This window comes from Scomber japonicus, chromosome 20 (assembly GCF_027409825.1).
Source record: "Scomber japonicus isolate fScoJap1 chromosome 20, fScoJap1.pri, whole genome shotgun sequence".
Taxonomy (NCBI): domain Eukaryota; kingdom Metazoa; phylum Chordata; class Actinopteri; order Scombriformes; family Scombridae; genus Scomber; species Scomber japonicus.
Genome location: NC_070597.1, coordinates 6,642,752 through 6,786,930, shown reverse-complemented (window position 1 = coordinate 6,786,930; position 144,179 = coordinate 6,642,752). Strand labels below are relative to the sequence as shown.

General features: G+C 39.1%; 4 protein-coding genes across 6 annotated transcripts; 2 read left to right on the top strand and 2 right to left on the bottom strand.

Moving 5' to 3' along the window:
• Nucleotides 1-59,374: 59,374 nt before the first annotated feature.
• Nucleotides 59,375-95,425, bottom strand: map2k6 (mitogen-activated protein kinase kinase 6). Of its 2 annotated transcripts, XM_053341258.1 has the most exons (12): nucleotides 95,123-95,425; nucleotides 80,554-80,617; nucleotides 78,479-78,527; nucleotides 76,467-76,580; nucleotides 76,171-76,290; nucleotides 73,947-74,063; nucleotides 73,726-73,777; nucleotides 71,809-71,936; nucleotides 69,977-70,054; nucleotides 67,495-67,634; nucleotides 65,212-65,257; nucleotides 59,375-64,021 (listed from the first exon to the last, which is right to left on the bottom strand). In XM_053341258.1, exons 1-12 carry the CDS (start codon nucleotides 95,280-95,282, stop codon nucleotides 63,944-63,946), a joined length of 1,146 nt encoding a protein of 381 aa, XP_053197233.1. In that variant the 5' UTR covers nucleotides 95,283-95,425; the 3' UTR covers nucleotides 59,375-63,943. The 2 variants fall into 2 exon arrangements, with proteins under 2 accessions (XP_053197233.1, XP_053197234.1); XM_053341259.1 differs by lacking the exons at nucleotides 78,479-78,527; nucleotides 80,554-80,617; nucleotides 95,123-95,425 and adding an exon at nucleotides 78,080-78,472.
• Nucleotides 95,426-102,258: 6,833 nt separating this feature from the next.
• btbd17a (BTB (POZ) domain containing 17a) lies at nucleotides 102,259-108,439 on the bottom strand. The gene is made up of 3 exons (XM_053341900.1): nucleotides 108,352-108,439; nucleotides 105,991-106,285; nucleotides 102,259-103,333 (listed from the first exon to the last, which is right to left on the bottom strand). Exons 1-3 carry the CDS (start codon nucleotides 108,437-108,439, stop codon nucleotides 102,259-102,261), a joined length of 1,458 nt encoding a protein of 485 aa, XP_053197875.1.
• Nucleotides 108,440-122,745: 14,306 nt separating this feature from the next.
• On the top strand, nucleotides 122,746-125,376 carry gpr142 (G protein-coupled receptor 142). The gene is made up of 2 exons (XM_053341606.1): nucleotides 122,746-122,902; nucleotides 124,418-125,376. Exons 1-2 carry the CDS (start codon nucleotides 122,764-122,766, stop codon nucleotides 125,374-125,376), a joined length of 1,098 nt encoding a protein of 365 aa, XP_053197581.1. The 5' UTR covers nucleotides 122,746-122,763.
• A 6,608-nt stretch (nucleotides 125,377-131,984) lies between these two features.
• Nucleotides 131,985-143,863, top strand: gprc5c (G protein-coupled receptor, class C, group 5, member C). 2 transcript variants are annotated; one of them, XM_053340823.1, is made up of 5 exons: nucleotides 131,985-132,224; nucleotides 135,054-136,114; nucleotides 139,837-139,937; nucleotides 141,580-141,714; nucleotides 143,336-143,863. In XM_053340823.1, exons 2-5 carry the CDS (start codon nucleotides 135,130-135,132, stop codon nucleotides 143,366-143,368), a joined length of 1,254 nt encoding a protein of 417 aa, XP_053196798.1. In that variant the 5' UTR covers nucleotides 131,985-132,224; nucleotides 135,054-135,129; the 3' UTR covers nucleotides 143,369-143,863. The 2 variants fall into 2 exon arrangements, with proteins under 2 accessions (XP_053196798.1, XP_053196799.1); XM_053340824.1 differs by having other exon boundaries at nucleotides 141,580-141,718.
• Nucleotides 143,864-144,179: the final 316 nt, after the last annotated feature.

Genomic DNA, 144,179 nt, shown 5'->3' with positions numbered 1-144,179 from the left:
ATCTGAATGTAATTTGATTAAAGATTCTTAAAATGTGATATGATGTAAATATGAAAAATTGATAGTGAAAGTAATAGTGACAGTAGAGAAGTTCACAGTTTGGTTTTGTTGTCAGGTTTAAACCTTATTAGAGTTTACATGTCAGTGACGGAATAGAAAGAATGAAGGAAATTAAGGACAATAAGAAAAAAAGAAAAAATCTTGTACTGTAGATATTCTCAAACTTTATTTAAACAATATCTTTCCTTAAAAAAACTAAAGCTCTTTTGCCAGCAAATCACCTCTGGAAAGTGTATTCTTCAGCTTGCATGTTGTAAACCTATAAGATATGACAATATGCCAAGTGTAATATCAGTATCTGTAACTCCAGCCATCAAATCAATGGAGTTAAACATGTAATGTAGCAGAGAACAGGTTCAACATGTTTCAAAAGTACCACTGACTCAACTCAAAGCTGTACAAGTATTTGAGTAATGTCTCCAGTTACTTTCCACCTCTGAGTACTGGCCAAAGATGAGTAGGCGGATGTGGCTGAAAGTGTGTTGAAAGTGAACATGTAGAGTTGTGTCAGAGGCCTGAATCTACCCTGCAGCAGCAACAGCAGCAGCAGCAGCTGTGACGCTAACCAGCTGCCTCGTCCGGCGTCCTTCTCTGGCGCAGGAGGGATTAACACCTTCTCTGTTCTGTCGTATTCTTGACACACATTAGGCTCATCCGTCCTTCATCCTGTCTTCCATCCTCTTGCTGTATTTGTTTCTCTGTTCGTCTTAATGTCAACGACACTCCTCTGTTATTCTCTCAGGTTTGAATCCAGTCTCAGCTGTGAAACTGAGTCACGTGTTCATGAGGGGGGGATTCGTATCGGACTGAGTCACTAATACCACATTTACACCTAGAGTGCACAGTGATGGCACAATGGACAAAACAAGAACATATTGTATTACTTGTTGTAAATGAAAGGACCCATGGATCAGATGTCATGTATCCAGTTGAAGATCACATGTTAATATCAGGTGTAAATGGGTATGGGTATAGTACATTTTGAGTCTATGTGCAGCCTCACAGAGCTGCTGGCAGGACTGTAGATTCTCCCTCTTGTTGTTTTACAGCACATTTACTGCTTTGGTTCAGTCTCAGTGCTCTCATCAAACTGTCAGGTAGCATCTGCAAGAAAACACTGATGAACCCACTTTACATCACCCATCATCTTTTTTCTCTTTCTTTTATAGTTTTACCCTGAACATTTAAATAAAATGAGTAAAATTATTATTTGGTTTGTTAAGTGACAAATTTAATAGTAGACTTTTCTTCTTTTTAAAGGGCCAACTGCTGAAATGCAGCTACATTTGTCCCTTTATTACATTATTTGGCATTAAATATGCATAAAATTCAACCAAGGTGCATTTTGAGATTAATAAATGTACTCAAAATGAATCATTATAGGATAGGATAGGATAGGATAGGATAGTAGGATTCAGCTGTAACTTGTACTTAGTGATTGGTCTTAGAGAGCGATTAGAGAGCGAGAGTGATTGATCTTAGAGAGCAGAGAGAGAGGAAACTCTTCCACAGCTCAACTGGAGAGACAAAAAATAAAATAAACAACCAAAAAAACCCAAAACTGGACGCCAACCCAACTCCATGGAAAATTCCTTGGTTTACCATTAAGGAAGACTGACACTAAAGTCAACTCCTTCAGAACAGCAGAGTTCAAGAGCTTTGAATGTGTGTGTGTGTGTGTCTGTCTGTGTGTGTGTGTGTGTGTGATCCATTCATCTGACATAAAGCAGTTACAGTATCTGATTCATTTGCATCATTGTGAAAGGGGAAGAGAAAGAAAATGAGTCAGATTAAGTCTCAGAGGAAATATGAATCAAATATCCTGATTATAATAACCATCTGAAAAAACTCTAAGATCACATTTTGTTTTGGACTACAGCGGACGAAGCAGCACAGGGTGAAATGTAAAATGTATGAGTAAAGTATCTAAAAAAAAAAAAATACAATAAGACATAGAGAAAAAAAAATCACCTTATTTATTTACTTTTTTGTAAACAACCCCATTTTTTTCTGACGGTGGCACCAGTTTGTCCCTGCAGAGCGACACTGGTGGGAAAGTAAGGAGCGACTTTCCGGTCACACCATTTAATATTGCATTTATTTATTGAATTATTAATTTAAAGTTGCAACCAGGAAAGGCACATTGAGGTTACTTCCTGTTGAAAAGGAAGAATAGTGCCACATTGTTAAGAGCTGTGCCGGGTAACTCTTACTGCTGTAGGTGAACGTCCATGTTTCTATTGTGCAGTTCTGCTCACTCCCTGTTTATGAAAACAATAACAGTGTATATCAGTGGAGTAAACACCCAGAGGTAATGTTAGGCCGACTTCCATTATTCCTGTGTAAACCCCTGAGATATCAAGTATCCAAACAGTTTACTTTTTATCGCTATTTATTTGTATTTTATACATCGTGCTCTGCAGCTGATTGAGCCTTGTTCAGTTGTTTCACAGTTGCAACTGTAATCTCAAAACAACAGTGTTGGACTAAAAAGCTTGGACCTGCAACACAAACACAATCTGTGCTTCTGAACTATCACCGGAACCGCTGGCTTTTATCAGAGTTTCTGGGAACCTGACGTTCAAACAGACTCAGCTCTCGTCCAGACCTGTGATCCTCGTCGTGTTTTGTCTTAAGCTGAAGCGAAGTCTTCCTGCTTCACACGGACCCCTGCTTGGCCAGACAAAACCACTGACACAGAGAGAGTGGACAGCTCGAAGCTGCTCAGATGCTTCTGTGCAAGAATGATTATACCATCAAACTAATTGACAGTTTACTACGAGTTACAACACATCTGGAGCCAGTGGAAATTCTGACTTCCCATTGCAGTACCGTCAATTACAACTTTCCTCCTGCAATACTTTACACAACAATAACAATGGAGACGTCACTTCCTTGAATTCCTCAATAACTGGAACACAGATGTAATCAAATGTAATCTGGGAACAGAGAACACTAAGGTTTACCAATCTGTGCTTGACCTGGGTCAATAATCTCTTCTATGGTAAAAGCATGTTGAATTTCTGATCCCTTATTAACTAATCAGTACCACATCCTTCAAGATAATAGTTTTTTGCCTTTGATTGAAAGTGGAAAGTGCAGAGACAGGAAACAGGGATAGAAAAAGAGGTATGACACAGCAAAGGTCCATGACTGGAATCGACCCATTAAGCTTGCAGTTGTGTGGTATATGTCTTAACAAGCCCCAGTACCACCACACAGGCGGCTGCTGTGTGAGGTGTACAGTACCAGTCAAGGGTACTGTACACCGTTAACCTGAATCTGTGCTTACTTTTTCTTCTATCACTTGGTTTGGTAGCATTTGTGTCAGGGATAAAAACCAAATGGGCCACATTGTGAAGGTCGCTGGTAAGCTTATTGGAACCCCGCAGAAGCAGGTCCTTAATAAAGCTAGGTCTATACTAGACTGTGCAAGCCACCCCCTCCACTGCAACTTTGAGACCCTCTCCTCTGGCCGGAGATTTAGAGTTCCATTTTATAAATGTAACAGGACAGAAACTCCTTTGTCCCCATAGTGACAACCCTGCTAAATTTGTACAATACTGATTCACAGTCTTAAATTCTTAGTGGCTTCAATTCAGTCCGACTTGATTGTTGCTTGTGATTTGTCTGTCTTGTTTTTACATGTGATTATGTTTTTGATTATGCTTTTTAACCTGTCTGCATGTCAAGTTTCCCTTAGGGGATAATAAAAGCAAACTGAACTGAACTGAACCCCTTGTGGCAAGTCTACAGTAAGCCCAACTTTAGATTCCTGCTTGCTCTTCCAAAATCAAGACAAATGGTAGCAGTCAAATCAACTCCAACTATACTCCCAAGAAAAACAAGTCTGACACTAAAGATGACCTATAAATACGTTTGATTGGCAGACGCCATCTAGTGGCCATAGTGATTGTGACGCGGAGAAGTGATACAGTTCAGATGACATCAAAATATAAGGTGACATCCTGGTGTGGAGGAGGCATGTTGGGTGGATGCCAGATAGTTAGTTAGATGGAAAAAAGTGACAAAAAGTGGATTTAGCTGCAAGAGACCGCTGTTGGCTTTCCATTTCTGGAAACTGCAAGTTGGAACATTAAAAAAAAACATGGTGTTTAGCGTTGCCATGCTGAAGGCTGCCTAACTTTTAAACCACTTTTCACGTGAAGCTTTTAACGCAAACCATGATCTTTCTATAAAGCTAAGTGGTTTTCATACTAACCATAACTTAACCACATAAAAAAATTATTATTTATTAACAGTAATTTGTTTTGGAAAGCAGCATATTACACTGCAATGGGTCGTTATGGAGTGCAGGTACAAACAACCTTTGTTGTTTTTGTTTTCACAGTCCAATCCAAGTACTGCTGCAAATATGTAATTTATTACAAAGAAGAAACCAATGGGGTTATAGTATTTTCAGGCCTGTTTGCTTGTTAGCAGAGTATCCCTAATAAACATTTCAATCATGTTTGGTGCAAAGTTTGTGCCAAGAAAGAGATTTGTCGAAATCAGCTAAATATTCAGTCATGACAGAGTTGGAAAGAGGAGTGACAGGATGAGTTGTTGTGTGGAGCACAGGAAGTGTAGCTTAGTTTTATCTAAAAGATTTTAGAAAATCATGGCTGAACTCTCGCAATATTTCAGAATAAGACTTCTCCTTGACCGAGACTTTGCTAGACACAATAATAAATACACTGAATCAAGTGAAAGGTAAAGAAAAAAATGTAATTGTCTCTGTATGGTCCTTTCTATGATGTTGTCAGGGGGGTCAACCCGATGTTCCCACAGCACTATGTTCCCTCATTCCTAAGAAATTTCCCTCCCTTAAAAATTAGGCCCTATGTTCCCTCAAGGATTTTCCACCAAATTAGGCCCTATGTTTCCCACAGCACATTTATGGCCATTCCCTGATGCACGTAACGTTTGTAATCATACTGTAAAGGCAGGAATCTCTGTACTGTATGTTTGTGTATCCTCATATCCTGGGGACAGTTTGTTCTATGAAATCTATGAAAATGCTTGAAAGACAGGTGAAATTCTTTATTTTATTATTAAACTGGAACATTAGGGACATAGGGCTATGGGAACATAGGGCTGTGGGAACATGGGAGCATTTCTATGTTCCCATGTCAGACACTTCTGAGCCTGTCAGTGGAAAACAAGCACCTTTAGTGGACATACACTGACAGGGTGTTACTGCCCCAAAGGGTTACATTACAGCCCATCTAGTGGAAGTTGTTTTTTGGGACCACGTTCAACTTGAACACGTATGTTACCATTTAAAGTACTGTACTAGAGTTAGCCGATAGCTAATTTTAATCTGCAGTCACGTCAGTAGGTCAGTATTAAACCATATAACGGTACGATAAACAGGACAGAGCAAAAACCACACAGGACACATACAAAGTACAAAGCTACACACAATAGCACGTCACATACAATGTAGAGTTAGTGGTAATAGAGCTGGTTACAGTTGCCAGCTGAAGTGCTCCCACTCAATGCTGGACCTGTTTCAAAAACTATTGTCTCCATTAGTCGCTTACACACAAAATGATGGGAAATGGGGTCCATTTTCTTCCTTTTACTGACCGCTAATAATTTCACATGCATAATTTCAATAGCATTTCTTAACATTGGATTTTTTGACTGCCTTGTAATTATCTGAACTGTTTTAAGTTTAATTATTTCTGTTGCAATATTAAAAATACCACATGATATCTGCTGCAGGATCAAGAGTGATTGCCTGATCCAGGAACACTTTTCATCAATAATAATAATAATAAAAATTATGATAATAATAATGATGCAGTAGTTAACAGTGAATCACAGCCGCGCAGGCCAGCAGAGCGATGGTGGAATTTTCCGAGGCTCTGACGATCCAGTGGACTCGAAAGCCTCGCTGCCTCTCGCTGGAGCCTTACTTTGAAGCTCTGCCAAATGCTGTTGACCCTTCTTTGATGTGATGCCAAACACTGTCACCGTCAGAGACAAAAACCCCTGTCATCAGACGGCACATAATCGTTTTCTCCTGAACCGTAACCTCTTCTGCGTTCACTGAAAAATGTCTTCTCATCGCTGAGATTTTTTAGCAGCAAACCGCTCAGCAGTTCACATCCTGCATCATGAGTCCTGAGTAACTGACATACTGCAGAGGTCTCCCTGCATTGGTGGCATTATTTGGCAAAATCCAGAGCAGTGGGGTTGACAGAGTGGAGCTTTGTTACTTTTCTATTTATGTTGTCAACAAACAGGTCGCAGCCAATGTCAAAGGAAGCTCAAACTGAGTCCTTGTTTCTAATTCCTGACTTTTTCCTCTGATACAAAAATACCAGCTGGCAGATGAAAACAACTTCAGCAGCTTTTTACTTTTAAATAGGTTCAACTGACTTTTTCCGAACCATATGTTGCTATTATATCACATCCTGAATAATTCATCAGCTTTCCTGATACTTTTCTCCCTCACGTTATCCTCTTTGAAGGCACAGTTAGATCTCCAATGCTGCCAGCCAGATGAATCATATCCCCAAAGACATGTGTCCTTTTCCTGCATCTGCTCACTGGCAGCTACAAGCCATTCAACAACATACCAAATATTTCACATTTTGCATTCACAGGGGAAACCAAAACAGGTACAAGCTTAACTCTTGTTGTTCTTCAGTGTTTGTTACATTATATCTGTAGTTTTCCTTTAGAGAGGAGCCATAGAGTGTGTATTGCAGTATCTATTCAATGAAAGTCTCCCTCCACTCAAAAGTTGTTTTTCTCTTATGGTAGTTCATTGTGAAGGTTAACCTTCACTGTGCATAATGATGTATGTGCAGACTTTTAAGCACTCGCAGTCCAACCTCCATTGTGCAGTAGCTTGTGAGAATTAGTTTCAGGTTTAAGCTTTGAACCACAGATCAAACAAGGTGTCTAGTCCTGCTTCCATAATCAAACAAATGCTCAGTCTGACATGGAAATAGTCACTTATCACACCGTTATGTTCTCTAGACGTGACGACTGTGACTCCTTTCCCTGTCAGACAAAACAAGGCATAGTATGAAGATGTCGTCTTTGGCTTTAGGGTAATGTAACTGACATTTTGGTCCATTAAAAATAATAATAATAATTTAAAAAAATACAACAATTTATTGGTTAATTGAAAAATAAAGCACATATAAATTGATACATTGCTGTCCTTTCACAATTAAATGTAATTGGTCCATTTTTTACATTTGTATTTATTTTGTGTTTTACTTTGTCACTAGGGTGAGGTTAATATTTTATTGTTAAAGTTTGAAATTCAGGAAAACTATTCCCAAAAATGCAAGGTGTTCTAGCAGTCAGTAATATACTTAATTTTTTATAATATACTTAAAATTTACTTCAGATTGTTTAAAAGTCCTTCCTTTTTTCAAGAACTCCCTATTAGTGATCATCTATAAAATACACCCCACCGAAATCAGCTGATGAACCAAATACCACTTCATATCAACTATAACTTGAATACATGCCAAGCATAGTTTGGTGATAATTTTGGTTAGAGGCGATCCCCTGGAGGTCACGTCTGTTTTGCAAACCGTGACAGGATTAGACCTACGTTTGACCCGGCACATGCAGTCTAACCTTGACTTCTCCTGTGGTGGTGGTGGTAGTGGTAGTGGTGGCCGAGGTTAATGGGACACTGGGGTTGCGCGGGGGGAGAAGTGGGGTCACATTAGGTGCAGCCACTCGCAGCAACCTGAGCCTGGCAGGAGGGCTTTACTGTTTGACAGATGGGTTGTCCTCATATTTAGCCTCGAGCCTTGATCAGGAGAGATTAGCCTCTTCAAGCACGCTGACAGACGAGGAGAATGTAAGAAACATGTTGGGATACAAAGCTGCCAGTCAAGCGTGATTTGTGATGAGTCCCATAAGACAACAAGCAGGGTGAGAGACGTGACGCATAGTCCAAACCTGATTCTGTCTCTGAAGCGTATAAATGTAGAGGCTGTGGACAGTTCTGATTTAGTGGGTTAAAACTGAGCTAAATTTGGTTAAAAAGGGAACTTATTTTACATGTCTATATTTTGATTCAACAGCATTTCAACTATATTTCAATCTGTTGTTGAGATATTTATTCACAAAAAAATACAACCATTATTACATAACACTGAAACAACAATCATCTGTCACCTAGACAATGAAAAAACAACCTAACCCTAATCCTAAACTTTGACAGCTAGGCATCCTCTGATCTCCAAATTGACAAATCAACGCTCACATGTCTTCATAAATAAAAACAACTTATTAACATACTGTATGTGCACTCCTACTATTACTACTATTAAAATGCTTTTGGCCCTCTTCATATGATCAGACACAGAACCGCCTCATGCCACTGTGAACCATTTCCTAACGAACAGAGTGAAGAAACCTCGCTGCTTCACTTAAAATTCAATATTTTCTTAAGGAGGAACATTTAAGAGAAAAGAGAAGACAGGAAATAAGAAGAGATTCACACAGCTGCCCGCCCAGACTTGAAAAGGTGTATGGTGTTTCTTCATTAATGTGACTACACTGTAAACTTCTCAAAGAACTTAAGTACAAACTTAAGAGGTTGTGATTTATAGGGCTAGAGTAGCACTGTAAACAGAATTGTGTTTGTGTTACACAGAACTACTCTCCAGAGACTGAAAACGTGATCACTGTTATTAGTATTTGGAGTCATTTCTAAACAATCTAACTCTTAATGGACCAAACTCACATTTCACCCACTACAGCAGTGTGACTCATTGCCATATTTTTAAATAGTTTTTGTAACACAATAGAGATCCATGGCACAGATGAGTAAGTTATATCAGGCTTTGGGTACACACACAGTACTTGTAAGTAGGTCGGTTCATTGTTGGTTTGGATCCAAACACGAGATTTGTTAACAGTAAGAAAAATATAGAAATTCTCCAACCTTGTCCTTCAACTTTTATCTATACACTCTTCTACCTTCGACTTTTTTTTTTTTTTTTTTAAATCAAAGAGGCAGATACTTTCTAATGCAGTTGTTCATCTGTTGTACTGATGATTCAACCAGGAGAGTCTCATGTTGATCCAAGCTGTAGAAGGGCTCCAACTGTGAGTTGCGTAACACTGTCTATGGGGAAAATGAATGAGATTTTTACTTCCAAGACCATTACTGCCCCAAAATAGCTCCTTGAACTTTAGAACTCCATAGCCTTTTTTTTGTGCAGAAAAAATACGTTTGCAAAATAAAATGCGTAAATAAAGTGTCAAAAAAAACATCATCATTACCAGTTGTTTCACCTGGGTGAAGAATGCAAGCTTTGTGGACTCTGCATACCCGCAATAAAGGTTTCCGAGTCAAAGCACCACAGTTTGTTCAACAAATTCCAGTTCTGATCCTCCTATTATCCGCCTATCAAACGCCCACTAGAATGTCAGGTTGGCAAAAAAGCAAAAGAATGTGAGAGATGTGAGTGGCAGCGTGATGTAGCTGTGTTACGGCAGAGTCATTCGGTCTTTTGTGGACGACCACAACAGGGTGACAATGCTTCAGAGAGGGGTTTGGGTTAATACGAAATCAGAAAACGAAACAAAGACAGAGACCTGCTGCTGCCTCTTCCCACCGACAACCACACATACACACACACACATACACATATTGCAACAGCCAATTAGGAACGGCCCCATCATCATCACCATCATCATTACGAGGCCGAATTGTTTTGTTAATTCAATCTGGCCTCACTTGATCTTTTTATAGAGCATGACAAGACAGCACAAACAGCAGCGTGCCGAGAAAACGCCCGACAAATCAGATCAGTGGAGAGACTTTCCTTCACAGGTCTGATGTGGAAGAGGAGAGCAGACCACAACAAATCCTGTGCAAGTACCAATGCGGATGCACATGTTATATAGTTACATCAGCATCACATGCATCAAATACTCTGATTTCTTTGTGTTTTGTCTGATTTACAAGCCAGAGCAACAACATCAGCTGGCTGACTGTTGGTAACCAAGGGAAGCATCATGTCTTATATGGTCCTGATCCTGACTAATTCACAGATATAAATAGAGATGTGTGTGTATGTGTGTTTCAGAGAGAGAGAGAGAGAGAGAGAGAGAGAGAGAGAGAGAGAGAGAGAGAGACATTATCTGGGAGAGAAGCACAACTAAAAAGAAAGAGGAGCAGTTTCTGACCACCAAAACACCTGAAACATCATAAAATCTAACTTACTGATATTATTAGTTGTTTGTTTCTATATGAAGAAGAACAGAATTATTGTAAAAATGCAACTTGCAACTACAAACCTTATTAACCCTTAAAGGAGTGGAAAATGAGATGTGGAAAAATAATTTGATGTTATTAGTTATCTCATTTGCACCTAAGTAAAACATTTCCATAAATATATATTTTTAAAAGTTATGTAGATTTCAGATTTTATGAGTTGCATCTCCACCAGGATACGTTGCCCCTATTAAGGTATACAAATAGTTATAATGGTACACAATTAAATGTTTTATTTGATAAAGAGAAATGCTTCCCCTTATCATCAATATCACACATACTAGTTTCTATCAATCTAGTCCTACCAATTCAAGCCACATTCAAATGAACAGCCACTTTAACCAATCATGCTCCTAACAAGGTGTAACCTAACCTGTTGCATGTTGCCTGTTTAACCACTTAACGCACGCTGTTCCGTCTACGGGACGAGACGGATGTTAGGAGGTAGCCACATGTTCTTCTGAATGTTTTAAACACCAACCCTTAAACATATATATTCATGCCGTACATCGTTGGAAAGCTTAGAGTGTCCTGATTCATTCAAGACCACTCACGACTTATATGGTTGCTCACAGCCGTAATAGTATTAGCGATTAGCTCGGCTAGCTCCTGAGCTAAGTAAGAAAAGCTATAATGCCTACATACCTTCAAAGTCTTCCCTTTATCCACAACGATCATCTTATGACTCAGGACTTTCTGTACAGCTCGCCAAGTATCCATTCTTGTGAAATATGAAATCCGTTTCCATAAAACCGGAATACTTTCCTCAATATGTCAACATGTATTTAGTCCAACACGTAACGTAATAACACAAATAACAAAACATATACGGTCCGTTTACGTCATTTCCTGACCTGCACGTCCATCTCAGGCTGTGTCCCAATTTGGTCCAAATTGCGAGGCTGCATCCTCGAAGTGCGCATTTCGAGGCCGATTACGTCACAACGCCGCGCGAAGGCTGTCCCAATTCGAAGAGTCCTTCAAATGCAGCCTTGAAATGCGGCCTTCTTTTCCCTCTTTTTCGAGGATGCATCGCTACTATCCTTCGCGGCCTCCCAAATCCCAAGATCCTTTGCGCGGCGCTGTTCAGTGCCGCGAAAACACAACAATGGCGACACCAACAGGTGAAGACTTTTCATTCAAGTGTATGTATTGGTTTGTTTTATTTAATTATTTGTACTTATTACTACTAATACTTTTATACTTTTACTAATTACTTATATTTTATTACTTGACTTATATCTTTATTTATATATATATATATATATATATATATATATATATATATATATATATATATATATATATATATACATATATATATATATATATAAATGGACTAAGATGAACAAATTTAGATTTTAATAAAGAGCTACGTTTGGGATTATCACTATTATATGTTATACTTCATTATTATCATTATTATGATAATTTTTTGCTATATTAGTCTGTTGACATAGTAAAAAAAAACATGTTTTACATTACATTTTGTTTTATTTTTGTTTTAGGGAGCAAGGAGCAAACCGAGCTCCTGATTAAACAAAGAGGGGAAAATGACCATCTATTCACGGGGGGCAAAAACTCCGCCACGGCGGGATGGAGGCAAGGCTGATGTCCATTTTTGTAGATCTTTGCATCCCTGTGTTGATGTGATCTTGTGTTTACCTTTTCTCTTGCTTCCCTCTGTGTTTAGAGCAATACTGGGAAAGACTGGGCTGGAGGGGAAGGTCCAGCCCTACCAGGCCAAAAAAAAATGGGACAATTTAAAAAAAAATATATAAAGTAGCCTACAGGTTTGGATTAGTTTTACTGTTACTAAATACTTTTGCTGAAAATTGCTGACATGATTGATTTCCACTGCCTTAGGATTGCAAATATCCAGGGACAGGGGAGGGGGCCAGCAGCAAGCCCACTGCTGGCACTTGGCCCTGGTTTGTCCTCATGGATGAGGTACTGGGGCAGAGGCCATCTATTGCCCCCCCTGTCCTCATTGCCTCCATCCGTGAGGACACACCAGGGCCAAGTGCCGCAGTGGGTGAGCAGGAGAGTGAAGAGGAGGAGGAGGAGGAGGAGGAGGAGGACCAGCCAGGGCCCAGGAGGAAGAGGAGGAGGGAGGATGACCTCCTTGACCTCATAAAGGAGGACATGAGAAGGCAAAATGAGGCAGAGGAGAGGAGGGAGCAGGAGGGGAAAGACAGGATGGAGAGGCTCTTCTCTCTCCTGGAAAAGTAATAGAAAAATAAATATACATCTATATAGATGTGTTTAATTTGATTTTATTTATGAACTGTGTTTATTTATGATTTTTCTTTATTTTTTATTTGATTGTGAAGATTTTGATGTTTTATGTTGTTATTAAATAAAAAATATTGTTCATTGTTACACGTCTATTCCATTTAGTATTTACAACTTCAGTACAATTTATAACAGGGTTGCATAAAGTGCTACTGTTCAGGAAGAACAAGGGATTAAATATTTTCTTTTATTATCAAGTGATGAAACATTTCACTATTTACAAAAATTACATCAGAAATAACTATTTAGAGATTATTATTATTTTATTATTCTTTCTCTTGTGTGTTTTCCTTCTTTCTTTCTTTCTTTCTTTCTTTCTTGTGTGTTTTCCTTCTTTCTTCTCCTTTCCTTTATTCTTCTCCTTTCTTCTCTCTTATAATTTTGTCAGCTTTTTCTCCGTCTTTTCGGTCGAGACGTCTTTCTCGTCTTATGGGCGGGAACAGCTGGTGACGCAACCAGGAAATGCCTCGAAGGCTAGACCGTCTCATTTCACAACGGTTGATGCGTCCTTCGGAGGTTCCTCAAGGATGCATCCTTCGAAGGCTGCAAAGGCCGCGTCCTTCGAGGATGCAGCCTCGCAGTTGGGTCCAAATTGAGACACAGCCTCAGAGTACAAGTGACTAGATGTTTACTTTTTTTTTTTTTTTTTTCAATGATCTTTATTTAAACATTGTGCATAACAACTGATGTACACAAAACAGTTGTACAGATAATAACCTCTATGATAATAACACATGAAATATCAGACAGGTGCTCCAATATGTATCAAAAATAAATAAATTACAAAAAAAATAAAGTTATTTAAATATTGTAAGAAAATACAAAATCAAGGAAAGGAAACTATAATATAACACAAGAAGGGGGGGGGGGGGGGGGGGGGGGAGAAAAAAATAAAAAGGGGGGGGGTGTAAGCTTTATTCTTCCTTGAAAAATCTTTCGTAAATATCTATGGATGTGATACTTTGTTTAGTGTCAATTAGTGTGACTAGATGTTTACGACCGTGAGCCTCTCCTGCTTCTGACGACACCACACACAAGCCAATCGGTGTTTAGGATTAGGCATCACATGTCTCCAAAGCCAATGAGGGTTAGGGTTAGGGTTATGGTTTGTTATTTATGTTATTACGTTACGTGTTGGGCTAAATACATGGACATATTGAGGAAAGTATTCCGGTTTTATGGAAACGGATTTCATATTTCACAAGAATGGATACTTGGCGAGCTGTACAGAAAGTCCTGAGTCATAAGATGATCGTTGTGGATAAAGGGAAGACATTGAAGGTATGTAGCATTATAGCTTTTCTCACTTAGCTGAGGGGCTAGCCGAGCTAATCGCTAATACTATTACGGCTGTGAGCAACCATATAAGTCGTGAGTGGTCTTGAATGAATCAGGACAATCTAAGCTTTCCAACGATGTACGGCATGAATATATATGTTTAAGGGTTGGTGTTTAAAACATTCAGAAGAACTTGTGGCTACCTCCTAACATCCGTCCCGTCCCGTAGACGGAACAGCGTGCGTTAAGTGGTTAACAACCCCATCATTGTAACCTCTGCCACTCTTTGTCAGTAAGTCACAGAATCACACAGACACTTTTACAAGAATCCTGAGAGTGTTTCCTTTCCAATGATACCAGACACATCTCTGAGTCTCAAACTATGTGGGATATGTGCTGCTCACAACTTGGGCATGTCGTTTAGGCTAACAGCATAAAAAACAGGGGCGTGTGTTAAGTGGTTAAACGGGCAGGAGAGGAAAATGAGATGTGGAAAAATAATTTGATGTTATTAGTTATCTCATTTGCACCTAAGTAAAACATTTCCATAAATATATATTTTTAAAAATTATGTAGATTTCAGATTTTATGAGTTGCATCTCCACCAGGATACGTTGCCCCTATTAAAGTATACAAATAGTTATAATGGTACACAATTAAATGTTTTATTTGATGAAGAGAAATGCTTCCCCTTATCATCAATATCACACATACTAGTTTCTATCAATCTAGTCCTACCAATTCAAGCCACATTCAAATGAACAGCCACTTTAACCAATCATGCTCCTAACAAGGTGTAACCTAACCTGTAGCATGTTGCCTGTTTAAAGGTTAAATTATGGTTTGATTAAAAATATCTGAAAGTTGGCGTGCAGGTAGTCCAGTGGTTAGAGCGCATGCCACATATGCAGCTGACCCCGGTTCAAATCCCGGCCGGAGGTCCTTTGCTGCATGTCATCCCCCCTCTCTCTCTTGTTTCCTGTCTATCTACAGTTAAAGAAAGAAAGATATCTGAAAGTGTATCCTTAAAAAAAGAGAAAGCAATTATTCTGCAGTGACAACAGGTGACCTTTTTCCAGACCTTTTAAAATGGTTACAATCAACAATCTGCGGCTATTGATGAGCAAGTAAAATTGCCAAAGTTTTCATGGTTCCAGCTTCTCAATTATGGGAATTTTGTTTGTGTTGTGTTTTAGAAGACTCCTGCTCATGGTGGCTACAATGGCATACATATGTGTCACTATGCAGAGGTGTAGAGACATCACATAAATGCAGGTATTTGCAGACAGACTATGTGAGTTTCTCTTCAGAACTTGTGCTTAATTGCATCTCGTTGGATATTGACTCTTAAATATTCCTTGATTAACACGACAGTCTACTCCAAACCCAAGCAAATAAAAATGTAAAACGAGCCATTCATTCAAGCAATTTAAAGGATTTATTAATGACAGACTTCTACATGGACCGTCTCTCACTGGCTGATGTAGTGGGAGGGCTTGCGTGTCGAACAGTGCTCATTGTCTTTGCTCTTTACTCCCCCCTAAATTTGGACACAGAGTCTGTATCCTGTGTGGCAGCTGCCGGGCAGCTAAATCATATTGTGTAATGTTTGATAGCTGGAGATCTGTAGAGGTGAGGAGTTAGGAAAGGCCCTGGCTCAGACACAGCTCATCGTAACTGCTCTGGCTATAGTGGCACCCGCAGGAACGTAGATGTTTATCATATTTTGACTGGTGACATTAAACACAGGGGCAGGCAGCACTGACAGCCACACAACCTGTTTGTTCTTCCATTGAATCTGAACTCCTGATTTTCAGGCTTGTGGGACATGAATGGGACATGAGAGGATGAGTGAGTGAATGAAACATTGAAAAGTTGAAATGCTGCCTATTCTCTCTCTCCCTCTCTCTCTCTCTCCCTCTCTCTCTCTCTCTCTCTCTCTCTCTCTCTCTCTCACTTCCCTATACACATGGCAAATCATGGGTTGTCAGTTTTAGGAAGTTAAATAAATTAGACAAAGATGTGCGGAGAGTGTGAGACACTGTTGGACCATCCAGCAAACATTTGGGTTGAAGCATACGGTTTAGAGTAGACTGATGAGAGTCAAGACAATACTACTGTATCTAATGAAAAGCTGAGTCTGGCAAGCTGAGTCTAAGATGTCCTAAAATGGTCAGTACAGGATAAACCCTTTCATCTCCCACCCTGGCCAAACTCTACTTTTTTTCAAACCCATTAAGGCCACGCTCAGACCAAATCCAGCAATGCATGAAAAAGAAGAATCTTGTTTACAGCCATGACCTTTCCACAGCTGTATATATTAGACTGCAAGTCAGAATTTCTGATTAGTATTTCTACTTGTGCTACGATCAGATACGTCACACCAATGGACCATGTAGTGGATCCACAGAACCCAGCCTGGTAGCACCACATTGTCAGATATGTGGAGATGAGTTATTACATCGAGCTCTCAATAAAGAGTGAATGTGTCCAATGTTTTGAATGCCCTCTAAACTCAGAAAAAAAATTAGCACGAAAAACAGAGAAGAAAGAAATGACTCAGAAAATCTGAAAAAAATCCCCTGAAAAACCAAGCATAACAATGAATTACTCTGGAAAACAAAACAAAGAAATGACTCAGAAAAACAGAAGTAAGTACCTCGAAAAACCAATAAAAAAAAACAAAACTACGCAGAAAAACAGAAATAGCCTAATTACCTCGAAAAACAGACCAAAAAATGAATAACTAACTTTTAAATTCAAGTGAATGCAATACGCTTCCGTATACTACAACCTTCAAGACTTTACAAATAAACTTAATGATTGGTTTGACTAATTTAGAACTAGTTAGTAGTTACTAAAAATGACCAATTAGCTGGTGCAGCCTGGTCTTGGTGTGTAATGAATATCACACTTTCTCAGGGCTTTAATCTTGTTAACAAGTTATATTTTTAAGCATGATCCTGATTGGCACAGCAGATACTTGACAATGTGACAGGTTTGTTGTCCAGCATGTTTGACCAGGAGGGAGAAGCCTCAACGTGTCAGTGTCCATGAGGCTCACTAGTCTTGTCAGGCCGTCACATGCCAACCTGCTGGCCTGTGTACTGGCTGCCATATTGTTTGACCCTATCAACATGTCTCACACTTTTACACCAGCTCCTTCCTCACATTGAGGTGTCAGTGGTTCCGGTTTCAGTAATGAATAGGATTACAGTGATATCCTCACAGACTCCACTGACTGTTTGCTTAAGGTTTTACCAGCTGATATGTGACTTTTCCCCCTCTGGCTGGTCGAGTGCATGGCACCGGATCTGTCTATATTGGAAGGACTATTTGACTTGAACATGTGCCTCTCGGTGTGTAATTAACAGCACGGCATGTGATGAGCCTTGTTGACCCTGGTTTTGCTATGTGATTCACCTGCCTGTTTGCTTTACTGTTGCAGGCGATCATTGGCACAGTTGAGAACACCTGAGGGTGTTTAAGTCTGGGCTGCAGCACAGATCACGCTCTGGCTGATCCTCTGGCACTCAGCTGCTGCTCCAGCTCTCCGCTTATACCCACAGATGCCTTAGTTGCTTTAGTTCTTTGTCTTTGCTTCAATGCACCGTACAAGACTAAGACACACCATCTTCCACTCATGCACATTTCACAACTGATTATACTGACATGCACCCCACCATATTGTTAATATTCAATTGCTGTAATGGCTTGTGTTAGTCCTGTGGTATGGTGTGACTGACTTACTTCAACTATTTGGTGGGTTACAAATACATGTTTCAAGATCTGGGTTATGATGCCTTTGCATAACCCTAACCCTTACCTGTATGTGTTTAACCCTGAATCTTGCATTACACACTGATCACAGTCAGTTCTGCACACTTCGTTGTGTTACTAGAAGATTTTAAGTGATATCACTGGAGGAGAAATGCTGTAAACTCTGGGGTCTCTTCATCCCACAGCTATTTAGAAAGCTTCAGTTGCTATCCACCCCTAAGGCAGAGACACACATTACAGTACGTCTATGAATATGATTTGGGTGTGATAACCGATGGGCGTAAGTTGGATCAGGTGTCTTTCAGTCTGGGTCAGTCAGTGTTGACGGTCAGCAGATAAAATTATAAACTGTGTAATATGTCAAAATACCAATCTAAAGTCTTGCCAGTTGGTCTCATAAAGATTAAATTATGTGTGACATTACTTGTGGGTCATTTGAAGGAGACGTATCAGTAAATAAACAAAAAGAAAAAAGGCTTGTAGTGTGAGAGAAATGGAGGAAACGCTGATTAAGCTGAAAAGAAGAGAGCTGACATCTTCACAACATCAAATCAGAAGCTACACAGTCAACCAGAACCTGAAGTTAGTTTAGTTCTATAAACTTCATTCACCTTTAATTATAGTCTACATTACCCACGTCTCTCCATTCACGATCACAACCAGCTTTTTTTCATTATTTCTATGCTTCGTCCATTCAAACTGCTCTGCATATAAACAGTGGAAGTAGTTTGTTCTTGTCCATGTTTGTTTTGGTGCAGGAACTAATTGGTGTTCCCATTGGATTTGCCGGATCATCTACCGCCTGAACTCCAAATGTTACAGAGCAACAGTTCAGTGTATTGATGAGTGTAAATACGTTTATACTCTTTCCTGCCTGTCAAAGACAAAAAAAAAAAGAGTGACAGGTGGTGGAAATTATATTTGTGTGGTCTCTTCAGTCTTTATAGGTTTCAGTTCATCTTCAGGTTTGTCACCAGCTTTTCTTTCCCAGGATGCCTCTTTGACCTAATTCTGTTTAGCTGCTCTTTCATAAAGGATAATTAAATATACACTTGGCAATTTTTTGTCATCAAATTAGAAAGGGTTTTTTCTGAATATGTATTAAGGCTAAATTTTGTCCAGACGTCTGCAGAACAGACTGTGCCGTCCTTTACCAAATTAATATGCATCAAAGGTTTTAAAGTGACCGTGACATAGCCACTTAGCGGCATTAAGTGGAGGCTTCCTGACTTTCCTTTTTTGGATCAAAGGGATGATAGAAAGATAGAAGTGAGCAGAATAGTGCTCAAGTGATTAGTGGACAGGACAGTTTTGATCATCAATACATAAAGTTATCAGAGAGGCTGAATTGGAGAGAATTTGTGCTTATTTTATACTTATTAAATATGAAAGTTTGCTGCATGTTTATGCTTTATATTCTTGAAAAAATTTTAAATTAAGGTTATGGTCAGACAAGACATCACATCTGACTTATATGACATTTTATAGTCTACAGCACTGACTGAAAAGGTAACAGGTTAACCGGTAATGCATGTCATGGTGTGATATGTGGAAAACATGATAAGCTGTGAGATTAATTAAAAACGAGCTTTACAGTAACAGCACATCGTGACGTGTTTGGAGTACATTCGCCCCTGCAGTGGGCACACAGTCAACAATTAGCATTGAAAACTGTAACTCCAGAGCTCCATGTACAGTGCCATTCATTTTCATTTTGTCAGGAGGGCTCATGGCTTTGTTAGCATGGTGATTTTATCGCACAGGATGCATGATACACAAAGACATTGTCAATGATTAAATGGACACCACAGAAACTCGGGATAAGGCTGCATTGCTGTGTGTGCCAGATATCTACAGACAAACAGAGAGAGGGATTAACTATTCAGAGTGAGGGAGGAGAGAATGGAGAGAAAGAGGGAAAGGGATGGGGGGGGGGGTTGTTCGCTGGTCAGTGTGGTTAATCGAGGACTGAGGGCAGAGAGGAGAGAAAACAACAGCTGTGGAGAGGATGGGATTGTTTGAGAGAATGAGCCTTATGCTGGGGCAGAAGTCTGGCAAGCACTTCACTTCTCTCACCTTCTCTGAGAGCAGCCGCATCCTGGATACATTACTCCAACTTCTGACTGACCTCAAAACATGACAGTTAGGACAAACTGTGGAGGTGGTGAAGTAGTGCTTTTAAGGAGCAGCTCACACATATTAGAAAGTAGATAGTTTTATACTTTACCTGTGCAAAATGCATCTAGTGAATGTAGGTTTAATTTGCAGAGGTTTGCAGATATTAGTCTCTGGGCACCACAAATGAAATTCTATTCACCACCATTGTCTTGGAGTGGTGACGCAATGTTCAAAGTTTGAAAATGAAATGTGCAATTAATGTGTTTTTCCAGGGTTTCAGTAACTCTAGAAAGGACCTAGTTCTAGATCAATGGTAAACCTGAGTGGTGGTTTCTTGTACAATTGAACTCGGTGGTCTGGTCTTGACAGTGCTGACCTTTGAGGGAACGGAGAGCGTACTAGTCAAAAGTGGATAAAGCTATCATGTTAACTCTGTCTCACCATCCAATTTTTTATGATTTTGTTCTGCTGCAGTTTAAACTCCTTAACAAAAGAAATCAGTTGAGACACATCATCAGAATATAAAAATAGTTTATTGGTTTAACTCATTGTCTGGATAGCGACCAAGTTTCTCCCAAACTAGTAGTCACTATGTCACCAATGTTCCAGCAACAAATGGAGCTTTAGTGAAAGTTCAGTGAGGAAGACTCTTCTTCTCTTCTTTTGCATGCATTGGCCCGTAGTTACATTTCTTGTTTCCTCCCCATCACTGCTCAGTCTTCACAGATTCAGTTTCATCACTTCATCAGCCTGGTCAATCTCAGCAGAAGTCATCAGCTGCCAGCACCATCAGTGTCTGGACTCCATGGTGGATTTATCATGCTGCTGCTGCTGCTGCTGCTGCTCCTCAACCGAAGAGTCTATGCACCACAAACTTTCTCCTTTTATAACTTTCTCTGTTAGAAAAATATTATTCTTCCACCATGTCTCTCCTGATTGGACTATTTAGCAGTGATGCATGGCATAGTTTCATGATGACCTTTTTGGTGTGACCAAGCATTAGGCACCAATCCCACTTTTATTCTGACTGAAGTCCAACAACTAAACTCTGAGTATCTGCCAACACCAATCTAGTTCTAGTGCTCTCTTTTTTCCCTACATTTAAAAGCTGTAGTCCTTACTCAGTGGAACTCACTCATGAAAAATAACATCAGTATGGGATTGCTGTGACTGAATGAATGCAACCAATAGCTAAAACGGACATTGATAAAGAAACTATGATTTGATAAAGCCAGTATTGGTGCAGATACTGAACCAGCAAAATTCACCTCCACTGTACTGGGGTGGCAGCAGAAATTTAAGGGGCAGACATGTCAAAATTTGGAACATAAATATATAATAGTAATAAAATATAAAAACTGGTGAGATAACTTTGCAAGATTTAAGACAGAGAAAAAATTCTTTTTTTTAACCAGTAACACTATAACATGAATTAAAAGTCACATTCTTTGTTAAGTTTTTGTAAGAATATCTTGGGATCCCAGCTGCACACCATACACCGTGTCTGTACAGGAGAACATCATGCTTTTTTTTCTTTATCTCTACATACACCAGGGATGTGACTTCCCCCCACTGTGCCCTATTGTTGCTATGGGCACACAGCCCGTGGTGGGAGGACGCTAACAACCAACCACGTCAGCCCTGAGTCCACACACTGAGAGAGCAAGAAGAAGAAGGTACAGGTAGTATACAAGCACACGAGTTAAAAGGGAACATAATAAAAGAATTCATCTGCCAAAAATACCTGTTATGTCTGGGATCTTAGAAACCTGTAATTGGTTCATATAAAGCTGAGTTTGGCTTCCTGTTTTGTTTGAAGGGTGCTTGGTGAACAACAAGTACCTTTATCACACATTAAGAAACCACAAGACACCACAAGGCTGTGTAATTCATACTCACATTGAGTACAGTTATAGAAAGAAACCATGTGGTTTGAACAAATTGGAAGAAAGTACAGGAGAGATGGTGACATGTTAAAGTTAAAGGCCTGTGAAGAAATGGGCTGTGCAACCTTTTATTCCTGCAGGACTTGGTAGAGTCGGCTTTAATGCTGTGCCAGTGCTGGCCAGGTGCCAGACCAGATTATGACATTGCAATTATGCCTGAAGACCAACCTATTTCCACTAATAAAACTAGTAGATCAAAAGACTTCTTCATTATTATTTCCACAAGGCTTAAATTTTATGATCTTGTGGTCTTTATTTGATTTCATTTTCTCCCAAAACAGCAAATATTGCAGTACATATCTGCATACTGTCTGTTATTGAACTTAAAATATCAAACCTTGTAGGTTTGATATTTTTTACCCTCTCTCCCCATTATCATCTTTTCTGTTGTGTCATTGGATCAGCTGGGCATTCCTTTTTTTCCATATCATCCCATGGATGATATGGATTTTGCTTTTTACAGGTATTTGCCCTTATTAAATACATTTTAAATCTGTCATTAAGTACTTACTCCACTCAAAATAACAAGAGGATATAGCTATAGCAGCAGCTCTGTGCTCTGTGAGGCTGTACTTGATGCTAAATTCTAGCACCAACATCCCCTAATGATAATGTCAACATGGTGATGTCATCGATGTATAATGCTCACTGTGTTCTCTATCTTAATTTACCATATTAGCATGCCAACATTTGTTAATAAGCACAGAGTACTGCTGAGGCTGATGGGAACGTCATTAGCTGCAGGTATTTAAATATTTATTAACATATTTCAATTTCTCTCTGGAAGAATTGTAAGAACACAAAATTTATTACAATTCATCCTGAGGGAAACACAAATGTCTGTACCAATTTTTTGGAAATCTTTCCAATAGTTCTACAAATATTTCACACCAGAAATGTTGTTCTCATGGTGGTGCTGAAAAAAAGACAGTGGGTCATCAGTCAGTAGGATTCATCCTCTGGGGAACATGAATGTGAAATATTTAGGTTTGGACCAGAGTGGTCAACCAACATTGCCATCCATAGGATCCATGCAACTGCTATGGCAAGGAAGGCAGTTTTATTTATATAGCACATTTCCCACAATGGCAACTCAATGTGCTTTAGTAGTACTATGGCTGGTTTAGTAGTCATTTTTTCATTCTGGATGAATAACCCTCTTGTAAGTCTTATGACATATTTTCAAAATGAGGTAACCTGGAGGGCTTTCATTAGAGGGTCTTCAACAGTCTTACGAGTGCGCAGGAGTGGAGTTGAGCTCTCAACTTGAGTGGAAGGATCAGAGCATCTCTTTAGTCAGAGGCTTCATTAAGTCCTGATAACACCAAGGCTACCAACAAAGAGACTTGAATTTAATTGCTACAGTGTTGAAGAGAAATCTCCTTAAAAGCCTGTTTCATAGCTGTTTTCTTTCACAGTGACCCAGTTAAAGGCTGAAACTGTGGACACTACTGTGAATAATTAGTTTTGATCCTTTTTTTGTACCAGGAAGCTATGTTCTGTGAGTGGTAATTGCATCACAACACCTTGCACAACTCAATCAGGGTTCGACAGTTCTTCACCATGTCACCTTATGCAATAGAATTACAAAACACATGTGATGCCCCTGTTGGCAGCAGATTAATCGTCTTTCCTTCCAATAACTCTCCAAAACAATCACTGTTATAAGAATGATTTACATTAAACAAAAAAGACTGGGGAATGATTGTGGTTTGGATTACAGTCTCTTATTCGTTAAAATTAGCAGACCTCTGTTGTCAGGGCCAAGGTGGGGTTCAGCTGCAGGAGACAGAGGTGTGGAGATGGCACAAGAGAACAGTGCCAGGTGAGTTGATTGGCACAGCTGGTGCTCGTTGGCTAATTATACTCTGCTTTTAAATGCAGGAGAGCGCTAGACCTCCTATTATTTAATGACAACAGGCTTTTCACCCAAATTTGAATTCTGGCCATTCTGAACAGCCATGAACACTTTGCTTTCAGATGTGAAGACTTGAACATGATATCAAAAAAAAGAGAAGTTTCAAGCATGCCTTGATCTTAAACCTGAATTGCTGTTGCACGTCTATAATCACAAAGTGCATTTTCAAACCTGTCTTGTTTAATCAAACTTTGATACGAATATTTTGTTATATAAAACTGTACCAAGACCCTTTTAGAGATGTTGACTCAGTCTAGTCCCAAATCAGTTCTGGAGCAGTTGTGGTGGGAATGTGATCTGACCTCAGCTGTGCAAGTTTGAACTAGACCGCTATCGTAGCCAGGAGCTAAATCAATAGTTGATAACAGTTAACCAGAGTGTGAATCGAGGTCTGATCTTGACTAGTACAATGGAGTTTGTTGCCGCCTTGATATTTCGACAGGAGCTTCTTCAGAAACGTCTTCTTGTGTGTTTTGGTTCCTGTCCCAAACACATCTTACCAATGAGCGCCATGAACATGATCATGTGGCTTTTGGTGATACATTTTGATTCACTTGGATTACTTTTGTGTTTTTAAAAGAAATTGCATCAGCAGGAAAACTCAGTTTACCAACTCATCCATTGATCTAGACCAGAGGAAACAAACCAAAGGTTTAAAAAAACACACCCTAAAATGGCTTTATGCAATGGCAGTTGTTGAATGATCAAAGTAAAAAGTATCCCACCACCTGCTGTTGAAGAAAACAGCCTTCAACTTGACCACTTTGGCACAGTTACAAGTAGAATTTTTTCTCACCCAATGTGACAATTTCCTGGTGGGAGACAGGACAAATTTCAGATCCTGCTGTCCTCCCGGATCACATGGGCTGTGCACACATGATGATGAGGAAAAACCTGCTGTTAGATGTCCATGTACCCCTCCGCTAAAGAGTTCACAATAACAGGCCAGTGGTGATTAATGTTGACAAGCCCTGGCTTTTTATGGGTGCTAATGGTGCTGTGTGTGTGTGTTAGTGTGTATAAGTGTGTGTTTGCCACTGTCACCTGCCCTGATGCCCCTGTTGTTGCCGCTGCCTTGGTCCTTAGTCACAGACTCATCGTTTTGCAGCTCTTGCCACTCCATAGCAACCAGAGGTGTGTAGAGTCAGGTAAACACATCTGAGACATTCTTCAGTGCAATGTTGAGATAATTTACTGATGGTTAGATTTTAACCACATTATCTCTGCTTTGCTATTCTTTTTCCAGAGTGACTGATGCACTCTTATATCAGATATAAAACTATCAGAATGCACTTTATCTATCAATTGTGTTGCATGTATGTGTTGTTGGGATCAAATTTAATATTACTGAACATCTTAAAGCATTTATCTGCCTCTTTTTGATCTTTTAACTTAATTCATTCAGTAATGTTGTGAACAAAACTGCGGGATTGTTTTGGATATGAATGTTTCACATCAGTAAGGAATCTTGATTAAATGTAAACTCCCAGGACATAGTGTGGTCCCGAAGGTCACATGCAGGTTTAATCCAGTATAAGAAACAAGGGGATTCTTTGAGGGCCTTGGGGCCTTTTTGCGTGGTCCATGTCCCAAAGGTATGACCTATAGCAAACACCTAAGGAACATGTAAGGGGAGTCTAATTAGGTCAACACCCATCACAGCATTACATAATTCTTGTCTTGTGTACTATGTAATGTAAACAAAGAACACCATAACATGATATAAAAGTTTGCTATCATGTTGGTGGATATATGAGGCTCAAATACTCTACCCTCATAATTTGGCTGAACTGCCAATTTGCTTCATTTCATTTATTCGAACTGATGCTGTGCTCATATTATGTCATGTCCAATTTCTTGTTGGGATGGAGATTTGTTGTGTTTTTAGTTTGTTGTCACTGACTAATCGGTAGCAAATAGTGGGTCTGTTCCATCTACTTCATTTTCAGGTTAACTGTAAGAGTGAACATTTTCTTTTTTATATTTTCACCATCTCATTTTCTTTTACTGTTTTACATGAATGCAGCTAGGTAACTACTTTATATTATAGAAAGATAACATACCTTTTCATAATCCTGTGCACTAAGATCTGCCCAGAGCCATCAATGAGACCTTTTTGAATTGCTGAATGATTCAAATGACACAGCTGGACAGATCAAAATAGAGTGGGCTCATCAGGAAGGAGACATGAGCTAAAACAGCCTGTTTCAGACAGAGGCTGAACTGAGGGGCTGCATAAAGGGCCTGTATAAGAGTTTTTGAGCAGTAAATCATGCAAAGATTTCCAGTAGAGCGCCTAAATATAGATGTGCATATGTCCTCCTTAACGTTTTACAGGAAAATAAAAGATGACTGATAACCCAGTGAAACCAAAACCATCCAACATTACCAAAGTGAAAGTCGACATATTGTACATCTTCAGTAAGCTTGCATGACTGAAAATTGCTGCTACAATCTTCTGCCACAGTTTTGTTGAAATGTCACTGACTGAACAACTGAACACTGAACTATTTTAAAATATCTAATTTCAATCAGGAACACTCTTTTCATAGATCAAACCATGTATTGCAACAAATAGAAATACAGTTTAACTTGGCACCGAAGGCTCCAGTCTAAGATGCTCCCTGGACTAGCCAACAGCATGCTGAGCTAAAAACAGGGAGTGCAATGCAACCCCCAAAACAAACATGGAAACCAACGCCAAGCCTAAATAACGCCCATGCTAAGCATCAGTCAGATGATAGATACATTTATATGTAGCAGCAAGCATGCTGCAGACATCAGCTGAATAAACTACTTCTGAGAGGGATTCAAGCATGAGACCCAGGAGAGGTCAGTCTACATACGTTCGCAATGATCCCCAGCCAACCACTCTTAAATGCAGCATTTGTTATCACAAAATGATGACACCGTCCTTAAGTCTTGGCACTCATAGTCTGTTGAGCTGCAATTATTTCATTCATTCCCAGGTGAAGGTAACGTTCCTAGGTGCCTGAAGACCAGCAACCCATGACTTTTACTGTGGAGGTAGTTGCACCAATGGCCACATGTTTGCAGAGGAGATGGGGGCAGGTAGTAAACCAAGACCTTGACCTAGCCTTCCTTTGTCGGTTCGTCCCCTCAAAACGCTTTTAAACTACATGTCTCAGTCATCCATTCACACACATTCATACATTGATGACAGGGGCTACCACGCAGGGTGCCAACCTGCTCATCAGGAGGAAACTAACCGTTGGCACAGCATTGGGAGTAATTTGGGGTTAAATATCTTATCCAAGGAAACATTGACCTGTAGACTGGAGGAGCCGGGTATCAAACCACCAATCTTCTAATTGGTGGACTGCTGTACCTCCTGAGCCATTGCCACCCCAATCATGTAGGCTCACTCACTGTTAAAAAGACGCTATGCAGGGGTAGGGCCTTATTGAGTGATTCATTGATTTAGTTATTTAGTTTAGTACATTGCTGCGGCAGGTCGAGAGGAGGAAGCTCCTGTTGAGGCTGCAGTGGTCACAGCTGGAGCCCGCGGTGGCACTGAAGTTGAAGTTGGAGGAGTCCTCGCTTAGGAAGGACCGAAGTGATGCTGAGAGAGCTGCAGAGAGCGCCGAGTCTAATCTGATGCTCGGCGTGTGGTCAGCGTCTCACCCTTTTAGCCAGGGTGCTAGTGCTAGTAGAGTGGAGGCAGGTGTAGGTGCATTCGCAGCAGTGCGAGGGCAGTTCTTTGCAATTTTTTCGGAATGTGGAAGGAATACCAGGAAGAGCAGACTAGTGCTGGAGGTTTGGGACGAAGATTTAAAAGGCTCTTCGTGGCTGGCCCCCAGAAGAGCAGAAACATTGCGGCGTCAACGATTTAAACCACGGCTGGTTTTCCAAAGGAGGGTTTTTCTTTCCGGTTGGGAGCTACGACGGACGGGCAGTGATGGTAAACAAAGAAACACAGAAGTTTTTAGCTTTCATACCTTGAAACAAGCTTTGCCAGCAGCTTCGTGAGCAAGTGTTGAAGAAGCAAGATCAGTGTAGGTGGGAGTCGTATTTAAAGGGGCTGCCTTGTTGTGAGAATAGCTGTGATTGGTGTGTAACTAATAAGGAACCCTGATTCAATCAGCGGCTGTCAGCTGATTACAGCTGGGGCGTATGGCTTCTGTGTCCTGCATGAACTAACACAATGCTTCAGTTAATCTTAAAACGATCAATCCAGATGATGCAATTAGAAGAAGAAAGATGGCACAGAGCATTTTTTTTCCACATCTAATAAGGATGGTAGGTATTAGGAGAAGCCTGAGATGCATCCTGAGATAAGGAAGAGAGGAAAGACAAAAGCTCTGTTTCTTCCATCAATAGAGCTGTTTGTTTTCCTCAGCAGAGAGTCCCCTCCCAAGTGCCTTTTAAAACACATCACTGACATCCTCTTTAAAATGACTCACGATGGCCAGCTTGGTGATCATGGTGTTTTAGAATACAAATGTGTTTCCTCATTATGGAGCAAATATGATATGGGGTGGTGGATGGTGCTAGCAGGTCTGTGAGGTTTTACTTAAAGGTAGGGAAGCCCCCCAATAGTCAACCAAAAGTTACTTGATGAGGAGTCTTAGTTTTTATTGGTCGGTTAGTTGCAGGAAAAAACAAACAAACCTCAAACTTCATTCTTGGTACCTTGCCAAAATTGAGTCACAACCTCTTGTGTGGCTTGAACATGTACGAAACACCTGAGGATATGGCTACAAGGAAGTTGTGAGGGATTTTTGTGTCATGTGTGTCTTAACTTCTGTGAACGCCTAATCGTCAGTTTGATTGAATCAGACAAGACACCTGGTAGTGAAACTGACTGTTTCTGATCTAGTAGGGGGTCAGCAAGAGTATCCATCGGTTGGTTTCCGTACTTTATTACTTTATGACTTTGTTACAGTTTTACTTTATTACTTTATTATCCTTTCTTATTCAAATTTCCACGAGGAGTTACAGTATAAAAGCTGAAACTGTTTGTCCTCCTCCGTGCTGCCATGAGTAAAAGACAAAGATTCATCACTCCGTCGTTTGTGATTCTTCAGAGAAACTTCTAGCAAAACATTTCTACTACAAATTGGCGACACCTGACCAGTAAAGACCAGTGAAGTTGAGAAGACCTGGTCCGCTGTGAAAGCAAAACCACCAAATTATCCGTCAGCTCTGCCACTTTCCTGCTGGGAAATCATCTAAAATGAGAGAGAGGAGGATTTAATGGGACCAATTGACCCACGAGACAGAAAAAAGTACCTCTGTCTCCTAACTGGTTGTTCTGACACATTCATTATTGTTAACAGGCGGCTCGTTTTGTGCATTCACTAGCGAAATTGAATTTTCAAGGCTCATTATTATGCTTTTTGTATTTCTCTGTAATGTAGCACAGTATTCTTAGACCTAGATGTCAAACCACTGACTGATACCCTATAAAGGTTAAATAATGAAATCTATCATAAACATACAATGATTAGTCGACTAATGGCTTCAACTAACAACTATTTATCAACTTGGAAAATCTTGGTTGAGGGCAGAAAAAAAGATGATCATGTTAATGTAAATAATGCAGGTTTTAAAATATATAAAAAAGAAATATACAATGAGAAATGTATTCAGCATAAAGAAGACACATAGTGCTAATATCGAACCACATCATGATGGTAGAATTATCATTTCATATCCATTAGAGGACTCAGAAGTCTGGATAAACAGTTGTCTGTTGTATTTAGCGCTCATTTAATAATCACTTCCAACTGGTAGCTGTTTCCTGGGAAATAACATTTTCTCGTTTCATGCATTTCAAACATTGTAAAAACCAAGAGCTGTTGGCTAGAAGTTTGATCCCCGACAGATTTCATTGAAAGTTTGTCTTCTCTGTGATTCGATTTTAAATATAGAGACAATTTTATGGGAATGCTTTTCCTTCCGTCACTTCGAGTCATTTGGCAGACAGTATTCCTGGAGATGTCTTCCATTGTTTCTTTTCTGTCAGGCAGCTATTTTAGCATGTTTATGGAAATTAACCAGCGGGCCTCTATCAGCCAGTCAGCTTATTGTGGAGTTTGACATGGACCAGTTGTACTTTTCCACTTGCCGGTGAAATCAATGGGTAACCTGGGATACACACTTCAAAAACCACATGTGCTCACTTCAGCTGTGTACTTTTCAGACATAACACTAATGTTTAAAACACCTCATGTTCCTCTTTTATTCTGAAAGCAGAGTGGACGTCCTGGGCTCAGTTCGTTATGTGCTTCCAAAAGACTGACACAAATCTGTAAGGAACTAAATGAGGAAATACCCCATAAAGAGTTATCTCCGTCAGAGCACCCATGTGTCCAAAAACAACTACGCTGTTTGGCAAGAGCTCCATAGTTGTGGATCATTTTTAATGTTTAATGCGTCACATAAAAGCAGAGGCTTATTCGACCAGCAGGTTGACATCTGGAAGAGTCAGCTGTGGATATGAGTAAAATAATAAACTGTCAGAAATGTATCAAACAATAATACTAAAGTAAAATGAATTGCCTAGAAATTGTACTACGTATTTGGCTGCTTTCCAGTAATGGAAAACTTGGATTACCTAACAGACCTACCCAGCACAGGCCTCAGTTTTAAGTGACTAATGGTAACTGATGATTGAGCAATCATTTATGTTATATTCCAAATAAAAGGGACAGTTATTCTCTGGTTTCATATTTGCAGATGCAAGGATTTAAAGTTTGCCACATAAAGTAATAGTAAATTCAAAAATAATAATAATAATAATAATAATAATAATACATTTTATTTATAACGCGCTTTTACATGTGCTCAAAGATGCTTACAGAGAACACCAAAAATATGGAACAAAGTAAAAAAGACATAAAATGAAAAGAGGATAAAAAACAGTTTACAGTTTAAAAGCCAGTTTAAAAAGGTGTGTTTTTAGGAGTGATTTGAAGGTATGGGGGTCTCTGTACAGTCTGTGATGGGTTTGGGGAGTGAATTCCAGAGGGTGGGGGCGGCAGCGGAGAAGACTCTGTCCCCCCAAGTTCGGTGCTTGGTCCGAGGGGGTAGGGCAAGGAGATTTCCCCTCTGAAGTTCGGAGGGCACGGGTGGGGGTGTAGTGGTGGAGCAGGTCTGTGAGGTAGGTGGGGGCCAGGTTGTTAAGTGATTTGTGGGTGAGCAGGAGGATTTTGAATTGTATACGGTGTGAGATGGGGAGGCAGTGCAGTTTTTGGAGGACATGGGTGATGTGTTCTCGGAAGCGGGTGTGGGTGAGCAGGAGGGCAGCGGAGTTCTGAATTATTTGATTTTGCTCTATTGGTTTGAGTCAAAGGTGAATGAATACCTCCTTACCTTTTTCGCTTAAAAGAGAAAATAATCAGCATATTAATCTATGATAAGACTTTTTCATTCCAGCCCTGTTAGTAATACTTCAAGCACAGTGCCTAATGTATTGTCAGTCAGATAAAATCATTAATAGTAACACTGATATTCTCTGTGTTTTGGCTTGTAGCTTGGGTTTCTCATCAGCGTTGAGGAGTGTGACAAACCTCCTGACGCACATCTACATGTGATTATCATCAACTGAAACAGGATCCAGCTTTTAGAGTGCATAAATATCCTGTCTTTCCATTTTATTTCATGGGAAACTTTATCTTCTCTTGGGAATTCTTATCTGAAAAGGAAAATTCTCAGGACACAGTCAATGAAATCTGTAAACTAGTACAATATGGGATGAGCTTTTGAATCACGAATAATTTAAAGGGGACCTATCATACTTCTCCATAGATAGATAGATAGATATACTGTATATATGTGTCATATGTTCATATACCACACATAAACATGGCCAAAGAGTCAAATGAGGTAAATGTTTGACGCTCATATGGTCATCTGCTCCACACCGCTAAAACAATGGCATCTTTCCAGGGTTTTGGAAGTAGTTACGCCAAGCCATGACTACATTACAGCGAAGCTCAGTGACGCTCTGTTAATTTGGTGTTGATGGTTTAGTTTCCTGTAAATTCTTCACGATGAGTCTCCCTTTTTTTTTAAAATTTATTTATGAAACAGTAAAACAGGAAATGTTGAGCTTCCAGCTGTGGTAACTTAAAATGACTTACATAAATAAATGAAAAATATAGAGCTGGATGAGCATAATAAATACCCTTTCATCTGTTTTCACTGGGGCATTTTATTTTCAGGTACACAAACGCCAACGCATGCATATCCCTGTTGATACTGGATGTGGGTAAACCTTGCTCAGCTTTTCTTAGACCCTAAACATACATTTATTTAGCAAATAAAGAGCTTTAAATAAAGTTGAAGAAGTTACCAAGCAACATCAGGAAATAAACGTATGCTTATATTCTTAAGAAAACAATGAAAATGGTAATTATGCCGTTCAAGATATTGTTGTGCTTACTGACTGTTGTGTACAATGTGTGCTACTGGTTTTATGTCATATATGTTCTTATTACCTGTATTGTTAGTTGGTGCTGTTTATCTATGGTGGAACTGCAGTGTGGAGTCCAAAAACTATTTTCACCTATAGAGACAAATTATATCTTGATATGTTGAACATGATCTTGATATATATATCATTAGTTGCATCTGATCTGATGCAGTTTCATTTTTAATCTTTACTTCTTGTTTTTTTATAAATTTAATTACTCATTGTGCGATTCTGGCATATTATCTACCACTATGGTGGAAGTTACTGGAAATCAAACTGAACCAAACACAGATGTTGAAATTTGAACCATAAATTATTGCTGATAATTGTGTTGGGGTTCACATTAATAAAGGCCAGGGACCCCATAAAGATAAAAGCTGGTTCCCTATCTACAAAATGCACCTGTGTTGTTGCATTGAAGTGGATTAAATGTAAACCACTTAAGTGCTTCAGTGGTTTTCCTACAGTCAGGTGAAAGATGGAGAGTTGGGCTGTATAAGCAAACACAGGAATCCTTTGAGCCAAACATGGTGTCAAACAAAGACTCTGCAGTAGTTTTGAACTTGCACAGGACAACTGACCTTTGACCTTGTGATGCTTCACTTGTTGAGAACTCGGTGATCTGATTTGTGATGCTTTCTGTGATCGTGGGAGTCCCAAACTAAGTGAAAGATGAGCTTTGTCTAAAGTTCCTCGTTGGCTCCTTTTGATGTTTCAGACTAATATCAACCTGTTATTTCCACACAAAGCTGCAGGTCAAAATGGGTCGAGATAATAATTACACTGAACCAGAAAGAAATGTGAGAGAACCTCATCAAAAACCTTTTGAAAACCAGATAATGTGGATCTATTGCACTGACTACCAGCTGAGCTTTGAATAGTATATTAAATATTATCATTAACAGCATTTTTTCATGCATAGGGTCTCTGGCTTGTGCTGTATATGCATAAAATGTCTAGGAAGCAGGTTATTGGTATCTACAAGCGATACATTAAGCTTTTGTGTCTATCAACATTGTCTCATAGTAATATTAAAAGTTATATTCAACACAGAACACTAAAGACTTTTGCATTCAGAGAGAAGGGTTAAGTCCAGTAGCAACAACAATGACTTGGCGATAAAGTACCTTAAAGTGCTAAAGATGCTGCAACTGACTCCCATTAAAAAAAGCCCTCAGCTGTTCTCTAAATAAAAACCTAAGTTAATACGTTTATCCCCAATGTTATTGTCTTAATGTCTAAATTCAGGCAGTGTAATGTGTACTGGTGGTCAATTTGGAAATTATTGCTCCACTAATAATATGTGAAGACTCATAGTAGCTTAGATGTCTGCCGTGATTGACATTTGGCTCACCTGCTGCGCTTCTGGACTATATAATCGCAATATTTCACTCAGCTGCATTGGCGAAATTGTGATAACAAGCCAGGTATCATAATCAAGTGACATTAAACTAACTTTGGCCCAAGTGTGCAGCACTCTGTGTTCCCAGTAAGCTGGCGATAGTTTAGGTCTGAGGTAGCAGGGAGTGTTTCTAGAGAGTGACAGGCAACACCACACAGTCCTGACTCCAAATGGAAAAGATGCAACTCTGAGCTTCAAACTGGCTTCAATGCAAACCAACAGACAACGTTACACAGGTCCATCACTAATGTACAGTTTATGGTTTAGGCAACAAAAGCACTTTGGTTAAGGTTAGTTAAAGATTTTGGTTTCAGTGAAATGCATAATGGTCACTACAGTGGGCAGCTATTCAAAAGCTGCTTTCTCATACATATGCACAATGATTCAAAAGCTGCTTTCTCATACATATGCACAATGATGGATTTTGATGCATAGTTGCACTTTAGCCAACACAGTGGACACTAATTCATCATGTTTACTGTTTTTAAGTTGTAAGTTCAATTTGATTTTCATGCCAAAAGAGAAATAAAAGAATACAAAAGGAAACAGATCCTGACTGAGGTTATCATAATTCATGCATGAAAGGGTTAATGAACTTGAGCTTCAAATCTCTCCAGACTTTTTTTCTGTATCTTTCTCTAACCTCAACCAAGAGCTGTCAATGCTTAACCAAAAGTTTAATAATGTAAATGTAGTAGTACAAGCAGGTATTGTACTACAAGATCAGTACAATTTGGTAGAAAAAGAAATGCCAATGTTTTATTTGTACATTTAGTATCAACCAGTGGCGGTTCTACACCAGTTTTAATAGAGGGGCCAAGTTGTGGCCAGCTTTTTGTTGGAGGGGCACATACAACCTTAGTACAAAATCATCATTTTATTATTAATGCAGACTCTTCGTTCGGGGGTCCACAGGGGGGTCAGAGTTACGGGGGCACTGGCCCTGGTTGGCCCCTCTCTAGAAACGCCTCTGGTATCAACATTTTTATGTCTTACCAGATACGTCAATTAAAAAATATTTGATTTATCATTATGTAGAGAGAAGACGTATCCATGTACCTGTGCTTTCAAAGTATACAACCATTATTTCTAGGAGACGGGGTTGCATTAGTTCACCTGTGCTGTGCCTGCTGTACGACCGTTGCCAACTTTCTGCTCAGTCATGGAAACAGGAGCATGACAATAGTTGGACAATTACAGGAAGCCAGTGGGGGGGGCATCCAGCCTCACTAACCTTTACATAAAAACGCCACAATTACGAGAGGCTACAAACTTTATTTTCAGACTTTTGAAGTGTCAGGTTGCGGTGCAGTTGTCCTGCCCTTCCTGCAGCAGCAGCAGCCCAAACATTCCCAGCTCCTCTGGAATCTTTCGATGACACTGGAAACGGGTCAACGCAGTCTAAAAACGGACTTCAGCAGTTATTGTCTCCTGTCCGTCACACCCTTTTTCCCCTCACACACACACACACACACACACACACACACACACACACACACACACACACACGCATATGCACAGCTGTTTCATACAAGGCATATGACAGCTGGTTGCGGTGATCGTGCACGCTACAGAGGTCAGACTAGTGTTGAAGCACGCCTGGTAAATCCCAGAGTGGGAAGCTGTGGATGTGATGAAGAGCAGTTGATGGTAAAAAAAAGTATCTGTCAGCTATTACAACTGTAAAGATAAATGATATATTCCCGTAAAGTTGATCTTTCCCATAAAGTTTCTCGATTTCTCAAAAAGGGACGGACATTTGCATCAGAGCTCCAAGCTACTAACTATTTCTTGCTTTTGTTCAGTCTTTATTATTTCTTCAATGATTTTATGATATTTTACTGTAAGGCACTGGAAAAACTGTTTTATTAATGTAATTCATCATTATTAATAATTTCTCTTGTAAAGTAGCATACACACTGCAAACATCCATGAGTTCAGTACTTAAAATAAAGTCATTTTGGTAACAAATGTCATTCATCAAACAAAAAGGCATTTTTTAAAAGCTGTATTTTACATTTTTTTTAAAAATATAAATGTATATAAATATAAAATAGGAGTTGCGGAAATAATTATTAAAGCAACAATTTAGTGGCAATTCTGTTGCTTTTGATCATATCACATGATCTTCATCAGCAGAAGAATTTGCAAACTCAGTGGACAATAAGTGCTCAGAAAAAAGGAACATGTATACATTATGTGATAACTGGGTAAACTTACTCAGCTGCTGAAGATCAAGTGAGAAGCTCCAGCGCAGTTTTTAATTATTTTAAAAATAAAGGAACCACTGACGTCACACATTGGTTTGTGGACTCTCGTTTTGAAGCCTCGAGATCGGCGTTTTGACCGTTGCCATCTTGGATTTTTGGAGCCAGAAGTGACCATATTTGAACGAGAGGATGGAGCTGACCAGAACACTATCTGCTAGCTTGGTTAGCACGATTCACTGCACATTCATAGCACAATCTGTGGTTAGAAAGAGAAAATGCTGATGATAATTTTGGCTAGCAAAAAAAAAAAAAATGTACTCACCCAGAAAAATTGGAACAGCTGACTCCTTTAGTGGGTCTTTAAGTACAACCATTAATTAACTAATCATGTATAGATGACTTACAATAAATATGTTAACATCGTATTAATTCATAATTTACAATGCTGTATTATGTTTCGTTCATGATGATAATTTATAAGACATTAGTTGATGAACTACTGACATTCATGAAATAATTTCAGAGCCCAAGTTTACAAACACAGTAAATATTAAATTAGCAGTAACTAGTTTTATTTATGATTAATCTGTATCTTATTTTTTATTACATTTTCATCATTTTTATTTGTCACATGCATTAGTCTCAGATTATTTTATTTTTTTCTGTCTTATTATTGGCTTTCCATTAATCTGTGAAGTACTTAAAAAAGCACTAACCCATATGAGAGGTGCTGTACAAAGAAATGACTCAGTAGATAAATGATTCATTTACTATCATTTACTATTACTGACTTTGTGTCATCAGGATCTGCACTAACAACACCTCTCCAACCTCGTTTGACTCTAGCGTGAGTTTATGTTTGAGTTCGGTTGCTCTCACCTACCATGAGTCACTGCGGGCCTTGAATATGTCCGCGGGGGGACAGCTGTGATCTAAATATACTGAGGGACTTCCTAACTTCAGGAAAAAGATAGAAAGAAGGGCCTGATTCAGATCCTCCTCCCTCAAATTTCCTGTGATCACGACCCTCAGAGTCTAAAGGAAAAGCACAGGGTGGGAACAAGCAGACGTCAAGGTCAAACAGGTCAGCGACAACTTAGATTTTTTTTATAAATTAGTGTTTGTTTATTTTCATTATTTATAGCTCGTAGCCTTCGGTGCCCCCCTATGTCTTGTAGCAGTCTTCTTGTTTAACGTGCGCCGCTGTTGCCGTGGCGCTCTGCACCTGTTTAACCGACATTCCTGCACTCACAGTTGACACACAACAGCTTCTCAAATCTGCTGCAGCCTCACAAATGCATAACTCATCTGTGTGTTGTGGCTCACACAGTAAAACTTCACCGCAGCTTATGTTGATCTGAGAGCCAACTGTGCTGTGTGTGGCTTTCGAATAAATACGTGCGTCCGATGTTATATAAGATGAACCTCATTTGATTTCCTGCCTGTCTGTACTCTATTCCAAAACTGCAGGTCTGGCTCCAAAGCATGAATAAAGGTTAAATATTAGACTTTATATTAGTGTGTATATCAAGGTCTGTGTAGAATCTGCTTTCTCTTTTCATTTGACTAATAACGGAAATGCATACTTAGATCGTCCATGAGAATGTTTTACTTCCCTTTTTACACAGAACGATGATGTTAAATCAATCTTGACATGACATGAGTGTAAAGTACATGAGGCGCCTTAAAGCATTGAACACAAAAGAAGGAAAAAAAACAATTCTGCACTGCAAATATATCGAAGGAAGGAAACTGAGATTATGAGGCAGGATCATGTTTGTATATGTGTCGTGTAAATGTGTGGATGTACAGTACGGTGGAGATATAAACAAGTATAAGAAAACAATGTAAGTCGCTAAGAATGAATACAGTATTGAGAATAAGGGCAATAACAAAAATACTACTGTAATAATTTGATAATGTAAAAACCTTTTTCCAGAACAGTCCTATTAACTGAACACTGGTGCTGCACTCATTCATATTTTTATTTTCTAGCCGAGCTCACATTAAGTTCATCAGTGTGTGAAGATGCTTTCAAAGATGATGTCAGGTCTGTCTGCTCAAAAACAACACTCCTACTTCATAAAGAGATGAATCGATTTATTTCATGTGCAAAATATGACACAGTAAAAAAAAAAAAGAAAGTGACAAAAACGAATCATTTTCACTTGTGAGTGTGAAACTGAAAGCAACAAAGCAAACTTTTCCACCACGTGTCGATCTGATCGAGTCTCTGAGCGTTTCAGGGCAGCGGAGTGAAACTTCACGCGCTCAGGGTGCTCAGCATTTTCCGGACAGATTAAGATGAATTGTGTGAAAGAGGCTCACTGGGTCGCCCTGGGGACACCCTTGAGAGGTGTCGCTGGGCAACTTATGACGCTTTCTCTGGGAGCAGAGAACAATAGGCGGAACCAGCTGCCGCGGGAGTCGGTGTGACACAGTGGAGTAGCTGTTGAATGGCAACTGGCCACCTCGCTCTGGCCGGACACAGGCCTAATTCAGCTCTTCCACAGTTTATCACAGCAGTGTTGCAGACCTGTTGTATCCACTGGCTTGCAGGAAAAGGTCAGCCTTCATCACAAGGTCTCCAGCGCTGCAAGGCCTCCGTATGACACCCTGAATACAATGAAGTTTATCTGCTGCATCTGTTTGATGGATAGTGGAGAAACATACAGGTTGCAAATTTTGCAGGCTTCAGGCTCAAAGTGCATCGAGTTGGTTTGAACTCCAGACTCATTTTTATAGTTTACTTTTTTTCTCCACATTCAATAAGGACAATAACCTCTTCGTTTTATACTTTAAAATTCATTTAACCTTCATATTAAAGATTTAACATGCATGAACTTGAAATGGTAAAATGAAGAAGGAAAACTAAAAACTTTCATTCGTATGTGTTTTACCTTTTGTGTCTTTAATGATTTCTTCTCTGTATATTGTATGTGGATTTATGTAGTTTTTTATTTTTTTTACCATGCACTATAACTTTTGTCTTGCATATTTTAATTTAATAATGTTAGTTTGGATTTGTTTAATCACTCGTTTGAAGAAAAAAAAAACATAACAGCGGTTGTTCCATGTGTTGTTAACATTGCCCACTTGCATATTTCAAATCTTATTTGAGCTTGAATACGTACAGATGTATTTGGAAAATGTATATTTTGAGAAAAGAACGAGAAAAAGAAGTGAACCTTAAAGAGAAAGGAGCTAAAACGGCCAATTTCAGACAGAGGCTGAATTGAGTGGTTGCATTAAGGACCAGTATAGGAGTTTCTGACTGTAAATCATGTAAAGAGATTCCATATTCATAAATATAGACCTGGAAATGTGCAGAATGTTATGTGCCCTTTAAAGAATTGTAACCATTACATAAACTAAATCACCCTGCTTGATTTATTGATCCAGCTCTAGTAACCACTTATCCTGCAATATGTACTACTGCACTGATATATGAATGCTGTAATGTAAATAATGACCCATGAATCCTCTTCTCATCAGCCTGGGTGACAATCTATTTCTTTAATTCTCAGAGTTGCAAAAAAAAAAAAACTGTTTAAAAACTAAACCAAACCTAAGTGTTGACTGCAGTACACAGCAAAGTTCCTTATATGATCATTTTTCCACAGAGGAGTTACCGTAAATGGTTTTGTAACTCTTCTTACTCAATCTTGGTTAAACCAAATTAACCACAATTGCAACAACAGAAGTGCCAATTCTATGAAGCTTCCAAGAAATTGCATGTCTTTAAGGAACCACCGTACCAACGACGTTACCTCCCACAATTCATAGCTGTCCTGCTGCCCTCTGAGTGTGTGTATGTATGTGTGTGTGTGTGTTTTGCAGGCGGTCAGCTGTTCCTGCTTCATGACAGGTAAATATTATGTTTCACTGTCCTCTCAAGGGGTCAATTCAAAAATAGTGAGCAGTCTCGTCTTGAGGCTATGAGTAAACGCGTGCTGCAGATTGCCCGGCTTGGGTTACCCCTGTTTTGTGTTTCCCACCCTTCCTATTAACGGACTGATGCCTATTAAGAATCTCAGATGGGAGTAAAGAAATATTTTGCGCCTCTTGTTAGTTTTCCAACACATGGAAAATAAATCAGAGAGGGTGGTATCATATTTTTTTTTCCATCTCTCACTTATTGAGGAGGGTCAGGTTTTTTGTTGGTGGGTGGCAAAAGACCGTGAGAATGTCATGTCAATCACACAGAAGTGATTACGACCACAGGCTTAAGATGCGTGCTGTTTCCTGGGTCAAAACAAAAGCTGTGTTATTGTGAAACCAACATCGTTAAATGTCTTTCTTTTGTTGGAGCGGTCCAAAAAAATCCAAAGTTATTCCACTGTTCACACCACTGTCATTTATAACTTGTTGGTATGATTGTTTTTATTACTTCAATTAATCGCTTGGTCTATAAAACATCAGGAACCAGTGTAAAGCAAAGGTGATTTCCAACGCTGGAACTGCTGACTCATGTAATAATAGACTGCCAAAATGTCAAAGATTAGTGAAAACTGTCCATCATCATTATCTAAAAGCTCTGTGTCTGTCCAAACTTCAATTTCCAATTCTATAAAAGAGAGAAAAGCAGCAAACGTTTTAAGCATTTGACTTAATAAATGACTAAATCAACTTATCGCTTCACCTCTATAAAGGAGAAAAAAATAGGACACCAGTTTTATTCTATTTTCCAGCTTGAATGAAAGTCATGTGTGAAGGTTCTTGTTTGCTCTTTTATTTTAACCTGGATTCAGTGATGTCAGAAACAGAAACATGCAGCTCAGCAGGACTGTGGATATGTATAAACTGAGTTGCAAAGATTAATTTAAGTTTAGAAAATTAATCACCAACTATTTAGACAATTAATGGTCAATTAAAGAATTTAGTTTGGAATATTTTCTACTTTCTTTAGTCCTCTTTGACAGTAAAGTGACATTTTAGATTGCATCTTGGGCTTTGGGAAAAAGGCAATTTCCTGATTAAATGGCAAAATGATTAATAGACTAAATAATCAATTAATCTGCAGTGGTATAAATGCTGAACTCCCATTTTTTGTATTCAGAGACAATTAATATGAAGCTTTATTTTCTCAAAGTTGTCATTTGCATAAAGAAACTTTTCAGTCCTCTATCAACATCTACTGCTTTAATCCTATAGCAGCACTACAATGTCCAGTTATTTGAAAGGGTTCAACCTAAATACTGTATCATACTGTGCTTAAATCCAGTATTTACTGCTGGATTAAGTCCATCAGTCAAGATCAACACATCCTTTCTCACTGCTATTTGCAGGGACACAAATAAAGACAGATGCACCGAGCTCAGCAGATGCATAAGAGTATAGTTTCCAAGTAGATTTTCTGTAAATCTAAATTTAACCCCCTATGCTTCTATTTTCTCTTTAACAAGGGGAAACAAACTGCAATCAAGGAACATGATCAGCCCGGGCTTTTCGGATGGAAAAAACGTGACGAGTCAAAGTATCAGAAGTGGGGGGGAGAAATACATGATCTCTGGTCTCTTTTTATCCATTCAGCAAGTTCCCTTTGATGTTTCAATTTACCCCGAGCCGCAGCCAATTGTGTTGTGTGGTCTTGAATTACACAGAGGAAGAGCTAGTGGAAAGAAAGAAGGGCTGGAGACATACGATACAAAGGAACCACAAGGGGAGAAACTGTGTGAGGCTGCCAACATCTCCGCTCGCCCTCTCCCTCCCACCCCCACCCCCTTCTCATTTACTCAAAAAAACGTTCCCGGTTCTTAAACAGTGACCCCGGTTCGGGTTTGTGGAAGTTACACTGCTCAGAACAACTCATAATAAACTTTGGGTTTATGTTTGAGCTCTTCTCGGCAGCCCTCTCGACTCCCACCACGCTTTTCTCAAACTTTGCTTTTTGGCTTCTGTGATAAATTTTTTTTATATTAAATAACATTCCCATTTAGTATAAATATTATTTACTCTTTGTCTACTCTTTTCTAAGCTTTTGACTGTGTGATAGTTATTACAGTGATTTTGTTTTTGACAAAAGATGCCTTTTTGACCCAATTACCTGGATGTCTATTTGAGTGTTTCCTTGAGGCATTTCATCAACCTATTGACCTATTTTTGTGGTCTTTTGATTGGATAATCTGTCTGGCATCTACAGTATGCATATATATAGAACTGTTAAGATGTTTGGTAATGTAACTAATGAACATTAATTAAAATTCTCATGTCAAATTTCCTGCTTTCAAGATAAAGCATCATGTAAACAATGTGTCAATTATGGCTCACATGTTTGAACAACTTCTGCCTTAATCTTCATTTATTTGAACCCAAACAACTATTTTTTTCCTAAATCAAACCAAATCCTAACCACAGCGTTGTCACATCACAGAGCTCAAACTATTAGTCGATAGTTTTTGAGTCATTAAAAAAAAAGCTCTGATTTCAGCTTGTTAAATGAATTTCTTTGGTTTGTGGTTTGTTGGAAAGACGTCATTTTGAACTCTGGGAAACATGAATTGACATTGTTCACCATTTTATAGACCAATCGATTGATCGTTAGTTGCAGCCCTAATAAAACTTATTTATCTTTCAACAGTGATTTGTAATGGTTTAGAAGGAGGAGATGGGTTAGATCATTAAATACTTGTGTTGTCGTTTTACAGCATATTCACTAATGATGCATTGTCAGTTAATTTGAAGTGTTCAAAATGAGATAATTAGAGACTTCTTCAGATAGCTTTTCTGCCATAAAACACTGTTTAACTTTCAACTTTTTAATGTTTCACCTAGTGTCATGGTCCCAACTCTTTAAAAACACATTATAAAGGTATCCTGTGGACCAGTAAAGAAGTGGACTTTTAGAGAGTGAACACTTAAACTGTGAAAATTCCCCGCCTGGCATGCAGTATGAGCCAAAACAGTTTTTTTGGTACCAGCTTTCCCTCTGCATTGTGCGGCCCACTGAATATGTGCAATAGTGTTTCTCCCGCTCGGCCCACAGGCTTTACATCGTAGGGGCGCCGCCAGGTATTTTGGGCCCCATGAAAACATATCACATTGGGCCTCAACCACCACACACAGGTCACGCCAACCATGCACAATTTCTTTTTATCACACACCTCTACCTGTGAAGGCTCTTGTAGTCCAATACTAACTGTACAATATTTAGTGACAATATATGATGTGATAATGTAACACATGCATGAAAACATTCTGCATACTAATCAAGCGTTAAACTAATGCATTAAACTATTGTCTATTAATGATGAATGTTAATTAAAACAATTAGATCATGTTCTTATCATTTTTAGGGCCCCGGTCAGTCACAAGTCCTTACAATCACTCTCTTATGGCGCCATTGATTGGGATGACATGACAAACTTTAAAAGCAAAATACAAAGAGTTATTAGGGTTTATATCGTTAGGATTTTATCGATACTGATACTGATACTCTTATTGGTACTGATATTTATCAGTAGTCTTATTGATACTACAACATGTAATTGAGTGTAAAAAGAAAAAAGATTCAACCGTTTCTTTTATTACCACGAGGGGGGGGGGGGGGGGGGTTTACACCAGCAACATCGTCAAGAAACTGACAGCAGGGAAGTCGTCTCAACACCTGCCTTTTAAACCGTTAGCAGTTAATGTAACATATATCAGCGGTGAGTTAATGACTATAAACTTAACAATTCATACTCTTACCGTGACTTGACGATGTCGAAGCAAGAATGGAACCAGGTGCTGTGGCGGCGCTGCACTCGTTAGCGTTAGCCGGGCTGCAAACTTTAGCCGCTGCAGTCATTAGCGGTAGCCGGGCTGCTAATTTTAACTGCTGCACTCGTTAGCGTTAGCCAGGCTGCTAACTCTAGCCGCTTTGTTTAAGCAGTCAAACACGCCACACTCCTTCAGCTTTATATTATGAGTGCGCTGCAGGTGTTTGAAGATGTTGCTGGTGTTACCCCCCCTGGACGCAACTTCTCTCTGACAAGTATTGCATCGAGCCGAGTTTTCATTAACTTTGATAAAGTGAGCCCATACCTTCGAGCGCTTAGACCTCACCGCCGACATGATCGACTAGACTAGGGAGAAAGAGGCGCTGCGTCATCACCTGTCGATGGCAGCGGTGTCATAATTACTTGACGGATAGGTAGACATTCAAAAAGTACCGATAACAGTATCGTTTGTGTCCTCGGTTGTGTTTTATAGTTGTTTCTAGGGAAAAATGCATTTATCTAATCTTTTAATTATGCAAAACTAAACTCATACTCCAAACCAGCCAGTGTTTATGTTTTATGTCATGCTTCCAAATCAAGAAGCCTCCTATATTCATGTCACTCATGTAGTCGATGCAGACATGTGAGGACTCTTTAAATTTGTTTCTCTACATACTGTTTACATTTTTTAAAGGCAGAGAAGTTTTATTGGGGCTGTTGACCCACTTTGTGAATTGACACTTTAAGCATGGGTCACTCACTGTAACCTCCACATTGCTGCTTTGAGCGGAGTTGCCATGTTGTTACCGGGTAGAGTGTCTTATTCAAAACATAGTAAGGCATCGTGCTGAATACTTTGACAGTGATGTTAATCCTCAGTTCCTGCAGCAGTGGCCCTGAACCTTTATAAAAAAAACCTCGGGGCCAGCGGCTGAGGAAGTTGATTATTCTGGTGCGGCTTCCATGTGTGTCAGACGGTATCGGGTTGGTCACACTTGTTGGTCTGTAAATCGCCTGTGTGAAGGTCAACTGTGATGCAGGCTGTTTACAAGCTATACTGCATTAAAGGAGCATTAACTGTGGTGGAAGAGGATTTATTATATGATAGAGAGTATTATGTGATAGTATGTGCAGAGTTGATATAAAGCTCAGTATTGCGGTCAAAAATATCAAGTGTAAGTATGACAAACTGAGCTATACTGCAACATTGAAAACACATAAAAACATTGAACATTGGCAAAAATGGATTACATATGTCTCTACCATAAAACCAGACTTCAGGTAATCTCAGAATCAGAATACTTTCATGTATTTACTTTTCTCTTTACTTTCTTTTTTTCTCACTTTCATGACTAGAGGTGTTTACCAGTCCCCTTATGTACACTTTTCTTTCCCCTTGATATTTTTTGTACTCGTCTATAGGTCTTCATGTTGCAAAATCAAAAACCAATAAAAAGTAAATGACAAAAAAAGAAAATACATAAAAACACCATAAACAAAATCAGGTTACTGGTTAAAAGTTGACTGGATTTATTTTCATTATCACTATAACCTACCAATTATTTTCTCCATTAATCAATTATTTGGATTATTTAAAAAAAATCAGAAAACGGTGAAAAATGTCAGTCACATGTTTCCAGAGTCCAAGTTGACGTCTTCAGATAACTTGTTTCCCAACACACCAAAATCCAAAAATATCCAGTTTATAAAGGTTAAAAGCAGCAAATTCCCACAAAGGAGAATGATGGTCATTTTTGCCTAGAATATAACTGACATGAGGCAGAACATAATAGCAATAGACTAGCTTTAACTAGTCTCTATAGACACACTGCGCCTAACAAATAACAAATACCATATGCAGAGTTAAAGCTGATGGGTGAGGAAAAATGTAATCTGCGCAATCTTGAGGCAGCAAGTTTCCTCAAATTAATGTTCTCTCTCTAACTTAACGTCACAACTGCGCACTCATTAATCAGCCCCCCTTCCAGGAGGCTGACTCATTAATGTTAGCGTAGCAAGTCACTGCAAAAAGTACCTACGGGTAAATAGAAAATTCGTTGCTTTCCATTTGGCTGACGTGGCTCCTTGACTCTCTCTCCCACGTGTCTTTGCCTTGCGTCTTAGCACCCACCATGAAGGATAAATTAACACAATGGAAAGCACCAAATGAGGCCGTTTGGCTGGCCCTGCTGTGGTCTTTGCTGCCTCTGTTTGACTGGTTTGACTGGTAGAAAGATGCTCCCTCGTGGCTAATTAAAATCAAAATTGTACTGTGTTCACGATGCCCTCTGAAAACAACAGTTGCTACGGTAATGGCAATAATTGTTGGCTGTGTTGAGTGTTTTACCACAATAGCAGAAGCATATTAAAACTGCTACACTGGCACACCTCCTCTCTTTAGTCTGTATAATTGGTGTCCTCCAGGAAACTATGAGGATTAGCAAAAAAAGACCTGAGTCAAGTCCTACATTTGGAGATTGAAATAACGTGATTTACTCTCCCACTGCTGGAGCCTTTATACGACCAGTTGTGTTGTTATCTGTTCTGTAGTGATGACAGCAGAGCTACTGCAACACATCTGCAGAATGTCAAGACTTCACTTCCCAGATGCTGCTGGCTCTGTGATCGCTACTCTCAGACACAAAACTATATTCACAGGTATGCAAATTACGCACATGGACATTAATCATCTTCTCCGAGACCAAAAGGTTGTCAGTGTGGTATTTTAGGATCTTGAGATGATGTTGTGATATCGAGGATACTTTGAATCACCTCTTTTAATGCAGGGTGATGTAGAACAAATGCAGCTGTCAAATTCAAATGTTTTCTAAAGTGTTTTATTTACTTATATATATTTGGACGAAGACATATGATCAGATATCTGCAGTGCTTTTGGAAGTAGAGTGAGTGAGTTAGTTGACCTGGAGTTCATGTTGCTCCCTCTGTGATTTCAGACAGCTGCAGCATCCAGCAACACACGTGTTATTTACCATGCATTAACTGATGATTGATAGATAGAGAGGGGAAAAAAAGGGGGCAATAGAGGAGAGGGTGAACCTTGTTTGTGTCGTGCGTGTTGCCCTCCTCCCTCCTTAGGGAGTGCAAGGTGGTTTGCGCCAGAGGTAAGATGGACACAAGATGGCTAATAACAGCTGCACATGTCACTGCCAATTGCCCAAACAAAGGCCACAGGGTTGATTTGATGGGATGTGGCCTTTAGCAGGGGTTGGGCACATGTTTGGCAACGGGGTGCATCACGTAGGCACAACAGGGGCACCTACACAACAACTTTGGATACATCTCACTTGACACTCAGGAATAGAAGAGCTTAAGGAATTAGCACGATTAGAGTTGTAAACGTGAATAACCGTCTCCACAAATTATATGTAATACAATTTTTTTTTCCCCCAATGCTTTCCCTGCAGTTAGACATCTCCTCTTCTTTGCTGCTAAATTTATTTTACTGTTCCTTTATAAAGCAAGAGCTCTTAAGATTGGGAGAAAAGATATAAAATAAAATATAAAAGGCAGCTATAAAATGTGTAAGAATCCTAAAATGTCTTTTAAATATACAACAAGCTAAAAATGTCCATTACTAATATAGACATATAGAGGTAATGTTTTTTTTTCTTTCTTTCTTTCTTTCTTTTTTTTTTGCCTTTATCAGGCCGCTGGTTTTGCAGGTGACTGTTAGCACCAGGTTATTTAAGTCCTGGCTGCAGCACGGCTTACTCACTCCCTAGTTTGATCCACTTATGCTTTCTTAATTTGTCCTTATGTTTCATCCCCCCCCCCCCCCCCCCCCCACACACACACCCACCCCCAACAACACCCACGCACATCCTCCACTCATCCACATCCACACAACCACTTACTCCACTGATTTCTACACTATTATTAAATGTTTGATTCATCACACCAATCATAGATAAAGGGTGGTACAGTACAGTAGTTCCTATAAGGCGATATGGACTCACTTCCACATTAGGAAGAGGAAACGTAGGTGTTTTTTTGTTTTTTTTTGTAGGAAGTTCATTACGTGGCACAGGGTTGCATCAAAGTGACAGAGATCTCTGTTCGTTTCCTGTTTTGACCGACAAAAGCGGGTATTTTTAGTGAGACGTCTGGATATTTGCAGCTGTATTTCAGGGGTGTAAAAAGAAACAAATGGGTATTGCATCATCTCTCCCTAACTACACCTTATAGTTAGTCTAATGTTTTGCGCCATTAAATGATGTGTGAAAAGCTTAAAATGCGATCAACATTACAACATAGAGACTTAACGTATCCATCATTTGCTGAAAAGTACAATACCAACATTTTATTGTAGTGATTGGGTTGAAGAGAGAGAGGAGTAATCATTTAATCCTGGTGCACTGTCTGTCTCTTCTTTACAGCAGCTGCATTCTTGTGTGTGTCTTTTTGCAGCACCGTTTTTTGTCTGTGCTCGTCAGTGATTCTCAGTTCCCCCTTTTTTTTCTGATGTACCTCGTTTACCAGCCGCAGACTTCGCTTCCTGCTCCCGTCTGGTCCTGGTTTTGTTTCCCTTTTAGCCAATTTCCTCTAATTCCATCTCTATTTATATGGATGCTGCTATGTGCTGCTTGTGTTAATTACTAGTAGAGATTTCACACAAATAAAATACAATTATTTAAGCCTTCTCTGAGTGACATGACTTTGAAAATGTGTGTTTTTTTTATTGTTTTTTTTCATGAATCTCTTTATTGGCATTTTTAGGCAAATAACAGAGAAAAATCAACCCCATCAGATATGCCACTTTTAAAGCCCAACCCATTTCCCACCCACCCAACAGTTGCATGACTGTACAATGAAATATTAAAAAAAAGAAAAAAAGATTTAATGTATGTTTTTTTGTTATTGTTTTTTTTTTAAAGAATGAATAATGGCGCAAAGGTGGATTAAATATGTGTCTGATTGGCTGGTCCTCTCAGAAAATACCTGATTAATCATGTGATCACCTGTTAAAAGTTACTCTTAATGCATTTTATTCTTCACATTTCACAAAGAACATTTATGCTGTGGTTAGGCTTTTTTTCCCTTTTTTTTCCTTTAATCCTAATAATCTTGATAAATGCAGAACCTGAGCCAAAAAACTGGACAGATCAGATCAGACCAAATTCAATCTGCAGCAGAGAGGTGTAACGGAGGAGCATTTGTCAGATCACAAGAAGATGAAAACGTCCTACACTTATTATCTTGATTCTGATGAGCCTCATCAGATCACTGTCGAGCTCAGTGAGTCCATCCAGAAGGTGGAGGGATGTTCAGGTACCGCTCCACCGACCGGCATGCGATAAGCCAAAAACAGGCTTTTGTCAATCCTTCGCAGAATTTATTCAATAATTTCATAACGTGGAGTAATCTGATGTTCTCTAAGAGTTTAATAAGCTATCCATGCTGCACGTCAGGAGGGGCCCTATCGTGTGTGTGTGTGTGTGTAGGAATGTGCCTGGGAAAATGAAAAACATAACTTTTCCATTGAGTACTTTGGAGAACCTCTATAGGAGCTCACTGTATAGTTAACAGAGGCAACCTTCTGGGAAGAAAGTGTATTTTCCTTAGGGCACTGTATAGTTTCCACCTGCAACTGGTTGTGGGCAGGTTCACATGTCAGGAGGCTGGAGTGCTCAGTTTTCCTCCGTGCCTCGCTCCACTCTCCCTGCCCTTCCTCTGTGGTTTGTTTTGTGGTGTTGAAGGCGGAAACGGGAAGCATTTGTTGCACAGAATGCCCCGCACCACTCCCACTTGGCTAATAACTTTAACACTTCTTTTTTCCCGTTTGGCCGCGCACACACATGGAAAATGCTCACTTCCTCTTTTGCAGTCACTTCCTCTGTGGTCAGCAAAGCACGATGTACACTCTGACGGTGTGTATGTGTGTGTGTGTGTGTGTGGTTAGACTACTCAGTTATAGCAACACAACCTCATGCAAGCTGTAACTCCCCACAGACCAATATTATATGTTGTCAACCTGGGTGCTGTTTTGATTTTGCTTTTTCCAAATCATTGTTTCCCCTAAAATGTAATTTTAGAGATTTTTAACACAGCCATTATTACACAGCAGTTAAACTCATTATTTATGAGACTAATGGATGACAATTACCCATTGGACATGTGCAACAGAAGCATTTAAAGGTTCCCTATGGAGGTTCTGACCTCTGGTAGCGCTACAGAGCAGATTTTTTAAGAGTGGGTCCATGTTTTGTTTCCTACTAATCATTTCACACTATTCCACTGATGTGCAGGTTGCTGTAATGTGCAGAGAAATGGAGCAATACGCCAGCAAAGGCAAAAGGCAGGGAGGAAGAAACCAGCAACTGCAAACAAGTAAATAATACAACATTTAATATACATTTAAAAATCAGTTTTTAAATGTATAAGGAATGGATTTAACATATTAGTAGATCACAAGGAGATAAAATTAGATTTGGTAAGTAACAATCAATGTAAACATAACTTTAGTTTATTTGTAAGAAAACTACACAGAGTGCCTTTAATGTGTCTTTTTTGAATCTCTTTTCATCTCCATCTCCTTTTGGAAAAACCTCAGCCAGAATCTCCTCAGCTGCTTTTATTAAGAGGTAGATCTTATACCACTAAACATGAATTTATCAGGATTTATTAAGATTTATCAGCGTTTCAAGGATTGTTGTCCATCATTAGAAGAGTTGGACAAATACAGATGTTGCTGCTGCTCAATGACGGACATTTGCTCTTTTGAATCTCTGATTGTAAGGACTTTTAATTCTATTATTTAAGTTTGGTGTGCATAAAAGGACTTTAACATGATTTTTTTTTAAAAGTTAAAACATATTGCTGTTTCTATTATTTCTTAATCCCCTTTTTAGTGCTTTATTTCATCTATTTTGGATGTTTATTGGTTATTTTATTTGCATTTTCAGTTTTTAATGCACAGATGTCTTCAGTCATGTGTCCTTCAATGACTTTACTGTAAGTTTAGAATCTGTCAACATTGTTTTTGCATGAGCTGCAATAGTTTTATAAGCTTTATTAAAAAAAACAACCCCAAAAACAAACAAACATCTTATGTGTGTTGTAAATAATAGCTTTCTATTCTTCCTCTCTCCTCTAAATGCAGGTATATTCCATAAAGGAAGCTTTTTCCTTCCTTTAGGGAGATGACCGTACCAGGAAGGAGGCTATCAGCTATTGTGCATGATTCCCAATCTGATTTTTTTTTATGGTATTAATGGGAATACCCTTTAATTCGGAATTTCCCAAAAGACAGTGTTGCTACTAAACGAGAAGTTGACGTAAATCTGAGTTACAGTCAGCAGTTATATTTTAAGACTAAAGAAGGTCCACGTAATGTTACACTTGTGTCACGTTTTCATTCACCAAAAACAGGATCTAATAAGCTCTGGCTTCCTGAGTGACGATTTGAATGAAAAAGATGAATGGGAAACGTGGGTGTGTGTATGAGTGTATGGGTGTGTGCGTGTTTGTGTGTGTGTGTGGCTACGAGAAGGAAGCCCCCTCCCCCCTCACCCCCCCTCATTCCCAAGCCCCAGTCTGACTGATTCATCTCACATTTTACAGAGCAGCAGCAGCAGCATAAACACTTCCGGGATGGGGTTTACAGGATGTTGTTTTAGTTCAGTTTTAGATCCTGTTTTCTTCCTTTTCCCAAGAAGCTACTTTAACGCAGGTGCTTACAAAGCCTTTTATTGTTGTGCGGACTTCTTGGCATCGCTGATCTATCCGAACAGATTTCGGAGAACAAGGAGGTCAGGGATTTTTTCGTGCAGACTTTCTTATCTTATATAAGACTTACTTTCCTCTTTACAGCAATGAAAATATCCACATTCATGTCTTATAGTGGCAGCGCCTGAGGCTTGAGCGGCCTGCTATTATATGCTCCAGAGGCTTTTCTTTAGCAGCTTATCAGAGAAAAATGAGACGAAGAGAGTGGGTCAAGTGAGGTTTTTGTTGCAGGATATTTACAGTGAGAAGCTGTGGGGTTCTGGAGGTAAAATATGCATTAAGGCCCCTCATGCCTGCAGGCGCCCCAAGTATGACAACATAAAAGAAGTCCTGTATCTGGACTTGACAGGATGTAATGGCTGCTTTTGGTTACTAAGACGCATAAACGTCAAATGTTTAATGGACGTGAAAACTCCCCGCTCGTGCCCCCAGTCCAGAGCTGAACCCAAACCTCCCATTCACCCCCGAAACAAAAACTCAGGGGCTGCATTTCATTATAAATCATTCCCCCAGTTTTTTAAGTGCGCTGCTCAAAAGAGTTTCCATGACATCATCAGCTGTCAGTATGGGAAGCCAGTCGCTTATATTCTGAAATTCAAACCAGGGCACAGAGCTGCAACATGGCAGGCGTGCAGTGGGGAAGCTCCCGCTGGGCTCAATGTAAATGGTGGCACAAAAACCTGCAACATGAATACTGTATATGAATGTGAACAGGCAAAGAGGCTCCATGGAAAAAATATATAAAGTGTGTATGTGTATGTGTGTGTGTGTGTGTGTGTGTGTGTGTGTGTTGGGGAGGGGGGAGCAGGAGGTTTTTTTACCTTCAGGGGAGAAAAAAAAAAGCTTGAAAAGGGAAGTCACAGCAGCAAGAATGCAACACATCCCACACTAAATGTTTATTGAGTTAACAGGTGTGGTGGCTGTTTGTGCCTTAAAGGAAAATCTCTCATCTGAATATCAAAGGTGTCTGACTTTTTTCCCCTTCTTTTTTTAAAATGGAAAATATAAATATAACTTTCATCTCCTTAGTAAAAGGTTATTTATTAGTAGAGATTCAGAAAATGGATTACAAAAGCAAAAGCGGCCGTTTCACAGTTAATAAAAAAGTTTAGAGCATTGACTCTTTACCTTTTTAGAAAATATATAAGCAATGCTTTATTTTTAATTTACAAAAATATTGCAAGAAGCCTCCTGAAAAGAAATATAATATCCTAATATATTGCATGTTTTTACAATATGGATTAAAATCTAGGTAATATGCAAGTTATAGTGCAAAACAACTTGTCAACATTACATCTACTATATAAATATATATATACACAGTGTAAATATAAAGTTTCCAACAATAAAGGAGTGAAGGTCTATTTGGGGTTAGATGGAGCAGTTCCTTTAAGGATAACCATATTTTCTGTATAATTACAGTAGTACCAAATTACATAATTTTTCCAGGAGACTTCTTGAGTTTCTTTTCAATTCAATTCAAAATTCTTTATTCGTCCTTCAAAGGGGCAATTCAAGGCAAGTGAGTTAGCAAACAGAAGTTCACATTGACAATTCAGTCTAAAAATACTACACAATGTTAGAGAAGCTCAAACAATAACGTAAGCAGGTATCTGAACAAGAGTGACACAAAGCTTTTACTTCATTTTTTATATTTATAAAGTAATAATGATTTAAAAATGCATTTAAAAATGCCTGACAAATTAATCTTACCCTTTCGATCATATTATACGACCATTATCAGGTGCTGCATTGTAGATATTTGGGTTCATTTTTTCATAAAAGACTTCAATTCAATTCATCATTCAATTTATAAATCCATAAATCTCAATGGCCCAAATATGAGCTAGAAATTTCAAAAATTTCTGAGGACTAAATGTGTCGTCTGTTTTGTTGCTTGTTTTTAAGAGATCGTGAAAATGTCACTCAAACGGCAAAGAGGTCACTTTTGTGCTAAAATTTTCTGTCATTTAAAACAAGAATCACTGTGTGAGCAAAATTCAAAACCCATGACTGAAGTTGGTTGTCGGTTAACTGTTTTAAAATGAAGAAATGCACCAGCAGCAACAAAACAGCTAAATATAGGCTATTTATATTTGTTGACATCATCGTTTTTTTTTCATTTAAGTTTCATTTCCAATCATTATGTTTTATATATCTGTGACTCAAACTCTTTTATTATATAGATGGACATACCTGTTAATCTTTATGAGTCTTCCCCCGCTCACAGTAACTAAGTGAAGGTGCTGAGGCTCAAATGACGTTGAAGGATGGAGGAGAAAACACATTGTTGGAGCAAAAAAAAGAAACCAGCTAGTTGTAGTGTTAAAAATAAACGGAGCAGCTTTCCAGCGACACCGGATAGCGTTGGGTATTGAGGAGAAGCCCCGGCATTTCTCTGACCTTTGACCTCAGCCGTGAGAGTAGCCAGGGGTCAGAGGGGTGGGAAGTAGCCTTAGCGATAATTCTCCTGCCCTCGTAAATAATAAACATAAATATATCACAAGTGTGGTTACTATTTTGTTTTCTACGAATACAGGGTGAGAGTTTTCAAACTGTATGGTGAACTTTGCCCCCCCCCCCCCCCCATCCCATCCCCCCATATCCCCTCATCCATGGCCCAAGAGATGGTCGTGAAAGGAAGGAAGACGTTGTGTAGTACAGCAAGGTGCTAAAAATACCCAACCCCCCCCCCCCCCCCCCCCCCCAACTTAAAAGTGTAAGAATCAACTTCAAGAAGGGGGAGGGGTGAAGGGGGGCGAGGGATGTGCGTCAAAACACAAACTGTATGTTGGAGCAGGGGAGCGAGGAGTCGCAGGTAGTTTGCTTTGTTGTGGGACACTGTTTGGGCTTGGCCCCCTCGCTCTCTCATCTTGCTTTTGTTTGTCAGGCTGTGCAGGAGACGACTTATTTTCTTTTTTTTTTTTCTACACGCAATATCCTCACTCTGTACATGCATGCACGGAAGTTCAACAGGTCCAGTTCCCAGCCGTGGAGGACACCGCTCTGGAGCTGCTGGTGCTACGTGACATTTGTCCGGGCCTCCAGAGGAGAGTTTACACCATCAGTCCCACGACATGAAGGTGATCAAAAGAAAGAAAGAACTTTAACGCTCTTGAAACATCAATTATACATACGTGAGCCAAAAAACACTCAGAACAAAAACAATGAATTTTTCAACCACATTTAGCTCAGTTTTAACCCGGGAGACTTTGTTTACGACAGAAACACAGCAGTCCCACGCATGAGGGTGAGCAAAAGAAAGAAGAGCATAGTAAACACTGATTTGGTGATATGCAATTTAAATTAATGATTTTAATAATTTAAGATTTAATCATCAAAATAAAGTTATTTAAATGCAGTTAATAATAACAGTTAAGAAAAGGTTGATGTCTAAACAAACCGTTCACTTACAACTAATCAATTAATTAAATTAATCTAGACATACATATCAAAAGAAAGAAAGAAGGAAGCACTGATTTGCAGGTCAGAAAACATTTAGATGCCGAGGCTCAAATCAAGCTGAATTTGGTTAAAATTTAGTTCCTTTAACGGCATTTAAATTATTTCAATGTGCAGTTAGACTCTGATCACACACAAATAGTCATTTAAATGCTGTTACGTAAGCCAAACAAAACAATGAATTTTTCTACCAAATATAGCCCAATTTTAACCGAAATATGTGAGCTTTGATCAACTAATCAGTGCCTAGACATAAAGAAGAGAATCAAAGAAAGGAAGCTAGCTAGCTTGACAGTGTGGTGGCGATGTCGGTCGGTCCAGACTGAAATATCTCACCAAATGTTGGGTGGATTTCGATAGAAAAAAATTGAATGAACATTCATGTCCTGGAAAGTTTGGTGATTCCCCTGATCTGTCCTCCAGCACCGCTACTTCCCCTGTTTATTTACTGAAGTATCTTTGTATCTATTGCCACACTGTTCTAAAAAACATGTATTGTATAATCTGTGCAATTACAACTTCAAGGTTCATCATGTAATACACATTGAGCTAAAAAGCAGTTTTTACATAATCACTGGAAAAGGGGTGAACACGTCTTTTTGAGTGTTACAACCATAGACTGTATAAAAGAAATGGACGTAACATCCATGACGTCACCCATTGGTTTGTGGACTGCTGCTTGGAAGCCAATAGTTTTGAATCTAGGCAGCGCCATCTTGAAAATATCAGGTGCATGCTGGGAAAAATAAAAATACGTATTTTACTTATATGGGCATGAGGCGTAGCAATGGGCGGGGCCATAGGCGGAGTGGGGAGGTTGCTATGGTTGTGAGGGCTGGATCTCGAGGACATTGGACAATCAACCTGTCAATCATGACATAGCCACGCCCTAATGCATACCCTGCTTTATCGTCAAATATAAAATCGGGGAGGCCAAAATGTCCGAAATGAACATCATACTGCATTGAAGAAGGCTTTAAACTAGCGATTGAGACCATAAACACATTTTGAAAACGTTTACTGAGGTTAGAAATCAAGTGAGAAGTTGGTGAATTCTCCATTGACTTGTATAGAGACGGTCGCCCCCTGGTGGCCTTTTGATAGAATGCAGTTCTAAGTTACTTCTGCGTTGGCCTCATTTCAGAGGACCGGAACTCCCCGCCTGGTTACAACCCCCTGTGAAATGACTCGTTTCATTATCGTAATTGTATCCATTCAATCTGATAACATTTTAAAAAGTGTAAAAAAGCTGGACAAATTAAATTTCATTCCCTTTTCAAATTACCCGGCTCGGCCAGCGGAAGTTCATGTGCCACTTGAACAACATGGGGCATTATCTTTGAGTTTGGGATCCAATTCTCCTCAATTCATCCGTGGTATAAACACTTTCATCTAGACAGACACAATAAGGGTCCTAATTTGTTTCAGACATACTGAACCCTTTAATCTTGTTACCCTTTGGCCTCTCGTAATAAAAGCCACGCTGAAACAACAGAGCAGACACTGAGCTTATTGTGTAAAAATACCTCTTTTTTATTGAATTTCCATCATTACAATTGCACACAATCAGTTTGAGCAATCTAAAATATTTATAGAAATTCATTGAGCTCTAAATGAACAGTCATCAGTCTTTAGCAGAGGCTTTAGAGACGTGTAAATATATTGAGAACTTCACTTCCCATGGGGCAAAGGAGCTGTAGCCACGGTAACCCTCCCCGAGATCCCCACCCGACAGCAACAAGACACCCCTCGTCCACGTACAGTAGCATCTCTGGATACGCGTTTTTTTTGTTTGTTGTTGTTGTTGTTTTTTTTTCTGGAAAAAAACCCGCCTGCCCCCCCCACCCCCCCAACACATCCCCCAACCCCGAATAAAAGAACACAACACCGCAACATCAGAAGTCACATACAGCTGTGTGTACCAGCAGTTTTACCACCTGCAACAGAGAAACAGAAAGCTCCACGGTTCACAAGTCATGTCGTAGTATTCGCCGGCAAACCTCGAGGAATGCTCGAGAGAGTGAGAAATGTTGTGCGACGGGGGTTAAAAACAAAAGCGTTCAAGAAACCTCAGCACAGTTCACACACGCACGCACACCCACACACACACACAAACATCAGATTTACAGTCTATAATTTAGCAGAACACATTTTCATAAAGCTTTCCTCATACATTTTGATTCATCCACTGACTCATTTTTCGAGGATGAGGAAGAACGTGAGCAAAATTTCCTTTGATTCTCTCCGAGCCTCGTGTATTTATCTGACCTTCAGACACGTTCACAACAAAAAGAAAGAAAAAACAAAACAAAAAGAAACCTCTTGTTCCAGTAAAAGCCGGTTGCCTATTAGGCATTGCAGACGCATCATCCAGAAATACGTGCCTGTTGTTGGGTGCTCAGATAAACTCAAGAGGTTAAGAGGGGAATTGCGATGGGATGTGAATAATAATAATCACCCATGAAGGACAGTTTCCACTTGGACGTCCTGCCCCTGTTAACCCCCCCCCCCCCTCCCCAACCCCAACCCAAGTGCCAGAGGTTTACTCAGCAGGTGAGCAGGAGTCTATTTGTGGCTCACGGACGGGAAATCCCACATGCAAGCATACGTACAAGAAGGCTCGCAGAGAAAACACAAAGCCTGACGTGTAACAGAAGCTCAAATTTAAAAAAAGAAACCCATTTTTCTTGGTGTAGTTTCTGAGGAGGGCGATGACTGTTTTATCTCGCTTCATTACCTCCCGGGAGAGGAACAGCAGAGTCAAGATAACGCTGCCCTCTGACCAGCACGCTGACCGGCTCAGACAAATACATACATACACATATGCTGAATCTCACACACACATACACACAGTGGAAAATGCCATGTGACGGGTGATTGGACTCGACTCTTTCCTCATTACAGCCTATTGAAAACTGAATATGAGTCAGCTGTGAGCAGAAGTGTCGTCGACGTGTGCTGAGCAGAGGAAATAAGCCGCTAGTGTGCAGTTATAAGGTTCTGAGAATTACTATCTGACAAAAAAAGTACTTAATTTCTTTTTCTAAGGATGAAAAAGGACACCTATTAAAAACTCAACACAGCCATAAATTAATTTAATATCATTAATAGGTGGATACTGTAAATTCTCAAATATAAGCCCAAAGTTTGGTCTATTTGAACATATAAAGAGAGTAAAAAAAACATGATTAGTGATGTGTTTTGTTGAATCCCAAACTTATATTACATACTTCTATTATCCAGCATGAACTATATACATATTTTAACTGTTTGTTGTTAGTATCTAACAAATTTATGAACAGATGTTAATCAAACTGCAAATTTGGAAAGCTGTCGCCAATAAAAGAGAAAGCTAAATGTTTCTCCTAAAGTTCATCTTTAATCTTTTTTTGTTTAGTGTAATGAAATCTTTCCGTCACTGCAATTAGTGTAAATATTTTCCAGTTGTGAGAAACTCCTACTTCTCCTTTACGGACTACAATACTGTCCTTTAACAGCACAATTTAGCATGCATACCGATACCTCTGAAATGTTTAATTTAGTTTATTTTTGAGTGTACATGCAATACAAAAGATTGTGTTCACTACCAAATTCTAGTATATTACATTACATATGAAACCCAGCTACTGTTTCTCTTTAATGTAAATGAATACTACTCTGTTGACCAGACGTGTTTGTTATTGAGCAATGTTTTTTATCAGTGTGTCCTGATTGGTAGTCGGTGGTGGTAATGCGCCAAAAAATGCAGAAATGTGCCAACAAAAGGTAAAGATGAGGACGGCTGCTAGCTAAGTAAACATGAATGTAAACAATGCAGGATTTGAAATGATGTTAAAAAAAAGAAAGAAAGAAAGAAAATGAACTCCAAAAGCTTATCAAGAATATACAATGTGTAACAAGCTTCCTTTAAACGAAACACTTGCAGCCGTTAATCGTACATTAAAGGGTACAGCTGATGTTTTTTTCAATATTTTACTTATTGATAACAAATGTCATGAGCAGAGACAAACCATCGATGAATTGATCCATTTACATTTAAGTACTGTATGTGTATCTAATGTCATAATAGAGGTCTACATCACACAGGAAGAAGATATTTGACACACACACACACACACAATACTTGTAAATAGATATGATCATTGATTGATTGATTGATTGATTGGCTCCACACATGATTTGTTGACAGAAAAGAAGAGAACTACAGCCTCATCCTTTAAGAGTTAATAAACGTCTGGAAAGCTTAAACAATGTTAAACAAAACACAGGAAGTGTTTCAATTAGCAGCAAACCGCAGTAACAAAAAATTTACTCTGAAAATTGGAGCAGATATTACTTCAATATACTTTTGTTAAATATAAGCTTCTTAACGGGTAAAGACAGCTACTATTTGAGAATTTACAGTGCTACAAATTCTATAAAAAAAAAAGTCAGAACCTCATAATTTCACGCTCTCTAAACAAAGCTAAAAGCACCTTGCTTTAACTGAAAAAATGTCCATATAGACTGCAACACCTTTTGATAATCCCAATGACCGTTTCTTTACAGTAACACGTGTAATGTGATATGGCTCCTCAGTACAGTGCAAAACATCACAGCAACATGCAGTGTCAGTGTGTCCCAGAGAGGAGGGACTTGAAAGGGTTAAAAACAGTGTTAAAGCATCATTCACAAAAGATAGAGAAGACAGACAAATGCATCGTTAGGCACTTGAAACACCTACAACTATTACACCGACACACACATACACACACACATGGATCACTGCTATAAGAGCATGCACGTGATGATGAAGGAAAGAGGAGCATCCTGTTATTTTCAGCGCAGGTGGGATGTAAGAGTGTCTGGACGAGTTGCTCATCAAGCAGCAGGACAGCTGCACACACTGTCACCCTCCTCAAAAAACTCCCTGTGCCTCGAGCCTGGCTCCACGTGAACCCTGCCTGTTCTCCCCCGGCTCTTTCGGTCACATGAAATTAGAGAAAGTGATGCTGATTATCTGACGAACAAAGAGGTCACTGGTAGGCTCATCATGAGATCCTCAGGGTCTATTCTAGAAGAAAATAACCAGCGTGCAGGATGAATACAACGGGTGAGGGCTGACCTGTGGCAGACCGTGCTGCACCTGGACAACCTTTTCACTCTGCTGAGGAAAAGTATGACTTGAATTTCACTGATTTCATCATGCAATAAAACACTAAGGGTAATTGGAGTTTCTCAAAAGTATATTTCCATTTTTGGCACAGAAATGCACTAATGAGGGAGCCCTTAATGTACTCTTTATAGTGACTGGCAGTGAGTTTTGTCTGATAGATTATCCTCTGATTTACCTTCATTAAAAGATGCACATAGCAGGGAAACACCACTGTGCTTCACCTGCCTTTGTTTGATAACCGTTATGGGAGGAATTAATGGAGGAGGATGACGGTGGAGTACAGCAAATAAAAACAGAAGGAAGCTTTATGAGCCATGCATTCTTCTGTTCATAACACTACGAGGAACTCTGAGGGAACACCTCATGAACAGTAAGCCAAAGGCCGTGGGATCTGAGCCCCACAGGGAGCAGATTATGGTGTGAAGGGTGAAAGGAAGGTTGCAGGTCTGCTACAAAACAGGAAACTCCCTGGTGAATGTGAGTGTAAATGACAGCGCGGACTGTACTGGACTAAGAACAAAAGAGTGTGTTTGGAGAGGCGGCAAAATAGAGCAAAGACTCAAGTGCTGATGAATCCAATGAACCTTTACCTTAGTTTGTTAAAGGACGAATCTGCAATTTTCTGACAATATAAATTACACTAACATTTGCATATTTGATGACTTTATAGTCACTACGTCGAGCATTTTCATTTGACAGTAGCATCTTTCTAGTTATTCTAACAGAGAATTAAGACAATCTTGCTGTATGCATTTCTATACTGTATACCATAATGTCTTTGATACTACCACTAGAGGGTGCCAAAGTTAAGAAATTGAATTCTACACATGGCGGCTTTAATCATGATGAAATAATGAGAGATCAAAATTCTGAAATTCTGAGATATTTCCCTCAGATTTTATTGGAGACCAAAACTGAACTACAAGGAGTGCCAAGATTGGACTTCTATTTGCTGGTTAGCCAGAAACACGGCTCACTGATGTTGATACGTATGTGCAGGATGAATAAATGGGCAAACATAATTTTATTATGTGATATTATGTCCATGTTGCCATTACAGCTTTTCCTACTGCTCCAAAGTGATGTTTTTCTACCTACATTTTTGTTGTTAAACTGTTCCGATGAATTATGACTGTTGGACTGTTTAGACATCATATTTTTAGGGTTTTGGTTGTAGAGTCTGCTCTGAGTTGTAGAGTACCATAATGACTAAAAAGAAAGGCTGAATTTAAGACCTAATTAAATTAGGAGCCATAGCAGATTCCAATCATCTCTGTCTACATTTACATCACGGATTAAACTTTTGAACAACAATCAAACAGCTTCAGCAAAGCTAAACAAATCAAAACTCAGACAGACAACAACAAAAAACATCACGTGATAACCCAGCAACAAAGTATTTGTAGGCAAGAAGATTATGTAAATTCTCCAAATGTGACAACGCCCCAACCATCCTGCCACATACTGTACTTCAAGTTTCCGATTTTTGACACTAGAGTAGTACTTGCATAACAACTAAAAAGGAGCTTTGAGTGAGCAGCCCAACGTTTTCTAACCATCAGACGCCACCAGGAGAAAAAAGCCAAGAAACAAGGCAACACCAGAGATGAATATAAAAGAAGAATACTGATGAACTTGAGCTCGATCTACAAAGTAAAATGAAAGCCAACAAGAAGTGGATTTACGACACCATGCAGAGTGTGAAGAGGGAGGAAGCCGATATGATGGGAGAGGCTGACATCCCTGCATCATGCTTATTACAAGACATCATTTTTTCCTAAGTTGTTTTCTATAGAGAGGCACATAGAAGGCTTGCAAGTTACAGTTTAAAAGCATTTTACGTGTTTGAGCCAAGAAGAACACAACAAAAAAAACATACACAGCCCACACAAACACACAACACAGTCTCTAATGGATCGGTCAAGTTTTCAGAGGGAAAACAGCAGTTGTAATAAATAAGAGAAACTGCAGTTAATATGTTTGGGGGAAAAAAATGATCTAAATAAAAACAATAATTAATATAATATTAATAATAATAATAATAATAATAATAATAGTAATAATATCCAGTTCTTTTCATGTTGAACATGGAGTTGAGAGGGTTGTGATTGGCTCAGTACAGACAACAAGGAGAATATGGGCGAACTTCTCCCACAACTGACCACAATATCAACACACACCTCAATTAAAAGTGTGTGTGTTCACGCAGGGCTGCACGATTGATCAGATTTGAGTCACGATTTTAGCCTTTCCTCTGGACAATCACATCCTCACGTGATTAGTATTATCGGGGAGCTTCGAATTTTTCCTCAACGAAGCAGAAATAAAGAAGAATGTGATGTCCGTGAGGGAGACGTAAGAAACATCTGAAAATATACAGTATGTAACTTGCCTAAACTGACAATCTAACAATCACGTCCACTTTACATAATGATTAGTTGGGTGTTCGTTCAATTTTGTCACTTTTTTCATGTGAACGTCTTTGAGGAGAGACAGAAAAGTGCGCTATGTAAGAAGTGTACCTTCTTTCTATTAGCCTCATCTTCAAGTGTGAACAGCTATAAACACTTGTTGTTTATAGCTGTTGGACGAGCTAGCAAGCCTAGGCCGGCCTTGCATGAAACTTGGTGAAGTGGAGCTATTTGCAGATTGTGCAAATGGACCTTCTGGTTCTCTCCATTCCTTTCTAAACTCAGAGTGGATAAGATGATTTTTCCAGTAGGACAATTGTTAAAATCTTTGTCCAAGTTCACCAAAAGTTGAACTTTACTGGAAAGCTATATGTGGATTTACATGTCCATCATTAGCTGAATCCACTGATTGCTAAAATGGATGCGGACATGGACAGTGAAAGAGTATGCAGCTCTGTTAAGCCATATGCTGGACTCTCAACAGCATCAAGTGGACCCTCACATGGAAAGTATAATTAGTGCTTTAAACAGTGAGAAAATTTTAACATAAGACTTGATGCAATCACCTGAAGTCCCTCCAAACCAACCTAATTAAAAGAAAGAAACGTCACATTCTTTTCTGAGAGACCTTTTCAGATTTAAAAATGATTATTTCTACTGCAGAGTTTGGACGTAGTTGCAGCATTGCACAGCAAAGGCACAAGTTCATACAACTACACTACAACAACACAATATGAAGGTACAACAAGATCGCAGAGGGAACATTTCATTGAAGAAGTTACCCTATAGGATTAGTGACCGAAAAAACATTATCTCAACTGAAATCGCCACTCTAAATTTTATCTAGAATCGTGCAACCCTACAAAACACACACAAACATATCATGCACCAGCTCACACACTAGGCCTCTCACTCGCAAACACACACCAACGCACACAAAACACACACACTCACAGGCAGCCAGAGCCCAAAACATGTAGTAGACCTCCACTGTAATCAAGGGAAAGCAGTTGAAGTGCAGTACCTATTTGTGACCACTAGGGAGCCTTGAAGTGAGGCTGTACATATGCAGGTCTTTGGACTCTACAACTGTTCCTCACTGGCCATTTTTACCCAGGAGATATATTCTGTACATGCATTCAATTAATAAACCGATGCAACACTTGCTTGAGTATACAAACGTTTAGATTATACATAGATATCATTATATCATTCATCTTTTTTTTTATATAATCTGCACCTCTTTTCACTTTTTCAGCAAAAGAAAAAAAAAACTTGGGGTTGACCATTATGACAGGTTAAAACTCCACACACACGGTCAACTCGCTGACTAATAGCAACAATGTTTGAGTAGTAGGCGATGCACAAAGGTGAGACATATCTAACCGAACGGGGGGAGTTTTTGCATACAGACATCTTCAATTATTCCAGATTATGGGTGAATGAAACTGGTTTAACCCCCGTCTCTCCTCCCTTCCCTTCCCCCACCCCACCGCTGCCATGTCATGTATCTACAGGGGACATGGAGGTGAAGTTGGGCGCTCCTCATTCTGCTTCGTCAGCTTCTCCTCTAGACTCCGTCTGTCTGTTTCTGGAGGGAGGGGTGAGAATACGGAGAGGCAGAAAGGAGTCCTGCAGGTAACAGGGACTGCGATTGGTGCTTTTTGTTTGTTTGTTTGTTTGTTGTTGTTTTTTTTTTCTTTTTCTTTTTAACAGATTCAACCTGTCTCCTTTTTTTGAAAGAGTGGCAACTCAGTCCCCCAAGATGACTTTCACAAAGCTAGCCACGTCGGTTTCTTTGGCCTCATGGGAGGTGAAGAAATGATGTTGCTGAGGAGGAAAATAAAATTCATTTAGTCAGAGTGTCATTAAAATATCAGCTCAGTATCATGTTTCTGATTCATGTATTTAAGTATCATAGTTTATGTGAGACAGAGCGCCTTCATCCACTAGGAAATAATGGTCTAAGTGCGCCCTCCAGTGTATCCATAGAGGTAATGCATGAATCTATGGCTTGTGGATTTTGCCCCCCATCACTTACATAAACTAGTGCATTATAAAAGGGATCTTCTGATGGACAATATGAACAGGAGGAATGATTACAGCAAGAACAACAGTCTTACAAAAATAAAAAACTGTGTGCTTTTTCAACCCTGTCTTAAAACAACAGTCCCAAATAAACAGACACGTGTTTTTCCTTGCTGTAATCATTCCTCCTGTTTATACTGATCCCTTTATAATGCACTTACAATGTAAGTAAAGGGGGACAAAACCCACAATCCTCCACCTCAAGTTTACTTTGAGATAATATGAGGGTTCAGATGTCCAAGTAAGTAAACAAAAAGTTAACATCTTGCAAAGCTACAGTCTTTTTAGTGCCAAAGTCTCCTTTCACTGAAGCACAGCAGGGAAACACTGACAAAATACAAAGAAACTGAAAGCATTAACTGTGGCTATTTGAGTAACCCACACACCTAAAGCCTCATTGTCTTCAGATAAACGTTTGTTTTTGCTCTATATAAAGAGTGCATCTGTAAAGTACTTTTAGTCGTGAGCAGAAAAGCCATCACTCGGAAATAGGTGCATGTAAACCCTCCATTAGAAGATGACTGGGCTTCAACTGTCAATGAAATACACTGTATTAAGAAACTGACCTTTTCTTTAAGACTATGATTTGATCAATATATACAACATTTTAAAAATAGACTTCATACTCTATAAGTGGTTACTATATTGTGTATGTAATTGAAAAATCCTGTTCTGCATGAATGTGCGGCCCCACACCCACTCATTTTTTTAACCTCTGTGGTTTCAAGTGAGAGTGCATTTTTCTAGTGGTCAGCATGAACAGGAAGAATGATTAATGCAGGCAAAAGCTGTTTTAGTGTTCATATGGGAGCTTGGCAGTTGTTTTAAGAGAGTTTCGCAAAATTGTGCACCCGCCCTTTAACAGCCAAAAAACAAAAAAAACACATTATGACAGAAAATACAGTGACTAAATAACAAAATAGGACACCCACCATGAGTTCTGTGTAAGTCGGCCGATCTTTGGAAACTTTCTTTAAGCTGCAGAGACATAAAAACAACATTCATGATCCATTCACAACAAACATAACTCATCGCTGACACCGCAGCATGTGCTAAACTGATTCTGAAGTAAAAACCTCAAAGATTGGCCTTTTTTCAACCATTGTTTCACTATCATCCAAACCTGATCAACTGAGGATTGTGATCTAAGGTTCTGTTTAATTTCGGAGGAATTTAATCATATTTCACCAGGAACACTTGGGCGTGTCTGTTTACGTACATCTGTCCGAGTTCCTGAGTCACAAAAGCATTATAATGTGCACTGTATGTAAAACATCTGTATCGAATGTGTAACTGCCAGTAAATCAGCGTAGTTCACCTGTTCATTGTTTGTTCTTTGCAGATCTGATTAATACTTTTTCCAAGAATTAAACCACAATAATGAGCTCTGCATTAGATTACAGAACATTGTTCACAGTGCAGCATCATCTCCTGCAGTAACAGCACTGCCAGCGTATGATTAGGAATACTCATTTAACAGATTTGTCCACATTTGTCAACAGACTGGTTTTTCTCATCATCACAGCGGCAACGGTCGTCCAAAACCAGCATGAACATCATACAAAAATAGCATTAAAAAAAATAAATAAATAAATTCAAACTTTCACTTAGCTTCTCAAAAAAAAAAAAGCATTGTGGAGTTGTTGTTTTGACATTCACCTTTTTCTCATTAAGGAGGCACATTTATAGTACTGCTTTAAAGTTTGCAAACCCTTGAGATGGTCAATATTTGTGTAAAAAATATCAAATATACCTTTTTAAATGTTAATCTATACCCTGATCCATAATACTGACATTCCAAATAATGCACTAAAACTAAAGTGGCTGATTGATCAAAAACACAGGTGCAAAAATAGGCTCAGTTAATAGTGTATTACATCTCCTTATACAGCAATAACCTCAACCAGGCAGTTTCTGAATTGATAAACACCCATTATTTCATATTAGAAAAAAATACTGGAATAGTTTAATTAAAGAAATATTCACAATAAACAAAAAAGCTTCTCATACTTTCAAGAAGTCATGTATGCAGCTTGGTTATGATCCGTCACTCTACACCAACCCATTTTCATCAAAGTCATCATGAAATGTGACTGTGACTGTAGACTTTTTAATTATATTTTAGCACCTTTGGCTAATTTATTTGGTCTTATTCAAACAGCAAATGTACTGTTTAGGTGAAGTTAGGGATTAGCTAGCTTAAGTGTACTTAACCAGCACCTGCAAAGCCAGATATTTGATATATGATGCAATTAAACAGTTAGCTTTGGAGATGTATTTACAGCTTGTTCAGTAGCAAAAAAGAAAAGCTAATGCTACTTAACTGACATATATCAATTAATTATATTTTAGCACCTTTAGCTCATTTCTTTGGTCTTATTCAAACAGCAAATGTACTGTTTTGGTTCAGTGCTTCTACCTGCATCACTTCCACTAATACAGCAGATAGGTGAAGCTAGTGATTAGCTAGCTTAAGTGTACTTAACCAGCACGTACAAAGCCAGATATTTGATATATGATGTCGTTAAACTGTTAGCTTTGGAGATGTACTTACAGCTTGTTCAGTAGCAAAAAAATAAGCTAATGCTACTTGACTTACTTAAGACATATATCAAAGAAAAAATGCCAAACATTTGCTAAATCCAGCTTCACAAATGCTGCTTTTATCCTTTTTTTAATATATACCTTTGTAAATTAAATTTCTTTGGGTTGTAGACTGTTGGTGAGATAAAACAAGCAATTTAAAGACGTTAGCTTGGGCTCTGGGAACCTGTGTTAGCTGAATCTTTACCCAATTTCTGTAGAATTAACTGTCAAAAATGTGTCTAGAAATAAATCCATGTGCAAATATTAAATTAGCTGCAGCCCTTCACAACAGGTTGGAGAATCTGATAATACTGGAGGGTTAAGGTGCCCTGGCAAAACCCTCTGTATCCTGTTCTAGGACGCAGAGGGCCACACAACAAAAGAATGTCATCATGAACTCAATCTGATAAAAAAGAGGGAAATTAACTGAAGCCTGAACTCAGCTGGAGTCAATCCACATTTTGGTCAAATTTACTATGGCTTTGTTTCAGGGCACAGTGACTCTGCCGTGCTCCTTGTCAGGGTCACGTCGCGTTAAGAAAAAAAAAAATAGAGAAATGAACAGAATAAAAAGGTGGACCTGAGTGTTTTCTGACAAGAGGGACAAGAGGACAGTAAAAAATACTCACCACAGAGAGCTGAAGTCCACAAACTCGGGGGAGAACTGGTCGGCAGGAAGCTGGGGTGAAGGTTCTTCCACCACCTGCTTGAGCTGCTGGAAGGGGGTGCCCCACGAGTCGTACGGGAAGCGCAGGATGGCGAGCTCGATCTGAGCCACACAGAGAAAAAGAAACATTGAGAACGTGCACAAACAGTATCACAGTTTTCAACATCTTTACATGGAACAAAAAACCAAAACTGTGTACACACAAAGTCAGAAAAATGCTTTTAAATTCTCCGTCTAATCGTAATGAATAATGAATGCTGGCAGCAACATTTCCATTTGCATCATCCCTGGCCGTCAGACTTTCATTTTCATTTCAGAATTAAGATCATCATTTCATCATTGATTATTTAACTTAACACATCTCTGCAAGACAGTGATCAGAAACCTGGACAACATGTTGGTGCTGAAACAATTCGTTGATGATTCAATTAGTTGATTAATAGAAAAGTAATAATTGCAAAGTTAATTAATGTTCTCCAAATATTTAAGTCAAACAGAAATACTTAATACTCTCTGGTCACAGCTTCTTCTAAGTGTGGATTTGCTTTGATTTATATTATTGTAAAATTAACATCTGTGTCACTCTGTATCGACTATCGGTCAAATTAAGACATTAGAAGACAACACATTTGACATTGGCTGAGAAAGCACAAGCAAATTAACATATTCATCACAACACATACTGTATGCTGTACTATAATAATTACAAGTGTGTTAATCAGTTTTTAGCTTTATACCTATAAAATGAATGCATAGTGTAACTGTAACTTAAATGCATTGTGTTGTGGACTTGCAGCAGCATGAATTTTAATGCACATGTCTTAATTATTTGCATCTTTTTGTTTTCTCCTCACCTACAAAACCCTTAACGGTCATATCTTAAAGAGCTCATAGTACTCTGCTACCCCACTAGAGCAGCTTATTGGTGGCTCCTAGAGTCTGGAGAAGTAAAATGGGCCTCAGAGCCTTCATCTATCAGGCTCCTCTCCTCTGGAACCATCTGCCAGTTTCAGTCTGGGGGGGTAGACACCTTTCTTTTGCACAAAGCTTATAGTTAGGGCTGACCACACTTGACTTTGACCAGCAGCCCCTAGTTTATGCTGCTATAGGCCTAGACTGCCAGGGAACGTCCCATGATTCGCTGAGCTCCTCCCTCTCTCCATCTGTATGTATTCATGTATCATTAATTCATGTTACTAACTCCATTTCTTCCCCGTAGTTTTCTGCTTTCTCATCTCACTAGAGACCTTCAGCTGTGGGCCGCCTGCTGCCCCTAGTAGTCCAACTCTCTACCCCTTCCTCTTTTTATCTCAAACCAACCGGTAAAGGCAGATGGCCGCCCACCTAGAAGCCTGGTTCTGCTTTCAGGTTTCTTTCCCGTTGTTGCCAAGGAATGTTGGGTCTCTGAGTGCAGTCTAGACCTGCTCCATGTGAAAAGTGCCCTGAGATAACTTCTTTTTGATTTGGCACTACATACATTTTGTCTATTGGTTAATGTTTCCTTAAGCTGCAGTGTGTTAAACTCTCTCAGCATCCACATTATTCTGCTATCAGAATGTTTACACATGCATAATACATAAGATACTAATAATAATCAGTATACTCGCAACCATAATCAAGATATGAGTCTGCATGTCAGCACACTCATCTCACTTATTTTGCTTTTAGAGATCATTCAGATTTTTCTATCAATAACAGACACATACCGTAGCTACCTGTTTTCCATCCTTCAGACCAGCTGATCTGAGCCAAAATCTCATCAACTGCGTCATTTACAGTTATTTTAGTATTCCTTAAGTAGAGTACCAGAAGAGTAACAAGTGCTCCCAAAAATCAAACAAAAAAAGCCAACCACAGTTTGTTTAAATTCAACACACTGATTGCTCGCTCTGTTTTGTCCAGTTTCGATGCCGTCTTGGATTTAAGATGTAAGATTTCCATCACTCAGAATACTAAATTAACCTAAAAAACTACACTGTTCCTTTCACCGCTCTCATTTAAAAGCCCTTCTCGACAACTCACCAAACGTTTAGCACACTTATTACAATTCAAATTAAGGCTTGTGCTGGAACATTTGCTGCTCATCTGTAATAGCCGGACCTAATAAGCAGAAGAGAAGGACGAGCCAGGTTCAAATGATGGGAAAATTGCCATAGATTGCTGAATCCTTGACGCCAAAATATTCTCTGGTCCGAGTTGAAAATGTGCAAATGAGAAAGCAATGAATATTTAACAACTCATAATAAAACGTCTAGACACTACTCCGTCTAGAGCCATGGCTACTAGTGAGCCAGTTTTCTATTCATTATGAATCATTTTTTACCCTGTAGATGCTTCTCTCTTGGCACTTAGGAGAAAACTACGATGAACTAAATGAAAGAAATTAAACGTGTGCTTGCTTGAGAGATGAAAAAAAATACTACTATAATGATGAGATGACTTACCATTGTGATCCCTAAACTCCAGATGTCAGATTTGACGTTGTAGCCTTTCTGGTTCGTCTCCGGGTTGATCCTCTCCGGCTGCGGGACAGAAGGTCAGATGATGTCACATATGGCAGCGGTTGTCAAGGGCGACCAGTACTCTTCCCTAACATCCCAAACCTCTTGTCCACACACACACACACAGACCTCTATGCTCTCGGAGCGCTAACCTGGCCCTAAAACCCACTCAGCCACCCAGCAGCAGAGCAGACACGGTTAAAATGTAACTGAGCTCATTAAAAGTGTGGATAATAATGAGAGACAGAAAAATGAACCTGTTCACCCTTTTATCGACAACCTGGAGGCCTCTGTTGTATATAAAAACAAACTTTCATGGATAAAGTTTGTACTCATGGTCAAATCTGTTTAAAATTGTGATATGCAAATTACTTCTTGGGCAACAAGAAGTGATTTTCTCTCATTTTCTGCAAGTTAAAGTCCTCCCAGTGATCTACTTTATGTGTAAGTGTTTTGAGCTTAAAGGTAGCCTGAGGAGATTTTCATTGTCAGTAGCAATGTGACGCCTTGCTTTTATCGTCCCTGTTTTGTTCATATCGTGCAGCATAACGAGGCACATTCCTGTTGCCAGTTTCACACTTTTCCACTGATCTACAGTTTGTGGCTGTGCAAAAAAAACATCCCAATTAAGTGAAATAGGCAAGAACGAAAAGAAAGCAAGTTTTAACATTTTCAAAAATTAGCTCTGAAAATGTTTTTTTTATGAGAAAATGCATTCAATGCTTTAGTTTTTTGTTTTTGATCTACTCATGCAAAGATAGTGTTGTTTACAAGAAAACACCAAGCATCTTTAATGCTAACATGCTAACAATAGCAAAGCTGATGTTTTTGTTCATAAACCAAATATTGGACGGAAGTTTTGGCCCGATGAAGGGATTTCAAATGTTTTACAAAGTATCACATGAGGAACAAGTTTCGTGGAAAGATAGTTTTGTTTACAAGGAAACACCAATGCTAACATGCTAACAATGGCAATGCTGATGTTTTTGGTTATAAACCCAATATTGGACAGATATAAGTTTTGGCCTGATGATAGCGCTGTCAAGGGATTTCAAATTTTTTACAAAGTGAGGAAAAAAAATATGAGGAACAAGTTTCGTGGTTATTTGAGATATTTCCAAGGCCTACTAAGTGACTGACAATGCCATTATTCTTCGCATAAAGACATAAAGATCATTTCATCTTTGGCAACACAGCAGTGACGTCACTGTTTCATTGGTAAATAGAGTCAGTGACTCACAGCCAGATTGCAACCTGGGAAACAAGACAAAGCAAGCCTCCAACCACAACCCACACAAGCTATCTCGCTCGTTCCTCCTCCTTCTCTTCTAGCATTGACGCCATAGCTTGCTGAACGAGTTACAAGACAAACAGCCAATGGCGGAAACCTGCATTGTGAAAGTCTGGTTGCAGGCTTCATATCTAAGTACCTGTAGCACATTTAACAGCTTAAAAACTCAATATCTCCTCACTGCTAACAAAATACAGTCTGTCGTTAGCTAAGTTTGTTAATATTGCGGAGTATATTGGAGTCCCTGCCGGCCTACCTGTCAGTAAAATATGAACACAGCCAACCCACCCAATGGTTTAGAAGCTGGAGACATTTTTCTACTTTTCACTGACTTGAAAATATTAACAATAAACCAGGAAACCACTTAGAGAACAGCTATTAACATCTCAGTTGGACGTCAGGTTTTGTCAGCTAAATGGCAGCACACTGAATAACACGAGAGCTTTAAATCTTTTCATTTGGTTTCAACTTTCTTCCTGCTTACCGCCATGTAAGGTTTACAGCCGGCGTCCATGGTTTTAGCCACGGAGTCAACCAAGTAGCCGCTGATGCCAAAGTCGCACATCTTCACCTGGCCCTGAGTGTTGATCAGCACATTGGAGGGCTTCACATCTGTGACCAGAGAGCAGAAAGCAGATTTAGTTTTACAAACACTATTCAGATATTGTTTTTTTTAATAATAGAACAATTGTCTCAGTCAGGCCGCAGTCACACTCCCAAAACAGCACTGCGGTTTCTGGTAAAGACCGACTGTGTAACTTTATTTTAGTCACTTATAATCTTTTCGAATGAATACATGGAGCTTTGATGCAGCAAGAGCCGCACAGTGGCCACAGCTGTGCCACAGAGGTTTGACACAGGAAGGATTAACTCTTAATGAGCCATAACAGAGAGTTTACAAGTCTTAGCTCCTTGACCACAAATCAGTTACATTTATGCTTCAGATGTGTGTTTTTCTCTGTTTATATTTAGGGCTTGAATGTGTCGTCCATCAGAGTAAACATGAAGTCTGCATACATTTTTGTCAAAGCCACATTATCGCTACATTATAATGCAGTTTTAAAAGGAAAGAAAACAATAACTTGAGCCTCATTTTTGTATTTTTCTAACAGTTATTATCACACTGTACGCTGAGATCTGGTAACACTGTTAAATCACTATAAAAAACAATCAGACCAGGTTATCTAAACCACTTTATTTGGAGGAGAAGCTGAATGTCAGCACACTATGTATAAAAGGGGTAAAAAGCAAACAGGAAAACAGTGTGCATGCATCTGCAAATTACCATAAGAAGGCTGAGGTAGGTCTAAGTTGAACCAAGCAGATCAGACAGTGATGGATCTTTATACAGTAAGCGACACTTTCTCTTTGAAATACGTTTGGCTAACTTGGTGGTTTCTTTCTAACCTGTCTGACTGACTTCTTTTGAGCAACGTCACCTTGTTCTTAGAGCTCAAATTACTCTGGTTGCTACCTGGTTATTATCACCGATAGAAATTAAAAATAATACTTAAATATCATTCATACTGTATCATCACCTTTAAGTTGTTGATTTACACATCCAGCATGCACAGAGCAACATTAGCCTTAATTTTAGAGTCTTGTGTTTCTGATGAACATAAGTCCAATATTCACTCTCTTTTACCTGTTTTTGCTCTCTACCAACTCCTGAGGGAAACATCTGGTTCTTAAGCTGCTAAATGCTGCACTGTGTTCACCAGCTAGTCTACAGCTAACTGTGTCTGATCACTGTTTGGTGCTGAGCAGGTACTGTGCAGAGAAAAAGGATTTAAATAGCAGCTTTTTGTTTACAGATGCCTGCTGTGGTTGAAAACATGACTATGAGAGCTCTGAAAGTGAAGGAAAACAGTAAATTTGATTGCTAAAACCAATGAGTTGAATGATGCTAAAAAGCTCTCTACACTTGAAATGAACTGCAGAGTCAGGTGATGATTTTCTTCTCAAATTACCTTTTGTACATTACACAGAGTCATTTGACCCGTTGATATGAATATCGATAAATGCAGCTTTAAATGCAGATGTTGTTTTTTTTAACTGTTTTGTGCCTTTGATCTAAATGCAGATTTGATGTTTACCATGATGGATTAAATAGCAAATTGAAAGATTCTTCTAATAGATATATCAAGAGGAAATAAATGGAAAAAAAGCTGCCTGACAGGTCAGAACAAGACTAATTCTGAAACACAGTAGCGCAATTTGCAAAATGTTAGTGGTGATGTTAAAGGATTAAAACATGCAAAACAACCATCATGGTCCTTTGCACAGGAAGGAAGGAAAGACAAATGAAAGAAGCTCAGTGCTGCTGAGTGATGATGCATCACAGAAGAGGATATTGACACGGTCTCTGAGAGGTTTAATGGGTTTCCACTCACGCTCTTACCTCTGTGTATGACTTGCAGATTGCTGTGCAGATGCTCCAAAGCTTTTACTATCTGTAATAACAAACACCATTAATAAGCAAATCAGCATTACATAACAACAACAAAATATCTGTCATGAAGCTAAGCTGAGTTTGCAGGATTCACAGGAAGTACTTCATCATTTGGAATTCATTCATCGGTTGTATTGTGGAGACGTGGAAGTGTGGTGGAGTAAACCCACCGAGACAGCGATCTTTCCCAGGATGTCCTCGGGGATGGTCTTGCCCTTCTCGATCACCTGCTTGTAGAACTTGTCGAGGGAGGTGTCCATCAGCTCCATGCAGATCCATACGTCACCCTGGCAACAGACAGACACATTTGGAAAGCGATCAGGAAGACGGCAACAAAGCGCCAGGCCGGATTCCAGACAGACAGGAAATGACAGATTTTCCAGTGTTTTAGCGGCAGCGAGGAAATTCTGAACATCCACTCACTTCTGCAGGAAGTTATGTGCATCCGAAAATGCTGTTTGTTATTGTCGGCCTGTGTTTACCAGCAAATACTGGTGGTGGTTCTGGTTTTACTGCAACATCAACAATGAATGCAGAGTTGGATTAGAGCCTAATTGACACTTTGGCGTGCAAAAAATAGAGGCTGGTATCAGCTTATCACAGACATACTAATATCTGATTAAATGTTGACAGATATACTTTATTTATTTTTGAGTGTGTTTGTTTTTATTTTTATTTATGTGGGGGTTTTTTTACTATCTTTTTTTGTTGTTAATTTTATTTATTTATTTACTTCTTTTTTTTTTTACAGTTAATTGTATTTATTTTTATTTATGTGGGTTTTTTTTAAACTTTTACTATCTTTTTTGTTATTAATTTTATTTTTATTTTTATTTTTTTCACAGTTAATTGTATCTACTATATTTCTGTTTAATTATCATTATTATTGCTATTATAATTACCTATATGATACATACTGATATCTGATTAAATCTTGACAGATACACAAAAGAATCTGCAGTGTGGTAAAATAATTAAGAAAGGAAACTATGTTTAAGCACAGATACATTTATATCTCTGTCCATAATATTTATATATATATATATATATATATATTTATGTTTTCACTGAAGTATATGTTAGAAAATCATAAAATTAAAATTGCAAAACAGCACAAATACACACACAAAATGCAGCATTATATGTTTGAAAAGCTGCACTTTTAAATATATTTGACATTCATAATTAAAGACAGGTAAAGAAGGTGCACCGTATCACATTAAACCCCACCAGATGTCGGACCGGTACCAGCATCTCGGACCAAAACAAATGTGTTCATCGTTTACTCAATAAAGTTAGCCCCCCCCCCCCCGCCCCCTTAGCATGAGCGAGACTCTGTTACCACCTATTTCTCCCTTTAAATGTTTTCAAAAACATATTTTAGTGTACTGTTTAGCTGTAATTTGAGAGTCGCCTGCTATATTGAAAACAGACGCAGACGACACGGAGGGACGTGCACATGTGGCCGGAGCGACGACCAACACACACACACACACACACACACACACACACACACACACACACACACACACACACACACACACACACACACACACACACACACACACACACACACACACACACACACACACACACACACACACACACAGAGGGAGTGTGACTTCATTCTCTGCTCAGGTCCTCATTACTTCACTATATCTTTACATAGCACATATTTGTTTGCTGGCATCTAGTGGGGCTGAAAGTCATTTCTTTCATATTTAAAGGACACTTATTCAATGCTTTTGTAGCCTGTAAATCACAACTGCTTCTTTATGTTTAATTACGCAACATCAGACTTTTTTTCCCCCATTTAATATCTGACTGTCTGATGTTTGCCAAATTTTCATTCATCTCTCCAGGCATGCAATTATTCTTAACCCTCCTTGTGTCCTCGAGTCAAGGAAGGAAGGGAGGAAAAAGGAAGGAAGGGAGGAAGAAGGAAGAGAAGGAGGAAAGGAAGGGAGGAAGGAAGCGAGGAAGGATGGAAGGATGGAAGGAAGGGAGGAAGGAAGGGAGAAAGAAGGAAGGATGAAAGGGAGGAAGAAGGAGGGAAAGGAGGGAAGAAGGGACGAAGGAAGGAAGGAAGGAAGGAAGGAAGGAAGGAAGGGAAGAAGAAGGAAGGAAAGGAGGGAGGAAGGAAGGAAGGAAGGAAGGAAGGGAAGAAGAAGGAAGGAAAGGAGGGAGGAAGGAAGGAAGGAAAGAAGGAAAGAAGGAGGGATGGAGGAAGGACAGATCGAAGGAAGGAAGGAAAGGAGGAAAGAAGGAACAGTCAAAACAGACGGGGTCACTTTGACCCCGCAGGACGACACAAAGGTTAAACATGCAAACAGCATGAGGTAATTAATCTCTATCTAATTGGTGTATTGCATACTAAGGTGTACATTATACTACCTCTCTGAATAGCGCTCCGTAAAAGGTGACTGTGTAGAAACAGTCCACTGTCCTCATGGAGATGTCCAGGTCCATGAGCAGCCTCTTCTGCTCCTGAGTGTTCACTGTGGCCCGAATCCTCTGAGACAGGAGAGAGAGAGAGGAGACAGACATGATCATCAAGAAGAAAGAAGACACACACATAACCCTCACTCATGTCTGCTTGATTTGTGTCTTCTTGATTGTTGATAGCAAGAGAAAACTGATTATGTGCAGCTGCAGACTGGAGTTAAATGATGATAGTAGCCTTCACCCACCTTGACAGCCATGATTACTCCACTGGGAACGTGCTTCATCTTCTCCACCACTCCATACGCTCCACGGCCGAGCTCACAGATCTGCTCCAGGTCATCTGCCTTCACCTCAAAGTTCTGCACAAACAGCAGCACAACAAAATCAGATGAGACGTGGATGCAAACACTTATACTGGGCCCTGTGATTTACCCCATCACGGAATCACGGAATTTATTTTTAACGCAGAATATCGCCGAATTGGACATAATTTGACTGAAATGCTGTTTTCGTGTGAAAGAGGAATGTATGTCTGGGGAAAACTGCACGGAGGGAAGCAAATCTGGAGGAAGGAGGTAAAGAAGGAAGGAAGGTAGGAGGGAGGGAGGAAAAAGGACAGAAGGAAGGGATGGAGGAAGGGAGGAAGGAGAGAGGGAGGGAGGGAGGGAGGGAGGGAGGGAGGGAGGGAGGAATGAAGGACAGAAGGAAGGGAGGAAGGGAAGGAAGGAAGTAAGGGAGGGAGGGTGGAAAGAAGGACAGAAGGAAGGAAGTAAGGGAGGGAGGGTGGAAAGAAGGACAGAAGGAAGGGAGGAAGGGAAGGAAGGAAGTAAGGGAGGGAGGGTGGAAAGAAGGACAGAAGGAAGGGAGGAAGGGAAGGAAGGAAGGAAGGGAAGGAAGGAAGGAAGGGAGGGTGGAAGGAAGGTAGGAGGGTGGGAGGAAAAAAGGACAGAAGGAAGGGAGAAAGGAAAGGAAGGAACGAAGAAAGGAAGGAAGGAAGGAAGGGAGGGTGGAAGGAAGGTAGGAGGGTGGGAGGAAAAAAAGGACAGAAGGAAGGGAGAATGGAAAGGAAGGGAGGAAGGAAAGGAAGGAAGGAAGGACAGAAGGAAGGTAGGAAAGAAGGAACAGTCAAAACAGACGGGGTCAATCTGACCCGGGAGAACGACAGGAAGGTTCAAAGAGCCGTGAGTCAAACTGAAACAAACAGAAAGTGTTTATCTGTTATTTAACTACTTTATGAGCTCTTCTCTCATTTTAACTGTGTGTGAGAGTCTCTACTGCATTCTGCTCTTATTTATGTTCAGACTCGTTCCTCTGCTCTGCTCTCTGTTCTTCACTGCGGGCGAGGATCAACCACTCCACACACACACACACACACACACACACACACACACAGACACACACACACACGGAGCAGAGCAGAGGAAATACAGACCACAGAGGAAACAAAACGCTGCACTGTTGTTAGATGTCAGGAAGTTAATTTGTCATTGCACAGACTTTAAAAAGGCTGGATGAGATTATCCTCAGTGGTGGCCATCGCAATTTAACAGTGAATTTCACCCTGGTTAGAACTAGCTACACCAGGCTACCATCCATTACATGTAGCTGGTCCCCGCCGTGCGTCATTCACTCAGCCAGTCCGCCAATCAGAAGAGACGGTCATGAGACAAATATATAAAAAAAACACTGAGTTCTTGGTAGAGCTCCAGAGAGGAGATGTAAAAGTATACTGAGATGGTTAAAACCACAAAAATGTCTTCTTAGGGACATCAAACCTTCAAAAGTATAATATATGGAAAACCTAAGCTTTTATTTTCCACATTTTGAAAACACACACAAAAAAAAAAGTATAATTTACTTTGACTTGAGGCCAACTTGAACAGGGTAAAAGCAGGCATCTCTTTGCCAATGGAAAATTCCACTTATTTGATGAGATTAAAATAAATATTTTTAGTGCCTGATGGGCAATAAAAGGCATTCCAGAGTCTCCCCACAATCAGAAGTGTTCAATTCGGGCTGTAATGTTCACCGGGCCGTTCTTTACAGCCAACAGACCCTTTATTAAGCCAACCTCTGTGGACCGAGAGTGAGCGACCAAAAATACACTCGCGGGAGGAAAAAAGTAAACAGTGAAAAGTTATGTAAGAGTTCACAGTAAGAGAGAGAGAAAAAAGCATATAAAAAAAGGTTGAATGGGATTAGGAGAGGTGCAAAGATAAAGGTAAATAAATAAAAAAGAAAAAAAAAGAAATTTTACCTTTTCTCCGATGGTTACACAAGCTTTCGAATCCAAATCTCTGGGGGGTCTGAAACACACACACACACACACACACACACACACACACACACACACACACACACACACACACACACACACACACACACACACACACACACACACACACACACACACACACACACACACGTTTTATTATTACATGTAAAACTGCTGGATGAACATGATATTACAGTTTGTCCTGTTAGTCAATACATAAATATTAATGGTTATATTTATTTTATTTCTCTAGTAGTGTCCTCTAGTTAGAAAAAGAATAATATATTAAATAAATAAACAGTTAACAAATAACTAGAATGACATTACTTCTATAGCATCTTCAAAAAATATTGAGCCTGATTTTTTATCCTTGATTATGGAAACAGCTGTTTGACAATGAATAAATGAATAAATAAATAAATTCAAGGTTCACTTATTAGCTTATTCTAGACTTTCAACTGCATCTCATGGTCTTCCTCAGTAGTAAAGAGTTTGCTCAGTATCAATAGTAAGTGCGGCAGAGTCAGTCTACATCTATTCACCCATACTGCTCATACTAAGCTGAAAAATATGATAAATTCAAATTTACATTAAATTAAAGAAGACATTTAATTTAATCAAAAATGTAATGTTTTAAAATACGATATTAGATACATATATATTAAAATAAAATAACATTTCAATTATATAAAGATAAGTCAAATAAGATATTAAATAGTTAATCAATATAAATATTAAAGCTGCAACAATTAATTAATTGATTAGTCAGTCATTAGACTATTTTAATAATAAAATAATCACATTATTAAATTTTTAAAGCAAAAATATCAACTATTCAGACACTGCAAATATAAATATGAAGCTCTTTTGTGTCATAAATGTATCTGAATATCTTTAGATTTTGACTGTTCAGACAAAACAAGATATTTGAGGATGTTTCCTGTCGGACTTCACGAAGGCCTACCATCTTTTGTTTTTGTCCCGCCCACTTAAAATCAAACCGTGATTGGTCACTTTTCCCATCACTCTCCAAACCAAAACACATAGCTTGGCCTTCCCCGAGATTCGTGAAGTCCAATTAACCAATTAATGAGCCAGCTAACCGGGCTTCGATAGAGACGGACGACTCTGATTAGATAACATGTTTCAGGACAGTAACCCTTTCATTGCTGATGTGAACTTGACAGTAAACTTCACTTTAGAACATAGATGAGAGAAAATGTATTAAATGTGTTGTATTAAATTAAATGAGATGAGATTTTATTTATATATATACATATATTATTTAATACTCATATTTTTTGGTTCAGAATTTTTTAAGGCATTTTTCTGAATTTTTAAATCTACTGCCTGACTTTTTTTTTGACAAAAACATGAATCAATTAGTCAAGAAAATAATCTGCAGATTCACTGATAACATAAATAATCATTAGTTGAAGCCCAAATAAATACAATAAAATCAAATTATAACAAAGACGTTTTAAAGTATGAATGCAGTAAATATAAACCAAGAGTTCACACATGATGATGATGATGTAATACTTCTGGCACTGAACATGGAAGTTGGCCCGAAACCAAAAAACGCTGCTGCAGGTTTGTTAATGAAGATGATTCACTTTAAGAGGAAAACCGAACATTTCGTTTCTCTTGCTGCCTCGACGACGAGGACGAGCACCTGCAGTGTGAGTTTCCTGTGAAAACGCTGCACAAGGTTTTTTTTATTGAGATGAATATCAAGGGTGTGATATGTAGAAATGAGAAATGAATACTTTTACATGTTCAATTCACAATACCCCCAAGCGGATGGAGCCAATATATAAGAAATGTGAAAATGTGACAGCTGGGAAATGATAAAATATTGGCAGGAAAACTATACTTCCTTCCTTCCTTCCTTCCTCCTGTTTGTTTTGTGCTTTAATATTTTGGGTATATGTGCAACAACAGGATGTAAAGATCAATATTTGAAGGGTTTATCTGAAAAATGAGAGCTGTGCAGGAATATACAGGCCTGGCTCAGATGTGTGCATGCAAACATTAGAAAGGGAAAAGGGTCTTACACTGCAGCAGGAGGAGGCTGCTCAAACACCTCCTTGGAGAGCTTGAGCACCGGCTTCCTCTTACCTGGAAAAAACAAAACAGAAAATCATGAGACATTTTTAAAAAGGATGAAAGCTTCAAAGCGATTCAGCGATTCGATGATATAAATTTAGCAACTGTCAGGATCACTATCTGTCTTTTCGATGTCTCTCCGGGTGCTTTAGGACTTTTGTAAATCAGTATTGGATTGGTTTTAATGCTTCCATATATAAAGATAATAAAATATACTGATTGGTACAGTACTTAATTCACTGGATGTGTCAAATAAATGTTACCTTCTGCTTATTTTATCTATAAAAAGCTTCTTAGTTGATTTACAAAGTGTATAAAACCCAATAAAAGCTTTAATTAATAATTTATTTTAAGATATATATAAAATACTCTGAGTGGAATAACGGATAAAAATGTTTCAAAAGCTGAGCAGATGTCTTCAAACCAAATATATTATGTGATATAAATCAGAGAAAAGCATCAAAAAGCTCAGATTTGAGAAGCTAAAGCCAGAAACACACTTGATTTAAGATTAATTAGACGATTAATCCATTATTGATTAATTATAGATTCATTTTCTGTTGACTAATTGATCAACAGACTCCTTGTTTCCCTGTTAGAAGCTCAATAGTATTTTACTGAATCTGAATCCTCTCATCAATAATCAATAATGCTGATCTACAGAAATCAGAATTTCCAACTAAAAACTATGAATGACTTTATATTTGAGCACATTTAGATAAGAATTGATCAACTAATGAATCTGCAAAACATTTTTTATGATCAATTAATGGTAAAGTCAATTTTCTAAAAAAAAAAAAAAAAAAGAAAAGCCCATTAGACATTTCCTATCAATCTGAAAGGCAAACATAATAACCTGGATATTGGCTTTAGAGCTTAAATGATAAAATAAGATAGATAATAGAGTCATTCGGATTATACACTACACACAGTGCACATCCAAGAGAAATTTCATAGCAATGGCTCAAAATACTACAGAATATTTTACAAAGTGCAGATATTCAAAATAAAACGGGAAATTTATATTAAAAAAAAAATAATAATAATAATAATAATGATAAAAAAAAGTAAAAAAAAATAATAATTAAAAAAAAAAAAAAAAAAAAAAAATATTAAAAAAGAAAAATAAATTCTTCACTGAAAAAATAATGTGTAACTTCTTCATCTTTTATAATAATCTAATTTTAAATGTTATAGTCTGAAATGATGGTAAACATTTCAATTCACTTCTGAAGACTGACTTGGTTGAAGGATGATGTAACTTTGAGGTAACTGAAGTGTTATAAAGGAAGGAAGCAGTAAGCTGTCTTCATCAGGTTGACACAGCTTACTGTAAAGCTCTGACTCACCACTGTGAGCTTCACCTCTGACCACCTGGAGTCGACTTACACTGGCGCACCTTTATACACCAGGCAATCCTTAGTCTGCTTCCTAGACTATATATCTACTGATACTATCTACTGTGTGCTTTTACCTCACAGAAAAGTGCTGCTCAGTACTCTTTACTCTCTCATGACTTCTTTATGTTTTCTGACCCTAAATGCAGTGAAATTGGAAAAATGGCATTTGTGTTTTCTACAGCCTCGGCAATGAATTCATCTCATGAAACTCTTTTAAAATCCACAATCAGAGGAAATAGAGGCAGCTTCCTCAGGATATAAATGTTTTTAATTTACCTGGTGACACAACTGATTCAATGTGAGTTTGTTTTTCTTCTTCTTTTTCGAATTTGTCTCCTTTTGTGTTTTCTGTGCTGTGTGGTTTTTATTAATGCTGCATATCTCAGCAAAAAAAAAAAAAAAAAAAAAAGAGAGAGATTATCTCATGGGAAAAAATGAATAAAACAACAAACCAAACAGCTGACTGATTATTCAAATAATAAGGAGAAGATATTCAAAAGAGAGCCAGAATTAAATTAATCTGGGTATTTTCACTACTGAGACTCATATGTGAGAATAAATGAAGCTACATCCAGGTTATAGCTAACAAGACACTAAAAAATAATGATATGTGAGCTTTTTTTTTTTTTTACCTTCCTTCAGCTGTTTCCCTGTTTCCATTCCTTCTGCTAAGCTACGCTAACCAGCTGCTGCCCAAAGCTACATTTCTACTGAGGCATCAAATCAACATAGGAAATAAATGTGTTTCCCAAAACATGCAGAACTATATATTCATTCTTAGTCTTTCTTTCTGAGTTGCCGTCGCTGCATTGGGACAACCACCTCCTGTCCTCCTGTCCTCCTGTCCTCCTGTCAAACGGTTTATTCTGAGTGAAGTGAAAGCAGAAAGACTGATGAGACTCCAGAGAGGTTTCACTGGCAGAGAGGAGCAGACCCAGAAGATGAAAGCATACTTAACTTCTTAACATAGCTCAAGATGAGAGATCAGTTGATCAGAGTTCATCCTGGTCAACCTTTGATTCCCGCTCAGTAACAGCAGTGTGTGCAGAGTCTCTCAACCTTTGTCACTTTCTCTCCATTTTTGCCCCCAGAAAAAACACACCTAAAGCTAAAGAGTGCCAAATTACTACTAAATATCTAACTTCATCTATCTGCAGTCAAATGTCAAAACACTGATGATTCGCTGCTTCTGTCCGGAGCTCACGACAACCACTTAAAAAGAAAACTCCCACTGATGCAAAATGACTCAAACTTCCTGCAGCCATTGCTCACTACACTGTCTGTCTCTGTCTCTGAGTTATGTCGCAAAAGAAAAAGAAAATCTGAATGCGTCACAAAAAAAAAAAAAAAAAAAAAAGGTACATTTGTATATTTCCTGCTCATAAAGCGACTGACCGAATCTCCATCTCATCATCGACACTTACGGTTGGATGCAGGAAGTGACTCCAGATCCTAATTGAATGTAACAGGCGCTGAGAGCAAGAAGAAGAAGAAGAAGAAGAAGGAGACAGAGAAGAAGAAGAGGAGGATGATGATGTCTGGCAGCCCAGGTGTGCTCGCTCCATCTGGAGGTGCTGCACTGACCGTTTAACGGCTGGGCGCCTTGTTAATGGGGCGTCACAGGTTCCTCAGGATGTGACCATTTGTGTGTGTGTGTGTGTGTGTGTGCGTGCGTGTGTGTCTGTGTGTGTGTGTGTGTGTGTGTGTGTGTGTGTGTCTGTGTGTGTGTGTCATCTCTAGACAGAATCAGGATCAAACCTCCTCAGACTGGCTTTCAGCAGCTGAAGCCAGTGAGAGTTTGTTGCAGTGAATCCACAAGCAGACCTGCCTCTAAGTTACATGATCTGAGAAACACACACACACACACACACACATCCACATCCACATCCACACACACACACACACACACACACACACACACACACACACACACACACACACAGCTTTAAAATCTGTCTAAAAACAACAGTGAGGTGTTGATATGAAAAATGAAAATGGTTTTCCTCGCTGTAATCTTTTCTCATGTTCATACAGACTATTAAAAGATCCCCTTCAAATGTGCTTTCAATGTAAGTGATAGGGGCCAAAATCCACAGTGTGTCCACACAGTCATTTAAAAGTAGATGTGAAGCTTCAGCAAGTCTGAGTTAGTCATATCAAGTAGATATCTGACACATTTACTTTTTAGCATCAAATTCCCTCTTTATGTTTCACTGTTGAGCTGTGGTGGAAGTATAGTAACAAAATGACTGTAATGATTAAACATATCTACTTGATTTGACTCATTTGGACGGCTGAAGCTTCATATTAAGCTTCAGATAAACTTTTAAATACATTTCAGCACAGAAGGAGGACTGTGGATTTTGCCCCCCCCCCATCACTTTAATGATCTTTAATGTTCAGTATGAACAGGAGGAATGATTACAGCAAGAAAAACAGGTTTCAATGTTCATTTGAGTGGTTCTCTATTGTTTTAAGGCAGATTTAGAAATGTGAACTAGTCCTTTAAAGCAAAATTTAAGCCATCCCTTTTAACTGCCCTCTGATCACATAACACGCTATTAAAAGCTATTAAAAGTAAAACGGTGCGTCTCTTCAATAGTTGTGGAACAGTGCCAGAGCAATAACCGGCATTTTTCACATTGCTGTCTTGCGAGAAAACACAAACACATGAAGCTGTGGACATGGACACACACACACACACACACACACACACACACACACACACACACACACACACACACACGGTGCGTCCAGTGTGTCCTGGTTTGTTCAAACAGTGCAGGGTGTGACACCGCTGTGCTATGCGGCCCTCCACCAGCGGCCTCTTACTGCCTGTCGCCTGGTCTCCACTTTCCAAAGCAGCTTTGTTGCACTAAAATGTCAGTTGGAGCCCCTCCTACATGCATTTACACAGACAACAATAGTAACTGGAAACCAACAGTCTGCTAACACAACTAAAACTGAAAAATAGAAAAACACTCAAAAGGGAGCACACCTGCACCAAACCTGAGCTTTAACAATAGAAAATGTTGACATCATCTCAATCTGCATCAATGTTATGAGAGGAAATCTAGTGATGCAATTTCTCATCCAGGATTTTTTTGATTCATTTTGCTAAATTTTCAAAAGAGTCAGAAGTTTATCGTGTTCCTGTAGCGCCACCATTAGGTGACCTGCTGTCAAATTGTAAAGGAGCAGTCATTGTTTACCTGTGCATGTGTCAGCTCAACTCCACAATGTGTTCATTAAGTCCGACATGTCAAAAAAGGCCACAGCAGCAAAATCCTCAGAAAACAACTTATTCATAATTTAATTCTTCAGACTTATATGAGCTGAAACTATTAGTCAGTTCATCAAGTGCTGCAACTAGCAATTATTTTCATTTTTGATTGATTGGTCAATTATTTTCTCCATTAATTAATTAGTCCTAGTCCTATCTGTCTGAAAATGGTGAAAAATGTTGATCAGTGTTTTCCCCACAGGTACAAGATGAAACCTAAAATGTTGAGCTTTGTCCCGTCTGACAGTCCATGACCCAGAGATCAACAGTTTACTACGATAGAGCAGTTTAAAAAAACAACAAAACAACAAAAAACTGAAAAAATTATGTTTAATAAGGTTCTGACCTGATGTGTGTGAACAGAGACGATATTTTATGTACCAAACAATTATTCAGTTATTCATAAATGTAGCCTAAAGACTGATTATGATTATGCAAATAAATGATTAGTTAAGAGGTGAAAGGTGGACAAAATGTGTGTGTGTGTGTGTGTGTGTGTGTGTGTGTGTGTGTGTGTGTGTGTGTTAGGGGCAGCCAGGTGTCATAGAGAGAAAAAATCTGCTTAAAATTGGACAAATCATGCTCATTTAGAGAAACCAACATTCAACTATCTATTTTCTATTCAAAAAGGATGCAATCTAAAGTATCCACATTATAGCCATAAATGCATAATGATAAACATATTTAATCAAGATGTGAGCAGCAGCACATTTCACACTTGAAAAAAACACAGTGAATTGTTGTCAGTGTTCTCTGGAGGACGAACTGTGACGGAGAATAACTTTCTTATTGCCTTCAGACATTTCTGTACTGACGTTTCCAGTTATTACTCAGCATATGCACACAATATATCTGCAATAAGGTAATATCTGCAGAAATATCAGTCAAGCTCTCATCTGTGCATCTCTGTCCCCAATGAAAACTAAACTACATAACAAAGCAGCAGATTCAAATCAGATTGCCGCAGCTTCATAACTTTCACTGTTTATTTTACATTGCATTAGCATGAGGCTACATACTGCGGCTAACTGCTAGCAGCCAGGAATGATAACACTGCTGAAAAAGCTCAGTGTAACTTAACAACTACAAAATGTTAAAGAGACTAGGATGAGTGTATCAACTGAGATTTTATTATAATGATGTTAATAAGCAGGGAAATATTCTGAATTTGGAGACACCTTAATAAGAAAACACATGCTAGCCTGAAGCTAACACTCCTCCCTGATGCTTTGACAGTAACTTGACACTGAGTGCAAACTAAACAGTGAAAGTTGACAGGTTATGGACGATGTAATTTAAATGAGCCGCTTTGGTTTACACTACTTTGATTTGAAGATATGAGGATTATACTTCAAGTTTCCTCTTGCCTTTGACGTCATTTAAACATTTAAAAGTGTAAAAATCACTTTGTCTAGCACAAATCGCTTTCTATTTTTTGCCACCTGCCACAGTCCACATGAATAATCATCTGATATGTTTGTTAGTCGTTAACAAACAGGATTGAGCAGAACAACACGTTCCACATGAAAAACAAAAAATAGGATCAATAAATACTTTCATATGCATTAATCAGACCTGAGACTTTGTCAGATGATTGACCTCAAACAGTGTCAGAACAAAAGGCTCACTGTGTGACTACAGTGAAGCGACTGCATCCATTTTCTTTCTCCATGAGTGCATACGCTGACAGGCACGCTGGAAAATACTTGTGCCTTACAGCCTTTCAGTGCAGCCAGATCATGAGACAAGAGACAAGAGACAAGAGACAGCAAGAGACGCTCCTGAAACCAAGACGACAGCTTTTATTCTGCAAACCTCAGGACGCATGTTATGATGCACGATGCAACTCTGCTGCCCGCTTCAGTAAACACAGTAAAAACCAAAGAAACCATTATGTAACCAGAGACTGACATGTTACATTGAATTATTTTTTTTGCTTGATAAATGACAAGAAATCATTATTAAAATTGTTGAATAATTAATTTTCTTCATTTCAACACTTATAATATAACATTGCATGATTATTTTTACTGATGCATGCACATGTAAGGAGCATTATAGAATTATAATAAATGCATATACTAAATACTGCATCATCAAGTAACTACTTACTGCAGCTTATTTCCTTCTGAAAAGTGGAATTGTAACATAAAATACAAGGACAGTAATTGGACTTTATTTAATTTCCACCTCTGATATAAACTGTCATTTCCAGGCCGGCCAGCAGCTAGATAACATAGAGACTGATCTAAATATATCCCATTTCAGACTTTCTCCAGATTCTGTTGCATAACTCAAAAAACACAATTCCTTCCTTTATTCTTGCTGAGCTCAGCATCAAACTCTCATGCTGTGGTAGGCAGTGTGGGTTAATTAAAAGCAGCAGTTCATGTCATTCCCGTTGATTTGCAGCACATGAGTGCAAGTATGCAGCGAAATGCCAGAGAGGGAGGCCGCGGGAGATGGGTGTCTGTGTCGGGACACTCCTTGTTTCTCTGAAAGCAGCGAGAACAGGGAAGGCCAGTAATTGGCTTTCACTGTGGCAATTAACCATTTTCTCAAGAGGAAGGGATGGCGAGAGGAGAAGCGCTGAGGCATACAACACTGCCAGTTTCTGCCACACCCAATAGGAGCATGCAATCTTGTCATGCATGCATGTCAGTTCGTCAGCTGTGGAAAGAAAAAAAAAACTAAATAATGCTGACATGAGGATTTTGCAGGGCTCTGTGTCGCTCTGTGTAGAAACAGAGACAGACAGCATGCATGCAGGAAGCCTCAGCATGTCGGCCGGCCTGCGTGATAATGAGCCCTGCATGACGGGGGCACGTACACAGTGCCTGCTGCTAACCCACACATGCACTCCGACTGGAATTCCAACAATCCCAAGAGTTCCTCAATGGAATTCCACGGAGCCAGAGGAAGACAGATCAATCACAGAGGGAGGGAGGCACTGAGCCGCAACCGGTGACACCAGGAGGGACGGGAAAACACAGAGAAGCACATAGGAGGGAGGAGGAGGGGAGGGAAGGGAGGAGGGGAGGGAGGGAAAGGGGAGATTTGAAAATAACTCCAGCTGGAGCCTTTGGCTGTTTGGCCCCCTCCGACCGCTCTGGCAGTTTGTGAGATACTCTACACTTCCAAAGATGGCAGGTCCTTTAGGTTACAGCTGTCGGAAGCTCCTTTGGGAATCATATCGTCACCGGCTCACACTACACATCCTGAAACATCCTGTGCACTCAGCTCCACTTAAATGATACTTGCAGAAAACGGCTGCTTCTGCTGATTATCTGCAGGTCAAATACTGCAGACAATGACTTCACAGGCACGACATTAACCCCAAGGCCCAAACACACTGGCAGATAACAACGATCCGGCAGTTTGTTAGACGGGCTTAATAAAGTCATCTGTCAGAGTGTATAATGTCAGGTTTGAGGCAAGTCAGATGTGCAATAATTAACATCTTTGAATTTGCATAATCCATCCGAGAGTGCAACAAAACAAAACCACAGAGCTGCCTTTTCCGCCCTACTATCTGTGTTGGCCAGCAGATTCAGTGTGCAACCACAGACTGCATTGATTATTATTATAATCAACTATTTGGATAATTGGTTAATTCCAAATTCTCACCTTCTAGCTTCTTAAATGTGAATATTTTTTTGATTTCTGAAGTTTGTGGTGTTGTCCACAACCCAGAGTTCACACTGGGTTTTAGGAAACAGTGATCAACATTTTCACCATTTTCTGAACCAAGTCACTAATCAATTTATTAAGAATTAATTGATAGATAATTATTAAAGATAGTTTTTTTTAAAGATTTATTTTGAGCTTTTTGCCTTTATCTAGACATTAACTGGCAGATGTACAGACAGGAAACAGGAAGAGAGAGAGAGAGAGAGAGAGAGAGAGAGAGAGAGAGAGGTATGACCTGCAGCATAGGTCTCCGACCAGACTCGAACCAGGGACGCTGTGATTATGTGGCATTCACTCTAACCCCTCGACCACCGGGGAGCTCCAGATTAATTGATAGATGATAATAATTGCTAGTTGCAGCACTCATGATGACAGCAGTCACATTACAAAAAATGTGTCCTAAATGTCTAACGCAGGCTATCTTTGGTCTCTGGTGCTTTGAAAAGAAAAAAAAACCTGTTAATGGACATTCCTCTCCACTGACCACATTTCTCTTTCTCAATGATCAACTTATAGAGAGAAGTAAACAGGCCTTAAGAACATGTGTACTATCTACATTATGACGATATTGAAGAATCACTGTCATCAAATCTCATGTTCTCAACCTCAACCAACAATGAACTGATCTACTAACAAGTATCCAGAGCCTGATATATATCGTATGATCTTATCTTACAGTCCAGAATGAGCTCGAGACACTGAATGACAGCTGAACATGAATTCCCGCCTCTGTTTCACAGAAATGCTCTTCATTACATGAGTATGACATCAGTTTTACTTTCAGTCTCATGTAAGAATAAGCACCGAGTGGCTTTTTCTTAAGAATTGAGAGTGAAATGAGTAATAGCAGAAACACTTTCAGCTCAGCTCTGACTGAAACAAAAAATGTCTTCTCTTTTATATCAATGTAAACTGGATATATTTGGGTTTTTGGACTGTTAGCCGATCAAAAGAATCAGTCTGAAGATGAATCACTTTTTTTTTTAAATACATTCTGCAAAATAAAAAAGCCAAGTCGCTGGCTGGAGTTAAAAAATAGCACAGATGAGAAAAAGAAAGATGGAGAAGATCCATGTGTGGACCCACCTGTGAGAAATTTAATTATTTGCATCTGCTATATCACACTGTAAGGCTGTGCTACGCTGCAAACACCCTCCCCTCCTCCGTTCTCACCCCCATTCTCATCCCATCTCAGCCGCAAAAATCTGGAAACCTGCTGCCATCACGACCATGAGGGGTTACTCCAGGTTGAGTGGAGACCAGAAAAAGCCCTGGATTTATGTGCCTCTCATTTTTCACACAAAGCAAATACTCATTTTAGCTTTATTCTAGGTTCACTATTGCATAATCAACATCTTGCATGATTGCCACAAAGCTGGAATAAACAGGAGTTGTTAAAAATGTCCTAAATATTGCTGTTCTTGATTCTTGCCGTCAGATAAGTTGCTGCAGCCTGGATGCATGCATGCTTACTCAGTCAACCACCACCACCACCCCCCCCCCCCTCCCTGAAAAGAGAAGTACAGTTAGTGGATCATCTGAACAATGCTCTGAACAATTCGACTGTTATTGCAGCAAAAAAAAGCCACTATAGGGCCTGGAAGCGGAGGGGACCAACAATCGGCCCGTCGAAACAGCAAATTTAGTATCTGTGCAGCTGAAAAACGCAGCCTGCATTTGCATGACAAACGGGACGTTTGTGCAGGGTCGCGAGGGCCAGCCGGGGCTGCAGGAGGGACACGAGCTGGGAGGGTACGCTGTCACACTGCCATCGGTTAGCCCGGCAACACTACAGCACTCAGCACTCAGCACAATAGTGAAGGCAGAAAAAAAGTGTCCGGGCCACACAGGCAGAGGAGGAGGAGACGCGGGAGTTAACGTGAAGCTGTGCCAAACGATATGAGAATTGAAGGAAACGGGCAGCAGATTGTGGTTGAGTTTGCTCAGTCTGGCGTGATTTTTAATAAAACACCAATCTACTTGTTTTGCCTTTGAAGATTTTGTACTCACTTCCTTCATACGTGCAAGTAACAGTTTTGGTACATGCTACTTTTTTACTAACGACTAAAATGTGTCTGTTACACCTGGTATCAAAAACTATTATGAAATCTCTTTGATCAGATCAGATATCTACAGACTATGAGTGTAGACTGGATTTCATTCAATCATAGATACCTGTGATTATAGAAACTTACATTTTAAATGACAAAAAACACCATTAACTGACTTTTCAACCACTTAGAAGCAGCAAATCAAGCTGTAAAACACAACTTTGACATATTATTTCCTCAAACAGCAGACACAGCCCAACATTAACAATATTAGTAGACCTGCTAAGTGTCTTACAATATAAAAAATGCCTCCTGGTCTATAGTTATTATACTACATTATTATTATATTCTGTTTTTGCCTACTATCAACTCCAGCTGCTCCACTATGTTTACCAGGAAGGTATCTGCACATTTTTCAAGTACAAATTTAATGACTTTTAAGACCTTTTTAATTCATCTTTAAGGCAAAAATAATACCATTGCTGCTTCTTGTATTAAATTGCTCGACAAACAGTGGTGGAGGAAGTATTTAGATCCTATACTCGTGTAAAAAATGTCACTTCCGTAGTAGTATGAATTACCATGTTGTAAGTGTTAAAAGGACTTAATGCAGATAAGTGTCACATGACTGGCGTACTCATACATCATATATTATAAGATATATTAGAATAAAGGAAAAGCAGGATTTTACTGTTGTAGTGGGGTGAATGGAGCATTTATATAGAACCGCAACTATAGATTAGTTTCATTATAGTTCCGACTGCTGATTATTTTTTACTTTAATTAATACGTTGATTGGTTGGTTATGTAAAATAATCAGTAAATAGTGATAATAATGATAAATATAATTACGCTCATTCACTCTGCCCAAGCTCAGATCAAATTTAAACCATTAACTCCTTCAATTCCAAACATTTTAAGACATTTTTAGACTTTAAATATCAAAAACTAATTTTAAGACTTTTAATGGATCCTCGGGGACTCTGACCAGCTAACCGCTGTGGCTGAATTCAAGCCAAATCCAGCACTACGACGTGGGGAGGGGGGGCTTTCAACAGTGGGGACGGACGTCGTTTCCACAACCCAGGAAGTCAAGTTGGAATTACAGATTAATGCATTTAAGAGCTTATCAGAAACCCAAACACTTTAACGCTCACAGACAGCCTTTTTTTTTTTAACAACTCTGGAAAATTCTCACGGCGGCGGCGACTGTCTTATCTTTCGTCGCGTCCATCGAGAGGTAAACAGTCCAATGTGGCGCTCACATCACGTTACAAAATAATCCACCAGGAATGTGCAGTTGTATGTAGGTGGTGGTGACGTCAGGTTGCAGTGCCCCCCCCCCCTCCCTCCCTGCTGCATTACCATTCAAATAAATTAGAGGATTGCTTGATTTGGTGTGAATGCAGCTTAACTGTGTGTGTCTGCTGTTGTGAGCCTATAGGTAGAGTACAGATGATTAATCAGATCTGTTATGTGCTGATAACCACACTGATGAAAGTGAAACTGTAAAACTGTAAAACAAAAAAATGAACTATAAGATGCTAAACCGCTCTGTAAAGCTAAGAGGAAATTATCTATGCTGCCCCAAATTACAACTACAGTCATCTGAGCCATCGCCAATATTAAAATCATGATTAGTGTAGCTTTAAGTAAGATATTCAAATGATTACTATTTTACTCATAGTGAAACTCAAGCATCATATCTAGCCCTGAAGCCTTCACTTTTTCTTCCAACATCTGTTATTGAATTTTAAATTCACGGCGTAAAAATAAAAGAGCAACACGCATGCAGTGACTTGTGCTCAGGTACACTGTCACTCTGACTTACTGCTGCTCTGTTGCTCTGTGAGCTTTAACTACTGTTGTTCTCTTCACCTTGATGAAATGGAGACAGCATCACAACACCAAACTATCTGAGTTATGTGTGGAAAGCAAAGGTTCAGTTAATTCACTCAGAGCTGCAGCAAAGCACAGAAAAATGCTGAAAATCTATCTTCAAATGATAATAAACTGAATATATTTGGGTTGTGGACATTTTTGCAGCAATTTTCATCATTTTCTGGCATATTTTAAACCAAATAGCTGTGAATTCATCAGGGAAATAATTTAGATTAACTCATAATGAAAATAATTATCAGTTGCAGCCTTGAATTCACCCATAAGAGGAAATTACACCACTCCTGTCCTAATTACCAAAACACAGTAAATAAATAGTCACATGAAAACATGAATGTAAAAATGTTTTCAATTTTTAAAAAAAGGTTTAAAATGTAAATTTACTTCCTAGCAAAGTTCTGGTTGTACTGTTCATATCTCATGTGGGAGAGAAGAGCCAGAACAGGTTGTCTTTACCTGCTGCTTTGTTTGTTCTGCATTTTTAGATTTGACATCATAAATTGAAAAAAAAGTATTTAGAGGAAGGTAAAAGTTGTTTGGATGCTGATAAAAATACAGTACAGCCTTATGAATGTTTCATCCAACCAAAAATCCAACATCTGAGAAAGATAAAAAACATCAAGCAACAAATTCTCACACGTCAGAACCCAGGACAGAAATTAAATTAACAAACTATTAATGGATGAATACAGTTCTTTTTTCTATATCGATGAATCTATAAACTGTTTCAACACTTCCAAGGATCGCTATACTTCCACACAGCTGCAGCAGAGCTACTCGTCTGGCCGAGCAGATTCATCGCAAGCACCATTTTGTTCTTCTTGTTTCACTATAAGAAAAAAAAAAAAAAAAAAAGTCCCAGACCAAGATCTTAACTGAGCGAATAATCAACTTATCATCTCATCTGGGTTTTCTGCAGTGTACAACATCAATGAACGACAACAAGAAACCCACTTTTGCTTTCAGGAGAGTCCCAAACCGACTCATTCATCTACACACACACACACACACACACACACACACAAATAAAATAAATCTGTTATTATTCATCACAAGATGATCTGGTTGCAACAAGATAGTTCCTCTGTGTAGGTGGATGGACGATTGACTGTACCAGATAAACACTGTGAGGCTCTGACCATCGGGGGCTCTCTCTCTGCTACCTGTTCACGTCCTGTACAACCTCTCAGTGTGTGTGTGTGTGCATGTGTGTGCGTGTGTGTGTTCTGCAGGTTGTGCAATGAACCAGCCTCACTTTGGACTTCTTGGAAAACACGGTGAGGGGAGGAAAAAACGCCTGAGCTGCTTTCACTGCAGCTGTTTTTTTTCTTCTCTTTCTGCAAGCTGCATTCACTGATGATTCTTAAAGAGCCTCTCTCTCTCTCTCTCTCAGGCTGCAGAGAGAGAGAGAGATTGAGAGACATTAAGGACTACTCTCCACTGCTCGTGTTGTTGCTCTACAGCGATAAAAGTTGGGGGTCAAAGTGTGACATGCACGCTTTCGTATGCATGCTGAGAAAAAAGCTGCACATCAGTGGACACGCACCCAGGGGTTTGACACATATCCAGTTGCCTTGGACAGAAGCAGCAGCTGACAGCCTGAGACTTTTTTTTTTTTTTTTTTTTTTTGCTTGGAGACTTGTGCTTTAATAGCCTGAAGAAGCCCCCTGTTCCTGAACTCACCACCACCTATACACTCAAACTAAATCTATTATTAGATTTCCATTTCCTATCCCATGAGCAGGAACAAATCTGCATCCAATAAACACTCAAACTTGCCCACTGACTGACAGCTGCAGGTTGTCACGTCATGTTGCCCTGCTCCACCTAAAACACGCATATTTGCACAATTATTTACCTTGAGCAGTGTGCAACGGGCCGTGCATCAACTCGTACAGAGTTTATTATAAAGAGTTGCAGTGTCCTTGGATATCTCGTGACTATTAAAGGCGCCCTGTGCTCAACATCCCTGCCTGTACGCTGCTAATAACGTCAATGAGTGAGTACACACAGCATCGTCTTACCAGGAACTGTGCAAAGGGGAAGATCTTAAACAGGAAATGCAACTGACCCTTGTAAACCATCTAACTTTAAAATGCACCGGCCGTGCTCGACCTGCAGCGGTGCATGTTGCAAACCGTGCAGCCGTGATTGCATATCGATAGTTTTGCACAGATCGGTTTCATATTCTTACCTCCCTTTGGCTGAGACATTTCCCCTTTGCTTTGATGAGGGGGAGGGGAAGCACAAAAGACTTTGCCTTCTTTCTCACTCCCTCCCTCCATCGCCCTCGCACTGGAGCCTCGGCGGCTTGCTTTGCAACAAAGATGCAAAATACAAGCCTCGATCTTCATGCACTTGGAGCCTTTTTGCGTCCGAGGCGTGCGTGTCCGTGCAAAGAGCGGTGTTACAATTGCACAGCCCTCACAGGCGTCGGGAAACGAGGTAATTTTGCAATTGCACTGCAAAGAATTCTCCGCAGCACTTACATGATGGGCCAAGGCTGGCAGCTGAAAGCTCCTAACTTGGATCAGTGCGAGCCCCTGCGAGAGAACGTTCTTCCTGCTTGGAGCGCAGAGGATCCTGGGAAATGTAGTGCTCCAATGTACTACAGGGTTTACAGTAGACACACAGCGAATTTATTTATATCTTAGTAGGTCATGGTTTAGATTCAACTACAGATTATATTTGTAACCACATTTGATACATTAGACACTTGTAGTTTACATAAGTGTTTCTATTTTATAGTTAGTTAACATTTCACATTCACACACACATTTCAGAGGGGACATATTGTTTTTACTTACACTTTATTTATTATACAACTGCAGTTACTTTGCCAACTAAGATTTTTTTATATAAAATAATTGGCAGAAAATTCATCCACAAATATTTTGATAATTATTAAATAGTTTTGGTCATTTTGTCAAGTAAAAAATGCCCAAAAATGATTTGATTCCAGCTTTTCAAGTGTAAAAAAAAATGCTACGTGTTTGTTAGGCTACAGGTAAATAATAGTGAAATGAATCACACATCAAAACATTTATACCCACCTCCCTGACCTGTGGGAAATGGAGGTATTGCAACTTTTACTGAAGAAAAAAATACTTCCTGTCATTCTTTTTCTCCATATCTCAGTAGTGCATGCTTTAGATTCAACTTCAGATTGTATTTGTAACCACATTTGTTACATTTGATTAAATTAGACAATTGTGCTTTACATAAGTATTTTATATTTTATGTTATATTTGTACAACACTGCATTTCAGAGGGAAATATTGTCGTTTTTTACTCCACTACATTTATTGGACAGCTGCAGATTTCTAAAAATTTAATTATATATAACAATTGTTTGAAACTACTTTTGATAATCATTCAATTGTTTTGGTCATTTTATCAAGAAAAAATGCCCAAAATTATTTGATTTCAGCTTCTCAAGCGTAAAAAAAAAAGCTATTTGTCTCTGTTATAGATCAATAATAGTGAAATGAACATATCCTGACCTGTGGGAAATGGAGGTATTGCAACTTTTACTGAAGAAAAAGTACTTCCTGTCATTCTGTTTCTCTATACTCAAAATCAGATTGGATCAAGTGAAAAACATTTCTAAAGCACATTTAAAAACATAGTGCTGTACAATCAAAATAGGAAAAGCCATAAAACAACACTATAAAATCACAAAGACCAGTTTAACACACAAAAAGCAACTCTCATACTAAGCTAAAAGCCAAGGAATAAAGATGTTTTAAGACAGCCTAACATGGTCCAGAGTTTTGGGGGCCACAGCTGTGCTTTAATTTTGATCTGGGGACAATCAGAAGCAACAAGTTAGTGAACCTGAGCGACCATGATGGGACATAGATAGATAGATAGATAGATAGATAGATAGATAGATAGATAGATAGATAGATAGATAGATAGATAGATAGATAGATAGATAGATAGATAGATAGATAGATAGATAGATAGATAGATGTGCGATGTGTGTAACTGTGTGTAGAAATAAAGTGCATATAGTGAAGATTTCTTGTATCTGTCCCTTTGACAGTGGAGCTGTAGCAGCCTGTGTTAGAAGGTGCTCCGCTGTCCATGTGGTTGTAAAAGGTCAGAGGTTTCACAGAGATTGAAGCTAGCCCATTTAATAATTGTTAGGCAAACAATAAAATCTTAAAATCAGTCCTAAAATATACAAGGAGCCATTGAAGGGAGGCTAGTGTGGGATAAATATGGCTTTTGTTTGCATGTTCTTATTAAAAGATGAACAGCAGCTTTCTGAACCATCTACAAGCATTAGAGGGAAGCTTGTCTAATACCAAGATGAAGAACAGTGCAATAGTCCAGTCAGTAGGAGATAAAAGCCTGTATAACCCTTTCAAAATCATTAAATAATAAAAAGGACTTGACCTTAGATAAGAGCCTCAGCTGGGAGAAGCTTGATTCTATCACTGAGTTTTATCTCTTTGTCCAGTTTAAAATCACCGTCCATTATCACACCGAGATGTGTTGGAGGTATTGAAATTTTTTGTGTCTTCTCAACAGTGTGTCCATCTCTTCAGCTGCTCTCCATTTATTATATTAAGCTTTTCTTTCTTCTTATTTTACCTGAATGAATGGGTCTGGATTGTAAAGCCTTTTATTTTTAACCTTAACCCCTAACTTAGTCATTCACATAACATACATAACTTTTATTGTGAAATTCAATTCAAGAAGTTATGAAAATAGAAATAAAAATAAAAGGGAAAACCAAGCATATGAGAAAGAAAGTAAAAAAATATAGTTATTTAGTGAAGTAAAGGGGATAGTCTGACAGGTTACAGAGACACTAGCATGATTAAGAAATCAAGTTAAGGAAGGACAGATTATACGTGTTGTCAGATTTCACTCTTAGTGGCTCCATAACTTGAAGAAACCATTAGTGACTCCTCTAAGATCAACATCATAAGAGAAAGAAAGTAAAATATTATTGTTATTTAAGAGATCAAGTTAGGAAGATAATGAAATACACAAAAAATGGTCTCCATAACTTCCAAGGGTTCTGATGGCATACCAAAAATGGCTATCAGTGAGTTTATATGCTTATAGTGTTATATGTTAGATAGATGACATCATTGGGACAGGACTAATGTTTATGTGTGAGATGTGATTGGGGCTCGTCACCAACAGTCACATTTTGAATCAGACTCAGGATATTTTTCAGCTTCAGGGCCGTGTAACCAGTAATTCATTTTATTAGTAATATTGCTCTTCAATTATAGTCCAGGAAATTAGAACGAGCAAGATGTACTTCAGTCCTTATTTCTGTAGAATGGTTTTGTTAATTCTAGGAACTTTATTACCCCAAAACCTTCTGGGACTCAAAGACTCTGAAAAGTGTACAAAAAATTAGGAAAGTTCAATTTTTACACATTGTTCTCTTCCTATGCTAATGATAAGGACAGGTTATTATTACATTTGAAAATCAGACTTCTTATTTCTTATTAATGGTAGAAAATTGGTTTCATGAAGAGAAGATAATTTCTGAGTACTTTTAATGCGTGAGTATTTGAAACCGGAGTGAGATAAATGAAAAGGAACATCCATTTGCTGAATCTGTCAAGCTGGAGCATTTCACTTTTTAAAAAAAAAATTGAACTTGTTGTCAGAGAATGAACCAAAACCTTTTAAGATGTGGCAGTGGGAATATAATGTTTTGGATCATCTATATAACGCCAAAGATCATAAGAGTATAGAGAAGCCTTTTACTTTATATCATGTCAAGTAATAAGAGCAACAAACAGAGGTTCAATGGCAATAGCAAAGAGCAATGTAGAGAACTCTATTTGGTTGAATGCCTTCTCTTCATCAAAGGACACACTCTTTCTGTGTGTGTGTGTGTGGGGGGGGGGGTTCAATGTATGAATGATGTTGAAAAGCTTACTAAGCCTGTCTGGTGTACTGAAATGATCTGCAGCAGTACACATTTGTGATCCACAATCAGTGGGTTCTTTATCTTTCTTTAATCCTCCTGTTGTCCTCGAGTCAAGGAAGGAAGGGAGGAAGGAAGGGAGGACGGAAGGGAGGAAGGAAGGAAGGAAGGGAGGAAGGAAAGAAGGGAAGAAGAAAGAAGGAAGGAAGGGAGGAAGGAAGGATGGAAGGAAGGAAGAAGGAAGGAAAGATGGAAGGAAGGAAGGAAGGAAGGAAGGAAGAACAGAGGAAAGAAGGAAGGAAGGAAGGAAGGTAGCAGGGAGGAAAGAAGGAAGGAAGGAAAGAAAGAAACAGCCTAAACAGATGGGGCCAATTTGACCCGGGAGGACGACATGAAGGTTAAAAGGGAGTGTTAGTGTTATAGTCGCCTGTGTGAGTGATAGTGGTAAGGAACTGTTTTCTAATGATTCATTAAAAACTTTTAACAGAAATGGGGCTAATTTATCACCCAACTTCATATTATGAGAAGTTGTAGGGATGGATCGGAGGCATATTTTCTATGAAGTTTAGATATTACATCATTAAGATCTGTGAGAAGTTAGTTGTGCTTTCTTTTCCCATAGCGGTGAGTAAGAGACTGAATCAGGACTCATTCCTTAATATGGGTAAATGAAATATCTAATGAAAGTGGACAGAAGTTATTATGGCCATATCTTCTACTGAGACAACAGAACTGAGAAAGTATCTACCTATAAAAATACTTTATATGGGAAACTTGCTTGCTGGACATGTGAATAAAAAGAAAGGATTTTAGATCATAGATTCAAAAGATCTCCGAGGGTCATTGCATCCATTTCATAAGCGCTGACAAAGACTTGGATATTTTCAGTACAGTAACATGGTTTTTACGATTGGAACGATCCAGCGATGGATAAAGGAAAAAGAGTCTATATCCCCATCCAAAAATAAGTTTATGAGTGTTTAAGTCTGGAAGACAAGACAGAAGTCTGTTCATAAATTCAATATTGTCCCATTGGGAGTATAAACATTAACTGGAATAAAACGTCAGCTTGAAATATGGTTCCTGTCACAATGATGTATCTTCCACTGGAGTCTGATTTTATATCTGAGGCTGTATATTATTAATTAATATTTCTACACCTCATTTTGAGTGGAAATTCAGGGTAATCCAAGGTTTTTAACCCTCCTGTTGTCCTCAGGTCAAGGAAGGACAGAAGGAAGGAAGGAAAGGAGTAAGGAGGAAAAGAGGAAGGAAGTAAGGAGAGAAGGAAGGGAGGAAGGAAGGAAGGAAGGAAGGAAGGACAGGAGGAAGGAAGGAAAGGAGTAAGGAGGGAGGGAGGAAGGAAGGAAGGAAGGAAGGAAGGAAGGAAGGAAGGAAGGAAGGAAGGAAGGAAGGAAAGAAAGGAGTAAGGAAGGGAGGAGGAAGGAAGGAAAGAAAGTAGTAAGGAGGGAGGGAGGAAGGAAAGGAGGAAGGAAAGGAGGAAGGAAGGAAGGAAAGAAAGGAGTAAGGAGGGAAAGAGGAAGGAACGGAAGAAGGAAGGAAGGGAGAAAGGAAGGAAGGAAGGAAGGAAGGAAGAAAGGCAGGAAAGAAAGGAGTAAGGAGGGAGGGAGGAAGGAAAGGAAGAAGGAAGGAAGGGAGGAAGGATGGAAGGAAGGAGGAGGGCGCAAAGAAAGAGGGAAGGAAAGAAGGAAGGAGGAGGAGGGAGCAAAGAAAGAGGGGAGGAGGCGAAGAAGGAAGGAAAAATTAAAGAAAGAGGGAAGAAGGAAGGAACATGGAAAAGAGACGGGGTCAATATCTGCTTTTAAGTCTTTAATATGAGCGACTACTCTGAATACTGGACAGTTCAGTCAATGTGGATTTCAGCCAAGCATCCTAACAGAGCGATCTGGCCTGTTTGCTGCGTTATCTGACATATAAGACATAGACTTTGTTCCAGTTGGAGCCGAGGTAGATCGTGCTATACCTATTATTAAAAAAATCCTCCAATTTGTAAAACCTTCTGTGATAAATAAAATATCATAAATCACAACTAATGAATTATATGCAGCAGATTGCATGTGAGCTGCCAATGAAGTGATGACAAATCAAGAAATGACATAACAAACATGACCATTTATTTTTAAAACTTTATTAAAAATCTTTATTTTTCAGATAACATTGATTAATGACAACTAATGAAAACAGTGACTCTAGTTAACATCCTCAATCACAATGAACTAGCAACAAGCTACTCTGACATCTACTGTGGCGTGGGGGCTCCATTATGTAGTAATTAAAAGTAAAAGTAAAAAATAAAGTTCAATGGGATTATTTGGTGCCCTGTAAGCTTGATTTGATAATTTGCAAATCAAAATACGCCTTGACATCTAAGATAAAAATGGGTCAAATTTTGTTGAAAAGTTAAAATTTTTACATATAATTGTTGTTTCAATGAGTATTTTTCAATGCAAAGCAGGTAAATAAATATATACTGAATATAGTCAATCACATGCTGGTGAAGCAACTGTTGTGTGTAACTTCAAATTTCAAAATCTGTCACTTTTCAAATCAAACTTTGTCTAGTTTTAACCTCGACGTCAAGATGTCATCTGACATTAAATCAATGCTTACTGGGTGATGAATGACAATCGTTACCCCTTAATTGTAAATGGGGTAAAATAGCACCATTATTTTAAAAAAAAGCAATACAAAGAAAATGTGGCAGGAACAGAACCTCAAACATGAAGGAGAGGGCTGGCAATTCTTCTTAATGTCTACAAATCATATTAAAAGCCTTCTGACTTCCTTACTCTGCCCATTAGCTTCACTGCCAAACCTATACCGGTTCCTACTGAAGACATAAATTTTAAGAATTGGGTCACAATTACATAACTTTTTGTTTTCTCAGTAAAGTAGGCTCAGTGATTTCTAGGAACTGCTGGGCTCTGTACTTTTTAGGAAACATTACTCAAACTGGAGGAATTAGGGCATTTGTTGAGGACTATTTTCAGTGGCGGATGAATCCACATTTTGTGCTGTAGTGAGTATTTCCAGCAGATGGAGGCGTTTGTGGGATTGAATCAAAAGAAATTATATGTTTTTAATAGTTTCTGGACACAAATGGAGTAATACTTATCAGTATTATTTTTGGTTTTGATCTGTTCAAGGGATTTGTCGACATTAAGAAAATAAAAAGTAGAATTTCACCAGACTTGTTATATAAGAGACATGTTGTGATTTTACATAGATTTTACAAAAAATACAGTGTATTAGTTGCCCAATGAAAACAGCAGTTTAATGAGACAATGATCCAAACATCACACACGAGGAGGATTCAGATCCACATCCCCATGACGTGATATGAGTGAAATGTCACTTCAGAGGGTTGGAGGGTATGGGGTGATGTGGTGGCTCAGAGAGGAGGGTCAGTTCTTGGTGGTGATGAGGGTTTGGTACAGTGGCTTCACCACAATGTGGAGAAGGAGGGAGCTGTCGATGAGGTATTCAGACGTCCGGCGGTACAGGTCGGCTTCGGCCAAGAAGTCGCCGTTTTCCTCGGTGCTCTGGTGGAAGTTATAGACGTGTTTCACCACCAGCCTCCCCTGCTGCTGAGCCATCACCAGCACCGTCTTCTGGAAGTTCACCCCAGCAAATTCAGCACTGGACGTGGCCGGTGTGATGATGATGCGAGGGCGCCCGCCTTCCACTCGTGTTGGCTGCATGGCGCCCGTCTCCGTGTATATCGGCCTCATGCTGAGGGGTAACCAACGTGGTGAGAACAGGGCGTTCCAAGTCACCCGCTTGCTGGCGTCATGGCCGCTGGGTCCCAGCTGAGTCTGGAAGCTGGTGCTGCGGTCATCTCGAGTTGGATTGTTGATGATCCAGGGTGACCCCCACACCGGTGAGAGGTAGTTCCGGGGCACGAAGAGGCTGCAGTTCACGTCAAAGTATTTGGCCATGTGCATTGGCGATGCAGAGTGAAACTGGTAGGACATATAGAGGAGGTCACGCACAGACTCCTGATAGCGAGCCAGGACTGAAGACTGGGTCTGCAGGCGGAAGAGCTCCCGTGGCGGCATCATGGCGTAGCGCACAGCTCTCAAAGCATTCTCCGCCGTCAGACCGTCTGGGTCGTTCTGAATGATCCAGGCCTCCAGCGCTGCAAAGAGCTCCATCTCACTCTGCAGGATGAGGTCTGAACGCTTCAGTAGAGACATGAGCAGCTGGCTACTGATGCTCACCCACTCTCCACTCTGAAGCACCGATGACAGGTTCCAGGCCAGATACTGGAGGCAGTTGTCCCTCAGAGTCACGTCCCCGGCAATCAGGGCGTACTCGTACCAGCCGGCCACATGGCCCGATGGGGAGTCCCGGGCCAGATTCTTGGTCATGTATTGTGTGATGCCCTGCTGAAGAACCAGCACCTGATACTTAGTGGCCAGCTTGTGTAAAGGAGTGGCCTGGTCCAGATTCAGAGAAATCTCACCACAATACAGATACCTGCAGAGAGAGGAAGTAGCGGTTTAATGTGGTAGCTTTTGAAGCACAGCATGTATTTTTTGAACAAAAAATTTAATGATGACACATCTTAGGTCACAGTCTTTGGTTTAACCACTTAACACACGCCCCTGTTTTTTATGCTGTTAGCCTAAACGACATGCCCAAGTTGTGAGCAGCACAGATCCCACATAGTTTGAGACTCAGAGATGTGTCTGGTATCATTGGAAAGGAAACACTCTCAGGTTTCTTGTAAAAGTGTCTGTGTGATTCTGTGACTTACTGACAAAGCGTGGCAGAGGTTACAATGATGGGGTTGTTTACTCGCCCATAGGTTTGCCTTTACAATGACATGTGTACAGACATTCAGGGACCTCTCAGCAGGATATAGACACAATGAGGTCACAGCCACATGTCTTGGCTTCATGCAGTCCAAATTTGGAGTCAAAAGACCAAAAGATGAATTTTTCAGAATTATTTTTCAACAGGTATGTCCATGCGTTTTCCTCAGGTCCTTTTTGGAGACTCCAAATGGACACTTGGTTACCATGGTTACCAAAGCTGTATAACCGCAATCAAACACCTATAACTTCACATCCCCTTTGCCTACAATCAAAATCTTGGTCTCTAATGAAAGCTGACGCCATATTATTATTATTATTATTATTATTATTATTATTATTATATATAACCATATTTTTTTGTTTGGCCATATCTATCTATCTATCTGTTTATTTTGGTATAAGTCATATGTTAAGTCGGAGAGGAACCAACACATGTCCTCATTGGCTTTGGAGACATGTACTGCCTAATCCTAAACACCGATTGGCTTGTGTGTGGTGTCGTCAGAAGCAGAAGAGGCTCACGGTCGTAAACATCTAGTCACGTGTACTCTGAGATGGACGTGCAGGTCAGGAAATGACGTAAACGGACCGTATGTGGTTTGTTATTTGTGTTATTACGTTACGTGTTGGACTAAATACATGGACATATTGAGGAAAGTATTTCGGTTTTATGGAAACGGATTTCATATTTCACAAGAATGGATATTTGGCGAGCTGTACAGAAAGTCCTGAGTCATAAGATGATCGTTGTGGATAAAGGGAAGACTTTGAAGGTATGTAGGCATTATAGCTTTTCTTACTTAGCTCAGGGGCTAGCCGAGCTAACCGCTAATACTATTACGGCTGTGAGCAACCATATAAGTCGTGAGTGGTCTTGAATGAATCAGGACAATCTAAGCTTTCCAACGATGTACGGCATGAATATATATGTTTAAGGGTTGGTGTTTAAAACATTCAGAAGAACTTGTGGCTACCTCCTAACATCCGTCCCGTCCCGTAGACGGAACAGCGTGCGTTAAGTGGTTAATAAATTCTTCCAGTCTGGATCACAAATATAAGTAATTTATGAGTCATTTTCTTTTTTGACGTTGTCCAGTCATGCTTCTTTCAACTCATGCAAATATCCAAAATTGGATTTTTTTTAATCTCCTACTGACACAGGGACAACAGTAATGCACTTCATGCTGATATCAGTCACAGCTCCCACATTTGTTTTTATTTGCTACTTTTTTTTCCTTTTCCTGTAAAGCACTTTGTAACTTTGTGATAAACAAACAAAGTTACTATGATTAAGCTTATTACATAATGTAACAGTTATTATCTCTGACCCACTTAAAACCCACAATTCCCTCAAGTGTGATGTAAAAAATTTGAAGCCTGCAGTGCACAAATACTGAGAATAGACTTTACAGTGAAGGAGGCCACATCTTGTGTCCAGTAGTTAAACTTTTGAGATGTATTTACATGTTCATAGATTCTTTTTTAATGAGGGAGGAGGAAGATATGGCATTTTAAGAATTTTAATGTGGTAAACCATATTAGACACAGAATATTGTTCCAAGCAGAGTATTTTTGTATATCTTAATACATAGCTTGAGGGGATCTTTAAATAAGGAAATACATTTTATGAGCTGTAAATTATGCAAAGATATTCCAGTAGAGTCTCTGCATGAAAAATATAGACTTGGAAATGTGCATGATATGTGCCCTTTACGTATCTTCAAACCTCCAAATGTCTCCTCACTAAAAGTTGCAGCTGAAAACAATTGAACAATCAGAGTTCGCTGATAGGTCCATTTGTTTTTTAGTCAATGTTGCACTCATTGATTGTGTGGGTCAGATGTAGGGCTGCAGTTGCTGAGTTCATTCCTCTAGTGCAGTGGTCACACACCGTGCTCCTAGAGAGCTACTGCCCTGCATGTTTTAGTAATCTCCCCACTCTAACACACCTGGTTGTAATTATTAACCTGGTATCAAGCCCTTGACAAGCTTCAGCTGCTTGATAAGGCGTTAAATAATTAGGAGCAGGTGTGTTAGAGTGGGGAGATTACTAAAACATGCAGGGCAGTAGCTCTCTAGGAGCAGGCTTGTGATCACTGCTCTAGAGCTGTGTTTTTCAATCCTGGTCCTCAGGCACCCTTGCCCTGCATGTTTTAGATTTTTTCCCCACTTCCAACACACCTGGTTCAAATGAAGTCGAATCAGCTCGTCATCAAGCTCTGCAGAAGTCTGATAACAACCCATTCATTAGACCCATAATCAAACTGAGTACAGCAGAGCCTCAAACTGAGAGGAAAATATGCTCTCCTGTCTCACCTGATGAACTTGTCAAACACAGCAGCACAGTCAGAGCTTTCTTTCAGGACCAGGGTGCTGCTGTTTCGGGTCAGTAGTATCTCCTCAAACACGGAGCTCTGAAGCGAGAGCACCAGCGAGTGAGCCTGGATCACCTTCACTTCATCTGCGCTGGGTGTCTCCACCCTGAGTGTCACGTCGCTACCATTTCCCCCAACCAACAGGGCCTCCAGACGCTGCACCAGGGTCAGGGAGTGGCTGATGGTGTCTGAGCTGGTGCCACCTCCATCTTGGGCCCCGTCGACCCTCAGCGTGCCTGGTGGACATTAAGAAAGGATAGGTGGAGTTAGGGGAAGGGAAAATAATTAGAAACAGGATTAAAAAGTAGCATGTCTTATAGTAATGTGCTGGATATTTATTGGGGCATATAGTGGGGCAGTATCATCCAAATCCATGTCATTGATTAGTCCAGCTGCACGGGCTGTCTGGATAATGAGGGATTGTGGGTCATGTTTAATTAAAGCTTTGTCTCAGCTGAGGCGGTTGTATGTAGCACTCCTCCCCAACCCTTCTCCCCCCCTTCCTCCCTCCCTCCCTCCCTCCCTCCTCTTCTGCAGGCTGTGCTGTTACTGTAACAGCCAGGCTCTTGATTCATATTAGCTAAGTTCCTCTTTCTGATTCTCGATGCACTTCCTTTCTGCCCCATGAAAACGGAACAGTGTGAACTCCCTTTAAATCACTAAAGATACAGTCTTTGCTTTAGTCTGCTCACGCACACACACACACACACAGAGGAGGATGTCGTAACAGCAGCAACATCATCTAGTGGTCATTACCAAGAACAACTTCAGTGAAATCGAGTGAAGTGTAGAAATCTCAGAGATTGTAACATCCAGTGTATAGTCAGACATATCCTCTGTTTAACCAGAAGAAAAAAAAATCACTAATGCCTTTTTGAAAGAAGGTGTAAAAGGGTCAGTTCACTAAATTACTAAAAGAAAAATCCCTACTTTTTAAAATCCCTAATTTATTTGTTGATCTGTTGTATCTTTCATTATCATCCCTCTGCTTAGACTACTTACTAACAATCATTCAAAACCCTCTGAACATTGGCTAAGTTACAGTTTCCTGTTATATTCTGTTTTTTGGGGCCTGACGTTCTGTGTTTTGCAGCAAAAAAAAGTACATTTTGTATAATTACATAATTTATTCAGATTTATTTACATAATACTTCAGTGGCATCTAACACAGAGTAGTATGGCCAATGCAATTTGTAAAATTAAGTTGTAATATAAAAATTAAGTTGGAAAAAAGTTACAATATCTCGTAATTCTTAATTTTAATATGAGTGTAAACTGTTTTCGCATCAAATGATGGATGTGGAGAAAAATTCATGCCTTAGCATCTTATCAGAGACTGTATGAAAATTATTTGGCTGGAAAGGGGGGGGGGGGCTGGAATTTGATGTTTCATTTAGTTTTAAAGGATCTCTAAATCAACATTAATGTTTTCTTTGGACTCTTTAAACAGACATTTAGTTTCTCGCGTAATTAAACAGAGTTAAGCCTGCTGTCCTCTGCATATGGCAAAATGAACATTTATGGCACACACAGAAGCTGTAACATCTGTAAAGTTATGTGTGTAACTGCACTGAAAAGCGAAGGCAGACACTAAACATAAATCTACAGTGACAGAAACATAAAAGCTTCAGACAAAAGAATAATTTTCATACAGTCCCTTATTGTATTTCTTCATTGGCAATAGATCTGCAACGGTTAATCAATTAGACGATTAACAGGAAATGAAAACATATTTTTTGTAGTCTCTTAATCATTTAAAGTAATTTTTTAATGAAAAAAAAACTTAAATGTGAATATTTTATGGTTTCTTTAGTGCTCTGTGATAGCAAACATATATTTGGGGGTTTGATTGCTGGTCGGTGCAAATTAAGACATTTGAGGATGTTTTAAATATTTTTCTGAAACCTTGTAGACCAAACAACTTTATCTATGAATTGAGGAAAAAAATGTTATAACAAATTAATCAACAATAAAAGTGATTATTAGTTGTAGCTCTAATTGGCAAGCAGAGCCATGTGGGTCATATGGGTTATTTCTTGTAATTGTTAGTGAACCATCCCTTTTAAATGCACAACTGAAAAAGGACATTTATATTCCTGAAGGTGAATCCATCCATTATTAGTTTGAAAGTTGTCTCAAACGCTCATTAACAACACTAACTCTGGCACCCTCAATAATTAAGCAAGCAAACTACAATCAGTCAATTCCTGAAGTGACTAATTACAGTTAGACTAGACGACAAATGATCCAACACAACCTCCTTAATGATGCATTATGATTGAGCTAATGAGCATTAACTCACCTGCAGTAGCTTCCCCCAGGTGTAGACAGAGAGCCAAAAGCAGCATCCCAATGTGGATTCGAGCCAGCCGGCGGTTTTGTTTCACCATCTTTTATGTCTGGGTTTCTCCGTCTGCCCTGCTGGCTGTGTAGGACGACGAGGGGGTCTGTGTCTGAATGTGGGACAGGGGTTCCTTCTCACCACATCCGGTATTCAAATACACATAACCACATCGATGGGTGGAATCAGGCCTGGGTTGTTTCCATGACTACCGTTTTGATTTTGACTTTCCTATCCTTGGTTATTAGTGCTCGCTGCATGGCATTGATTAGGTGGGGAGGCCTCAGGGACCCTTAGACAGCTGTGGACTGTGGAGTGTTCAGGGTTTGACAGAGTTGAAACACTGTTATTAGATCTAATCTACATAATCTGCTGTTCAGAAATTGACTTTATCACAGGGCTGATTTGGATCCTGAAGCTACTATGATAGGAGATAAGTGAGAAAATGAAGCCGGTAGTTGTATTAAATCTGTTCCACATGCAGTTTAATCAAATGTGTGTCACTGTGTTCAACCAATTCAGCTCATGTGCGTGACACAGCAACATGTGCAATTTATTCACTGCTTCAGGCTATGGCACGCTTCGTTAGGAGACGTGTAAGTTATACAATCAATATTTCTCTCTTAATGATTTTTTTTTCACTCACTTTTTTTGGAAAATATATTTAACTTCTAACTAAAACTTGAGCTTCGTTCAACAACCAAGTCAGTGATAATGACTGCAGTGGATATTCTTGCTGTTTTTAAGCTTTATGATCTGCTTTGTGGTATCATGTCCGTGCTATTGACCTCTGCAGTGTGCACGGATCACGTGTGGTGTCAGAGTCGATGGTGATCCCAGAGGATGAGTTCTTCTATCCCAGTCTGCCTCTGGATTGAAAGGAGACCTCTGTGTCTGGCTGAGAGCCAACAGGTCAGTCATTGCCTACTGTAGCCTTCATTGTACTCACGCAAAACATTTGATTCTTCTTTGTACTTCTGTTAAGGAGATATGCTAAACAGCTAAGAGATATGTTTGGTGATTTTCTATATTTCTTTCTTATTGTCAAGAAATCTCAAACCAACAATGACCTGATCTACCTATAAGTATTGTGTGTGTGTATCCAAAGTTTGATATATCTTAAACTTCTTGTTCCTCCATTAAAAACACTGCTGCACTTGGTGACATGTTCCTTCATCCAGAAGAGTTTGGTGACATTAGTTTATTTAAAAATGGCTCCATAGACTAATACCAACGATCATGTTTTCAGTCTCTGGAGAGTAGTTCTGTGTAAGCGCACATGCCAAACAATTATGAAGGTTAGTGTTGAATTCAGTCCCCTGCACACTTGTCTTTGTACGGACTCTGGTACAAAGTGGCTCCTACAACAGCCAAGTTCTTTGTGGCGAATGAAAAATGAGCAGATCTGAATATTTGGACTGATTATCTTAAGTTCTCTTATAGGTGCAGTGTGCACCTATATTTTAATGGGCATCAAGCTAAAAGGAGATGAAATATATTATCATAAGTAGGCTCTGTTTTAAATAGTGTATCATCATTGGAAAATAAGAGTAGTTTTCGTTAGCTTAGAATGAGTACTTTATTTATACATAGACACCACCATGTTTCTACGTTAGCCCAGAATGGACAAACCAAACACTGGCTTTAGAAAGGGCCTTTTACAATGGGAGGCATTTAGTCACCACTAGATGACAGCAACTCCTATACACTGGTCCTTTAACTCACATGTTTATGGCAGCAGGGAAACTTATGTTTTAATCAGCTTAAGATGTTTTACAGTGTTTACAGTAAACAGAGGTGAATGGCATTACATTCATATGGTCACTCTGGATAATCTAGGAAGCTTGCTGTCATCTATTTTTAGGGGAACAACTTATTTACCTTCTAACAAAATAGTCCCTTAGATAACCATTTATTTATTGTGCACTCTGTAAAAATTGTGGGTGTCTCAAAACCTGGGAATAAAACAAAAACTACCTGCCTGATAGCATACTGCTAGATGTAAGTGTGGAAATATGTTTCCTTTGTCTTCTAATTTGTACTGTGGTATCATCCATGTGTGTATGTATGTATGTGTGTAACCATCTCAAATCTTTACAACAATTGCTGCAGTCCACACAGAGAGAGAGAAAGGCTGCAGTCGAAGCCACAGTGGTCACCAGTCTAGACACTACTAACTGTATGCACACCTAATGTCCACTAGAGGTCAGGCTAGCTGCATCTCAACAGCTGCTGGGATCCAACTAATGCACAATACTTAAAGCAGGATGTGGCTCTTCACATTGCCTCAGGGTCTTATTACAGAGACAAGTCTATGACAGCGACTATATGCTACTTTACTACCATTTTCAAAAAGGTAAAAATCATCATTAAGCATGTCAGCAGACTTAATTAAAAGGAAAAGAGGAAAGAGCCAGAGAGCTGGACAGACACAACAATGGAAAATTAAAGAGCAGTCCATTTAAAAAATGTAAATGTACAATATGTGGACCCATATACTTGCTTTTAAGTGTGTGTGAGTGTGTATTCATGTATAAAAAATGAGTCTACTGTAAGTGCTGTTGAAATGTTTTTATCTGTTTATGAATGCATCCACTGTGTGAGTATTTTTTATAGACACTTTTTGTACTATTTTATATTGCATGCATATGTACTGCAATCTAAGGGGTTTACTAAATAAATAAAATTAAGTGTAAAAATATGTTGTAATTGTGCTTTTTTTTCTAAAGCAACACAGGAAGTTCCTTCTCTGCAGCTTTCCTTTTTCCCACAAACAAACCTTTCAGTGTTTTCCTTTCAAGTTGCAAACAGTGATGATCTTTGTTTTCTGTGGTTACAAAGCCTTGAGGATAAGAAATTTAAAATGCATAACTACTTACTTGAATTAAAGGCAACACTTTTTGCCAAAAGCATATAACTGTTACGTTAACATCCATTGAAACTGTGCATCTTTATACACTTCATCATATTTTCTATAGATGATACCTGCATCTTCATTTAAATGTAAAATGATTGTTTGATCTATTTCAGTGAGCGTAGATGTTTTACTGGGGACTGAACCTTTCACACAGCTCCTATTTTACTGAATAATGGAACATTTGTGTCAGATGGAGTCACTGCTTCGGTATGATCTGAACAAATAACACAGACGTGTGATATCAGCCAACCAGATAACCATAAGATATTTCATGGCACTTACTGTATTAGTGTATCTTGCAGTTACAATAAAAGCAGGTTGCAAGAGTGTTTTCCACTGTAATACAAAGCCCAATACAAAATACATGTACAATAGAAATATAAAGTAATACACAATATATAGACATTTTTTTAAAAGATAAAAAAATAAATTTAAAAAAGAACAATGAAGCATCAATTAACCAAATGCATGAATCAAAAATAAAGATGAACAGATTGTCTGCTAAACAGAGAGCATGAAGTCATGATGAGTGCGTATCTGAGCAGAGATGAGATGACAATGTTTGTGTGGAGAGCTCCTCATATTTCAGCCGCTGAGAGTCTTATTGCTTGAAAGCTGCACAGAGCGACAGTTTGGAAAGCTGAGGTTATGGCAGCCGTCCAGACTGATGTGACCTGCCTCAGCATCAGTTTATCTCACTGCAGCAGCTCCATTAGCTCTGCTTTCTTTCTCTTTCTGTTTTTTTTTTTTACTCTGACAGCACCGCAGCTGCAGAGGAAGATTTGTTTTTGAGCGGTGGTTGTTTCTGGGAAGAGTCAAATGTAGGCAGATAAAGATGGACTATAAATCTGAATTGCCAATAATCTCTGCAGGCGTGAAATTGGCTCATCGAATTGTTGACCACGTGCTGCAAATCAATACTTATTTTATTAGAGGTGAGAAGTACATTTACTCAAGTACTAAATATATTGAAGATGCAGCTTGTACAATAGTATAGGTCCAAATTTCAGACTGGCAATAATGACCTTTAGTTACATTTACACTGTAGTAATTATGGCCCAGGAAGTGACACAGTTCAGATTGTGTCAATATCAGGTGACTTGATAAAATGATTTTGCCTTACTAAGAGGAGGCAGGTTCGATAAAAGAGGACTTTGCTTCAGGAGCCCACTGTTTGCTTCCTGTTTCCAACCATGACTGTTACGTTCTCGAACTGGACATCTTTAAAAAGTCGTATCATTGCAGTTATTACTGTTGCCATGATGATACAGGTTACATAACTTTAAGAAAAGAAAGTATAAACGTTTCAAGTGACCATTTTAAACCCACAATCACACTATAAAACATCATCATTTGTAAGGGTTTGAGAAAGTATCATATTACAGTCATTACGGCTACTAAATGGCTTGAACATAACTAGAAGTCGTGGCTGCGTTCTTCATTTCACCATCCTGGAACCACAAAAAAGAAGAGTCTGGATAGTGATTTCAGACCGGGCAGTGACAGCTTTACCAGACGTCCTTCATTTGCAGACCAGAGCAGATTAAACTTTTGCTGCTGCACCGGCGGTTTGTCGTGCATATTTAGTCGGCAACACTTCTTTTTGCCAACTTGAAAGGACAGTTATCACTGGCACCCACTATAGTTAACCCTCCTGTTGTCCTCAGGTCAAGGAAGGACAGAAGGAAGGATAGGAGGAAGTAAGGAAAGGAGTAAGGAGGAAAACGGGAAGAAAGGAAGGAAGGAAGGAAGGAAAGGAAAGGAGTAAGGAGGAAAAGAGGAAGGAAGGAAGGAGAGAAGGAAGGAAGGAAAGGAGTACGGAGGAAAAGAGGAAGGAAGTAAGGAGAGAAGGAAGGGAGGAAGGAAAGGAGTAAGGAGGAAAAGAGGAAGGAAGGAAGGAGAGAAGGAAGGAAGGAAAGGAGTAAGGAGGAAAAGAGGAAGGAAGTAAGGAGAGAAGGAAGGAAGGAAAGGAGTAAGGAAGGAGGGAGGGAGTAAGGAAGGAAGGAAGGAAGGAGGAGGGAGCAAAGAAAGAGGGGAGGAGGCAAAGAAGGAAGGAAAATTAAAGAAAGAGGGAAGAAGGAACAGTGAAAAGAGACGGGGTCAATTTGACCCGGGAGGACGACACAAAGGTTAAATAAAAGTTTCCGAATTGTGCTTGAAAGGAGCAGTTTCCGAAAACTGCCAAATCTGGTAACAATGGCCAGGTCTGGTCATGACTTGTTGCTAGGCTATGATTCGACAGTCGTATGAATTAAGTGAAAGGTCAGTTCTGTTTTGGAGGGTTCAAATTCATAGAAGTACAACAACTGACTTGCAAGACAATGCACTGTAGTGTATCTGTACTGCATCAGTGTTCTGGGTTTTCTAAGGTCATTACTGTCCATAAAAGGAAGATTGGATTTCTCATGACTGTGGCGACGCATATCAACCTCTGTATCAGAATCACAAAGCAGAAAACATTAAACTGAACCCATCATTTATACCCTCAGCATCCTCTGCATCATCTGCCTCCAATCTAACAGGTCTGATCGATTATGAGTCACGTCCGTGCATGATGATTGGCTGCTGAGATTCATTATTTGGTTGAGTGAACCCCCCTGACGACCTGTAAGGTTGGAGGTATAAAAAAAATATGTAAAAAACACACATACAATGATCAGCAGCTGCAGGTTGACGGAAACCATACAGGGTCAAACCGAGCTCACGTAGTCCTTCGGTTTGTAAATGGTTTGTCAACAGACTGAACTGATGGATGAATTAGTTCTTCAAATCTACCCGTTTAATGCTCTGTTTGCTTTGGCGGTTTGCTATCGTCAACAATTTGGAGTCGTGAGTAGGGTTTCCTCTAAGGGTTTAGCTAAATTAAGGACACATTTGTCTTGTCTGTAACAACAATGCAACTCCCAGATCCGCCAATCTCAGTGCTTGTAATTGTATTAGTTTCAACTGCGGTTAAGAATACACACATGAAATTAAGAAGCTGTTGCTGCTGCTGCTGGGTTTTATTATTTGGTCTGATCCCAGCTGGTGTGTGCTGCCGTCTACATTGGCCTCATTGAAGTCTCAGAGGAACTGCTCCCATGAAGACTTGGCCTAAACTTAAAAGTCGAGATGGAATGAAAAACGCCTTTTTAAGCTTTCCAGATCGCATCCTTGGTCATATTGTGACTATTTAACAATATATCCCCGACCAAAAAATACCAACTATGTTTTCTTCCTCCTAAGATTCATCATGATGTGTCCACTTATCAATGTTCAAATCAAGTTCCTCCCGGCGTTATGTCCCGCCTGTCTACCTCGTTTAATTTGGAAATACGTCATGATAGAGAAGTTAAATACTCTTATAATACCTCTTTATTTGGGCTTTAACCAAAAACATAGCTTGTAACTGTCGACAAATGTCAATAAGACTTGGACATTTCTGCTATCACACTTAAAGGAACACTTTAATCCTTTATTTATCTTTTTTTTTAATGTCTTTTTGAAGTTATATACTACCAACAAACTATAGAATGGTGACAATGTGTCAAAACATATATTTGGTATTTTAGTACTTTAATTTTTTAATTTATTGCCTGACTTATACACTGATTCATAATTTGCAATGAGCTGATATCTGCCATTATCTTGTCTATCAACTGTAGTTCTTACTGGAAAAGTGACTACAAACAGTATATCTGTGATGTGTGTTGTAAGTAGCGAATCTTAACATGCTAACATGCTAACGTAAGATGGCAAACGTGGTAGCCTAAACATTACACCTGCTAAATGTCAACCATTTTGAGCATGTTAGCATGCTGACGTTAGCACCCTAAGTATAGCATTACAGATAATCTACAGCTAGTATAGAGATTATTATGGAAGTTTCACTGTCTACACATACTCAAAACTTGCTTAAAATGAATATGTAAAATGTTATGCAACAGAATTAAAAGCTGTTATAATTAATACTTTTCATAATAGTAATGCATGAGCCAACAGTGTGTAATGTGTTGTGGCTCGTAGTGATAAACCTACAGACTCTGCAGCTGTCCCCGTCTTTGAGGAGCTCTATAGCGAATTTAATTGTTTAGCTGTCTGGCTGCAACTTCACTGTTTAAATAGCATCATTGTCAGCTGCAGCAGACAACTGAGAGAAAGAGCTCTAAAAAGCCACTGAATACTACCTGCTCAGCACCAAAAAGCAAACAGACTCAGTTAGCTGCAGACTAATTGGTGAACATAGTGGATCATTTAGCAGCTGAAGAGCCAGATATTTCCCTCAGGAGTTGGCAGAGAGCAAAATCAGAGCTTAAAGAGAGTGAATATTTGAATTACACTTACCAAGTAGACAGACACACAACTCTAAATGAAACATTATGTTCTTTCATAACTGCTGGGTTGAAGTTTGCCAAAAAGTTCAACATGTCAACTTAACAGATGATGATATGTCAGTGTTGTGTTCACTACTTCTGCTGAATAGTAGTGTTTAAAAAACAGCTGTTACCGCAGATTTAAGTACAATTTAAAAAGCATTTTGGTTTCTCTTTATGAAATTGAACTGGATATTAATAATCAAACTGCAACTTTGACATGTTACCTGTTTACAATGCAGTAATTATATATAAACCTTGCATTATAAGTGCAACAATTACTACAACAATTAGTGCTGAATACATGGAGTATACAGTTAGTTTGCAATATGGAATTTGGAGACAGCATTAGACTGCATACTGGCAGCTTTGAGTGTATTTATTTTGTCATTTTTCCAGTGTGAACGCATTTAAGACTTCAATTCCAGTTAGACGCCTTTGCAATATAGTCCTGGAGGAAAGCCTAAGAAACATAACCACTTTTTATTGCCTGCCAGACTTAAAGTGGTTTTCCGTCAGTTTCTCCTGTATTTCTCCCTGCACTTCTCTCTTTTTTGATCAGTTTCCTCCGTCATTCACCTTTTTCCATCCAGAGATCAATCCCTCCCTCTTTCTCTCTCTCTTCCTTCCCTCTCACCCCCTCCCATCACATTTTCACTCCCCTGTGCCTCATTTCTCCCCTTTCCCTCTGCTCACTCGTTGCAGTGATGTGCTGGCCGCTTGGACTCCACTTCTCCTCCTCCTCCTCCTCCTCCACATCTCCACAGCGGGTGTCCAGCGGCGATGACGGGGACTCTGTAGGAGACGCTGGAGGAACGACAGAGCAGAGAAGTCGCTGAGACTCAGGTGGAGGGTCGCTGTTAAAACTGGATGTCAAGGTAGGACAAAAGACAGTGAGACTGACCATACAAGGGTAGAACAAAGCCAAAGAAAACACTTTCCGTTCACTATTTATGCACGCATGTCTAAACTGTTCTGCTGTAAGAGGATGAAATGTTTCTGTTCCTTGTGCAATCAGCACTGTTATACATCATTGACTTCAAGCAATGATGGAGCAAGGTACAGTCCTATTATAAAAGTTATTTAGGGAAGCAGGGAGAAAGTCTGGATTGTATCACTTCCAATTGTTTCATAATTGACACTGTGTTGAACTCAGTTTTTTGTATTAATAGAATTTACTTGCGTTTCCGTGTTATTTCACCCCCCTGAATCTCCCAAGAAAGAGACATTTGTCATCATATCAGGCTGCAAATTTCTAATGCCAAGATGCACTTCTGGATCATGTCTTCCTAACAACGCTGACCACATGTCAGGATTTTGGCATCATGGATGACACTAACAGTAACAGTAAAACTCTTTAAAGTCAAATTCCAGTCTTGCCTGTCGTCCATCGATTTTTTTTGTTTTGCTCCAGACTGACCGTTGCGAAACCTCTTCTCAAGGATCCAACATGAAGTCTGAAGTGGCTCTCACTTTCCTCAGAAACAGCAGAATGCACTCTCTTTGCAATGATGTGAAACAGTGATATGTCTGCTGTACAGTAATGCTGGCAGCAGCCTTTATCTGGCAGTGTTGTTGTTTCAGGTGCACAGTGTCTTGATGAATAATTAAAAGGATTCAGAGAGTTCAGCTCAGCTTCCTGGGCACTGAACCCCCTGCAGAGTCGCGTCGTATAGCCTCCAGCTACATCTCAAACCCTGGGAAGACTGGCCAAAACCGAGTCTTAATGAGAAACATGCCTCGACTGGCCTCTGATCTCCAGACTGTCCGTTCAGCTGTCCTGTGAAGACGATGTTTTTTAAGGGGGGGATTCTTTTGTTTGCTGACCCTTTATTGGAGCGGCGTCATGTTCTGTTACATCATTATTTTTCATTTAGCTGCAGTGTGTAAGAATCCTGCAGCTGTTAATAAAACACCTCTGAAGTGAGAAGAACTTCATTACCGTCGCCAGAATGTGCAGCACCCGGGGGACAGAGGAAAGGCAATCTCTGGACGGTTAAGTGTAATGAAGAGCAAGCAGAAAAAGACGCAGAACTCTCCAGGTTCCATTTGCAGCCTTCGGGATTAAGAGGATGTCTGTTGGTGTAAAAGAAGAGGCTGCAGGGATATTGATTGGTCAGTGTAATTACTGGTCCCTTGTGTCATGTTTTGCTTCCAGCCTCACTATGTTGTTCTCATTCATTACAATCATGTTTCTCACTGTTGGTCCTGAGAGCATGATGAAACACATCAGGAGTCTTTGCAGATGAGATGCAAGAAATAATTCACTTGCAGGCCTTTAGACGTCAAATGACCTTGTTTCTTGAGTCCATTTATGCAGTATTGGTGCTAAATGGTGTTAAATTTTAGTTTGTTTGAACTGCTCTTTATTGTAATTGATTGATTGATTGATTGATTGATTGATTGATTGGTTGGTTGGTTATTTTGAACATATTTGTGTTTTGGACTGTGTGTAGAAAAAAAACAACTTGAAAATTAGGTTTTTTGACATATATAGATCCAACAGTTGATTGACTAATTGACAAAATAATCAGAAGATGAATCTATAATCAAGATAATATATATACAGCCCCGGTTAGCTGCTTTTATCACATTTTAAAGCTTTTTTTTTATTCCTTAAACCTGTTTTTAACCAGGAAGTCTTTTGAGATACATTATCTCTTTTACAAAGTAGACTTGGCTAAAATGGCAATGAGAAATAGGGGTCACAAAATTACATAAAAAGACATAATTTACAACAATCACATCCAACACAACAAACTAGCATGTGAGAATTATGAGAATTTGCCATTTAAAACAATGAATTGCTCATCAAAACTCTTGTTGTCTTTGAATGCCAGATGAAGGTTATATTGTACATTAAATTTTCCAAGCCCAAGTTATAATATTAAAATGCCTGTCTAGTACAGACTGTAGGTAAACTAAAGATGATCTGGTCTGATAGCTGCTGGAGTCAAACTCGAATCAAACCTACAAAGAAGTCAATCTGATGCCCACAAATTTAGAATGTCACTATAACCTAATAAAAATAAGGACTGAACAAGACGTTTTCTTTTGAGGCAAACACTTTTTAAAACTATAATAAAAACCCTAGCTTGAGTTTCAGTTTCTTTGCACGGTTGTCGGTGTGAGTTTGGAAATATCAACTGTCAAACAGTCCTTTATCCAAGACTTTTGTTTGGAGAGACTGTTCCTAATTCAATTCTGTCTGAAGTTTTAAGATGTGGTCTGCTAAATTTAGTTGGTTGTAACTTTACAATATTATGTAATTTTCAACACTTCACAACCTGAGTATGAACAGACATTGCAGAAAGAAAGCAGAAAGAAACAGGTGTGCTCTTCTCAGAGGTCAAACACTGTGTAGGGTTGAATGTATATCGGCACGCTCAATGCATGTCCCATAGGAACTAAACTCCTATTAATACTGAATAGGACATCCTATCTCAGCACATGGGATACTCTTACATAACAAAGAGTGAAATATGAGAATGTTTTTATTGATAAACAAAGCAACTGGCTTGTATTCGAGTGAAAAAAAAACAGCAATGTGGATTCTGCAAACTCTTAGCTCACATTTCTTTCAAAGCATTAAGACATGTTATTTAATTTATGGCCTCGATTTGAGTCTTGGTGCCAAAATACTGCAAGCATGTAGTATGATTAAGACTTCTTATCATAACATGAATCACAGATGAGGCTATAGAAATGAAAAATGCAGTAAATTCAGAGACAGGACGGACATAAGATAGTGATATGTTACACTATTAATACAGTTTGAAGACATTTAGTCAGATTACAACACTTCAGCTTTCTGGCAGGCTTCGCTTTACTCAAAAATTAGATGCAAGTTAATTCTTGGCATCGGAAACAGCAGCTGACAAATCTCACCAAGGTCAAGCTGTGCTGGAGCTTTTGATCATATCGCGTAATCTTCAAAAGATGAGTTTTACCAGTTGTCGAGGAATTATAGACGTTTCCAAGATCAAGAATGAACTTTAAATCTCTACTTCTAAGCCACAGTGGATGATGAGGATAAGAGGTCCCTTAAAATGCTGAGAAAATGGAAATTTGAATATCTACAAATCCATTAACACTGAACAAACTGAACCTGCTGGTGATGTATGATGTGAAATACGGTAAGCTCCCGTAAACAGATCATGTGGGATTAATTTGTCAGATACAATTTTTCTTCTTAGTAAAGAAAAAAAACACTTTTTCTAAAACATTTTTTTGCATTTAGAATGAAATGTAAAAAATGTGGCTGTGCAATAATGAGTGGAAAAAGTGATTCCTGAAGAAAAGAGCTGGCAAGTTGCTGACTGCTGAAAGCTGTAAAAGTATCGTATAGGAAGGAAGGAAGGATGGATGGATGGATAGACAGATAGATAGATAGATAGATAGATCACGGGAAGAAAGGAAACAGTAAAAAATAAATGAAGAAAGGAAGAAGGACAAAAAAAGAACAAATGAGAGGAGGAAGAAGAAGAAATGAGTGGATGAAGAAGGAAAGAAACACCCTCATTGGGGCTGGTATTTTAATTTTTACCTTGTTACCTCTTGGGGCTAAATATCACAGAAGAAATATTTAAAATGAGAAAAATCTGCAGTTGAATATGCTTCATTTTAAAGTGTGAACCACTGAAGCTGAAGACATTTCAGACCTTTTACCAGGTAACTGAACATGCAAAGACCTTGAAATACCTTAGAGTGATTGACGTCAATTAAGGAGCTGTGAATCAAATGAGGTCGTATCCGGTGACTCCACGCTCAACATCTGTCACGAGATGACCGCAATACACCACTTCTCCTGACCTCACTTTACTTCTGCGTCATTCACTTAAAAAAAAAAAAGAATCCACATCTGAGGAAAAATACCCACCTCTCCCCTTTCTGCACAACGATATCCTGGATTACATCATTGATCTTGATTGGTTCGATCCATGCACGTCTGCCCAGTTTATAGTGCTGAGGTGATATTTGATGCTCAATTTTATGATCACATTCCTGCTTCAGACCATAAAATGTGCCAGTCAGATGATGCACATGCAGGGATTTGGCACATAAATAGCGTTTACGATGGTGGTAATTAAATATGACCAACTGTTAGGAGTAGAGATTGCCACTCTCACATCATGAGTTTCACCGATTGGGTTATTGTGGCTCCATGATGATGTTTACGTTGGTTGAGCACCCACAAATGGTTTGTCACTGAGAGCTTGAGAGATAACACAGTCCAAATATGGCTTCATGGATGAGTTAAGTAAATGAGGAGAGCAGGCAGAGGAGAGACAGACGGTGAAAAACAGGATGGATGGCACCATAGGTGAAAAGGTGCGATGGGGAGACAGGATGATAATGACTCAGAGGAGGGTGGGGGTGACGGGGTCATCGCTGTCAGCCCATCTGTTGTTGTCGACCTGCAGTTTAATTGACTGAGTCCAAACTCTGGGGGTGGGGTTTTTTTGTTGGTTTTCGACAGTTTACTTTTGAAAAACAGCTCAGCAATGCAAACACCATTTACACGACATCACCCCGAGTAAAATGAAAGATGCTTCAACGTAAAGCAGCTCATCGTCTGCATATAATCATTTGCGGAAACTTGATGGCAGCATATCAGTCTGACATTATAGAGAGCCGAAGTCACATCGTTACGTCCAGTTAGCCTCTGTTCTTCTACCTTCTGTAACTCAACTTTCATTAGTCTTTCTGAAAAAAATGAAGCATGTTCCTAGAGTTTATTTTTCATATTTTCAGGCAGAAATTAAAAACTACAGTCGTCATTATAATAACTTAAATTTGTTTTTGCATCTTTCTAGTTGAAATTTGTGCTGTGCAACGACTTGCTCCTGTCTTTCCTGGAATATGACATTCATCAAAGGCCACTGATTAAAGATCAGTGTTAGATTGCTTTTCGTAAAACTTTTTCTTTTTTTAAGATTTATTTTTTAGGGCATTTTCGCCTTTATCTGGCAGTAGATGGCAGAGAGGCCGACAGTAAACAGGGAGAGAGAGACAGAGAGGGGAATGACTTACAGCAAAGATCCCTTACTAGAATCAAACTAGGGGTGCTGCCATTATGTTGCATGCACAATAACAACTCCATTAAACACTCATCTTTGTCTAAACAGATGAAGCAAGCCACATGACAAACAATTGGGAAATGTTCTGTTCCGAGGCTGCATTTTTACCTATTAGCATAGAGATGTCAAAGGGCTTTTTAATAAGGCGTTCCTAATTGTGGAGTGGAATTAACTGTGGCTCCCATAATATATAAAATATATAAAATCACCATTTTGAAGACCTGATGCATCTCAGATTTCAGAGAAGTCCTCACTTTATGGAGCTGCAAACACGCCTAAATAAATCTTATTAGTCTCAGTTTCAGTTGAGAGATTGGGTGTTTTTGTTTGTCCTTCTTGATAAGACTTGTGTGTGAGGGCATTCAAAATTTAAAGCTATTTACTTTAAACACAATATTGTCATTTCAAGCCAACATGCTCATGTAAATCAATTTTAGTATTACAGATGTCCTTGTTGAGGTCTTGCAGACCAAACTGTAGCATTGCAACAACTTGCAGTAGTTGTAATTTACGAGCAGTTTTCTACTCTCAAAACATTTAAACATAAGTCTGGCATTGTTGTATATTTTTATTGCTGTCCTCAAATCTCATGAAAACATCAAAACCACTAAACGTTTTCCAACAATGATGTCACTCAGCCCAATATTTGTTCCATTAGAATAGGTCACAGCTATATAGTTTCATATTTAAAGTAGACTCTCTAATTACCTAAAACAACTGGGCACTGTAGTTGTCAGCAAACATTACTCAAACTGAAGTCAACTGCGCATTTTTAGGGACTATTTTAAGCTGAAAATTGATACACACTTGGTGCGTCACTGAGTATTTCCACTTTCTTGCCTTTTCCTTTCATGAAAGTGAAAGAATATGTCACCAAGTGCAGCAGAGCGGCTCATTGATGTGTTTTAAATAGTCCACAAACTGTCTTCCTTTTGTTTCTTGCTGTCTTATTTAAAACACTGCCTGCGAGGCCTGAAAACATTTATCTGTCTGTGCCTTATTCCGTAGGGGAAGCGCCAAGGTCATGATCGAGTGGCCCAATGTGACCGTGGCCGGCCACCAGGAGCTGGGCCTGAAACCTGAGGAGCTGCAGAGGTCCAAATGTGTCCTGGGCTTCATTCCCGTCATCTACTACAGTATTCTGCTCTGTGTGGGAGTGCCAGGTACACTGATGGCATGATATATATCTCACATACATCTAGTGGTATCTTAATACTCAAAGCATTAAAAATACATTTCAAGAATTCAACAATAATGTGTCCAAACCAGATAGGTCATATAAAAGCATGAGTGAAATATATATTTTGGTCATTTAAATAAATGTTTTACCCTTTAAAATCAGAGACTACATAATTTCATTTGTTGCATTTGTGCTGAACCACAGTCAATGTGTAAACTGAGCACTTTTCTCTGCACTGATATATATTTATAACAAGAGTAGAAAACTGCACAAGACAAAAGAAATCAATACACAAGTGAGTTAGAGGTGCTGAAATGAACCAGTGAGGTAATACACTGATGTAGCACATGACCGGCACTGCAGGCTGGCAATTTACAATAATCTAATCATCTAATAATCGGTTTGTTTGGTTTTATGGCCTATTTATCTATCCCTCGATCATCCTGCCAGCAAACTATCGTTGGATCTCTCTGCATTAAAATTTAATTCCTCAATAATTCAGAGAGAGTGGAAATACCTGTCACAGTGATGGACAGCAATAACGCCAGCATTGTTCTTATGTGTATGCTTCAGCTACAAGTTGATGGCTGTGATTTGGTATTGATCCAACAGGGATTAAGACAATGTAGTGCTCAAAACAATTGGACAGATCATTGGAGTGTTCAAATAATGTCTGAGTTGTATCAAGTAATTGGCCTCAAAGGGAAATAAATACAAAGGCCAGAGGTCAAAAGTCAACAGCTGTATGCTTGAAGGGGTCTAGTGATGTTATACAACAAACTGCTGTGGAAATGTCCTGCTGTCGACCAGATGTTTGAAAAAAGAAAGATACTGTAAATAGTACAGAGCGGATACTGTATTCGATGTGCTGCAGGGACATAAATAAGATCAGTGGACAAATTATTTTAATCTGCTATCAATTGTTTTGAGTATGATTATGCTATATAAATAATATAATATATAAATATAAGATTGGCAGACTAGCTGTGGGCTAACTGCCATTTTAACTTCTGACATTCAACATAGGAATTGGTGTAATTAAGTTACTGTTAAGGCGCTGTTAAATATTTGAACGTATTAAATGGTAGATTAATTTTGTTAATTTATGATAGATTGTTTACAATATTACACATAAATGTTGCCATATACTGTACTAGAATTAGCTTAAAGCTCTTCTTCGGCAGTCCCTTTGTAGGTCACAGTTAAAACATACAATGTGAAACAATTTTAAAAAGAGGACAGGATACATAAAACGAAACTACTGTACATACACTCTTTAAATTATTATAGAGTGTATTAGTGTATTGTAGAACTGATTGTCTAAAGGCAGAATGCAGGATCAGCTCATAAGGAAATAAAATGGACGTATTGCATAACATATCAATCTGTTACACAGTTTGTTGATGTTTGTTTGACTGTTTCTGTGGAGACTGCTTTAAATCATAAGTAGCAGCTAATATGATCTAATTTTCCACTTTGTTCTCTTTGTCTCTATCAGTAAACATCCTCACAGCAGTGGCCTTGTCCAGATTGGCATCCCGAACTAAGAGAACTCTGTACTACTACCTTTTAGCCGTGACAGGCTCAGATATTCTCTCCCAGCTCTTCATCATCTTTGTCGGCTTCCTGCTGGAGACGGCGGTTTTTCACCGTGACGTCCCCTTGCTCCTGCTGCATTTTGTCAGTGCTGCCGAGTTTGCCGCCAACCACGCCTCCATCTGGTCCACCGTGCCCCTCACCATCGACCGCTACGTGGCATTGTGCCACCCCCTCCTGCACCGACAGATAAGCTACCCGGCCCGAGCCAGGAAGATCATCGCCACAGTCCTAATGTTATCGCTTGCATCAGGCGTGCCTTTCTTCTGGTGGTCAGACATGTGGCGGAACAGTCACCCACCCACGGCGCTGGACACTGTCCTCATTTGGACGCATGTGACTATAATCTACTTCCTGCCCTGCAGCATCTTCTTAGTGTTGAACTCTTTGATAATCTACACGTTGAGGGTGGGGCAGAAGCAGCAGCGTTGCAAAGAAGAACACGAGGCGAAGTCGACACCTCCGCGGCGGCTCGGAAAAACCACGGCTATGCTTCTTGCCATCACCTCTGTGTTCTCTGTGCTGTGGGCTCCCAGGACTGTCGTGGTCATCTACCACCTGTATGTGTCCTCAGTTCACCGAGACTGGCGTGTCCACCTGGCCTACGACCTGTCCAACATGCTGGCCATGCTCAACACAGCTGTGAACTTCTTCCTCTACTGCTTCGTCAGTAAGCCTTTCCGCAACGCCGTGCGGGACGTTGTGCTGCTCAGAGGTGGCCCGCTGTATCCTCGTCGTGCTATGCCACAACAGCAGGCCCCCACCAATGCCTCCATCTCTTCCCTGTACAGTGGGAACATTAAGCGCTCACAGCGGGACTCCACCCCCTTGTCACCACGCAGGGCCAGGAAGCCCTCGTGACCCCATGCCCCCTCCTCTTAATCTAAAACACCCATCATCCCACGGTCCCTGAGCACTTCTGACCTTGGAGACGCACTCTGTGTTCCAGCTTCATTCATGGACAGCAGCCAGTCAGCCCTGGGGCCTTCTCAAAGGGCCTAAAATGAACTCAACCGAGTCACAAGAAGTAGTTTTTGTATTTGAACATGTCACTGGGTGTTGTTTCTCCATGTAAATCAGATAAGATGACAGCATATTTATTTTTCTTGAGAGGAATTTGACAAAATTAATGTAGGTTTTTAGCATTTTTTTTCTTTTCCATACATGGTAGTAATGTGATAGAATATGTTTTTATATTGTTCAAGGGAAAGAAGAGAAGAATAACAGTTTGTTTTCTCCTCAGTCCAGTAGTTAGATCTGTGGTTAGTACAAAGGAGAGGAAAAAGTGAGGGAGCTAAACTCATTTTTTGCATGCTGCTAGATGTAATTCATTCATCTTCACAATCCCATTTTCATCATCTTAAGAAGTAGTCAGTTTGCTTCAATCAGTTTAATTGACTCTGATGTGATACTCACTCTGGAAGCACCGCAGAGGGAGTTTTAATTTGAACTGACTGCTATCTCCTGCAGTTGTGTAAGGATGCTGAATGCCGAAAAGACAATCCGCCCCGCTGAGCACAGCCACTCGAGCAAAGAAATCGCACTCTGTCTCTGCAGCGCGCTCCCAGGCACAAAAACCACAGCTGCTAAGGCGAGTGTTTATTTTTCATGAAATGCAACTCGATGGAGCCTTAAATGAAAGCTTGCTGTTTAAGCGGTGGGAGTGAAGACCCTGCTCTTCAAACAGCCTCTCTGCTACATCACCAACATGGCCTCAGCTCTGGCTAAACAAACTACGGATTAGCCTGATGGTCTGCACAAACACGCACAGAAACTCACAAGAAGGTACACTCTCTCATGCATGCATAAACATGTGCGCACACTCACACATCAGCTAGTACATTTCCATTCGCTGCAACAATAATTTTCATATGACATCATTGTAATTTGATGAAAAATGAACTGTATAGGTTGTTGTAGGTGTACTTGTAGTGAAAAATTAGACGTCTGAACTTAAACTTCTAACTGGTAATTTGCATATATGATTTATTTAACAAGATCTGAATGAGCCATCTGTCGTTGACATGTATTTTTTGTAGACGCCAGCCCCCCCCCCAATGTTGTCAATTAGATATTTCATGTTGCACTGTGTTGTGTAATGCAGCTTTTCTAACGTTGCCGAAGTAGATATTGAAGAATGGCATGTTTCTGTAGTCCGATAAGTGGTTTGACATTAAAGCTTCAGCCATCTGAGCACAATTACAACAAAGCAAAAAAAGAAAAAGGAAATGAAAACAGCAACAAGAAAAACAACAGCTAAACCAACTACAAAAAAGATGAGAGATGCTGAACACCGTTAAAACAAAGTCAGCAATTAGTCAAGACTTCAAGGGCTATGTTGGCAAAACAAAAATTATTTTTTTTTGTTTTCATGTCAAGCTTCGAATTTAAATCAGTCTGGTCTTTACCTAAACATTTGATCCCTTCAAACTCATATTGATCATAATAGATGATGTTATTTTACTTTTCCACACAGTTGTTAACAGACATTTATTTTACAGTAACGAGTCTGTAATTAATAGAAAATTGTAGGAATTGTGAAGGTTTGGGCTAGTTAGTTTTGTTTCAGAAACAGCTCAAAGATTAATAACAGCATTGTTTTCAGTCTGCGGAGAGTAGTTCTGTGTAAGGTAGATGCCACGGAGCGTGAGGGAATGTTGTTTGTTCACAAAGTATTGCTAGCTTCTTGGGATACATATTACAACCTCTTGACTTTGTGCTTAAGTTGTTTATAATTTAGTGCAAAGTAAAAGATTGTGATATTTAGCACAAGAAGCCAGAAAAGCACTTAAAACTCTTCACAATGAAGGAACATGTTTGTGGACAGCAATGGAGGTTTACCATACAGATAAATAATACTTGTTTGTAGTTCAGTTCATTGTTGGTTAGGATGTGCACATGAGATTTGTTGACAATAAGAAAAATACAGCAAATCGCCAGCTTTATCTTTCAAATCTGAGAGAGGTAGCTTGCGTGGAAAAACCAGAGCTTTTTAGCGTATTTTAACTCATCATTTTAGGGCATTTTTACTGCATAGTTTATTCACAGCTTGGCATTTCAACTGCTTTCAGCAAACAAGCTATGATAAACCCACCATTAGCTACCCAGCACCAAACAACAGACAAGTTTGCCAATAGCTGGTGAAAAAGGAAAAACACCTTAAAACCCAATTATTTTTTTCTCAGGAGTTGATGGAGACCAAACCAGAGCTAAATGGAGAGTGAATATTGGATGTTTCTATTAATGTTAGCCATAACATCTTAGCTGTTTGTCCATTAGTTTGTTTTTTGTTATTAGTTTTTCCTCTTAGAAGCTGAAAAAAAGACAAAAATGCAGCTTTAATGTTTTTAAGAAAAAAATCCTTAGGACTTAAAAGCTTTCGGACATATGCAGTCGATGAAATCTCCCTATATCATCACAAACATTTTTTAATGCTACACTCAACAATGCAGTCTTAAGTGCAGTATATATATACATCTACCTCTCAAAGTGTAGATACTTCCTCCATTTACTCTATTGACCACCCATTCTGGTTTAAAGTTTCCAGTGCGAGCCACCTGCCTGTTCTCATCCCTCCTCAGTCCTCATTATGTTTACTGTAACAGTAAGAAACACAGTGTGAGCTCCCCTGTGTGTCGCCGTGTCGATCTGCTCGTGTCGCCCTGTGGTCATCACACACTGAGTTCTGAGAGTTCGTAAGCAGATGTAGATACGAGCCGCTTCTTTGAAGATATCGCCTGCTGTCTAACAAGATCGGGGGGGTGTGAGAAAGCATATAGTGACAGCGACCTTACCCTGTTGAGGGCGGCAGGGGTCATGGAGATGACTGAATAAACATTTAAGACAATATTACAGTGTGAAGATGTGAGAGCAGGCTTTCATTAAACTTTAATGGAACTACAGCACTGCTTCTGATGGTCCTCATTATGGAGGGGAGGGGTGAGGACATTAAAGAGCAGGTAAACCCCAGTAGTCACACGTCCCCTGTATACCTGCCACCTGTTCTTTGTGCCTGTTCAAACACCTGGTTATGTCCCTGACTCTGCTCCTATTCAGCACTGCCTGCTGCTCAGCAGGTGTCACAAGGCTTTAGATGAAAAGACAAAGCACCACGGAGAGTGACAAGTGTATTATATCAGATGCAGGAAGCTCACACTGACAGGAAGTTCACTCAGTCTGCTTAAAAACATCCTGGAATTTGCCCTCTCTTGGCAAAGGACTAAGTGGTGTGATATTATTGTACCTTTGCCTCGAAAAACTGGACAGACACTGTACATTTTAATCATCTTATACATGTTTTAATGGGCCTTTTCTGCACAGTTTAAGTGTAGGACTTCTCTACCCAGTGTTACATCTCAATGGCCCAGTCAACTAAAGAGAAAAAAGGAAGGGACCTGCACATGGCTGGAAAGATGTCGAAAATATGGTCTTTCTGTTTTGTAGCAAGGTTCTGTTTTATTTCCATCGCAGCACAATCTAAGTCAAGGATACAGTCATAGTTAAAACCGGTAAATACCGTTCCAGTAATATCAAATCAAGCTTACTGCAGTTTATAAACTATGTTGGAAATCAGGCTGAACAACAGCTCCAATTGCAGCCAACTAAAGTTTCTGACCTGCCTAAATTCCATCTGATTGTCTGACAGCCAACTCCTCAAGCCTTTGAGGAATTAATCAAGCCTTGTGACCCACTTAAAAACTAAACATCAACAACAAATGTAGCAACAATTCAGCTTGACTCTAAATTTAGACAATCTCTGGATTAAAATCAGGCTTAATCTGTACAGCGTCTGCCTGGTTTTAGGGTTTCGTAAGCATCTGATTTCAACATTGGAGACAGTGGTCTGCACCCTGTCTCAAGTCAAACTTGTTTTCTTTGGTCAGACAGTAAAAAAAAAATCCTTTGCCGTTAGTTAAATGTAAAGTCAGAAAGTATTTAGTTTCATTGCTCAAGTGAGTTTGATGGAATGTGATGAACTTTTAAAAGGCATGTCCTCCCGCATGTTGGCCTGTTGTTGTTGAAGTGGCTTCGTGTGCATTGTTTACATTATTTCTCAACTTTCTTTGGCACAAGTTTGAAATTGTCATGCAGAATGATCCCTGTCTGTAAGCACTGAGAAGAGTTTTATAAAGAGCGGAAATAAATGTTTAACACAGGATTTGTACTGTTTCTTTTACACTGTGTCAGCACAGAGAACCACAGACACAGAGATAATGTATCAAATAAGTGTATTTCAATATACACAACACCTCCAAATGTACTCAAATATATTTTCAGATTCATATTATAAATTGTTTCTGCTCGTCAGTGAACTTTATCTGCCTAGTGCAGACGTATAATTTCATATAATTAGAGGTGGAATAAGGTCTGAATCTTCCAAATATATTTCTAAAGCCTAAGATAGATAAAACTGATATATTTAATATAAAAGTTACAGACTATTTATTTATAGCCTCTATCAGTTACACAGTAGATAATGGGAAGGTCAGACAGTAATGAATTTGTCCTTGCAGAGTTACAGACTGATGCTCCATTACAGATTGCTCCTCTCTAATGTCTCTCTGGGGTTTTGTACAAGGAAACAGTGAATCGTTCAATACAAAAGCGGCCATAAAGACCTCCACAAAGGACATAATTTGGGATGAGCTCAGGAATGAGACTCGGAGGTGGAGGTCAGACACGGACAAGTAACAGCAGACGATCCTATCTATATCTAGAAACACACATTTCAGAGTTAATTGCTAATCTGAAGGCCAAAAGGAGCCAGATGGATGGAGAGAAATTCAACCTGTTGGGTTCACAGGCCAGGTGGAGAGCTTAATTACAGAGAATGGAGAGGTAAAAGCATGACTTCCCATCAGTGAGAGCCAGATGGAGGAGCTGCATAGAGAGAATGAGAGTGCCTGTAAAGAGCAGACGGTGACCGCACTAAAGGAAATGAAGCAGGAAAAATCAGCTCTTGAGCAACAAGTGCGAATGAGAGTGAAGCTGAAAGCTCATTTAAGGGTAATAGCAGACTCAGATCCCGCTAGCTTCCTCCATCCCAGACTCTGCTGGACCGCAGATTGAAGGAGGAGCAGCAAGTGCTCCGTATAATGTGGGAACTGTTGGGAAATCATTTCGGGTGACCAACTCAGGAAGCTGGATTAAAGAATGCCAAGAGTGTGCCAAGCTAATTAGAGACAGATCATGGCTTGTTTAACACTATTTTGTTTTCTACAAGATTCCCTATGTGTTATTATATAGTTTATTTGTCTTCAGTATTGTTTTACAATGAAGGAAATAGTAAAAAATAAATAAAAAGGCAGAAGTGGTTCAATATTTCACCAGCTGTTGGTCCAGACTAGTTTTCCATACCAATTACTGCTTTGTTTTATTGATAGATAAACACTATTCTAACAGGAGGGCAACATTATGAAAGAGGGGTACAGACTAGACACAACACTGGACCTCATGTAGACCACTCACTATACATTCTTTACCATCATGTAAAGGCGTTTTCTTACCCCATTTTACTGTTTAACTCAAATTGTGAACACATTATCTAACCCTAACCAAGTAGTGTGTTTCATGCCGCAGCCTAACCATTTCAATCCAAACCATGGGAAGGATTGATGTATCACCTGCAAGCAAAAAATATTTGCTAAATAATATAATTTAATCACCTAATCTTGCACAATCAATACTTATGTGCATGCATATTAATCATTATTGACATGAATGATACACACACATACACACATTTGAATTAACTTACATATATGATATAAAAGTCACACAACTGATTGAATATCATATATCTTCTATTATGATTCATATTTTATTAAATGGTAAATTACATTAAGCAAGTGATGAAGAAAGCTAACATTTCAAAAATAGATTAGGAGAATGTATTACTTATATTCTATATACAGAATAACATTTGTCCTCTGCTGCCACCCTCATGTGGTTTATGCTCCCTGACCTGCTGCTGGATTTACCTCACATCACCACCAGATGTCACTAGATACCACTTATATTCCATTCAAGTGGTTAAATGTTCAATTATTCTTTGATAAAGTCAGTTCATTTGGAAGAAAAGTGCACAACTAATACATAATATTAATTTAAACTAGTTGCCACACATTTGACACTGGGGGTTGTAAAGTAGGAGAACATGGTTTGGTGGAGGAGCAGTTTTATGAGAGTTTGTGTGGAAAATATAGCGTGGAGGTGTGTGTGCATGTGTGCATGTTTTTCTATCTTTACGAGCCCCAATTTCAGGTGAAAAGCAGTGTTGTGAGGACATTTCTGTGTGGTGGGGACATTTTGGTCGGTCCTCACAACCTCAAACAACAATTTGAGGTACAACAAAGGTAGGGGGCGAGGGAATGCAGGGTCCTCATAAGGATATAAAGACAAAGTTGTGTGTGTGAGTGAGTCGGAGAGAGAGAGCGACAGAGAGAGAGAGAGAGCGAGAGAGAGAGATTGTCACAGCAGTCACATCGTTTGGGGGAAACCCTGTAAAGCGTCTGTAAAGTTTTATTTTCGGGCGAGCTGAGCTGGTTTTAGTCTGATGAGGTTTTTCTCTCAGACTTGGCGAAGAATAGAAACTTTTTCTTAGACTATAAAGGATTTTTTTAAATCCTCACCGCCGTTTGGAGCAGGTGAAGACGCGTTTCAGAGATCAACAACCAGCAGAGGTGAAGTCTGCATCTGACAACATCCAGGTACTTTAACACTTCAGACTTAACCTCAGTGTATTCACAGTAAACCTAACCATGTTTTAAATCGTTTTATTTGTGATATGCTCTTCTGCGTGTTTGGAGATAACAATTATTACAATCTAATATATTAGTAGTGATTGATTTTATTAGAAATATAGGAAAATATACCAAACGTTCTTCTGTTTTTGTAGATTTTTAAAGGTGTAGTCTGATCAAATTGGCTTTTCTTCGAGGTATTTAATACTTTGTGTCTTTGGTAGAGCTATGCAGGTTAAAGTGTGCATGGTTGATGGTGATGTAGCCCATAATGTTTAAGCTCCCTGAACACACCCTGAAGTAAACAGTTTTTCATGGTTCAGATGCATCAAACTGTATGTATTTTGAAAAGATAATAATAGATAACAGACAATATACAGATGTAATGCTATTATTATTAACATTATTGAGTTTTCTTATGCCTTTGAGTGATATATATATATATATATAAGTTATATAAAATGTAGTTGTTGTCTGCATAAAATACTTCATTTTGATCTTATTTTAAATGATCTCATAGGCTAATGTGCACATAATAATGAGGAATAAATAAAGTTGTATTTTTTGCTCCTACCTTTTGTGCAATAGGCAGAAGTAACTGGCCGTAAGTTTACATGCAAATAAACTTAGGAAAACGTTACATTAGTGAGTCTTGAAAACACATTATGACGCAAAATGATAAAGAAATAAAGCAGGATCTACCTTAAAGCTCTAATCACATCAGCTGATATTTTTACTTTTATGGTACATATTACAAAAAGCATTTTTATGAAATAAGCACAAACCAGTTGAAATACAGTAAGACCATCCAGTTGTTCACTCGTTCAAACTTAGCCTTGTTGTCAATGGTTGCAAGTGGAGATTTATGCATCACTAAATAAAATCAAATGATCATTTTCTGTTTTCTGAATATCATCAGTAAGTTACAACCCAATCTGTATCTTACAGACTTGTACCTGTATGTTCATAGTCCTGAAAGAGTGTTTAATAGATACATTGAAAAGATTATGAGTGAATCTCTTTTTTTGGCTTTGTTTTGTTCTCCCAAGGTAGTGGGGACATAGACGAGGAATGTGTCAAATGAAGAAGAATTTAGAACCAGTTTTGTTGTTATTTTATTGATTTGTTGGATTTTGATGGAGTTTCTACCTTGAGCGTTCAGAAATTGCAGTCATGCTTTAAAACAGTTGATCCTTGAGCTCTCCATGGTGAAGGTGAACATTATCTTGAGTCTAATAGTATGGCCATTTACTCAAATACAGTGTTTGATTTCCATTTCCATTTGATGCTACTTTATGCTTCCACTCCACTACATTTAAGAGGGAAATATTGTACTTTCTACTTCTTTACATTTATTTGACAGCTTTAGTTACCTTTCAGATGAAGATTTAACACAATGGATAATATAACAAGCTTTTAAAATACAACACATTGTTAAAGATGAAACCAGTGGTTTCAACCTTTTATGCTCATCTTACAAAAAGCAGTGTGTAGTCAGGCTCACATTTCAGATGACTATCAGTTGTTAACAGCTCCACTAAATAGTGATTTTTCCCTCTAACCTTCTCACATGGTTTCATTTCAATAAATGTTCAAATGATCCAAAAAGACTAGAGAAAAAGTCCAAAAACTGAAAACAGATTTGTGTATCAGAACTTTGTTTTTTCTTCTTTCCTCTCCCATTAAATCATTTCACCAGCCCTCACATTTATCTGCTGACCCTTTGGAGGGCCCCACCCCTAGGTTGGGAACCACTGGACTAAACTAGCTAACTGTATATTGTAAACTAGCTCCACCTCCACAACAGTAATATGTCATATATAATAATATATCACTACTTTTACTGTAATACTTTAACTACATCACTCATAATACTTTTACTTATGTAGGAATTTTCATGCAGGATTTTTGCTTTTGAGTATTTTTTACATTGCTGAACAATGAGTATCACCATGCTCTTTTGTTTCTCAGTGTGAAAAGCCTGAAATCCCATCAAGAATGCTGTAGCCCCTTCATGAATATATGTATGTGTGACCTCTAAAATGAAATTCGTCTTAAACTAATTTAAAGGTTCAAATAAAGGACAAAACAAATACACAGAAAGACACAGAAAAGGTTGATTCCTTTGTTTCGGAAAGATCCTTGGTATGATTGAGTCATAGAAGTCAGGAAGACAGGAACATCTGCCATCACATGCCTATTGATTTGTCTCTGAGACGGTCCTCAGCTCAGTGTAATTAGATCTGACGGGGACAAAGAAAAAGAGCCAGACACAGCAGAAAGACAAGACTGGGATTGTGGAGATGTTTATTCAGAAAGTAGGAAGCACTCTGGTTTAAATAGATAACATTGAAAAGGTATCATTTATGAAGGATTTGACTATTTGCAGTTGGAGCAGCATGCACTTTCAACTCATTGATTCAGGTGTAATGCCGCTGTACAGAAAACAGAAACAATATGTCCAGATCCAATTAATGATTAACATCACCGTTGGGAAAAAAGTCCAGAGTTTGACATTTTGGTGAATGCTTTGAGTTCTTGGTTTCAGCATTTCCAGCTCTGAATAACAGTTAAGTCTTGTCTTAATATGTGTATACTGGGTAAACACCATGATAAAGGTTTTGTTGTTTTGAATGCTATGTGTTGCCGTGTGTAAACTGACTCATGCAAGTGTAATATTTGCTGGATTGGGTGTGGACAACAGTTTCCTAATCTTGAATGACGTATTTAGAGTTTATATTAGATATATCCACATCAGACCCTTTTCAGACTCTCCCTGTTTTCCCATTTGAACAGGTGCTGTCAGGATCCTTGAGCAACAGACGAGAGGTTCCTCCATATTGAAGTCCCTTTCTGGTCTCTCCCAGTAGCCATGGCTGCCAATTTCACCCCCCCTAGGGGTTGCGGCCCTGATGTGGACTCCCTCTATTACAAACTGTGTGATCTCAGTGCCGTTTGGGGCATTGTGGTGGAGGCCTTCGCAGCAGCTGGCATCATCTTCTCCTTCGTCCTCTTCATCTCGCTGCTGGCCAGCTTAGCCTTCACACAAGACAAGAACCGCAAGAGCTCAGTAGGTCTCCAAGCCTGTTTCCTGATCTGCAATGCCGGTCTGTTCTGCCTCACCTTTGCCTTCATTGTGGGGAAGGACTTTTCTACCTGCACCTCGCGGAGGTTCCTCTTCGGGGTGCTGTTTGGCGGGTGCTTCGCCTGCCTTTTGATGGAATGTGTGAGGCTAAACATCCTCGCCAGGCGCAACAGCGGGCCCCAGGGATGCGTCTTATGTCTAGGGACGGTGGCGTTGTGGCTGGTGGAGGTGGTCATCAACACAGAATGGCTGATCATCACAATAGTGCGCCATCCACTCAACATCACAGCTGGTTTGGGTGGAGAAACACTTATACCTTGCAACATCGCCAACGAGGACTTTGTCATGGCGTTGATCTACGTGATGACCCTGATTCTGGCTGTAGTGGTGGCAAGTCTGACCATCATGGGGGGCAAACACAAGCAGTGGAAGAAGGAAGGCGTAGGCATTCTTCTGAGCAGCCTGTTCTCTGTGTGTATTTGGGTGGCATGGATCGTCATGTACGTCTACGGGAATGAAAGGGTGGGGACAATCCCAACATGGGATGATCCCACCTTGGCCATCGCCTTGGTGGCAAACGCCTGGGTGTTCCTGCTCTTCTACACTATTCCCCATATCTGCTGTTTCGGCGGTGATGATGAAAGCCAGGAAAACTTCGGGGAAGACTTGTACCCAAGCCAAGGAGTCGGATACGAGACGATATTGAAGGAACAGAGCTCCCAGAATATGTTCATGGAAAACAAGGCTTTCTCTATGGATGAGCCCAACCAAGGTATGTAGCCCCTCCCTTTTTGAAATCATTGAGTTCAAATGCCTAAACAGTCAAAACCCATTATTTCACCTATATAGCAAGTTTAAAGCTGAATTGTTTTGCTTGTCAGTTTCAGTTTTGAAGGAATACTCTACCAAAAATCTGTTTTTCAAGTGTTGAACTACTCCCACATTTGCTCAAACAGTCTATAGCTTCACATAGGATGGCAGTTGTAGTCAGAAGACCTACAATAGAGATTTTATATTTCCTACATTATGGTCCAAAATTGACCAAAGGAAAACATATCCAAACTTGATGTTGCATAAACATTTGAGTTTAAACTTTAGTTCACAAACAACCACACATTTGCACCTGTAGTGTTTATGAAGCATGGCATAATCAGGGCTGATAGAGAGTCAACTCAGATCCATTCAGGTATCAGATATACTGACAGACAGGCCATCACAGTCACAGACCACCACCCAGTTAGACTGTTGACTATAATTTGGACCCAGCCCAACTCGTATCCCAGCATCAAAACATGAGATGAAACTTCTCAAACTACTCATATGGCGTTGATACATATATTCATAATACTCCAAACCTTCCTATTTGTAGGTTATTCTGGGATTCATTGTAACTGATGTGAATGTGAGGTGGCAGCTTTCAGATGATCTACAAATTTGTCTACATGGGCGTTGTCCTCATTTGCAAGTAGGGTGGAGTATTCCTGTGATACAAAGCTTATTAATGGGATATTTACGTCTGTCACCTCATCAAACATACATGTGGATATTTATTACGTCATTACACTAAATATAGAACTCATATACTGAATACAAAGCAGCAATTTTACTGACCTCTGCAGTCTGAAGTTTATCTGAAGCTGTTGAAGCTTCAGCTGTCCAAATTAGTTAATTCAAGAAGATATATTTCAACGTTACAGTCTTTTTAGTGCCAAAGTCCCTTTTTTTGTTACTGTTCTTCCACCACAGCTCAACAGGTAAATACAAAGAGGGGATTTGATGCTAAAAAGACTGTAAATGTGTCATATAAGCTTCACATCTACTTTTAAATGACTGTGTGGATAGACTTGTGGATTTTGGCCCCCGTTACTTTACTTGACAGCACGTTTGAAGGGGATCTTTTAACAGCTGGGAGGAATGATTACAGCGGAGAAGTGTTGTTTTAAGACAGGCTTGGAAAAATTATGAACCTGAATTGTTTCATAATTGGGCAGACTAACTGTTAGATAGATGTCCAATTCTTAATTTTCTCAGGCATGACATGACCTTAGTGTTATGCAAAGCTCCACATTTTCATATTGCAGGTTTTAACTCCTACTGTTGTGTGTAGAGGAAATGTTAGTATAGTAGACATATTTGTTATTGAGGGAGGTTCAAGCTCAAAGGTACTTCACTCAAATTGGAAATGTCTGTAGGAGGGTTTACATCATTTTGTGATTCAAGTTGTACAGGCTGTCCTTTGTCATCTTTATAGGCTATTTGTATTATACAGCTTTGAACAGATCAGCGATGAGGATAGACAAAGTTTCAAGTCAACAAAAAACACCAAATACCCTGAAAAGGCTTGTTTTTCATCAGCGTGATGAGCCCACAGAATTTAATATGCTGCTGTTTAAGTTCTGAGCCAAATGAGATCTTATCATATGTCGCAGGAACAGAGTCAGACAGAACAGAACAGTAAGTCCTTCAGCCTCAAAGATACCCGCTCAGCATCAGGACTCCTGGTGGAGTCAGTAGATTCTTATAGATGGTGACGAGGATGGTGCTGTGTGGTCCTGGAAGGTTTTTCATTAGTTTATCAGCTTGTGTCACTGTGTTGAGATGTTGATTTAAAGTGTTTTTCCATCAAGTTGTCTCCAGTACACCACACTTTATATGCACTTTTATTTTAGACAGCTCAGTCCATTTCATAATCATTGCTTGCTCATGAGGTCAGTGCTTGCTCATGTGGGAATGTTGAGTCTCTTTAAATTAAATTAAAGAGTACAGTCTAGACCTACTCTATGTGTAAAGCGCCTTGAGATTGTTGTTGTGATTTGGCGCTATATAAATAAAGATTGATTGATGGATCCATTGATTAATTCACAGCTGCTGTGTGATAAGAACATACTGAGACCTGGGTTTAGCAACGTTTGACTTTCTTTATCATTAACTTCCTTGTTAACTCCCCCGATAGTTTATTTCCTTGCATTGTGAGCAATGACTAAAAAGTGAATAATAGCCTCAGAGCCTTGACTGGAAAATTCAATCAGCCTTCACATTGCATTCCCAACCTTGCAGTGAAGAATTCAGTGGGAATGTAGCCTCTGAATCATTCCTGTTAATGAGTTTCTAGCATCCTAACTGCATCCCTAACTACTGTATGACATGCAAACACTGCCACTTTGCCTCCGATTCCCACCAGAAATGTCGCACCTTGTGTTTGCATCGTCTCCATGGTGATTAAGGTGTGGTAACAGTTTCATCCTGGAGAAAATTATTTGATGTCTGGAGCCACAGAGTGTGACGAAATCATCTCTTTCTTCCGTCTGTGCTGGGTGTTTCTACAGGATGTATCACTAAAGGCACAAACAAGATAGAGGAATGATAGCACCTGGTTGTCTTGTTCTGGTGATTCAGTGCTGTTGTGTGTCTTCAGTGATTGTAATATAAAGATTTAAGAGATAGTTGCCGGGGAACGATAGCACTTTAGAGGCCTACAGATATCACACAGAGGGCTTGTTAGGAGAAAAAATTACAGTGCTGGAAGATGTATTCAGATCATTTATTTAAGTTAAAGTACCAATTCAGCAATGTGAAAATACTTCATTCCAAGTAAAAATCCTGCATGAAAATACTAACCGTAACCCTAACAACAGCAAAAGTACATAAATATTATGAGTGATGTAGTATGCAGTATTACCGTAAAAGAACTGCAGTATTATGTAGTATGCAGTATTACAGTAAAAGTACTGCAGTACTATGAGTGACGTAGTATGCAGTATTACAGTAAAAGTAGTTATATATTATTATATATGACATCATTAGATTATTAATAGTGAAGCATCAGTGTTAGAGCAGCATGTTACTGTTGTAGCTGCTGGAAGTGGAGCTAGTTTACACTACTTCATATACAGTTAGCTAGTTTATACTACTTTATATACAGTTAGCTAGTTTACACTACTTTATATACAGTTAGCTAGTTTATACTACTTTATATACAGTTAGCTAGTTTACACTACTTTATATACAGTTAGCTAGTTTACACTACTTTATATACAGTTAGCTAGTTTATACTACTTTATATACAGTTAGCTAGTTTACACTACTTTATATACAGTTAGCTAGTTTAGTCCAGTGGTTCCCAACCTAGGGGTGGGGCCCCTCAGAAGGGTCACCAGATAAATGTGAGGGGCAGTGAGATGATTAATGGGAGAGGAAAGAAGAAAATTAATGTGTTTTCAGTTTTTGGACTTTTTCTCTAGTCTTTGATTTTTGGTGAAATTTTGGATCATTTGAACATTTGAAATGAAACTATGTGAGAAGTTTAGAGGGATAAAACACTATTTGGTGGAGCTGTTAACAACTCATAGACATCTGAAATGTGACCTTAACTATACACATTGTTCGTCTCATCTTTAACAATGTGTTGTATTTTAAAAGCTTGTTATATTATCCATTATGTCAAATCTTCACTACAAAATAATAACATTCGTTGTCTCTGTCTATCCATTACAGCATCCAAACCCGTATCTCCATACAGCGGCTACACCGGCCAGCTGCGTAGTTCAGTGTACCAGCCTACTGAACTGGCTCTCATCACTAAGGCAATAGGAAATGTGAGTATACCTAAATGGTTTGTTTACAGACACATATTTGAATATGGCGTTTGGGGTGTAGTGGATAAACAGCTCTATCCATCATGTGATAAGCAAATTATTATTGAAATGAGCGACCTTTGGCAGTAACAGTGAACAGACTCGACGTGACATAGTATGTGAATGGGGTTTGAGGACATTGTGCCAATTTAACTGAAGGTGACTTATCTCAGACATATTCATAATACAAACGTGCAGATGTTTACCTAAAACAACCCCTGCCAACATCTCAGCCTATTACTACAGAACTGTATCTGATATCAAGAGGCAAGTTCAGATAAGCTCAAAATTGAGGAAGCATTAAGGACCAAATTAAGTACACAAATAGTTATAAAAAGGTGTATTGTTTTGGTCATGACTGTATTCATTGTTTTGACATATTTCACATATCCAATGGTTTTCTTTTAATAGTAGTAGTTTCCAAATATCACACAAAAGGTGCATATGCCCATAACGATTCATGCTCACGTCATCAATGATGGTGAGTGATGGAGTATGTTGGACAATTTACTACAAAATCCTATAAAGTCTTATTTGGGCAAATATTATAATTAATTAAATTTCTGGCCATTGCTAAGCTTGATACTGAAATCTTATTTGCTGATGATAACATACTGTAATCTAGTCATTTTCATTACTATGCAGGCATTATAAAAGGATTACAGTTCAACAAGATAGGATGTATAGAAACGTATGATTTTCTTTATGAATACCAACTTTTTCTTTTCATTTATTTATTAGTTTTTTTCTTAGGCAGTATGTTTGTAGTTTAAAACAAGTCAGTTAGAGTAAGTATTTAGTAGCTTCAGCTGATAAAATCAGCAGTCATCGGCCAAAAAAAATGAGGAGCCTGTTTTTTATTAGTTTTGTGTGAAATGAAAGAAAACCCATTGTTTCAACATTCATCACAAGTTATTGTAACCCAATTTAACACTTATCCAGTGCACTGTGGGTGAGAACAGGCAATTTCTGGGGGATCAAGTTAAAAAATGCTAAATCCTTTAGGAGTCGACTACAACAATGCTAAAACCCTAAAGTTTAATTTTACCATGAAAAAGTAATCGCAGAGCTTTAAGCCTTACATACTGTTCATATTCTGACTCATAATTAATCTCCACACCAATTCACCTTAATAAATATTTAATTAAACTGTCAGAGAGCAAACAGAATGAAAAAAAAAACATTCACAATCACTATGTTATGGTCCAGGATAACGTTTTATAGAATATGATGAATAAAACATGTTTGAATGCTGGTTTTTTAAAACTTTTTCAATAAATACAGGTCAAATGTGGACATTTGCATATACAAAAATGTGTATCAGCTGCACAAAAATAAAACTATGATGCATTAATTTGTATATTCGCGGTCACATTAGGAAGAGCCCTTTAAAAGAAATGTGTATAGGGTTTGCTTTGCTGCTCTCAAATGTAAAAAAATGACTCTGAACAGTATGTAAGGGTTTGATAAGAGATGATTTAAAGAGGTAAACTAGCTCAGTTAGTGTGGGGAGGTTTCTCCAAATAGCAGATGGGTAAAGATCCTTTCCCCTCACACATTTCTTGGATGTTTTTGTCACGGACCATGTTGTGACTTCACGCAGCACCCGCCGGACGTTCCCTATGACTCGATCATTCCCAGAGCTTCCACCAACTCTGCAGGCGGCAGCGGGAGCAGCACCCTGTCGCAACACAACGAGATCGGCAACACTCCTTACACACAGACAAACGGAAATAGCGTAGGTCGTACCTGAAAACCAACCACCACCCCCCCACCCCCTCTCCACTCCAACGCATCTCCGTCTTCACTCCTTACTTCTCTTGATCCATTTCTCTTACCTGCAGATGCTTTTCTATACTCTCGCCTCAGTGCATGTCGACCTCTTAGCTCCTGCTGTAGCCATAGCAACTCCTTCTACAGGTTGACTATGAATCACTTCTTTGTCTGGCTTTTTTTTTTCTCCCCTTATGGAGCTCACTCTCTCCAGGCCTCATCTTTTACCTCGTCTGTTCAATTGGACTGAGTACGCTCTCTACATCGTGTTTTTCCTTCTTCCAATGTAATAAATAATGTGGGTGATGAGGTTATTGTTTGATGTTGTTGATTGATTCATCTCTTTGTGGCCCTATTGTGGTTTTTCCCTACTTTTATATATTGTAAAAATAAAAGGAATACTCTACTGAAAACATACTTTTTGAGTACCTAACATGCCTCTAAGCTTTGTGAATTACAGTTGCTGTTGTCAGTTTGGATTCACAGCTGTTAAAGTGGGTGGAAAATACCCAAATGGCATGGTGAAATAAATCATAACAACCATTGAAATATCTCAAACTACGGATGGAGCATAATCTACTTCTCTGTCTACCTGCTCAGTATGTGTCATATTCATATAGTTACACAACATAGTCAAATGTTGTAATTTCATATCTTTTGGTTTTGGTTATTTATTAAAATATCTCCTCCAGACATGTTTTAAGATGAGTATAAAATACTCAGGTGGACTTTAAGTTAAATAAGTCATCATATTTTTGCCAAATATTTAACTGACTACACAGTTTCTGTTTTTTTTCCCTTGCAAGATTAATCTTTAACATTTATTATATGTATGTAAAGCTAGTATATTTGCATTGGACATGAGACAACAGCTTACATAAGGGAGTTTTATGTCAAAACCTGGACAGCTATGTTGCTGTGAACCAAAATATAGTCTAAAATACGCATTTATAATGTGTTTATTTTTCCCAAAGTACACCAAAATATAACTAAAGTAAACAGCTACTTGTTTTAGCCAACTGAAGGAAGGAAAGGAGGAAAAGGTAGCTGTGTATTTAGCCGTATTTGATTGAAAATTCATGTCAAACTTACTAAGCATATACATGAAAGCAAAGAAGAAGCACATTTGTTAGTGGTTCAAGTTTCTGCACATATAGTGACACTGTTTCCTGCCTTATACTGTGACTGAAATCAGCCCTTCCCCAGGTTGTAGGTTACTGAATAATTGGTGGTAAATGAATCATCATAAAGTCACATCACTGTAATTTCCACATCTATCAAAAGGCAGCACTACCTTTTAGTTCCATTAGAGTAACTTTGGATGCAAAACCTTTACACTACCAATTCAGAAACTGAAATAAAGTAGTGGAAAGTAAATACAACTCTAATTTTGTGAATCCAAGCTGACTACAGCAGTCATCCTCCACAGAGGAGGAAGCTGGATTTTTTTCAGAGGCAGCTTTCATCCCTTTTTAGAGGATATTTGCAACTATTAAAAAACAGGTTTCCAGTGGAGTATTTTCCTATCATCTACATATGTTGCTGTTTCACCACCAACAATACCATCTCTGTCTCTTCTTCTGCAGGGGAACGGTCTGCATAGGATGTCCCAGTGGTGAACACCCCGTCGTTCTCAACGCCCCTTCAAAATAATTTCAGGTCATGTCATTTCATTTGCACTTGCTGTCTGCCGTTTGCTGTTATCCATGGTTCTCTAAGCTGGCTCTAAGAGAAACCCTCAGCCCCCCGACATGCGGAGGTGAACGCTGGGTCATCCCCACTGATGGTAAACAGCTAAACCTCCTATTGACTGATCTCCTGTGTGCCACTGAGTATCAGACAGCATACAGCTTCATTTGGAAGTCAAAGCGAGGGGGATGAAGCCACGGCTTTGCTGCAGAACAAAGACTTTTTGCAGTGGTCGCCATTCACTGAGAGTGAGCCGTGAGCTCTCTGCTGGACCCGATCACACAGATGAAGAGTGATGGTGCTGACAGCGCAAAAATAATGCAAAGAAAAGTCAAAAAAAATGTTGGGAGTGTTGTTTTTTTTGCCTCAACGTGATAATAAAAAGTACACACCCCTCCTCCTTATACACAAACATCATGAACTATAAACTACACCAAAATAATCAGTCCTTACTCAGTTTGGCATGAAGAAAACTGGAAACACTATCAGAAGGAATGTTTTCACTTACATTAAAAGAGAAATTGTGCACAGTCAAGTTTGATTATAGGGGTCAATATATATTTTTGTGCCTGGTTTGTGAATATTGTTAATAGCCACACAGTAAGGTCACACAAAAAAGTTGCGCTACTGGTATTGAATTAATGTAAATATGTTGTCAATGGTTCTCCACTGCACAGAAGCATTGTATTAATATGTACATTTAATACTATTTATAGCACTACTGGATGCTATTTAATTATC

Coding starts and splice junctions, on each gene's coding strand:
- map2k6 (XM_053341258.1), bottom strand. CDS start 95,282: ATGAAGATCGAGGCTTGTATTTTGCATCTTTGTTGCAAAGCAAGCCGC. Junction 80,618..95,122: donor AATGTCTCAGCCAAAGGGAG/GTAAGAATATGA, acceptor TGTTTTTTCCAG/GTAAGAGGAAGCCGGTGCTC. Junction 71,937..73,725: donor TCTGCAAGTCATACACAGAG/GTAAGAGCGTGA, acceptor CTCTGGTCACAG/ATGTGAAGCCCTCCAATGTG.
- btbd17a (XM_053341900.1), bottom strand. CDS start 108,439: ATGGTGAAACAAAACCGCCGGCTGGCTCGAATCCACATTGGGATGCTG. Junction 106,286..108,351: donor CCTGGGGGAAGCTACTGCAG/GTGAGTTAATGC, acceptor AATGTCCACCAG/GCACGCTGAGGGTCGACGGG. Junction 103,334..105,990: donor GTGTTTGACAAGTTCATCAG/GTGAGACAGGAG, acceptor CTCTCTCTGCAG/GTATCTGTATTGTGGTGAGA.
- gpr142 (XM_053341606.1), top strand. CDS start 122,764: ATGATCGAGTGGCCCAATGTGACCGTGGCCGGCCACCAGGAGCTGGGC. Junction 122,903..124,417: donor GCTCTGTGTGGGAGTGCCAG/GTACACTGATGG, acceptor TGTCTCTATCAG/TAAACATCCTCACAGCAGTG.
- gprc5c (XM_053340823.1), top strand. CDS start 135,130: ATGGCTGCCAATTTCACCCCCCCTAGGGGTTGCGGCCCTGATGTGGAC. Junction 136,115..139,836: donor TATGGATGAGCCCAACCAAG/GTATGTAGCCCC, acceptor TATCCATTACAG/CATCCAAACCCGTATCTCCA. Junction 139,938..141,579: donor TCACTAAGGCAATAGGAAAT/GTGAGTATACCT, acceptor GACTTCACGCAG/CACCCGCCGGACGTTCCCTA.